Raw genomic sequence first — 121,852 nt, 5'->3', positions numbered from 1 at the left:
CTATTTTTTTTAATAGTATAAACGTCGTAATTATTCATTGAATCTATCAGCAAAGATGGCCGTGAAATATTTCATGTTGACTATTTTTACAGAAATCTGTAATTTATGGTAATGTCAAATGACCACTTTTACAGAAATCTGTAATTTATGGTAATGTCAAATGACAACTTTTACAGAAATCTGTAATTTATGGTAATGTCAAATGTCAAATTAAATTAATTTTTTTAAATTTTTTATTAATATATCATTATAAATTGTATCTCATGTGTTATTCAGAAGTATTAGCTATATTGCTGTACAGTTTCATTAAAAACCATTCGCTAGACAGACAGACAATCGAAAATGGACTAATTAAGTGATTTTATAAACACGTATTCACACCGTGCGTGAGTTTTATAGGAGACGTTTCCATGGTAACGATACACTACTTTAATTATAGAATTGTATGGATGCATATATAATTGTATGGATTGCATTTATAATATTATTGTCTCACAAATTTAAATAAGTAATTATGATAATTTACATTTGAAAAATAATATTTTTGCAATTTGATTTCTTATTTTCAAAATTTTTAATGCATTAAGTTTAATTAATTAGTGTTTTTCAATAATTTTAATTTGACATTTTCTATAACATTAACATGTAAAGAACTGCAAATAAGTCATAACAGCCTCCTTTATCGCCAAAATTTTTCACTGGAAGCGCTGGCATCGATTTTATTGTCCCTACCATGACTACGCACACAACGAATACCAAAATTTTGTCCATAGCATCAATATTTTTAAGCGTTACAAACTTGGGACTAAACTTAGTATACCTTGGTATATTTCATATATATTACATGGTATAAAAATACTAATAAATAAATTAGTATGTGACAAGGTTACCAACTTAGGGGTTTTCCCCCCAAATTTAGGGGTTTAAAAAGTCTAATGGGGTTTTTTTAGGGGTGTTATATTTTTAGGGATTTTTTTTTTCTTCGAATATCCACTTTTTTAGGTTAAAAAACGAATAATTATATTATTTAAATAATTCAATTTGGGATTTGATTATTGATTAATTATTTATAAATGATTATGTAATTAATGTAATAATACTTAATTGTTTATTTTATTAATAACATTTATTTAAAATTAAATTTATTTATAATAATTTATAATTTTATAATAATGTTTTTTTTTTTTAGGGCAAGCTCGCAGCAATTGTATTTTAGGGGATTTTAGGGGTTTTTGGTTGGAGCTCTAGGGGGAAAAATTTTGGAGAGTTGGCAACACTGGTATGTGACAAGATCATCGAAAAAATATTCGAAATCACTTGTACGAAAATGTCAAAAGATTTAAATTTCGATGAAAAAAATCTTTACATAAGTGATGAATTGATTAAAATGGAAAAAGAATTACATTCAGAAATAGAATTAGTGGTTAAGGAAGAAGACGCGGAAGAAAATGTTTCAGAAGAACCTCAAGAAAATCAGAATGAAAATCAATTTTTTTCATGTGATGAAAATCAAATATTTAACAGCGAAATCAAGTTAGTTAACAATAAACAAATTCTTAATCAAGAAAAGCGTTTCACTTGTGATGTTTGTGATACAAAATTTGCACGGAAGAATCATTTACTCGAACATAATCTTATTCATTCCAAAGAAAAGAATTTCTCATGTGATCTTTGTGGTAGAAAATTCACTCGTCAAAGTAGTTTAAATCGACATAAACGACAACAACATGCCGAGCAAGAACCATTTTCATCAAATATTAAAGAACAAGGTTACACAAATGAATATTATTCCGAAGAACCTCAAGAAAATCGGAATGAAAATCAATTTTTGTCATGTGATGAAAATCAAATATTTAACAGCGAAATCAAGTTAGTTAACAATAAACAAATTCTTAATCAAGAAAAGCGTTTCACTTGTGATGTTTGTGATACAAAATTTGCCCGGAAGAATCATTTACTCGAACATAATCTTATTCATTCCAAAGAAAAGAATTTCTCATGTGATCTGTGTGGTAGAAAATTCACTCGTCAAAGTAGTTTAAATCGACATAAACGACAACAACATGCCGAGCAAGAATTATTTTCATCAAATATTAAAGAACAAGGTTACACAAATGAATATTTTTCTGAAGAACCTCAAGAAAATCTGAATGAAAAAGAAGGTTTTTCATGTGATAAAGATCAAACATTTTATTTCTCGTGTGATTTTTGTAGTAAAAAATTTACTCGTCAAAGCAGTTTAAATCGACATAATCGACAACAACATGCCGAGGAGGAAGAATCATTTTCTTTGGATATTAAGAATGAAGTAATTAATTCTGAGCCTAAACAAGGTTTCAAAAATGAACAGTTTTCTTGCGATGTTTGTGAAAAACTGTTTGAATCGGAATTTAATTTCGTTACACATAAACGCTGTCATACCGATGAGACATTTTCATGTGGCGATTGTGAAAAAGCTTTTACTCATTTATTGGAACATCAAATTTTGAAAATTGAAGATAAACCGTTTTATATAAAAGTTGAAAAACAATTTCATATGGAAATCATACGGAAAGAAGAAATACCAGAAGTAAAATATGAAAATGTTTCGATGGAACTACAGCAAATCCACACAGACGAAAAAAAATATTTTTCAATGGAACTAAAACAAATTCTTACCGAAGAAAAACATTTTTCATGTAATGCTTGTGAAAAAATGTTTACCAGGGAAATTTACTTAAATCAACATAAACTTACTCATTCGACAGAAAAAGATTCGATGAATTCGAATATAACACAAAATTCGTGTTCAAGGACACTTTTAGCTCAACATAAACGACAACATACCGATGAAAAACCATTTTCCTGTGAGATTTGTGGTAAAACATTTAATTTACGATCAAAGCTACTTCAACATCGTGAAATTCATATCGAAAAAGAAAAATCATTTTCATGTGATGTTTGTAATAAAACGTTTACGTTTAAACGTTATTTACTACAACATATTAAACGAACTCATTCGAGAAAAAAGAAATTCTCTTGTGATGTTTGTAGCGAAACTTTTGAACGGAAAAGTTTCTTGTATAAACATCTACAACAGACTCACACCGGAATTAAACCGTTTGCATGTAAGATTTGTGGTAAAACATTTCAAGCGAGACGATATCTACGTGGACATCGTCAAATTCATACCGAAAAAGAAACATTATTTTCATGTGATGTTTGTAATAAAACGTTCACGCTTAAACGCTATCTAGATCAACATAAACAATCTCATTCGGGTGAAAAAAATTTCTCTTGTGATATTTGTGGTCAAAGTTTTGGCCGGAAATATTACTTGGATCGGCATCTACAAATTCATACCGGAATTAAACCGTTTGAATGCGATATTTGTGATAAACGATTTTATCGATCTTGTTACTTAAAAAAACATAAACAAGCGCATACTGGGGAAAAACCTTATGTATGTGATATTTGTGGTAAAGCATTGAGTCGACCGTATAGTTTGGTTATACATAGAGCGATTCATACAGGAGAGAAACCATTTGCTTGTAAAGTTTGTAATAAAACATTTGTCGATCCAGGTAATTTAAATAAACATAATAAACGTGTTCACTTACTACAGGGTAGGCGAAAAGTCATTACCCAAATTAGTGACGATGTTTCCCTGATAAAAAAGTCGGATTCATGAATTGTAAATTTCGGATTCGCCATGTTAGTTTAGTTAACAAAGTTTAAATTTTTAAGTTTACAAGAAGGGTACTACGGATTCAAGACTCAATTGACCTATGTTGCTCATTTACGAACTCAACCTTACTAAGTACGTTTTAAAACTTTCAGCTTGATATCTCTTTTCGTTTTTGAGTTAGTAGGTGATTTTATGAAAACTCATACCAAAATTTTGTTCATAGCATCAATGATGTCGATAATCAACAGTTGAATTTTAAAGTATTTTGAAGTCGGATTATTTTTCAAAATTGTTAAATTTTTGAAGTCAATAAAAACTTTTTAAACTAAACTCTATAATTATTCAATTTTATATTACAACAACATTCTTCCATCCAAATATACAACAAAAACATTCGTGGCGTTAAAAATAGATTTTCTTTAAAGCAGTATACCACCTTTAAAGCAGTATCGTCACACAATCTAATCTATTAGCCCTTTTTATCATGTCATAAGCGTAAGTGCAGAGATCATTTTTGACCCCGGACAACTTTTATAGCGGAATTCGGAGAAGTGAAATGTGTTTATTCTCTGTATTAATAATAAATGAAGCCTAATTTAAAACAGAAGGATTGAATTGATTTCAATAGGAACCTCGACAAACTTTCGTAGAAATCTAGTGCCGCAACTGCACCTTTGACTTTTTATAACTCTAACGTCAATGAACTGCGCAAAGAGCACCGTGTTTTCATCGTCGATGAGAACGCACCTTTATAATTTAGTTTACATTTACATTTCAAAATTGACGTTTAGTCTCTTCAAATTAAGATGGAACAAGAATTACACCCAAAAACTAAACTATTAAAAGTTAAGGAAGAAGTATGGGAAGAAAATAATTCTGTGGAATTTCCACAAAATGTAAATGAAGACAAACCTATGCCAGATAAAAATGATAAAATTCGTGATCTTGATCATAAACGAACTCCTAAGCAAAGAAAACGTTTCGCGTGTAATATTTGTGATAAAAAATTTCCCGAAATATCTACTTTACGTGAACATAAACTTACTCATTTCGAAGAAAGTGATATTTCATGTGATACGTGTGGTAAAAAATTTACTTGGAAAAGTAATTTAATGCGACATAAACGAAAACAACATGCTTGCGAAAAATCATTTTCAAATGAACACAGTTCAGTTGAATTTGAACACACAAAAATTGCATTTTCATGCAATGTTTGTGAAAAACTATTTGAATCGGAATTTAATTTCATTACACATAAACGAATTCACACTGACGCGAGTTTTTCCTGTGAAGTTTGTGAAAAAGCTTTTACACATTTATTGGAACATCGAATTTTGAAAATTGAAGACAAACCATTTTATATCAAAATTGAAAAACAATTTCATCCAGAATCAATTATTATTAAAGAAGAAATACCAGATCAAAATGTTTTTATGGAACCAGAAGAAATACAACTTGAAGAAGAAAATCAGATTTCGTACGAGTCAGAAGTTCCAATTAAAGAAAAAAATTTAGCTTGTGATGTTTGCGGGAAAACATTTAGTACGAAAGGTAATTTAAAACAACATAAACTTTCTCATTCCACGGAAAAACCATTTTCATGTGATACTTGTGGGAAAACATTTACATTGAAAGGTGGTCTAAAAATGCATATTTTAACTCATTCCAAAGAAAAACCATTCTCCTGTAATGTTTGTAGTAAAAAATTTGCGCGAAAATCAATTTTGCGACATCATCAAAGAATTCATACGGGAGAAAAACCATTTTCTTGTGATTTATGTGAAAAAAAATTTCGTGGAAAAACAGCTTTAAAAGAACATAAACGAACACATACCGGAGAAAAACGTTTTTCTTGTGATATCTGTGGGAAATTGTTTAGTTTGAAAAATAATATGATTATACATCGACGTGATCATACCGGGGAAAAACCATTTTCTTGTGATATTTGTGATAAATCGTTTAAATCGAATGGGAGCTTAAGTGAACATAAGTTTATAAACTATAGTCATTCGACAGATAGACCATTTTCATGTGATATTTGTGGTAAAACATTTATACGAAAATTTTCTTTAATAAAACATCAACGAATTCATACCGGGGAAAAAGATTTTTCATGTAATGTTTGTAAAAAAGCATTTGTCTCATTACCACAATTAAAAAGTCATAATCGAACACATACGGGTGAAAAACCATTTTCGTGTGATGTTTGTGCGAAAAAATTTCCATATCGACATCGTTTAATTACACATAAACGTTTGCATACCGGAGAAAAACCTTACTCGTGTGATATTTGTGAGAAAAAATTTACTTTAAAAGAAACTTTAGATAGGCATAAACAAGTTCATACCGGAGAAAAACCATTTTCATGTGAGATTTGTGGAAAATCATTTACACGTAGAAATATTTTAGTGAAACATCAAAATAATCACGATACATAATGATTTTGGACTGCAACAGGTGCAGGATCTGTTCAAGGAAATAGAAAAGAACGAGTTAGGACTGAGTGTCAACGATCGGAGGAAAGTCCAAGACCTTCTGATTGAAAATGTGATATTTAAAGGAGTTTCTTCATTCACCTATCTCGGAGAACAGGTAAATAACGAAGGAAAAACTAGCACAGCGATAAAAGAAAGACTCCAGAGAGGCAATTGAGTATACTTTGCAAATGTGAAGCTCTTGAAAAGCAAGCTGATTACAAGAAGGGCAAAGTTGAAAATATACACGACTTTGGTTCGACCAGTAATAACCTATGGGGAGTGAAAACTGGACACTCACGGTAGAAGATCAGGAGAAGATAAGAAGGTTCGAACGGGAATCTATGGAGCGGTACAAATCAACGAGACAGAATGGCGTATCCGGAACAAAAGCGAAATATTAGAAATCCTGGACGGTGAAGATATTGTTAAGTTCATCAAATCCCAAAAACTCCGTTGGTTTGGGCACGTCCAGAGAATGGAAGATGCCAGGATGCCGAAGAAGATACTTAACGGCAAGCTATGCTACCAGGAAGAGAGGAAGACCAAGGCTCAGATGGATGGACCAGGTGCTGGATGATTTGAGGACAATGCGAGTCACTGGATGGGGAACCAAGGCCCAGGATTGCAACGTCTGGAGGCGCATTATGGAGGAGGCCAAGGCCCACGTCGGGCTGTAGCGCCTATTGTTGTTGTACAGGCGCAGGATCAAAACTACAATAGGGCAATTTTTACTTTTTTATAACGGTGTAAACAATGAATTAAAAATATAAAAAAAATACATGAATATTCCCTATTTTTGATTAAACTCCCTGGTGGAAAAAATATTTGAAGAAAGAATAAGAAATTCTGAAAAAGTCTTAGGAACTTTGAATTTCTCAACGTTTTCGGACTAGCCTAATTCAGAGTTCTTAATACTTTTTTACAGTTTCTAAGACTTTTCCAGAGTTTCCTAAGACTTATTATTTTTTTAAATATATTTTCCACCAGGGCTTCTAAGGACAATTTTTGATTAGAAAATCGCAATAATGGAAAAACTAGACATAGATATTTAATGAAAGGATTTTATTATTATTTAAAAAAAAAATCTTTATTACAAAAATTTAAATAATATTTACAGTAGCCTTAAAAAAACATTTATCGTGTACTGGTATCTCTTGGCCGATACGCTAATCCTCGACTTTTCATTTCTCGTACGACACCAGCGGGCAATCGACCAGACACTGATATAGCGTATACACCTTTACAAAATCGATCTGAAAAAAAAGAAAGTAAAAACAAAGTTATTTGCTTAAATACCCTGCATATACTGAATAAAGTATTGAATTATGTTAACGATCAATATTTCGAAGATGCAATACTTACTAATTCTTTGCCATTTGCACACCCAGCTATCTTCAGGACTCATCACTGCTATCATTCTGAAGAGAAAAAAAAATGATATTCTAAGTAAATAATAAATTTTTATCGTGTGGTTATTAATTACCCTTCGAAATTGGAGCTCGTACAATCGTATACATTATCTTTGTTTCCTTTCATCCGTAAAAATTCATCGCAATTGTCGCATCCATCATATTCGAATTGATCAAAAGTCTAAATAAGAAAAATTTATTAAAATCAAATACAAAGTTATAAAATATTTTAGTTATAAATATTTTGCGGCACATACTTTTATTAAGGAACAAACTAAGCAAGCACGTAAACCTCGTAAATCTTTTGGGACTGTTTCTAAAGACATGTTTTTAATGGAATTTATATGAAATTATTTTAATTTTAATAAAGTTTTAACATTTGTGGATTAAAATAAAAATATGAGAAAAAGTTTTATAAATGCCTGTAAAATTAACACATTCACAAGCAATTGAGTGTTGTTAATTTAAAGTTGGTACTACTGAGTGTCATATAAAACCATAGACTTCAATAATGACTTCTACATAAGAACCCAAAACATAGACGTAAACAAGTGAAAACAAACAATTGACTGAGTTAATTGTTGAAATACCATGCATAAATAGTGTTGATGAGAGTACTTTTTTTATGATCTCCATATTTTTACAATGAAAAAATTAATTTCCTCCGTCGGGGAATCATGGTAATGGAGGGAGGAGTTTCAAGGAGGAAGGGGGAGGGATTTCAATGAAGATGGAGGGAGGAGTTTCAAGGAGGAAGGAGGGTGAGTTTCAATGAGAAAGGGGAGGAGTTTCAAGGAGGAAGGAGGGTGGGGTTTCAAGGAGCAAGGAGGGTGGAGTTTCAAGGAGCCTGGAGTTGACAGCCAAAAATGACAGTATAAAATGAGGATCCATTTTTTAGTCTTTTGACTAAATTCACATTTCTTTTTCGATTACACTTGACGGTTTCGCTTAATAAAACACTCTACTAGATTTTTCTACTAATTGACTTATGACTGGTATGAAAAACCAAAGTGTATAAGTATTTCTAAGTCAAAATAAAAATAAAAGTTAAACCATACTAAGTTTTCTTTCTTGAATAAAATCCTAATTAAGGAGTTCCACATAATTAATTATGATATTATAGTTATAACACTAAGAATGATAGATAGATCATTTGTAATTAGCGCACAATAGCCCACTTTTAATGAGGCAACTTAGTGATCCCAGCGCCTCACTTATTTTGTCCATATTTTGGGGACAATATTTTCTATAGCGATCGTTCTCCTTCTGTATAACCTCCATGGTTCTCCTTCTTTATAACCTCCATGCTACCAACTTTAAATAAAATGACAGCTGTCACTATACACGTCCAAGTTATTAAAAAATTTAGTAGATTCATTCAACACCCTTTGTTATTGTTTTTTACAATTAGAAAATAAGTTTTTACGAAATTTATAAAACGGTTTTGTGAGGTGTGACGTAACGTTAAACTCAAGTGATTTGTTATCATTTAAGACAATGTTTATTCGCATTTCTTTTTTACATATTAAATAAATTTTCATTTTAAAGAACATTTTTTTGTTTGAAATACACAATGTTTGAGTCATCAGCAGAAGATTCGTTACAAAATACAAAGACAGTGTATGATGAATATGATGAAGAGCCTATTATTGATGATGAGGATGATTCAACAAGGATTATTCCACCAGAAAGTAAATAATTATTTTTTTTTTTTTTATCATTTCTTTTTCATATCCTGTAAACAAACCTTGAAATTACTCATGTTTGTAGTAGATAAAGGGTTTATTATTTTATGGAATATTTTTATTTTTTTTCCGCTTTTATTTTATGATTTTCGCCTTTTCGGGGCGCTAAGTGTATCGTTAAGAAAAAATAACTTAGGGTGTGTAATTACAGCCTTATTTACTTTAGGCTGTACAATTTATCGGGGGACTATTTTCAATTCTTAATATAGATAGAGCTTTTATTTTTCACCAGGAACGAGATTCAACTTGCAAATTTCGGTTTTTTTATTAAACAATCAGAAAAATTTACAAAATTCGGTTTTATTTCGTTTCCTTCGGTCTGCCTGAAGTCCTACATTTTGGAAAGATTTCACTATTATACAGTGATGTGAAAAAGTACGGCAATCTTCAAATTACTTCCAAACGGTTCCAGATAAAAGGCTGTAATTTATATTAGTTCAAGAGGACTCTAATACGACTCTTTTTAAGGCAACAACATTCACACAGCCTCCTTAAGGCGATCAGGTGTAGCAAAATGCCTACCCTCTTTTATTTTTTTTAAATTGAACGAATGGTTCGAGTGATAGCTTATATGAAAGGGTTTTTTCGAGACAAATAAAATAAATTTTGAAAATTTTTTTTGTTTATCAAAAAAACCAAACGCGCAACTCAAAGGGGGTTTCAGCTTTGTAGGGGGTTTAAGGAGCTAAAAGTTTGCTGCCCCTAGGCAGTTGCGAATATAGACGCCTCTTTCCTTTTTGAAATACGAAAATAGGTTTGGAAAAATTGTTTACTCTTTACTGTTTACTTTTCGCCATTTTTATACCATTACCGTATTTTTTAAGTAATAGACTATTAATTGTTCATAGTGCTCCTTTTTTTTTTTCAAAGTTTCCACCTAAATTTGTCGCCCTAGACACATGCCTTCTTTGTCTGCACGGTAAATCCGGGACTGAAAACGCGGAAAATAAATTATTGGAATAATATCGCATATCACAACTGAGCAAATGGAATGTGCCGCCGAAAGTTTTACGAGACGTATTTTCAAACAATATTGGCGTCTATATTTTTATAATTATAATAAATGTTTGTTAAGTAATTTTCAAAACTGGCATATTACGCATGGTATGTGTATAAGGTAATCGTCTTGCGAATGTCCACTCACCTCTTTAAAGCCCCCAGAGTTACACAGCCCTGGTGGAATCATAACATTTTTCAAATTTTTATTGATTTAGTCGCATAACCTTTAGGAATTTGTCACACGATAAACTATGTCAGATGATAAAATAAATGCTCTACTTTATTTTAAAATATTAACATTTTTTAAATTAATTTAAATGCAGTTAAAGCCATAAATAATGTCACCGTACAAAGTATTTTATAATAACCAGAACTTAATATCTTAATAGAATTTCCTTTTATACGCAGTTATCCCATCAGTACTCGCGTTATGAGCATTTTGCTCACGTTTGATTTAAAACTTAAATAAGTTTTATTTTACACAGGGTATATGTGCTCTGCTGTAATATTTTCACTCTCAAACATCAAACAATAATCACGTAATCTATTTAACGTAATAATATTTTTAATTGGCTAGTGCATTAAAAAATAAATTTATAAAAAATTATGTAGAGGTTATGATTAAAAAATTTAAAGAATATTTAACGCTCAAAATGTTTGACGCATATGCAGAACGCGTGAGCAAATCTCTTAATACGCGACTAAAGATTATCGAACGGTTGACACGAGTACTGTTGGGTTATATCCAAATTCAGGATTAAACGTAACTCCCCTCCTGGGTATATTCGGCCCGAATTGTATTTAAATTGACGGTAAAACTCCTGAATTTCTATTCATTTGCTTTTTTTTAAGCAATTATGTATTAGAGGTTATATTGTAATTTTAATAAATATAATTTGTAGTTGTTGAAGAAGTCTCAATAAAGAGACGAAACGTACAAGAGGATCAGCTGTAATGTTCTATGATTTATTATTCCTAGTTTTGTTTTTACGATGTGGCGCTGCTAAGTTTTTTCCCAGATGGCAGCACGCCCTAAGCCGACCACGTGACCTAATTTGTCAGCATGAAAATACCACCTTTAGGTTCATTCTCAAAAATACACGAAAGTGAAGTTGCGAAACAAAAATTAATAATTGTAATATTTCTGTATTGTGCAATAATTCAGGAATTTTTTGTTGTTGTTCAGTTTTTATTTTATGGGAAAGTTTGTAAAATATGCAAAATTGATTAAAAAAAGAATACATTTCATTTTCGTATTAGATTTAGCACATTAAAACGAACTCCATTTTACCTTGATATAAAAAATTCATACCTTGATATAAAAAATTAAAAATATCGGAATCAACTGAGGTTTGAACCCGAACCACTCTCATTCAAATTGAGTACCATTGACCACTAAGCCGTTACAATGATTAAATTAAAAAATTTTAAATTGAAAGCTAAACCCATAACTCCAATTGGTAAGTAAAATTTTGTAAATCCTTTAATAATTTAAACTTTAAACTAACAAAGTTAATTGATTAAATACCCTGCTTATAATCAAACAATTTTTTTGTTTTTGAAAAAGGAGAGCAATTATTTTATTTGAATTTTTTCTTGACTAATTATTATTGAATTTTTTTAGGAAAACTCACAGCTCCATTTTGTCCCCTTTTAAAAATTGTCCACGTACAAATTATAATTTCGTTATTCTTTTTTTTCTAGTTGATGATACGAAACAGTGTATGAAAGCCAGATATGTTTTGGCATTACTGGGATTTCTAGGCTTCGCTAATGTTTACGCAATGAGAGTAAATTTATCGGTGGCAATTGTTGCGATGGTCAATAATACTGCGCCAGCTATTGATAATTCATCATCGTTAATCACAGATGTGTGTCCAGAACCAACGCCTTCTAATACAACAATCCCACCTGTAAGTTTCCATAAATAATGCCTTTTAATAAAAAATACTCTCACTCAAGCATGTGTTTCGGCGATGATTTCCGTGACATCTGCGTCATCTCAAAATATAACTTAGAAAATAATTAGCTTGTTTTATTAGTGTCTCAAAAGCTTCTTTTTTCTAGACGGAGAGGGGTGAATTTTCGTGGGATGAAGCAACACAAGGTGTTGTACTTGGTTCCTTTTTTTATGGATATGTATTAACTCAAGTGCCTGGTGGTCGTTTAGCTGAATTGTTTGGTGGCCGTAGAATTTTTGGATATGGTGTATTAATAACAGCCATATTCACCCTTCTAAGTCCAATTGCAGCACGACTGAATTATACATTATTTATTATTGTTAGGATCTTAGAAGGAGTTGGCGAAGGTGTTACATTTCCATCGATGCATGCGATGTTAGCCAGATGGGTTCCACCATGGGAGCGAAGTAAATTCGCTGCAATTGTTTATCAAGGTGCCAATTTTGGAACAATTATATCGCTTCCATTATCCGGATGGTTATGTTCTTTAGAATTTGATAATGGTTGGCCTTTGGCATTTTATATTTTTGGAATTTTGGGTATAGTATGGTTCTTCTTTTGGATGTGGTTTATTTACGATAGTCCAATGGTACATCCACGAATTGATCCACAAGAGCGAGCATTTATTTTAGCAAGTTTTGGACCACCAATAGATGAAGAAGAACATAGAGGACCATTACCATGGTTAAAGTTTTTAACATGTGTCCCACTTTGGGCAATTTTGATAACACAATGTGGTAATTCTTGGATGTTTTATATACAATTAACAGAGCTTCCCACATATATGAAAAATATCTTACATTTCGATATTGAACAGGTTAGTTTTTTTTAATTTTTAATAGACCACCGGTCAGAAACTAACGCCTTAGACCGCTCGGCCATTTAAGCTCTGGAGGCATAAGAACCTTTTTCTTTTATTTTAGAATGCAATATATTCAGCAATCCCATATCTAACAAGCTGGATTGGTGGAATCCTATTCAGTATGATCGCTGATTGGCTCCTATTCAAAGGATGGTTAAGTCCAATTACATCGTATAAATTCTTTAACACAATCGCATCAGTTATACCATCGATTGGAGTATTAGGTGTAGCTTGGGCTGGCTGTGATAAGTTACAAGTACAGCTATTGTTAGCTGTAGCGGGAGTATTTATGGGTGCAGCATATGCTGGTAATCAAACAAATCATATGGCATTAAGTCCACAATATGCGGGAACAATGTATGGTATTACGAATGCAGCAGCGAATATGTGTGGATTCTTGGCACCTTATGCTACTGGACTTATTATTAATGGACAGGTGTGTAAATTTTGAAACAGCTCTAAAAATTTCCTTGTTTTGGAGTTAATTTCTTTCTGTACAGTATGTGAGAAGTTTATCCCTTTTCGTAAAGAACCGCTATCCATAAAATACATATGTAAACGAGCAGTAACGACAATAACAAAAGAATGCGCGTTCGTTCGTAATATAATACTTCATAGTGATCTTCGCCATCCCTGTTATAGTAGAAAATACCAACAATACCAGCAGAATATTCAAAAATTTCATGAGTTTTATTCCATTTTTAACCCCCGAACTAAAAAAAGGAGTATCCTAAGTTTGACCCGCTGTGTGTGTGTGTGTGTGTGTCTGTCTGTCTGTCTGTATGTCTGCTTGTGGCACCGTAGTGCCTAAACGGATGAACCGATTTTGAAAGGTAATTTAATGGAGAGTGTTCATAATGGAGAGAGTTCCGTACCCGAAAGATCTAAAAATTTTGTAAATTTCACTTGTACTGCAGTTTAGTTCCACACTATTTCATAGGTTTTGCGCAGTAATTTTTAACTGTTTGGTGTTTTTTTTTTTCCAGGAAACATTAGCTCGATGGCGATTAATATTTTATATAGCAGCGACAATAAATATTAGCGGCAATTTATTTTACTTAATGTTTGCTAGCGCTAAAGAACAAGAATGGTCCAAACCTAAAAGGCCACCTCAACCATCAAATAATGTGCAACCTGTAAATTAATTTTTAATAAGTTTTGATTTTTTAGTTAAATTATTTTTTTTTTTTTTTTTAAAATCATTTTATAAGTATTATGAAAAAAGTCTAAATGCCGATTTCATCATTTCTGATTAAGTAATAGTCCAAGTGAATTGGAAATAGGCTAGTAATGTACCTTTCTTTAATTCTGAAACGAATAGTTCCTCAGCGTAGAGTTAAAAACTTTAACACAGTGATTCTCAATCCTTTTTTTGTTTGTCGCGGCAAACTTTGAACGATTTTATAATTTTTAGTATATACATTTCTAAAATTTGATAGCGGCACACAAAAGTACAGTGGCTGAGAATCACTGCATTAACAGTTTAATTTTTATCAAAAGTCGATTGGGTCATTAGTGTCACAGACAATACAGCGACAAATCAACTAAGCCTAAATAAAAGTTAAAAATAGTTAATTTAAAACTTAATCGAAGTTGATGGAATTGGGTTTGAAATAAATAAGTTTTTTTTTATAAAAAGCTTTGTGATATTTAGGTATATAAAAAATAGAGTCCTATTATTATTGGGTTTAGCGTCAGGTGTAGTCTATGACAGTCAATTCAAAACAACTGGAAATTTGACGAGCCGTTGTCAAAGTTATGGCCAATAACAAAAATATTCGAAAAGAGTGAGCGTAGAAAATTTTTAATAGTGCGGCAAGCTTGTATTCGTTGGGATGATATTCATCGAATAATCTCGGAGACGAACGAGATGGCCGTTGCTCAAACACCTTAAAAGTTGGACGACTGTGTTTTATTGAGCACCGGTAAAATTGACTTTTGCATCTTTTATTCAAATATTTTCTTTCTTATATCACTCAAAAAATTTTCCAGGCCCAGTTATGACAATTTTTGTTCGAGAAAAATGTGTTAGATCTTGATAAAAGCTTGTCAAATTTCCAGCCGTTCTGAAATGGTTGTCAAACACCGTTTGAACCTAAATCTAACTACTTAGCAAGGACTTTTTTCTTTAAAGGATAATTCAATGATAATTATTTATAATATACTTAAAAACACAAATCTCTAAAATACCAAAGGATATAATTTTTTTCTTTTTAGAATGAACCTTGATACATTTTCTTTTTCCAAAGAATGTATGTTTGCGTAGCATAACAGGGTAATAACAAAATTCTTAGATATGATATCTAAATTTTTTATGGAAAGTTTTTAATATGGAAAATTTTTAATTTAATGTTAAAATGTTTTATCAATTTTTTTCTCTATGGAGGGGTAAATGTCTTTGCTAAGCATCTAAAATCGCTAACCAACTGTTTTCGATATACAGGGTGGACCATTTTAATATATTATGGCTAGTAGCTCGATTTGTATTTAACCAATCAAAAAATAACAAAAGTTTGATATGGGACATCATGTTCTAACATCAGATTGGACCTAGTTCTCCGGGTTACTTTAATAAGAGATAGGGTTACACTTTAAGTTAGAAAATTGATCTTCATAAAAAAACCAACATTTTTTTCAAAAATCGATAGCTTTCGGGGGAAATATTTGGGGCTTTGGGCACGGGCACTTCAGACTCATGAGGCTCTTATGCTATAAAATATCCGCGAGGGTCTTGTTTGAGCTTAGTCAATCTTCAATTCTTTTTCCGGGGACCTTTTTTAATCTTGGCTTAAATTCTTTGGCAGTAGTTTAAGAATTTGGTGCCTCTTGATTGGTAAGGCCCTGGGAGAACTTGCCCACAGTGTGCAAGTTTGCCATTGTCTTGGTGTAGTGCTCTTTATTGAAACTGAAATCGAAGTTTAGCATTCTTTCTTCTTCATTGGTAGCGATTTAGGATAAATAGGCTGGACATCTGTGGTATATTTTTTCATATACTACAAAATTTATGCCAAATTTAAATAAATAAATTTAAAAAAAAATTAACCAAATGAATTTGGTGCTGTTGTTATTAGGTCTTGAATTAAAATCGTACTACTAAAAATTTAAATCTTCCTATATGCCTAATTTTGTTTCCGTATTTATATTTCTTTTAGTTTTAGTCCATTAATTTATACGTTTGGGTTCGGGGACTAGATGCTTTAATTGAGGGTACACGAATTTTCTAATTTTTTTTCAGGAAAGATGAATTTCTATCTCTCATTCATCCTGGAAACAGATTTATCCTCAAATAATTTTATTAGTTAAAATAGAAAGCTTCTTCGGGAATAAAAGGAAAGAGGAAAATTAAACCACAAATGTTTAAGCTAAATTTAGATAGCTGCTGTTTGGCTATTAATCGTTCTTTGTACTAGCAATCTAAATTTAGTATAAACATTTGTGTGGAACAAAGTGTAATTATTTTTTATTTTATAGCTTCATAAATCATACAAAACATTTCATGAAATTAGAAAAACTGAAGACGAATAAGAAATAATTCGCACAAAAACATACATTTTTTCAAAGATCATTTAAGTATGTTATAGATTTTAAAAGATAGTTTTTTTGCGCATGACATATGAAACAGATAAAAAATCAGTCCTCCTGATTGATTAAAAAATATATATTTTTAAAATAAATAAATTTATTTTTGTTTATCTATTTTTATGTATTACATATAATAATAAAGCGAATTTATGTATAAAAAACATTTAAGTGGTTTTTATTCTTAAACTATATCCCAAAATTGACGTAAGAAGCATATTTTCTTGTAGAGCTTTAAATTTCCTACAATTTTGACAATTCAAATATGTTTGTATGTCAATTCATTACCGAGAGCTCTCCGTTTTTAAAAGCTTAGATATGTAAATTAAATCAAAGCAATTTAAATAAATCAAAGACAAATGTAATATTTTAATATTTATTTTGAGTATTTTACAAAATTAAATTTTGAATCCAAGAAAATTGATAAAATGAACCTTTTTATCTTCATTTTGAATTTAGAAATAACAAAACTTATGTCGAAAATTTCTGAAATTAGGTACTAATAGTAATAATTTCATCCCAATAATTTTATGTCGATTCATCCAGGGGTTTTCTTTTTCTGAAAAACATTTTTTTTTTTGCTTGTTTAATCATCAAAATAATTAAAAACTTTGCGCCAGAAAAAGACCATCGAAAATTTTTAGAAACATCTTACAAAGAATTATGTTGTGCTTGGACCAATTTTAGTAGAATCTTCTTTTTCAAAATTTGATAATAATTGTTGAATATTTGCATTTGTAAATGCTAGCTCAATCCACCATGTATTGCACTCTTGTAACATTTTCGAGTAGGTCTCTTCGAATAATGTTAGCTTCGATTCGATAGCTTCATATTCTTTTTTTATTTCTTCCATATTTTTTGGAATGGATGACAATTGCTTTGCATTTAGCACCATTTTTTCTAGATAAATTAATAAATGTTTAGAAGGGGGAAGAGAGGATTTAAACAGGAATAAAACATGCCAAAGAGGAAAGGAATCAACAATAAATATTACCATTATGGGAGAGTAGTGACGGATTTTATGAAGATGGTGCCCTAGGTACAAGGCATACATCGGCGGATTTCGATAACAATTTTTTAAATTAAAATCAACAATTTTTAAATTTCGGTGCCTTTTAAATGTTGCCTCCTTAGGCCTTCCCGGACTTAAGCCTACATCCGCTTCTGTGAGATAGATTTTCTTTAAAGCTTTCAAAAGAGGAGGGAAATGAAAACTCCATTCGAATATATCTTTACCCAAAACTCAACGAACTTGGTAACAGATTTATTTGAGGTCACCAACGTGGGAATACGGCTTTTTCCAAGATTCAGGAAATCAGCTAACAAGTTGGGAGTACGAGTTTACTCGATATTCTGTAATTCTTGCGACGTGGTCAAATGTCCTTTATCCATGAAAACACACCTATTATTTTTCTCGTAAATTAAGTAGATTAAATTGGGCGATTTTAACAGAATACTCAAAAAGTTATAATTCGGAACTCAAAATTAAAAAAAAGATTTGTCGTTTATTTTCATTTTATTTTAACTGAATTTGCAAAAGACTCAGTTGTGAAAACGCGGCGTAAATTACTGAAATATTTGAGTCTTATATATTTCAAATGGTTTTGGAGTCATGCACGTAATTTTTTTTTACTGATAATCCCGCTTACAATTTGGCTTATTCGATCTAAGCTCTAATTAAAGAATAAAATGTCTTTTAATAGAAAAATCATAAAATTTTACCTGTAATAATCGGAATTCACTTCACAATGAATTTTACAAAAATTTTGAACGTAAAAAGCAATTTATTGTTGACTTTTGATTTTTTTTTAATAAGTTGGTAACATTTGCAATAGTAAAATTTTTAAATTAAAAAAAAAAGGTTCAAGTTTGTAAATAAATAATTAAAATAAATAAATTGATAAACTCTAAAAATAAATATTTAATTCTTTGATTAAGAAAAAGCTATTTGACATTGACACACATACTTAGAAATATTCGAAAAAAATGTTGGTAACGTTGCGTATCTGTCAATTTTCTAGAATATGTTTAGAAATGTCAAAAGTCAAAAAAAAATTATGTGGTTCATAATCTAAAAAGGCCAAAAAGTATTTTTTTTTAATTAATTGTATTATTCATGTAATTATTTTAAAACATGGATTTTGAAACGTATCACATAGTTCCATGGAATATTAAATTAAAATTTAATTTATTAAAAAAAATAATTGAAACGAATCATAATCATGGTTGTGAACAATTGGATTACGATAATATCGCTTGGGGTTTGATCAATGGATTGAAAACGAATCATTTGGTGCCACATTCGGCCAGTTTATATCGTATTTTACGGAAAAATGATGAATTTTTACAAATTTTGAACAGTCGTTTAAAAGATGAATTATGTTCGAAGGATGTGAGGTAGGTGCCTTTTTTTTATCGCATATCTCTTATATCGAAACAATTGCGTATCTTAGATCGAGTTAGGTAGGTCGAACCCAGAAAAAAGGTTTGTCTTTTTATTAAATCTAAGTTCGACATAGTAGTGATCCCGTTCTTCACTCGATATGTCAGAAACTTGTAGTTCAAATGTAAAATTATTCCTATTTTCATGTCTATGGATTATTTAGGGTAGTTGGATCCTAAAAACATAAAATTTTAGCTGATTTGATGATTATTCCTATATATTATTTCTCCAGCATGTTTTTTTGTGGTCATACCTTATCTTCCTTATTCTTTTCTCAAATTCCATGCCCCTTATTTTCAAACTTATCATGCTGACTTCTAGTGAAAAATGGACTCACGGTCTAAAAATATATCGTTTAGGAAAAAACAGGCTATGACAAAGAATTTTAACGAAAAAATATCATAAATATAAATAACAAGTGTATTAGGCAAACATGTTTCGAATGTAACTGTTTTTGTAGATGTTCTCCTAATACTGAAGACATCATTAAGAAATACCAACAGATATTTCAAAACTATTAAACTATTTTAAAAACATGTTCTCCTAATACTTATTTAAGCAAAATATCTCCACATTCGATCCATAATAAAAGCTTTACGTACAATTTTCAATGAGGTGGCTAAACAATTACTCACCCAATCGTTAACGACGATTGAACGAGTGGAGAAATGTTGCCCCAAAAACGTGTAACAGTTAAATTTTGAATTTTATTCCAAGTATTATTTTTTTTTACAGTATCGTACAGATCAACTACTTCAAATATTTCCGACCAGAAGAAAATCGGCAATTTCTTGAAGAACTCATTAAAGAATTTTCATCGTTGGAATTAATCGAAATTCCAAATTTTGTATTTATAAAAATTGTACAACATTTAACAATTTTTAATATAAATTTCCCCCCAGAAAAAACGAGTGCCATAATTTTAAATAGTTTAAAACATGAAAATATACAAATACGTTTAGCAACGTTCGAGTTACATTGTTATTTCGAAGTAAATCGTATTAATATCACCCAAATCGAAACATTTTTAATCGAAAATATTTACGTAGAACATGCACCATTTCGTAATGAATTATTGAAAATTTATACAAATTATTTGCTCAAAATACTCGAAATTCTATTTAAACATATCAAAAAAATTCAAACCACTCCAGAAATTAGTTTAGCAATCGAAGATCATTTTAAATGGTTGGCGAAATTCGTTAAAAACTCTCTAAAAATTAATTCGTATCAACGTAATAAATTCGGTATTTTATTATACGAATTCATTTTAAATCATTTTCAAACGGAAAATGAAACTGAACTTCGTAAAAAGGGTGCACTTAAGAAGAATTTTTACTCCAAAAAAATGCTCACGATTAAAGATTATTTAATCGCGCAGAACAGGTGGGATTTCAATGATTTAGAAATTCAAGAATTACTTGTGGAAAAAACTCGAGATGAAAGTTCTGACATTAGTACACAAGCAGCTGAAATTTTAACGATATATTTTCGTAATTCAACTGATTTCGATTTTCATGGACTCTACGCAAATTCTACGGAACATTTATTAAGCGTACACGAGTTTTACAACGTTGAAGCGACTGTAAATACATTAAGCGTTGCAATACGATGCCATGAACCACTTTGCTCGAATCTAGATGATATACTTTATAAGTATATAAATTTTGCTCAAATTTATCAAACAGATTTAAATCAAAATTTTGGACAAACTATTATGGCCAGTAATGAAATGTATGCGTATTTATTAGTTTTTATCAAATTTCAAGATTCGCTAAATGAGGTTCAGTTAGAGCAAATTTTTAGTTTAGTTTTTAATTTAGTGATGACACTGTTAGATGTTTTTCATACGGATCAAACTGTGTTGTCTGAGGTGCCTAGTTTTGCCGAAATGTCGGATGCTTTAAATCAAATTTTAAATATTGACGAGGTCGAAGATGTTATTATGTTAACGGATGATCAACAAATTTTACTGAACAGGATTTGGCTAAATATTAAGGTGAGAATTTTAAATTCGTACAGTATTCGTATTTTTTTACAAATTAATAAAATTCAATATTCGTGGGACGTTCCTGGGATGGAACACAGACCAAAGTGTTCGTTGTGATACCAAAAAAGGGTTGGCCCATCCCTCGCCACTACTCCAAGAACCATTTTTTTTTATTATGAAACTAAACTTTTTACATGTATTTCAAATTTTTGTGTATTATTCGCTGAGTGTTTGCTTAATCGTGGGTTGTACAGTTCCATTTACTTCATTTGTTGCTTTTTTCTAGGTTTGCTGTGATTTGCTGTATGTGATTGGATCCCATCCTAATTGTTACAAACATCAAGCCGATTGTCTTGCACTTTTAGTTAAAATCTTACAAAGAAATCGTCATAAAGGAGTTATTGAAGCAGCTGGAAACTCCGTAGCTAATTTAGTTAAATTTTTCACACTGAATTCTGAATATTCGACTGTAAATATGTATTTCAAGTTGCTGTCTGGGAAAAAACTTTTGATGAAATACGCTGAATTTGAAACTTGAGAGAGATTAGTAGCTTAACAGAGACACTTCTCGTCCAAAATAAATATTAAATCCCTTTTTAAAAATCGATTTTTTTAGCTGTAGAGAATGTGTATCAAGAAAAAGTAAAGCGTTGAAAGTGGCGAGGAAGCAATTGGTTCAGTTGAGTGATTTTATTGTAGGTGGTAAAAAAAAATCATTGGGCTAGAGTCAATCCAGTATCTCTCTTTCGAGATACTTGATCTTGGGCCAGAACTGTCTCTGTCACGCTACTTAGGTTTATGTATAGGTTCAGGGTATTTCATTTAGAATCATTTTCCATTTTATTTGAAAGAAGTAGCTGATTTTTTTGTTTCTTTGTTTTTTTCTTTAGCATATCGATACTGCCATAGAAGACATTTTAGAATCGATTACAAATGATAGTTTACGATCATCTTGTACAAGGCGAACAGCTGGTTTATCAATATTAACTTATCGAATATCAATCGGTGATCAACGTAAAGAAAAGGTTTGCATTGAAAGAAGTCATTTCGAAGAAGTATTGTATTCTAATTTGAATGTCTTTTGTAGCCACTTTTAAATCGTATTGTAAGCAAATTTTTGGAAGTAATACGAAAATATGATGAAAGAATTGATGCAATAAATACAAATATTGAAATTAAAGATAGTGGATTGGTTGTGGCCTTACATTGTTTGAAACCTCTGGTTCATGATAGTAGTTTATGGCCTCATACACAACTTTATTTAATGGATTTATTGGATATTTGTTTTATTAATATGAGAGGGGATCGAGACTGGAATATACGGTAAGATAAAATAGGGAATATCCATGAAATATGGATATTATGGTTATTCCTTATTTATTTTTCTTCTTTTTTTTTTTTTTTTACAGAAATGGTGCTTTACAATTATACGGTGCCTTAATCAGTAAACTAATCGGTCAAAATAAGGATGTATCCCTTGAAGATATCAACGATAAATTTCCATTTATACTCGATTACATAATCAAATTACTTACCTCCAAAACAAAACAAAATGTTTTTCAAATTTTAGAATTTATCTCGCAAACTTTCGTCACATCATTCGAACATACAACCAATCATAATTTTTGGACCCAAATCAATCAAATGAAATTTTTAATTCTAAACGAAATTACATGTAGTAATTATTACTTACGAAATTTGGCTGCTAAATCGTATATCAATTTAACGTCACTGAAAAACTACGAAATCGAACTTTCGAATTGTATTACAAAAGCATTAAACTGTAAATCGAATGTAAACGAGATACATGGATACATTTTATTGATTTCCCATTTTAGTGAAGCGATTAAAACAAACGGACAATATATAATCGATTTTAAATTATTTGAACGTCTTCTACCGCAAATGAATTGTTTAATCAAAAAAATCCATCATTTACCCTCATTTTTAACATATCCCTTAATAAAATCCTTCCCGAAATGTATTTATTTATTAGATCCCGTCCATAATAATATCGGTTCGAAGGAAATTGCATGCCTTCAATACGATAATATCGATGATATATCGAATAAAATTGATATATTTTTAAACGATAAATTTATTACAAATATCGCTGTACAATTTTATGAATTTGGAGAAATTTTGCATGCATTTTCGAATTTATACGAACGAAAGAAATTTAATTTAACAATTAACATTTGGAATTCGATTGTTAATAAATTGTTAGAAATTTATTCAAAATGTAGCGATGAAAATATTAAAGCTTTAATTTCAGAATTTATTGTAAACGTTTTAGTTGATTATGAAGATGTTACGATTGAAAAAGAGAGATCTATTCAAGTAAATTCAAATCATTTAGCATTCAGTTCATGTTTTCAGCTCGATGAAAAAAGTTTAAATGATATAGTAACAAAATTAAAAGTAAATTATCAACCATATATCGATGAAAGCTCACGATTAGATACCGCAAAAACTGTAGTACTTTTATTACGGAATTATTCGTTGTGTAAAAATATGATTAATGATTTACTCTTTATAAATTATTGGCTCCTATTAGATGAAGAATCTCAAATACGGGAAATTTCTTCGATATTTGTATCGCGTCTAATCAAGATACTTACCCAGAAATTTGTCCCTGCTGAGCATGCGTATTGTAGTATATTTTCTCTAGTCTCAAAATGTCTACCTCGAATCTTTTCAAAAAAAGATGAAGCCACATTTTTAATACGATGTTTACTGGCATGTCAACCAGCGCAAGCAGTACACGATACAAATAATCCATTTGCACATAAATATTTGGTTAATAAACTTGAAGATGCATATTTATTACAAAAATTATATGATCAATTATTTGAGCTTGTTGAGCAACATATGACAGCGGTTGAAGTGGATGAGCTAAAAAAATACTTTTTACAATTGTATTTAAATTTACAAAGTAGTTCGAGTAACGATGTCAGTTTTATATCGAAATTAAAAATGGAATATATTAAGAATGTAAAATCTTTATTATTTCATGAATAAAAAATAGATTTTTTTTTGTATTACAAACATTGGAATTTTCTTATTTTATTTTTGGCCTTAATTTCATAAATATTTTAATTTCCAGTCATCTGTGTTTGGTGCTAGGTTCCTGCTGTCTAAATATATGAGGTAATTGTTTGACATAGTGATATCCACAAAAACTATGTATCCGAGGGGGATCTTAGTAAAGGCTACAGTAGGCTATATAGAGGGAAGGAGGGATTTCGAAGAGGCTAGGATTTAGTCTATATTTTATGGACGCTCCATAAGTAAACATAAATAAATTTCGGTGGGTTTATAATGGCAAAAATAATAAAACTAGAAACATTGAGAAACTGTGAATGACATCGAGCAATTTTTAAAAAAATGTATAACTAGAACGGTGAACGGAGTTGTCTGCAAGAATACTGGCCTTAGTAACATTAATACTGTTCTTAGGAAATTATACCGTTTTAATATATCTATTATAATTATGATCAATCGTTGCTATGTTTGTAATCTCTGAAGCCTAATACCTCGAACCCCACTTGAATGGTAGCGAACATAAATCGACGAACCCCAAACGAAAAAAGAAATTAATTATTTATGAAACTAAGCCAAGAATATTTCTTTATTATTATATAAAAAAAAATTCAGTCATCATATGTTTCCCCATGTTTATCTAGGACCACTTTATTCTGTTCGATTAAATTCTCCAGACGTTCTTTTGTTGCTGACGTTTGATGTTGTTTCAGTTTATTCTCTGCAGTTCTAATTTCAGTACGATAACCAGTTATATTATGGAATGTGCGAATATGTTTATCACCCGAAACCAACACATATTTTCCAGTTGGGTCGAAAAGCAATTGAGTGATATTATCTGAAAAAAAAATCGCATAAACATTCATTTCTCATAGAGTAGCGTTAAGAGGTAGGTAGTTCACTAGGTAACAGAAAAATAACTTGGATCCACCGAAGTTGTTTTGCATTGTGGACCTGATATAGATAGATAATTTTCAGCTACCGTGTGAATTTTTCTTCGATTTTAACTAAAATGTTTTTACCTGCAAATATGTCGTTAATTTCATTATCTAATTCACCAGTAGTAACATCAAAGAATAACAAAGTATTGTAAGTAGCTATAACAAGTACTTCTGCATTTGGACTAAGCGCTAGGCGTGTTGACCCACCTTGATTTTCGTAATGTCCGGTTATGATTAAATGTGGATCTTCTCCTTTGTTATATTCAACTGAAAATAATAAATTCAATTGTGATAAATAGAGATTAATGTTTAAAATGAGTGAATTTGTCATAGGTAATTTTGGGGAAAACGTCAAAATCTGGTAAATTTTCAAACAAATATGATTTGATGTTTTTTGATCTAACATTCTCTATAGACATGGTCTTCATTGGAATTAAAAATAATAATGGGTGATCTTATCCAAAAAAATCTCTGAATTTTAGTAAAGCTGATCATTTATTTGAGGATTGGTGAAAGTAGTTGTGTAAACACACATACTGCGGTCAGTCGGTAGAACAGGTGTCAGATATATGCTATCAAAACGGTAATGAGTACCTGGCTCTTAATTCATAAGAATTATTTTTCGATTTTCTGTGACTAAGTACACTAATTTTTTTGCGTGCCAGTATATTTAAAATACTAGCTTATGCGATAATCAAACTATGCAGTATTTTTATGACATAATTACACGGGTTGTTATTAAAAGTGAATTCCACTATAATTATACTTGATAATATGTCTGATCAAAGGATTACCCTAGTTAAATATTGCGTGCATAACTAGACAAATTTTTTTTCAAAAGATTGCAAATTCTAAGAATTGTTTACTGCTGTAATAATTTTTCTATTTTGAAATTTGCTATGTCATTGAAATATGGCTTATAATAAATACTTATTAAATACTTTAAGCTAAATAGAATTCCTAAATCTTTACCAGGGGCTTAGGGTGTTCACAGAATATGCCTTTCGATATCTAAAACGACGTGTTTCACTCAAAACAATAATCAGGTCAGAGTTATTAAGGGTGGATACTTTTGAAATGAACACACTGTATCTATAATATAATATGTATCTTGCTGACAAAGTAACAGTGTAATAATGAGTCAGAAGTGGCATAAATCATATGTAAGAATGACGTTGGGTGATATCATTCTGACGTCATAAAATTTAAAAAAAAATACGTACCATTTATATTATAGACTTTCCATGTTCCATCTTTGGATACAGTCGCTATATGCGATGAATCAGCTGTAAATGCTACATCAAAAATACCGGACGTGTGTCCACTCAATTCAAAGGCACGTTTAATTTGTTGAAATTCACCACTTTTATTGAACACAACTTCCCATATCTTACAATCGGGTGCAAAACCACATGCTGCCACAAATTTACCACATGGTGATACTTTAGCCCGATGTGTTGTCATCAAATATGTTTCCAATTGTGCCAAAATATTTCCGCGTAAATCCCATATTGTCATGTTGTTTGTTATTGTGCATGTCATAATAAAGCGTCCAGAATTTGCAATGCCGAAACCACACAGATCATCATCGGTGGTTTTGGGGAATGTTAATACTTTTTTGGCAGTGGATAAGGCACCACTATCTTTCTTTTTTTCAACTTTATATACTTCGATACAATTTTCGATAGCTTTTTGTATGATGAACGCTTTGGTATCTGGACTCCATTTTATGAAGATTCCATGATCGTATTCAATGTTAATGCGGAATGATTTATGATCCTTTTTGACGCTATTCAAATCATCCATATACCATACTAAGACCGTTCGATCTGCAAAAAATGGAAAACAATTATTAGTGCAAAATTTTTCTGTATTTTTTGAACTTATAGTTTAGTTAGTTTTTTTTCATTTTGGTTAGCGAACTTCAAGTTTTTTTATTGCCAATTTCAGATTTTTTTTACAGAGAATGTTGAAATTTCTTCTAAGTTCTATAAATTTCCAATAGATGACGGTGAGAGTTAAACGATTTCCGTCAAACAATATTATTTTTATCTGGTCTAAGTATTCAATAGATGGCGGTGAGATTGTTTTTTGTAATGAATTCAAAGTGGCGTCAAAAAGAGTTGGGAACCCTATGTCAGACCCTGCTCACGCATTGGATTACCTATGATTAAATCACATCACTTCTCAGTTCTCATAATTCATTCTTTTTTGGATGAAAACGTGTATTTAAAAACAATAATGAAAAAATAACATGAAATAATAATAATTACAATAATAACAAATAATTTTTCAATAAGTACTATTATTATTATTATTATTATTATTATTATTATATTTTATTTTTAAACCACAAAGGCCAACAGTGTTTGGTGGCCTTTCATAAAAATTAAATATTATTCAGTCAATGATCCTCCTCATGTGCATTTTATAAGGTCATCATCACATCTAAGTAATTAGGGGAGAGTGAAGTATCTAGGATAATTATTTACATTTATGTGTTTTTTAACGCATAACACTATTATTTTTTAGCATTATTATTTCAACACACCATGAACACATCTATGATATGATGTATATTTAATTTATGCCTGTCATGTTTTTTTGAAAAAGGTTTCGAACAAAAGTTTCAATAATACATCATAATCAAGTTAGCAATCTAGTTTGTTTGGGTAAACATCGATGCAACGAAGTAATTAATTCATTTTTTTAATTCATGTATTGTTTAATTTATTATTATTGTTTCGATTTCATGGTATAGTTTTTCATGCTCATTTTTTTAATTATTAATTATCCGATTCATTAATTAAATGTGGTTTTTTTATTGGATTTTAATCATGATTTAACTTAATTATATATTAGTTTTCAGCCATAAAACTGTTAACTTATCTGATAACTCAAGGTAAAAATTATTTATGGGTCATTTTCATACACGGTAAGAAATGCATGGCGTTTATTACAATGCTGGTGTGGTAAAGAGACACATACTATGAGTATCTATGTTAGCATAAATAATATTACAGTATTGAATAGAAAATCCATTAGATGTATTGTAAGTATCGCCAACCTTTCACGCCCATACTGCATTGACTCGTCCGCCATAACTATTGCTAATGTTACTATTCCCTCAATACCAAAAAATTTCTTACCGTGTACTCTGTATATAGGAAATATATATCAAGGTATACTAAGTTTAGTCTCAAGTTTGTAACGTCTAAAAATATTGATGATACGAAACAAATTTTTGATATAGGTGTTCATAAAATCACTTAATTAGCCCATTTTTGTTTGTTTGCGAGTCTGTCTGTCTGTGTCAATACGATAACTCAAAAAAGAAAACAGATGGGAATCTGAAATTTTTATGGCGTACTCAGGACGTAAAAATTGAGTTCGTAAATGAATAATATAGGTCAATTGGGCCTTGAACCCATTTTGTAAACTGTTGGAGATACAACAAAAGTTTTAATATAAAAATGTTGATTTTTTCAACGGATTTTCAATTTTGCGTATATTAATAAGTAAATTATTTGCAAACTAAAATTTTAAACAAAATGTAAATATTTATCTGACCTACTAATAAATTAAAAATGGCTTGCTTGTTGCTAAAAATAGCAAATAAATAATAATAATTGTTAAAATACAAAATAACAAATAAAAGATGCTTTATACGCAATATTTAGAGAAAGTGATCAAAAACATAAAAATTTTTGTTTTGTTTTCAATTTTTTTTGGAATATTTTAATAAAATTGACGTAAACAGATTTTAATAAGAAATTCTGCGTATAAACAAAATTATACGCATTTTTATTATTGTTACAAACAAATAATATGTCAATAGTGAAAATATCAATCAAAATTAATATAAATACAGTTTAAAGTCATATTGGAGAATAATGACATTATTTAGTAGTTAGAAATTTCGCTTAAATCTTCAAATTAGAAAACATTTTTTAATAAGGGTTATCTATAGGCTTATTACATGAAAAAAAGTCACATTGAAGAACAATGACTTTGTTATTGAAATAAATATCTACCACGTTACTCGAGTGCAAGGATTGAATAATAACTAGGGATTTAAATAAAACTTTAAAAATACATTTTTTGATTAATAAAGTTTCCAAAAATCACAAAAAACTCCTAGGTCATCGTGCTTTTTATTATTATTTTATCGTTCAAAGTTGGCTGAAAAAATGATGAATCATATTGGTTATCCTTTTCAATTGGATATTTCTATATCAAAAAATCTAGAGAGTGTGATAAAAAACTATCTAAAATATTTAGACAATCTTATAATTTATAATAATACCATAAAAATATAAGGTTGTCGATAATATAACAACAAAATTTTAATTTTATTATGAGTTAATCGAAGATCCATCATTTGATGAACAGAGACGGCTACAGTTAGAGTATTGATGATTGAAGAGAGATATCTATATTATCAAATTTATAGAAATCACTTGGACACAATATTTTATATATTTTTGTAGTTGCGCGAGGGTGAAAATTATGAAAAAGCTTTAACTATCGGTTTTGTGATAGATTCTCGGAAAACGATAAATTCTAGAAAATACTTCGTTGTTTTCGAAAACCAACACGTGTCGGTTTTTTAAATTCTTCTAATTTAATAAAAATAATGCAAACACTGGCATTCAACACTTTCTGTATAAAGTATTTCAACGATTAACTCAGTCAATTGTTTGTTTTCGCTTGTTTTGTTTCGGATTTTGATAAAATTCGGTACATATACGAGTAATTTTGTCCCAAAGAATGCAAAAATTGGGTTAATTCGATCATTGAGTGCTTTTTATGGTATCACCCAAAATCCTCATATTATAAAGTAATAAGTTGAAGATCGGAGAAATCGGAAACATGGATTAATACGAATTATGCCAATGACAAGCTTTGTTTAAAATCTCATAATCTTGCTACTTCAAAAAAAATTCAGATTAATTGACATTAATTGCTGCTTACAATGATTTTATGTAAGGTCTTTTATAAATCCCCATATTTTGTAAGAGGGCTTAGCAATTTTTTAATAAAACAAGGTTTTTTGTTGGTTTTGATAAGAACTATCATAATTTAGGTAATAATAAAATAATCATCAAAAACCTTCAAAGTATATAATATCTAATAATAATAATAATAAATTGTGGCTTCCAAAATGTTCCGTGTGGACCATTAACAGTTAACACAAAGATAACAATTAATTTTGTTAGCATCATTAATTGTTTCTGATCTGAAGGTTGTTCCTCGTTTAAGTACAACCAACATAGATTAATAATATTGGTTCGATGCCGATGTGTAAATAAAATTAAATCAAATAAATATTTATCACATTGTAATAAAGTAGGTACTTAGAATATGTACACAGACGGTTAAGTATGAAAGTTAACCAAAAAGTTATGGTTCTGAATAAAAAAAATCAAGTTAATTTTAGGTACAAGATTATTAAAACAAGAGAAAATACTTTTATCCTATTAAATTTGGGTCATACTTTTCAGATTTGTGATCAAAATTAACCTAGCTCTAATAGATTTCATGAATGTGGAGTCCTGGTCCCGGAATTAAGCACATAAGTGATAGCTAGCAAAAAATTGACATCAGAGCTGAAAAGAATGGCCCAAAATTAGTGGGTTTCAAAAAAAATTTCACTAAAATCGGATCAAATTTGCCCATGATATCAAAAAAAATCGAATTTTTCAACTTGATGACGTCATCAGAATCCAAAAAATTTAATTTTGCTCTATCACATTCAAATTTTATCCAATTTTGATAAACCAAGTATGTAATTCTACTAAATTTGGGTCATACTTTTCAGATTTGTGATCAAAATTAACCTAGCTCTAACAGATTTCAAGAAATTGTAGGCCTGGCCCCGGAATAAAGCACATATGTGATAGCTAGCGAAAAATTGACATCACAGCTGAAAAGAATGGCCCAAAATTAGTGGGTTTCAAAAAAAATTCCAATAAGATCGGATCAAATTTGCCCATGTTATCAAAAAAATAAAATTTTTTAACTTGATGACGTCATCAGAATCCAAAAAATTTAATTTTGCTATATCACCTCTAAATTTTATCCAATTTTGATAAACCAAGTATGTAGTCCTACTAAATTTGGGTCATACGTTTCAAATTTGTGATCAAAATTAACCTAGCTCTAATAGATTTTAAGAAATTGTAGGCCTGGCCCCGGAATAAAGCACATAAGTGATAGCTAGCGAAAAATTGACATCACAGCTGAAAAGAATGGCCCAAAATTAGTGGGTTTCAAAAAAAATTCCAATAAGATCGGATCAAATTTGCCCATGTTATAAAAAAATCAAATTTTTTAACTCAATGACGTCATCAGAATCCAAAAAATTTATTTTTGCTCTATCACATCCAAATTTGATCCAATTTTGATAAACAAGGTATGTAATCCTACTAAATTTGGGTCATACTTTTCAAATTTGTGATCAAAATTAACCTAGCTCTAATAGATTTCATGAATGTGGAGTCCTGGTTCCGGAATCAAGCACATAAGTAATAGCTAGCGAAAAATTGACATCACAGCTGAAAAGAATGGCCCAAAATTAGTGGGTTTCAAAAAAAATTCCACTAAAATCGGATCAAATTTGCCCATGTTATTAAAAAAATCGAATTTTTTAACTTGATGACGTCATCAGAATCCAAAAAATTTATTTTTGCTCTATCACATCCAAATTTGATCCAATTTTGATAAACAAGGTATGTAATCCTACTAAATTTGGGTCATACTTTTCAAATTTGTGATCAAAATTAACCTAGCTCTAATAGATTTCATGAATGTGGAGTCCTGGTTCCGGAATCAAGCACATAAGTAATAGCTAGCGAAAAATTGACATCACAGCTGAAAAGAATGGCCCAAAATTAGTGGGTTTCAAAAAAAATTCCACTAAAATCGGATCAAATTTGCCCATGTTATTAAAAAAATCGAATTTTTTAACTTGATGACGTCATCAGAATCCAAAAAATTTATTTTTGCTCTATCACATCCAAATTTGATCCAATTTTGATAAACAAGGTATGTAATCCTACTAAATTTGGGTCATACTTTTCAAATTTGTGATCAAAATTAACCTAGCTCTAATAGATTTCATGAATGTGGAGTCCTGGTTCCGGAATCAAGCACATAAGTAATAGCTAGCGAAAAATTGACATCACAGCTGAAAAGAATGGCCCAAAATTAGTGGGTTTCAAAAAAAATTCCACTAAAATCGGATCAAATTTGCCCATGTTATTAAAAAAATCGAATTTTTTAACTTGATGACGTCATCAGAATCCAAAAAATTTATTTTTGCTCTATCACATCCAAATTTGATCCAATTTTGATAAACAAGGTATGTAATCCTACTAAATTTGGGTCATACTTTTCAAATTTGTGATCAAAATTAACCTAGCTCTAATAGATTTCATGAATGTGGAGTCCTGGTTCCGGAATCAAGCACATAAGTAATAGCTAGCGAAAAATTGACATCACAGCTGAAAAGAATGGCCCAAAATTAGTGGGTTTCAAAAAAAATTCCACTAAAATCGGATCAAATTTGCCCATGTTATTAAAAAAATCGAATTTTTTAACTTGATGACGTCATCAGAATCCAAAAAATTTATTTTTGCTCTATCACATCCAAATTTGATCCAATTTTGATAAACAAGGTATGTAATCCTACTAAATTTGGGTCATACTTTTCAAATTTGTGATCAAAATTAACCTAGCTCTAATAGATTTCATGAATGTGGAGTCCTGGTTCCGGAATCAAGCACATAAGTAATAGCTAGCGAAAAATTGACATCACAGCTGAAAAGAATGGCCCAAAATTAGTGGGTTTCAAAAAAAATTCCACTAAAATCGGATCAAATGTTATTAAAAAAATCGAATTTTTTAACTTGATGACGTCATCAGAATCCAAAAAATTTAATTTTGCTCTATCACATCCAAATTTTATCCAATTTTGATAAACCAAGTATGTAATTCTACTAAATTTGGGTCATACTTTTCAGATTTGAGATCAAAATTAACCTAGCTCTAACAGATTTCATGAATGTGGAGTCCTGGTCCCGGAATTAAGCACATAAGTGATACCTAGCGAAGAATTGACATCACAGCTGAAAAGAATGACCCAAAATTAGTGAGTTTAAAAAAAAATTCCAATAAAATCGGATCAAAGCCTGTTGTGTTATCAAAAAATTAGAATTTTGATAACAGTTATTAGTGTGCTGACAGCCATATTAGAAGCTGAAACCCACCAGTGTACAATCCAAAGAACAAAATGAATTCAATATAATTTCTATAATTTAAACAATGGCCACACTGATGTGTTATTTTGGTGGCTCACGGAAGATAACCAACACAAAAGCCTCAATATCCTTGAATGATAAAAAAAAACATCTATATTCAAGGTTTAAGCATGCGGTGTCTAATGTGGTACCCTAATAATAATTTTACCATTGGTAGATGATATATAATAAAAAAATAAATAAATTTAATATATATTAAATAATAAATATTAATAAATGTAAATTAATATGACCATGGCCATCAGACTATATTATGTTGTATATTTTGTTTAAATAATGACCATAAGCCCACAATGAAGCGGAATTTATGATTCTTTACGCTTCCTATTTCGAAGATTGTGATACAAATGAGTTTGGTAATAAAGAAAAGTTAGAATGGTGGCTCGGTGCAAAAGAAAAGCAGGGAGTTTTTAATCATTCAAAAGTAGAGTCCACTTATAAAAGCTAAAATCATTTTTCAACCCTTTCGTTGCTGTAAACTTTCTGCCATTTTTTATACTCTGTATATATAAAAAATATATCAAGGTATACTAAGTTTAGTCTCAAGTTTGCAACGCTGAAAAATATTGATGCTATGAATAAATTTTTGGTATAAAGATGTTCATAAAATCACTTAATTAGTCGATTTCCATTTATCTGTCCGTCTGTAAGTCCCTGAACACGATAATTCAAAAACGAAAAGAGGTGAAATCTTTATAGCGCACTCACGACGCACAGTGGAAAATATGATCGATTTAGGTGGACAAAATTCAGAAACTTGTCCATATTTAATCTTTAGGGTCCCAAATTACCAAAACAATAATTTAAAAAATCTAACTAATTTTTTGACACGATTGGTGAGCGCACACTGGCCACAAATTAAATTTATTTACTAAAATCTAAATTGGGAAATTCTTATTTTCAAAGGACCAATCCCCACATCTTTATTTTATTTATTTTAAAAAATGTTTAAGAACATTAATAGAGTTTTTTTTCTGTAGTGCCTCAACAAACTTGCAGCTAAAAAGAACCATAATTATTTCGCTTCATTATAAGCACACGATCTAATTATTTTAAATAATGATAATATTTTTTAGGGGACACAGACGTTGTGGACCATACAGATAGATACACGCACGTAAATCCATTTATTGTTTCACGTAGCTATCTTAATTTTTATATTTATTGTCATATAAATTCGTTCGTTACCTTGAAAATTTTTTCCTTATTATATTGTTTTTTTTTTTTTTGTTTGGAAGTATCTTCAGGGAATACTTAATTTGTACTTAGACGATGATTCTTTGTTTTTGTGTTTTTTTTAAAGAAATTTTTGCCTTTATTATTGTGTAACAAATTTTGAATACAAAGATGTATTGGTATTACAAAGGAATCATCTGTATTCTATAAAGATAATAAAAATCAGATTTGCTTCCACAAATTTTGACACGTGGTTTTTTAAAATTTACAAATTACTACATACAGGGAATTATTAGCTTAACAGCGAATTTTGAACAATTTTAAGTCGAAAGTGTCTTAGGTATATACTTTCGTCCAAAATCCAATAGTTAAAGAGTTATGGGCATATAGTTAAACAGTTATGGGTTTCTTCGTCGGACAGTTCTTGCTGTATTAGCTGTTCTGCATAAGCTTTAGGAAAATGATCTTTTTCAGTCACATGACGATGCTCATTTAAGAGCAGTTGTTGGGAATTCTTCTATCAGGAAACCGTCGTCCGTCGCTGATATTTTCGAACTGGCGCTCTTGCATGTCCGTCACAATATCCGTAAATAAAGTTAATACCGACATCTTCTTGATTTTTTAACGTAGCCATTAAATTAATCTTGAACAATCAAATGTCATTTATTATCAAATTATTATTTATCAAAAAATACATCCATATTTTTCAAAATATCACAGATTGGAGTATTTTTGGTGAATTTTCTAAAACGCAAAGAAGTCTTTGTGAAAATACGATTAATTTATTTAACCTTGGTAAGTAAAAAATTTCTAATCTCAGTAAATGTTTTGCACAGCTGTTCAAATCAAATTTCTTTGTGAAGTTTTAATATAAAAAAAAAACATCTGCATCAATTGAAAACTATGTATTATATTTCATATTTCATAAAATCATATCAAAATTATTATAATAAATACACAGAAATCAAATACAAAGCTAATGTTTTTTAATTTCTCAACAGGAAGTATTTGTATCCATCTCGAAAATCTTTAATCATTATCCAATTTTATCGAAAGAAAATTTCTATATTTTTACGTTTCAGTTTTACAGCTAGTAATTACAAAAAGAATAGAAATTTTGTGATTATTTTAGCCTTATTGGAGAGTTTTGTAAGTAAAAAAAGCATCAACAACGAGAGATATCATGGGCACCCGGTAGGAACTATTTTCGTTTCGTACCTTCTTACATTATAAATGTAGCTCTTTAAATTATTAATTTTAGAAGTAAAATACTTATTTTATTTTTTAAAGAATTTAATTTTAGAATCCGTCCGTGAGCTCGATATATAAGAAACAAAAAGAGTTTTCGATCTGAAATATCGTATGTTTTTGACTGACCTCGAAGGAGAGGTTCTTTTCTTTAATCACATTTGATTTCCATACAAATTCTGGTGTAATAAAATTCGTTTGCAGGGAGTGTTAAACAAGTCATACCCATCACGATTTGTATTAAATTATTGTAAATGGAAATATGAAATAGTATACACAAAGGTACTTGGCGATTGCTGTTTCTGCTAAATGTTATTGTTTTGATAAGTCGTTTAATATAAAACACACAATGACATTTGATATAAATATGATGAGGCATTATTATTTTACAGTAGAACCTTGTTAACCGCAATTTAAAAATTAAGAAAGTTGAGCGGAACCTTAGAAAAAGAAATATATTAAATGCAATAAATGCAATAAATGGTGGAAACGCATATAATTAATGCTTTATATTACCTTTACTATATACTTATGTATTTATTTGCGCTCCCACCATATTTATATTGTGAATAGTATTGAGGTATTATTTATGACAAATTATTCAGGTATAGTGAATGGGTATTTATTAGAGCTGTGTGCGAACTCCACTGCCGAAGCTTTCAGCCAGCTGTCCAGCCAACCACTACCCAAAAGATAGTAGTAACATTTGTGCTTATCAGGCCGGCTTAACGGACTTAGAGGACGGACTAAGAATAGTGTAGCTATTAATGAATTGGAGCTGCAGGTTAATTAAGATTAAAAATCTCTGATTCATAGTTGCAATTGAATAAAGTGTAGGTGAAACGAAGTTCACCGGTGCATCTAGTAAAATATAAAAATACCCAATGTATTAAATTAAATATACATATTATCGCAACTTAAACTGCAAATTAGTTTTATTGTGCCAAAATAAAATATAGCAAGAAAGTTACGGAACTTGATTTCATTACCATCCCTCCTCTGAGATGTAGCTCAGCGTAGCTGTTAAACTAATTCTCTCGCCGTCTTGACCGAGACACGTGCTTTATGGATGCTTCCCTAGATGTTTTTCTCGGTTAAAAAGTACCTAGTCTATGTTACATTCCCATCGTGACAGTATTTTTACTGTACATTTTTTTCAAATTAAAGTGTAATCTTAGAGGATTGTGGTTAATAAAATATAATTAAGCGATGTTCTACTGTAATGATAAAAAAATATTTATTTCACCTGATATATTTTCAAAAACAATTTTTTTTATTACTGTAATAAAAAAACGCTGCAAATGATTATTAAAAGAATATTATTTCTGTTTATCATTTCCCGTTTTATTTTTCTTCAAAGTAGGCAAGGACTCATATAATTTCCACTTTTCTTTTCTGAAACTCCTGAAATTTCAAATTTTATGCTTACTTTGTCATCAAAACTTGTATTTACCATATTTCAATTTTATTACTGTTTTATTTCTCACCGAATTCTACTTTTGAGTAAAAACAATTTTGTAATAAAATATTGGTTTCAATTTTCAGAATACAAACAAATACTTTCTATCAGAAAGATAAAATGTAATTTCCCAAAACAATTAAATAAATAATAATGAAAAATTTCTCCCAAACAGTACCTAATACCTAAGTGAAATGTATAAAAACTACTCTGATGTTTTAAATAACATTAAAATCACAATAATTACAATTTATATAAAAAATAAATAACAACAAATTATTTCCTTCCGAAACAAATTAATTAAACAAATAAATAAATGAAATTTAAAAAAGAATAAAAAAAAGAAAGCAAAAATAATTAATATTTTTAATATTATAAAATATAATATTTTCAATATAAAATTAATAATAATAAATTAAATTAGGAAGTTTATTTCTTTTTATAAAATTACGTATTACGTTGATATTCTTTTTTTTATTAAATTTTGAACAAAAAAAATACAAAGTTTCTCTTATTGTTAGAAGGGAACTAACAGAAATATAAATTAAGAAAAAGTTAAAAATTTGTAATAGGTACTTAAATTTTTGAAGAATAGAACAAACTCTTAGAAAACGATAAAATGATGTAACACAAGGCATAGATAAAAATACATTTTTAACTAGGTATACTCTGTGTCATAAAAAACGCACAATTTAGTATATACAGGGTGTCCCGTAACTAGATGGACATAGCTTAACAGCGTAATCTTTGTACAATTTTAAGTCGAAAGTGCCTTATATACTTTTGTCAAAAATCCAATAGTTTAGGAGTTATACGGTACTATTATGTCTCCAAAGTTAATAGTCACAAGAGGAGTAAACTTAATAGTAAATAAATTTTGTAGGTCATTTAATTGTTTTGCCATATTGCTGTTATGGTGACATTTGATCGTTTATATTTGTGTTTTTTATTTTTTAAGTTGCTATTTTTCTTAAGATTAACTTAATGTCAGTGCGGGAATATCTGACGCGATTTCTGGATCGAAGACTTTCTAATAAACATGTGTTCTTTTAAATATGCATCGTCATTTGGCAGAAAAAGGAAATGTTTCTCATAAAAAAATAAACAACTTTTGTTTGAAGCATTTTTCGTAATCATTACTGATCACTAGTGAGGGCACAAATTAAGACAAAACTTTGATGTATCTTCTTCTCCAAAACTATAAAAGATATTCAATAGAAAATTTGCATGTAGCTTCAACTAGTAACCTTGTGAAAAATTCTCGATAAACGACAAAAAAAATTCTAGAAAATACATCCACAAATTGTAGAAAGTACCTTCAAATATGAAAACGTAATTTTGATTAGCCTTGTATAAAACTATATAATTACAAATTCATTGAAGATGTACATATTTAAATGGAATAATTTACCATAATTGTTCTTTTGAGACAAAATTAATAACAATAAGATATTACTACTCATCTCTCAAACTACCGGAATTATATTATAATTCTCTTTTAAAACAGGGTGTCACTCTTATACATTTTTAACTAAATATGCATTATTTATAGACAATTTTTTTTTAAACGATTTTTTTGATAATTCAGACAAATTTGTTCCGATCTTATTGGAATTTTTTTGAAACCCACTAATTTTGGGTTATTCTTTTCAACTGCGATGTCAGTTTTTCGCTACCTATTACAAATGTGTTTAATTCCATGTCCAGGACCCCACATTCTTGAAACCTATTAGAGCTAGGTAAATTTTGAACACAAATTTGAAAAGTATGACCCAAATTTAGTAGGATTACATACTTGGTTGATCAAAATTGGATAAAATTTGGATGTGATAGAGTAAAATTAAATTTTTTTTGATTCTGGTGACGTCATCAAGTTAAAAAATTCAATTTTCTTGATAACACAGGCAAATTTGATCCGATCTGATTGGAGTTTTTTTTTGAAACCCACTAATTTTGGGTTATTCTTTTCAGCTACGATGTCAGTTTTTCGCTAGCTATCACTAATGTGCTTAATTCTAGGACCAGGTCTCTACATACTTGAAATCTATTAGATCTAGGTTAATTTTGATCACAAATTATGAACTTTTGACTTTGAATAAGAAGGCCATGGTTAAATATTCAAGATTGATATACTTTTTTTTTTTTAAATTATGTTTATGAAAATTTTTGAGATGCAAATATTTTCCAGAACAAAACAAACAACAGTTAACCAGTTTATTATGTACATTTTAGGCATGACTATGTCGCACGTATAAGCTTTAAGTAACTGCTAATTTACTAGTATTTTAAAATGTAGGTGATAAATATATTTTTTATTTGTTTTCGTTGTCCATATTAAGAAAACAATGTGTGAACAGACCAGGGGGGACCAACCTATATTTATTTACGCATTTCATAACATAATATTTTATAAACAATAACATAATAATAATAATAATAATAATTTATTATTTTATTTTAAATAATAATAAATAAATTTTAATTTATATATTTGCATGCATATTAAATACAATATTAAACAATAGCAGCAGCCTAAATATTAAAAAATATTAAATAACTAGCTGTGAACTACCCGCTTTGCTGGGCAACATCCCCACTTGCACCCCTCCCTCCACATTTCCTTGCGTGGGATAACAGTTTTGTAATGTACACGTCATGCTCTTTTATTTGATACCCCACTTAGGTATATTTGTAAATATTCGATAATTCCTTCCCACTTTCTCGCTACACATTTCTACCCTCATAAAAACAATAGATCTTTGAAGCTGGTTGTATATCGTGTCAATATTTGAGCTTAATCGATGCACAACTTTTTTAGTTTTTGAAGCATATCCCTTTCAACCCCTATTTCAACCCCTTACTCTACTATAATATGGATGTATTATACATAAAACCTTCCTCTTGAATCACTCTATCTATTAAAAAAAACCGCATCAAAATTCGTTGCGTAGTTTCAAAGATTTAAGCGTACATAGGGACATAGGGACATAGGGACAGAAAAAGCGACTTTGTTTTATAATATGTAGTGATATTTCTTCCCTTCAATGCCACTTTTCTATTTATTAGCATATTTTCAAATTCTATTACCTACATGTATAGATGATAGATTCCTAATTTAATTTTTTTATCTAATAAAAAACAGCTACATGGATGGCTATACAAGTCAACCTAATAAAAGCCTGTTTTATGATTCTGTACGTTTTCTTTCTTAATTTAAAATTCCGGTTCTTGTATATTCAAATACTTTTATTATAATTTTTCGTCATGTCATTAAAAAAGAAATTTTTAGAATCTAGAAATTTATCTTGAATTATATATACTCTTAAAGCTGTCAATTCAATAATACTAGTCATGTCATATTTATTATTAAATTGTTGATAAAATATTACAATCTATTATTACTTTGTTACTTTAATATGTACGCAATAATATTACAATGATTTCTTTTACAAATAATAATTATAATTAGTTATTAATATTCTGTTTACAAATACAACTTAACTACTTACTTAGTAACTTAGTACTTCTTTCTACCTTATAAATCATACTTAACTCTTTAAGTTACAAGTTATAGTTGTCTGCAATCAAACTCTTTTTTTTTTTTTTAAATTTATTTATATTATAAATAATATAATACATTTAATAATAATAATTATTTTTAAGCTAAATACAGTGGCGGTTTTATATAACTATTACTGTAATAAAAAACGGGTGTTGTCCAGGTTATTTTTTTTAAAACAATTCTTCCTTAAGGACGTTCTAAAAAAAATGAGTGTATGCAAATATTTAAGACTTACGTTTCAAATTTTGAGGGTGGATTCTGTTAGAACACGGGAAAATTAGACGAAAATTAAGAGTAGAATTTTTCGATAGGGACCAGAGTTTTTGAAATAACGATGCTTAAAGATTTATAAGAAATTGAGAAGAAATAACACCCAAATGCCATTCGTTTCTCCACAAATGGAACTTACAGAAGTCCCTCACTTAAAAATACGAGTAAGACAGAGAGACAACATTTTTTTTTCTACCTATCTCATTACTATTAGAGAAACTGAGATAGGTTGAATAGTTGTATACCAGTCTTGCTTCCTTCTCTATGAGTAATGCGGACTTGATTAAAGAGACACACATAAAAGTTTATGAAACATAATAAAGTTATAACAATGGTGACTTCGACTTAAAATAACTCGCCCATGCCTGTTTTAGATATCATTCTTTTTCTTAATCTTAACGTAATGGTAACCTGAGTGTAGGTAACAACAAGTTCGGTACACAATCACAGTTATACAGTATTATTAATTCTTGAAGGCATTTTTAGAATATCACAGAAAATAATTTAGAGTTACACAAATCGCAATCGAATTGCACGTTAAAAAAAGTGTACAATGATATGGGCGGGCTAGTTAGAAATCCGTCACTGTACTATTTAAAAAAATAAAATTGTGCGTTAGAAAATTTAATAATACAAGTACGTAAGTAATGTTTTATGAAAAAAAAAGAACTTTTACTTTCACCTGATTGTGTCTATTTAAAAAAATATAAATATATACAAATAATAATAATTATATAATTTTTTTTTACAATCATACGTCATACATCTTTAATTGGAAGTAAAAAATCAAGTTGTTATTTTAGGGATATTAAATCGTAAATTGCTCTTTCGCCAAATTCTGTTTTTTCAGTTCAACACAATTTGAACTGAAAAAGTATAAAATTACGGAAGCCTGAATGTTTCACTGTCAATTTATGAGAAAGTGGCGCTATACTAGCTTATTTTTTTAAATGTGTACTACACCTCCAAGTATAAAACTAACTTTTGACAAGTGAACTTGTGACTTGTGGCATTATGGAAACGAACCTTTTTGAAGGTGTCGGTATTTTGTCATGTGCAAATTTCTAATTAAACGTCATAATAAACACTTAACAATACTTTTAAAGGTTAGAAATTAGGAATGTGTAGATGCAAAAGAAAAACATCAACGATTAAAGCAATATATTTACATGGTCGAATCCATCATGGCGGCGGTGTAGAAATGTCAAAACAAAGTGTTGTTGTCATTGTAGATTCGTAAGAAAAAATGTTAACTGATATATGATAAATATTTTCAAGTCAAAAAGCGAAAAAGTTTAGTGAAATCACGATGTTTTATGTAAAATATTTTGTGATATGAAAATTTGACATTTAAATGTCCCTATATCTGTTTGATATATGTTGACCCAAGCAATTACCTCAGATGTTGGCACACCTCTTACTATACGGAAAGATACGCGATGCTTAGTCTATGTACTTAATGGTCTAAGATGCAAAAGGAACATTAGCGATGCTAGTGGTCCAAGTAATTTCTATCATTTCGTTGACAAATTTTGTCAAGTCTCCCACTTGAGTTTGGTCTCCGTGTGTAGTCTCCATGATATCTATGCTCAAATAAAGATAGATTCGTTAAATGTTGCATGAACATAAAATATCTTGTTTAATAAAAAATTGTTAAAATGTACAATTGATTGTGAATTCTCATCAATTTAAAAAAAGAATAAAAAGAATGAAAAGACTCTTTTTATTGCGTTAAGAAAGTAGTAACGTTGTTTTTATTTAAGTATTCATAATTCTTACACAATAATTATGATATTATAATGTATTGTAATTCAATAAAACCATGCAATACTCATATTAAGTACATTGAATATCTACAGCTATTACAGAATGTCACCACCATCCATTTTCCATCATATAGAAAAACAAAAAGAGAAATTTTATAAAAATTAACTAACAGATACCCGCCCGCTTTCCTGGGCAATTTCCCTTTTTAAAAATAAAGACTATCACGTTACAGCACTCACTTATCCTCCTTTTTTTTTCACAATTATATGGATTTTAATTTTTCGGTGGAGTAACTTTCTATAGGTCCAATCTGATATTTAAAAAAATTGCAAAAAATTTTTTTTTTTGACCAATTTTGATAAAACTCAGTATATAAGGTAATTTTGACCCAAAAATTACAAAAATCGGGTGCATTTGTTGACTGGTTGAATAGTTTTTGAGATACGGGCAAAAATCGATACAAATATTGCGATATCTTCGAAACTCTGCATCCAATCATTAAATTAACCTGATATTTGCACTTTTTGGATCAAAAAAACCCCATCCACCAATTTTCATCAAATTCCAAAACAAATTTTTTTTTGAGTTTTCCTCGATTTTTACAAAGGGGTACCCCTTAAAAAAATTGCAAAAAATCGAAAAATTTTTTTTATGTCCAATTTTGATAAAACTCAGTTTATAAGGTAATTTTGACCCAAAAAGTACAAAAATCACATGCATTTAATGACTGGTTGAATAGTTTTTGAGATACGGGCAAAAATCGATACAAATATTGCGATATCTTCGAAACTCTGCATCCAATCATTAAATTAACCTGATTTTTGTAATTTTTGGATCAAAATTACCCTATCCACCAATTTTCATCAAATTCCAAAACAAATTTTTTTTTGAGTTTTCCTCGATTTTTACAAAGGGGTACCCCTTAAAAAAATTGCAAAAAATCGAAAAATTTTTTTTATGTCCAATTTTGATAAAACTCAGTTTATAAGGTAATTTTGACCCAAAAAGTACAAAAATCACATGCATTTAATGACTGGTTGAATAGTTTTTGAGATACGGGCAAAAATCGATACAAATATTGCGATATCTTCGAAACTCTGCATCCAATCATTAAATTAACCTGATTTTTGTAATTTTTGGATCAAAATTACCCTATCCACCGAGTTTCATCAAATTCCAAGACAAAAATATTTTTTCCGATTTTCTCGATTTTTTCAAAGGGGTACCCCTTAAAAAAATTGCAAAAAATCGAAAAATTTTTTTTTGTCCAATTTTGATAAAACTCAGTATATAAGGTAATTTTGACCCAAAAATTACAAAAATCGGGTGCATTTGTTGACTGGTCGAATAGTTTTTGAGATATGGACAAAAATCGATCAAAACATTGCGATATCTTAGAAACTTTACCCACCCGCTTCGCTGGGCAATTGTAATTTTAATTATAAAGACTATTTCGTTATAAATTTCACTTCATTTGCCATCATTGTTTATTTTCAAGCCATACTGTAAACCCTCATAAAACTTTGCAACTTTATTTAGTAAAAAATTGTCTACATTCGAAAGTGATGACAATTTAATATCACCTCTGATGACATCTTTCAAAAATTATATGACATATGACTTGTGATGTAAATAAAATACTTTATAATTTAACGTACCAATCCTTTGAAAATAAAAAGCTAAAATTAATTAGAAAATTGTTGAAGCCCCAAGTGCCTAAAGACTGAAGGGTATTATTTAATATTAATTTATGCCCAACATAATAAATAGCTGTCGTTTTAATAATTTATATACATTTCATAAAAGATTTTAATATTAGTATTCAGACTTCAGTTTTCAAACCAATTAAATCGATTTCTCTAATTTTTATTCAAATGATTTGACAAAAAAGCTTAAAATATTTCTATATTCTTCTATTAGTTTTGCATTCAAAATTAGTTCATCAATTATATAAGATTACTACAATACTTCTTAAGGATGTATGAGCATGGTAGTGGGGGCACAAATTTAAAAATAGATATTTTCAATTTTGATGATAAATTTATATTATTACTTGACGATATAAGACGAAAAGTAAGAATACAATTTTTCGATATCTGACTTAATTTTCAAAATATCGAAAATTGAAAATTTTGTTTAATTATTTAGCTTTCGATATTTCGAAAACCAAGACACATATCGAAAAATTTTATTCTTATTTTTCGTCTACATTCATGAAGTTATAACAAAATTCATCATCAAAGTTGAAAATAAGATAAAAATAATTTCAACCCTTAATCTACCCTGCTCTTACATCCCTTATATGGACGGTGACACTTAGTTTTTTTCTTTTCTAATTCATTGCTAATATGTTTACTTTCTATTAAAAAGTTTTTTTTTAATTTGTTTTCATTCATTCCAAATGAAAATTATCAAAAACTTCCAAAATATGTCGTTTTTTGAGATTCCTCCATAAGAGCCAATGTATTTTATATCGATTTTTAATGACTTTTTTCTTAAAAATTTGCACGGATACCTAAGCTGAAATTTTAACCACATATTCTTTGAGTAAAAGACTACCTACAAACAAATTTTGAGCCTTTAAATCAAACATTGTTTTCATGCTCATACATCCTTAAGGGTGATTCCATAAAATTCTTTTGTAGTATTACTTACGATTTATTTTTTCAATAAATTTGGTTCTTAATTGGTAAGGATCTTTATTTTTCTATTTTCCAATAATTTGGCCCCAGATACAATTCTAAATCACATATCCTACATACAGGACGATATTCGAAATTTAAAAACACTCTCGAATGCGACATCTATTTGCACGTAGTGTCAGTCACATATTTTTTTTTGTTAAATAAATCATATATCATGAAATTTTTTATGAGCACATTTTTTACTACAGGGATTTTTTACTAAAACTAAAACCGATAGCATAATATAATTCATAATACTGGATTTTCTATATTTATAGAGTATGTATTCAATTAACCCTGTTTTTTATTGATTTAAGTGTGATTTTTAGTGTATTACCAGTCAAGCGTGAACATAAAAAACAAATGCAATTTTTATTATATTTATAATAATATTAGATAAGTGTAGAGTAGTTAAACAATTTATTATTAGTATTATTATAACATATTTATTTATGTGATAATAATTGTTCAAGGTCATATTTATTTGAGTTATTATCATCATAATATGTATAATTTTCTTGTCTGTCCAACGAACAATGTTAAATGTTCCATCATTTTTCAGCTACCATTGCAACCTATATTGGTTTGTTCAATTAAGGTTTCAGAGATTAACATAAGTTAAGAGATTTAAAATCAAGAACTAGAGATTTCAAGAAACACGAACTAGAGATTTATCAGAGAAGATTCACCATCAAAAATGCAGCAGACAATTTATTCAACGGGTTTTCAATCTCGCAGCATACAATCGCTGCATAAAATATACATATTTGCACTTAATTTATTGCAACACATTTTTAAATAAATATTTACAATCAATTTTGCTGATATTTACTTATGATTTTCCATATTTGTTACATAAATTAGTGTTTTTATTTTGAGAAAATATAAATATTGCAATGTACTTATTTTTTAACTTCCAGATATTCCGCATTACTTAAGGGCATTCATAAAGAATCACGTTTTCCTTAGAACATCTTTAAATCGTATATAGTATATGCATTCTTATTCATGCCCTTTATAAACAGGTAAATTTTAAATTTTTTAAAACCCCTTACGGTGTTAAATTTATAGATTTAAGCTGTTCAAGTTTACGTTTTTAACATAAAATACATTTAAGGTGATAGTAAACCTACTGTATTGCAAGAAAAATTTGGTTTATTGCACGGTACATACATATAAACCATATACATGCTTTGTAGTCAAGTAATGAGTTATTTTTAGCTTTACAATAACACACAACTACAAAAATATATAATATATTGTGTGCAAGTGTTGCTTATAAATTTGATAATATAGATATCGCTCTTGAATCATCAATACTCTAACTATAGTCGTCTCTGTTCATCAAATGATGGATCTTCGATGAACTCATACTTAAATTCAAATTTTGTTTTTATATTATCGGTAACCTTATATTTTTATGGTATTATTATCAACTACAAGATTGTCTAAATATTTTAAATATTTTAAATAGCTTTATAATAACACTCTCTAGATTTTTAGATATAGAAACTTTGAACGATAAAATAATAATAAAAAGCCTGACCTAGGAATTTTTTGTGATTTTTGGAGACTTGATTAATCAAAAAATGTATTTATAAAGTTTTATTGAAATCCCTAGTATTATACAATCCTTGAATATCTGCTTAAAGTGATGAAATTAATGGCATTTGTGTGTTATTTTTTTATAAGCAATTTTCCTTAAATCTTTAGGCAATCAATTAATATTTCAAAAACTATGGTATATATCGAAAAATTGTTCTCTTAATTTTCGTCTAACTTTCCAAGTTCTAACAGAATCCACCGTCAAAATTTGAACCGAAAGTCTGAAATATTCTACCCTAATTTTTTTGACAAAGTCCTGAATGCAACCGCTCTGAAATGTAAGACGAACTTCATGCCTGCCTAAGTTCAATTAGAAAAGAAATATCGGAAGTTAATCAGTCTCAATAACGTTGCCAATTCTCGTACCATAAAATTACGGTAATTTAGATACTGTTAATGTAAATGATAGTTCTGTTACCTGTTGCAATACATATATTTAAAAATCAATGATAAATGAGTTAACTCAACCTAATAGCTATAGTTGAGTTAGTTACACCTACAATTATTAACAATTTATTCAACTGTAACCATAATAACACTTCCATTTCCGTTATCTTAACATCTGACTAAAATGAATGTTTGTCATTCATTTATTAAATAGGTGCTCATGTTTAATGTTCAAACTACATCAATTATTTTTATTTCTATGCAATAGCAACAAAGTAGGTGTGTGTATAAATACTCTTAACATTATATTATATCGGGTGTAATAAAATTTTCTCAAAGATATACTCATCAAAAGTATTAAAGGAAAATTTTGAAAAACGCAAAATTTCAAACAGTTGTATCACAAAACTTTTATAAGAAAATATTGGAGGTCTCTCTGGATCTACAACCAATTGTGTGATCGATTGTCCTTCAGCACTATTTTCGAATTAACTTATCTAAGAAATCAATACAGAAATTCTATCTGCAATTGGGTTGGGAGGGATTGAATAAATAATAAAATTAGTGAGTGGGGAATCAATTGACAAGAATTACAATTGGGAAGTTACAATAAAGTGAAACAAATTTTAAAGGAAAAATCAAAAGACTACTTCCTAACAAAGGCTCAAAATGAAGCGCTAAAGAGAAAAAAATCTTTGGAATTCTATATGACACTAAATCACTATGAGAAGGGGGCAGAAGTGAACGCCGAATTGAGAATGTGATGTATCTCATGTACATGGTTGCACGTTTATACTGCAAACAAATATAATGTACTTCCAATACAGGTAAATTATATTTCCTTGCAGCATAAAAGTCGCAATAAATTGGCTACTATCCAACTCCAATGTTAACTTTCACGATTGCCAAAAAAGAAACACTTCATTTTGATCTCCCTCCAGAAGGCACTGATTGTACTTTTTCGTATAATTTTTCTTTGAAGTCTATTCCATCTCGCATCCAGCAAAAAAATACAACGTAAGATTAATATTAATACACTTACATTGTAATTTTTTGCTGTATGAAAGAGGCGCTCAAAAGGTCTATTACCGCATTTTGATGATGTTACTTGCACGTATTTACTTTTACGATTAAAGAATGTGTTTTTTAATTTGCCACATCGAAATTCAGTCGATTTTTCCGTTAGATGCTTCTTATATTAGATCGTTCGCCCATACAAGAAAACTGCATTTTTATGCGCTCAACAGGTTCTTTGCTATATTTTAATATTTCCATCTTTATATTTTTGGCTTGATCCCTAACTAAATTGACCATTTTATGCAGCAAACAAATATGATATAGTTCTAAATACATTTACATCATATTTGCTTACTACATAAAATAGCAATATGAAGCCAACTTTAAGAGAAATTTCATTAAAATCCTAAAAATAAAAAAAGAAATGTGGCTTGACTTACATCAAAAATTTCGGTTTCATTAGATTTTGTTTGATTTTATTTAACAACAAAATCTAATGAAATTGAATTTCCTAACATAACTTGAATTTTTTCCTTGGTTAAATGCTTCGTTTCTTACAGTACACTGTTGTCTCACAATTTTGAAGCATTCGGTATTTTATATTATTCAGATATAAGATTTAAAAGTTTGACTACTGTACGTACTCTCAGATTGCTATAATATTTATAATTATATGATATTTTTATAGACATTATAAAATTCTTTAGAAAGTTGTGATGAATAAGTAAGTTATAAGTAGAAAGAAAATACAAGGTTTTACTGTATAAAATATGGCATGTAGTTTTTAGTTTAGTAACTATCTATATTTATTTATAAAAAAAAAGTAAAGAGAAGTCGATTTTAATATTATTATATGTATATATTTATATATAATAATTATATTATCATTTAAATAATTTGTTATTTTGTACTTACAAAATGAATCAGGGTGGAAGCAAATCAAATTATTAGCAACATGTAAGTTTTATTTCAGGCTGTTTCCATGGTAACCTTAAACTGCTTTATTATTATGGCTGGACATTTAAGTTTATGTCTATTCGCTGTGTGCGTAGTCATGATAGGGACAATAAAATCGATGCCAGCGTTTCCAGTGAGAAATTTTGGCGTTAAAGGAGGCTGTTATGACTAATTTGCAATTCTTTACATGTTAATGTTATAGTAAATGTCAAATTAAAATTATTGAAAAACACTAATTAATTAAACTTAATGCATTAAAAATTGTGAAAAAAAGAAAGCAAATTGCACAAATATTATTTTTTAAATGTTAATTCTGATAATTATTTATTTAAATTTGTGAGACAATAATATTAAATTTTCAATGTAAGTCATAAATGAAATCCATACAATTATATATATACATATAGATATTTAAGGTCAAAGATTGCAAAAATCATTTTTTTGAGAATATTTCATTATTTTTGCTTTCAATTGTATTTATATTTATTATTTCTAACGAAATTTTAATCTATTTGAGTATTCCGATGGTCTGGTTAGAAAAAATCATAGAAATGTTTAGATAAAATTGATCAGCATAATATGTCGCATATTATACCATTTATCTTCTCTTGAATCATTTTGTATATGTACCATAAAATTATAAGTTGTTTCATAGATCAAAAAAGAAATTCCAACATCTTTCTTCTTATATTAAAAAGTATATTTACAGAAAAATAAAAATAATAGTTGTTACATTATCTATACAGAGAGTCCCACCTAAAGTTATAATAAGCGTTTTTTGAGCGATACTAAAAATTGACATGCCATTTAGATCAGAGCGTCGGTTCACTTTTCGGGTTAAAGACTGGTCTATAATTTATAGTTTTTTTGTACTCTGTATGTATGAAATATATATTAAAGTATACTAAGTTTAGTCTCAAGTTTGTAACGCTTAGAAATATTGATTATTCATCTGCCTGTGAATACTTTAAAAGTGAATTTGAGTTTGTAAATGAGTAATATAGGCCAATTGAGTCTTGCATCTTGTAAACCGGTAGAGATAGAAAAAAATTTTAAAGTTTTGTAAACATCACTGTTTATCCGCGAGGGCGTAAATTGAGACAAAATTTTGGTGTCTACTTTCTCCAAAATTATCAAAGATAGGGAGTTGAAAATTTGCAGGTAACTTCAACTAGTTTCAACAAAATTCTAGAAAGTACTTACGAAAATTTTCGAAAACCAAATAAATGGTGTTGATTTATTAAACTCTTCTAATTTATAAAAAATAATGCAAGCACAGGCATTAACACTTTCTATACAGGGTATTTCAGCAATTAACTCAGTCAATTATTTTTTTCATGCTTTTTGGCGTTTGGATATGCCAAAACCCCAAAGGCAGAAGGACTTCATTCTTCTTAATAGGTTGGGAGGTCGAACCCACTAAAAACACCTCCCAGATAGTTACTACTGAGCTAAGCTCATTTAGTAACTTTTTTATATGATCACGGGTGTGATCTATCACAGTGGTTATTCCCATAGTTTCAATTGACTTTCTAAAGGCACAATTCCACTGAGGCAACATGTAGCATGCGGCATTGAAGTATGCCACACATAGTTTATCAATAGAGGGAACAAAAAGCGACAAAAAATATGCCGCATGCTACAAGTTTGAACAGTGTCGTCGTCTATCCAACAGAATCTGGACAAATTTAATTGAATTTTGTGCTATGTTGTCGCACACCTACAATAAGTAACACTTATTAGCGGCAAATATTGAGCGGCATGTCGCTCAGTGTTGCCTCAGTGGAATTGCCCCTTAACACAACAACAATTTTCAATTACTTTCTCTGCAGATCCTGCTGTTTACGTGCTTTAAGACATTTTGTTATAGTTGGAGCTCCAAATTAGCATAAAGCTTTCTGAATGGTAGATAGGGACAGACTGTACCTACATATGTAGTTAATATATTTGCTACAATGTTAATATATAAAGTTGACATACTATTTTTAAGTGAAAGTAGAAAGTATACATATATGATAGCATTTATTAAGTACTTTTAAAAATTTGAAAAAGAAGGTGTAGAATTTTTTAACATTCAAAAACATTTTTAAATGGTTTTGAATTGAATGACGTAGTTGTTTTTTTTTTTTTAAGAGAAGAGATAACTTGACCTAAGAGTATAAGTAATAAGAAATGATATCAGATGATCATATATGTATGTGACTTAAGACAGATAATTATAAATCATGATTTTATTTAGCTACAAGTAGTTACTTAGTAATTCATCTTAAATACTTTATATGAGTCATCATATGAACTTATATTTTCTTATTCAAAGGTTAGTGTCTAGGTTTTTGTACGTCTTCAGGGTTAAATGGAGGAACCAACCCACTATTTGGGAAATTCATTTCGAAATTTGTATTTACGTGTTTACTTATTTTGGTGACGTCATCAAAATAAGTAATAACATAAAGTTCGAAAACTAAAACCCCGACAATTACCGAATGATCTTAAAAGTATAAAAACAAGCAAATATTTTCATCTGAAATTGTTATGATAAGTAAAATCGTCATTACAGTCTTTTCGATTATGTGGAAAACTGTTTAGGGATAATTGTCGAGGGATTAGCTTTCGAACTTTATTTTATTTAAATCATTTTGGGTTTATAATTTCGTGAGAAAGTATTACAACAAATATATATTTGAAAAGTGCTATCGTAGCTTAATGCCCTCTAGAGGGCGCCGTATTAAATTTAATGTGACACCACTTGGTTATAGCATATAACCAGCGGGCGATCATGATGCTTCTAACGATACCTCATTTGTCAAATTATGATAAGTAGTTTAGAAGCTAGGTGGGAACAGGTTAAAATACATACATTTTAAGCTATTTTGAGGTTAAAATTTTCTGATTAAGTATAACAATATATATACTTTTGAAAAGTGTTACGCCCTTTAATTTGAACTTTATGTCCTCTGGAGGGCTGCATATTCAATTTAAAGTGACGCCACATAGCCTATAACCAGCGGACGATCAAGACGTATCTAACGATGCCTAATTTGACAAATTATGATATGTAGTTTAAAGGCTAGGTCTAGGTTTAGTAATCTCGCCATTGTATTGTCGGGGTAAAAAGTAGAATTTAATTTTAATGATTAACTACATGAAAATCCTTCGTCAAATCTTTCTCCAACAAATGATTTTATACGTATGAACAGTTAATAATCGAAAAAATTCAGATTTTTATCTATACCTTGCCTCAATGTTCGATCAACCTTAAAGACACTGATTAAATATTTAATACATCTTTCTTGATATTTGTAAATTTTTGAACACGTAAATTCTCTAATTTTAATACTTAGATAAGTGAATGTTTAAACAACATATACTTACTTCTTATTCAGCATAAATATGAATTTAAAATAAATATATGCAAATTTAACACAAAATTAATAATAATTAAGTATTGCTGAACTAGAACCAAATATTTTATTTAATATTATTATTATTATTTTTAAATAAATAAATATTTATTTATTTTTGTTATTAATATATAAATAAAAAGATTAAACTTGACCTAGCTACTCAATTAAGTATTCTTATCAAATCAACCATACGATAGGTAGGTAAAGTACGTATATACCAACTCAGATAATATAATCCTCATTAACATAATGCAAAAAAAAAATCTTTTTTTAAAAATATTTTACCATAATTATCACAAAAACTACCTTGAACAGATTCCAATACGTTTTTACAACGTCACTAAAATTTGTGTATTGTTTTTAAGGGAGTACGTCACTCAAATGGCGATTGTAAGTGGGTTGAAAATTAAAGCAAAACGATAGTTCTGTGTAGTTGCAAAATACATTTGTATTTTCACAACCATGTCGAGGATCTTTAATAATCACCCTTCGTGGACTTTTATCTCAGACCCGATTATTTTAGAGACAATCGCAAGTGAGAAGTATCCACACTGAGAAGTATCCACGTTCAAAAAAAAAAAAAACATTGGGAGCTTTATCCTTTGACTACTTAAAGTTTTTATTCTACACTTACTTTATTGATAGATTTAGAGGTTTATTGAAAATTGGGTTTAACATCTTCCCTGAATGGGGGGGGGGAGGGTAGATGGACGAATCTGTGTGGCAGGCGGGACCAAGAGGCAGGTGGGACAATGTCTACAATGGGTGTGTAACGAGTTTAATCCGGTTTTTAAATGATCCTGAAGGTAAAAGTCAAATTCAATGTAGCACTTTGAAAGTTTGAATCCCATAAGACATTCCTCATAAACGGGTGGTTAAGGATTTAAAGGAAAATATTGTGTAAATAAAGAATGTTACACGCAAAGTTTCTTGGGGCAAACAGTATTTTTTTTGGCAAAATATATTCGAATTTCAGAAAAGATACATACGAACTTTTTAAAAAAGGCATACTTTTGGTTCAAAATATGATATCTCGGGTACGATATATTTATAGCGGGGTACGTTTCAAACCGAATATTACGTAATTGACCTCCTGATGATGTTATGCGATTACCCAATAAACCCCTACGTACTCCCATCATGGTTTTTAACCTAAAAATAATAATAATATGTTGTAAAATAAATTATTGATGGTGTACGCCATAAAACATTTTATAGAATCATTTTTTGTGTGTGTGCGTTATTGCGAAAGCATGCCAAGAATCAAATAAACAAGGCATTAATAATTTGTTTTAACATTTAAAAAAACACCATGTATACTATAAATTTATACATTTCATGTAATAGCAAGTACAAAGTGATCAGGAAATTCAGTAGAAATATGGATATAACTAAAGAGCTACCACAAGAACTAACTGTTGCAACTTCGATATCAGCCATAGTAATGAGATACTTATAAAGTTAGACGGTAGTGAGTGCATCCCTTCTACTCCAGTAAACGAGGCGGAATCTCTAAGTTTTGGCCTATAAGACCTACTACGATGAAAATTTGGCATTAAGCAAAGTTCACCCTTTAGATCAAAAGTTATATGGTGCCGAGAGATGATTTTGCCCAGGGGATGGTAAAATATATGTTGAAAATGACAAAAGAGATCAGGAGAGGGATGAATTCTAAGTAAAAGTCACTACTTACGGAGTTATTGCCAATTGAAATTCGGAGTATTTAGCGACAAATAAATGAAAAATTTGATATTTTTTGAAAGATGTGTATCTCACATTGTTTAGAGTTTATAAAAAACCTTAAAAATAGTTTAGAGTTTATAAAACTTTTTGAGCATGTTGTCAGTGGTACTTACTTCAAAAAGATCATTTCGTAGTATTCTGCTTTATTTCAAAAACGTTTCAACATATAAAAAAAATGTCACAGACGAAATTTTCAGAGAATTTAATCCTCTAAAATCTTAGATATTAAATGTTAATACGATTGAAGACAAAGAAAACGAGATATTAAAAAATGAATATCTAAGGACGCTGGCACGTGTGACCATATGTGACTTTGGAGACAACATTTATACTATCAAAATATAGATCTTTGCAGATAATCAGCTAATTCCGTTAGATTCCGAGGTCGACCACTTATGAGCATTTAAGATGTGAGACAACTTCCTAATTAGCAATAAATATCTGTAAATCCTTTAAAGATTGGATCTGTTTTATAACATCAAAAGTATAAAATCACTTTGTAGCTACTAATAGTATTTTTGCAATAAATTCTTAAAGAGCATATAATATGCTTGTGTGCTATAAATATATGAATATTAAAAATTCAATTTTATTGATTTTGTAAAATAATATAACTAATCGAAAATGAAAGTTCGTTGTTTCATTTTTCATATCAAGATATTTTATTAATCATATTATAATTTTTACAATACATATAGCTATTGTTAAGTAATTATACCATGCATATATATGTAATAAGCAAGGTATACTAAGTTTAATCCCAAGTTTGTAACGCTTAAAAATATTGATGCTACGAACAAAATTTTGGTATAGATGTTCATAGAATCACCTAATTAGTCCATTTCCGGTTGTCCGTCCGTCCGTCTGTGGACAAGATAGCTCAAAAACGAAAAAAGCGTACTCAGGACGTAATAAGTGAGGTCGAGTTCGTAAATGAGCATCATAGGTCAATTGGGTCTTGGGTCCGTAAGGCCCATCTTGTAAACCGTTAGACATAGAACAAAAGTTTAATTGTATAAAATATTCCATATAAAAAAATAAACAACTTTTGTTTGAAACATTTTTTCGTAAACATCACTGTTTACCTGTAAGGGCGCCAATTAGGCGGACATTTTCTAGTATGTAATATACTTGAATATCAGTTATGTATGTGTCACATGTATGTATGTGTAATGTGATAAAGAAATCAACACTGACTATGCATGGTATTTCAACAATTAACTCAGTCAATTGTTTGTTTTCACTTGTTTTATGATTATATTCCGTCTCCTATATGGGTGTTTCCAACGCATTTTTATAATTTTTTGATTAATTTTATTGTTGTTTGATTGCAAACTCTTGCAAAATATCTTTATTATTAGACTGTCTTAAAGAAGGAGGCTAATGCTTTTTGGGTTATGTAAGTGTGTCCGTTTATCTGGGTCATTATTTAAGCCTAAATATTTTTGATGGAATAGGGAGGAATATCAATGATTTTTATACGATGTATATATGAAATATATATCAAGGTATACGAAGTTTTGTCTAAAGTTTGTAACGCTTAGAAATATTGATGATACCAACAAATTTTAATATATACAAAAACGAAAAGAGATATCGAGCTGAAATTTTTATAGTGTATTCAGGACGTAAAAATTGGGATTGAGTTCGTAAATGACAACATAGGTCAATTGGGTCTTGGGTCCATAGGACCCTTCTTGTAAACCGTTTGAGATAGAATAAAAGTTTAAATGTAAAAAAATTTGCCTTATAAGAAATAAACAACTTTTGTTAGAAAATTTTTTTCGTAAACACCTTTTTTTACCCGTGACAGCGAAAATTAGGTTATACCATTATAGTATGTCCGGGTTTAAGTAAATACCTTACCTTAAGTCGTTTTTTTAAGAAATAGCCTTCTTCTTAAGATTCAAATCTTTTCATATGTTTTCCTTACCTAAAAAAAACTTTTATAGGTTATTAAATGTTACATTGAAAGGCGGGTACTAAATGCTTGTCTGTGAGGAGAGAAAGCAGCGCGATCATAAAATTTTGTATTGAAAAATATTTTTTATTTTTATTTATGAAATTTTTAATATTGTTTCAAGTGGCACTCGCTTTTCCAGAAAATACATTAAGAGTGATGAAATGTATGGCATTTGTATGTTATTTCGTCTATAAGTGATTTTCTTTAAATCATTAGATGACAATATTTGAAAAACTATGGTATACATCGAAAAATTTTACTCCTAATTTTCTTTCTAATTGTTTTGGAAATGTCCATAAGCGTCTGGGCCAAAAGGTACAAGATCAATACAATGATAAATGATCTGTGTTTGTTCAAATATAAAAATAGATTAATTATCTGCAATAGAATTTTTTTATTGATAAAATTAAGTAAATTCATTGACTACCAGATTTTTTTCAGCAAACAGTAGACAACAAAAGAGTAATAAAATCAAAAACAAAGAAGCCTAGACACATTTAACTTTGTAGACACTTATTAAATTTTAACGGTTGTTGGCTTCATTAATATTATACACCTATAAGTAATAATTATCCGGTCTCCTTGAACTCCATACATAAACAAAAAAAAAAAACCTTTTGTTAATGATTTTTTGATGTATGTACTTGCTATAAAATATTGCTGGTTGATTTTGAATTCATTAAGAGAATGATATGATTGTGATCAAAACAATAAATTTTTGTGGGGTGAAAAGTTTGAGGACGCGGCAAAGGAGGCACCAGCCACCGACGCATAAGAAATCGATCCGATCTAATTGGAGTTTTTTTTGAAACCCCAATTTGAAACCCAAATTTTGGGTCATTTTTTTCAGCTGTGATATCATTTTTTCTTTAGCAATCACTTATGTGTTTAATTCGGGGACCAGGAGTCCACATTCTGGAAACCTATTAGAGCTACGTTTATTTTGATCACAAATTTGAAAAGTATGACCCAAATTTAGTAGGATTACATACCTTGTTTATCAAAATTGGATCAAATTTGGATGTGATAGAGCAAAATTAAATTTTTTGGATCTGATGACGTCACAAAGTTAAAAAATTCGATTTTTTTGATAACATGGGCAAATTTGATCCGATTATATCGGAATTTTTTTTGAAACCCACTAATTTTGGGCCATTCTCTTCAGCTGTGATGTCAATTTTTCGCTAGCTATCACTCATGTGCATAATTCCGGAACCAGGGCTCCACATTCTTGAAACATATTAGAGGAAGGTTAATTTTGATCATAAATTTGAAAAGTATGACCTAAATTAAGTAGGATTACATATTTGGTTTATCAAAATTGGATAAAATTTGGATGTGATAGAGCAAAATTAAATTTTTTGGATCTGATGACGTCATAAAGTTAAAAAAATCGATCAATTTTTTTGATAACATGGACAAATTTGATCCGATTATATTGGAATTTTTTTTGAAATCCACTAATTTTGGGACATTCTTTTCAGCTGTGTTGTCAATTTTTCGCTAGCTATCACTCATATGCTTAATTCCGGGACAAGGACTCCACATTCTGGAAACCTATTAGAGCTAGGTTAATTTTGATCACAAATTTGAAAAGTATGACCCAAATTTAGTACAATTACATACTTGTTTTATCAAAATTGCCAATATGGTACTTTTTGTAAGCTTTTAAAGAACAACGAAATTTCAATTCAAAATTATTTGCTAATTCACGTTGGTGTTTAATTTTTTTTTTTAAATTTTGCAATTTTCATTTGTAAATAAAGGTACAATTTAGTTATACTATAAAAATGTAAAAATAATTAACATGAATAATGAATGATATTGACTAAAACAATTAAACATAATGCATACAAATACAATCATTGTAAAATAAGTAAATATAAATATAAACGACCTTAACTTAAGTATACTAATTTACTTAGCAGTAGATAAACAAGTGATTTTAAAAGATTGAATCTAAGAAACACATCATAAAAGTCATATATTATTTGTTAGGTATATGTGTAATCTCTATAATGTAAGCTTTATATAAAGAAAATTTAAATAATTATAGATCAATATCGCTGCTGTCCAATATATCGAAAATATTTGAACTTGTTTTTATACCATGCATATATGAAATGTACATAGTATATTAAGTTTAGTCCCAAGTTTGTAACGCTTAAAAAAATGATGCTAGGAAAAAAATGTTGTCATAGGTGTTCATAAAATCACCTAATTAGTCCATTTCCGGTTGTCCGTCCGTCCGTCTGTGGACACGGTAACTCAAAAACGAAAAAAGATATCGAGCTGAAATTTTTACAGCGTACTCAGGACGTAAAAAGTGAGCATCATAGGTCAATTGGGTCTTGAGTCCGTAGCACCCATCAGTTATGTGTCACATAGTTTGAATGTGTTATGTATGTTATGTGATAAAAAAATCAACACTGACTATGCATGGTATTTCAACAATTAACTCAGTCAATTGTTTGTTTTCACTTGTTTAACAATAACATGGATTCATTTCAGGTGGCTCAATTTGATCAATTCGTTGGTAGCATCGTAGCTTCTAAACATATGAGCTGATTTTGATTCTTGTTTATTTGAAAAGTAAATTGATTGAGAAAATTTAAGAAAATCTGCTCAGTCATTTGAAGTATTTTCTAGTTTTTTTCCGCTACGGAACCCTAAACTCGCACATGGATAGCTAAGACCAACCTCGATCAAACTACCTTTCAAGCAAAAATAAAACAAAATCGGTTCATCTGTTTAGGAGATGTGTTGCCACAGACAAATACACAGATATACAGGTACGTTAAACTTATAGCATCCATCTTTTTAGTTGGGGGTTAAAAATAGAATATATTTCAGTAAATAAAATCATCAAGAGTAGGTATCGTTCTTTTTCAATCACTTTGTAGTAGATATTTATTTATAGTGATAATCTCTGTATTCTGTCAATTTACAAGACTATCAAACAAACATCACCTCATCTGTCTACAAATATAATTAATGATACAATGTTTTTAAGTTTTTCAAGTGAAAATTTGTATATATTTTCATCATAAAAATTTATAATTAACTAGATAGAGATTGAGAGACTAAAAGGTATTAAGTTAGTAAATTCAATTACCTACCTACTCAATACATTTATTATATATATTTCTTGTATGTAGATGTTAATCACTATACTTCTCTAAAACGGGTGGACCGATTTTAATGATATTGTTATAGCCTGTAAATATAGGGTGGACCATTTTAATCGATTATGGCTTATAGCTTGTTTTGTAATTAACCAATCAAAAAATAATTTAAACAAAAGTTGTAAGTTTAATTGAGTTACACATTTCATTCACAGAGTTGCACATTTTTCCAAAAATCGTTAGCTTTCGAAGGAAATGCGATTTACAAATATGTCATTTGTCTGTGGAAATAAGTCTTGTTAAATTTTCAAGATCATTTGAAGATCTAATGACCTTGAAACTAGACTTCAAAACAGAAATGACATACTTTTCTGAAAACTAACGATTTTCAAACTTTTTAATTTCAAATGTTATTCTATCTTTCACGTTTTAGGATCTAAATTGACTATTAAAGCCATAGAACTAGGTGCAATCTGATTTCAGAACATGATGACCCCTATCAAGCTCTAAAACTTTTTTTAAAGTTATATTTTGATTGGTTGCCTACCCATCTTGTATGAATTATGTATATATCAAGTTATACTAATTATAGTTCAAGTTCGTAACGCTTAAAACAATTGGGTTAAATTAGTTATTCATTATTTCGGTTTCGTAAAATGTAAAGCACTAAAGCATAGCTTTAAGATAATTCTTTTTTTCTGCGGAGAGAAGTTGGAAATCCAATTCAAATTTATATCTTATTCAATGATTGTTTTAACGTTATTATTCGTTCGCGAAATTTTTCTTTTATGTTTTAAGAGGAAATGTAATATACTTATATAAATTAATTTATTTCTGACTTTGAAAAAATTAACAGGAAATTAAGTGATAAACTGGTATATAATAAACATTTGTATAATCATCGTTTTTAGAGGTTACATACATTTTTTGTACTGATTAATAATCAGTGATTATAAGATGAATTTTATTGCATAATACTGTTGATTATAATCGAAGTTTTATAATGGTTAATAATTTTTTAATCGTTAATTACTTTTATAATATTTATTATGCTGCTATGCGTTCATAGATAATTGTTTATAAATGTATGAACAATTATTATTATTAATTTTCTTTTTTTATAGACCAGTCAAATAAATAAATTAAAAGGCTACTATACTAAAATGACTCCTATATTACCGCTTTAAATACCTGACTAAAATTTATTTAGCGCCAAGGATAGTTTCGACTTGAGGTTGAAATTATTTGTACTTTGCTTTCAACTTTGTTGATGAATATTGTTATTAACTTAACTTCATAAATGTAGAGGAAAAATAAGAATACAATTTTCGATATCTACCTTTGTTTTCGATAAATCGAAAGCTAAATAATCAAACAAAATTTTTTCGATATTTTGAAAATTACTCCAGATATCGAAAAGTTTTATTCTTATATTGACAAGTTATAGTATAATTCACCATCAAAATTGAAAATATCAATTTTTGTTAATTAGTGTCCCTACTACCGTGATCATACATCCTTAATTAGTCGTGCACAACGGTTTTTTTTTGTTTTCAATAATTTATTTTAAATTTAAATATGTATTTTTTTAAATTTCGACCAACTTGTTTTGGAGAAATCTATGAAAACATATCATCCATCTACCGTTTTCCCATCAGAACAACAAAATGCTCATAAGGCGAGTGCCAATGTGTACAAAGTAACAATAGCAATATAGTCATCATCGTAACTTTCATACTTGCAACTTTTCCCATACACCCTGTAAAATATAAATCAAAATGAAGTAATCAACCGTAAAACTTAAACTTTCAGTAAAATACAACAAAAGACTTTTTTTTCTTTCATTTTCATCATCAGTACGAGTGATTACAAATACCATGCAAAGAAAAAAGATAAATTTTTTTTTCTTTTTTAATCATCTCAATTCATTTTATAGAACAAGGGTACAAACTTTTATACTTGGCTGGTTTTTTTTTCATCTCCTGATTATTTATAATAGTGACGTATTTTGTTGAAGACAAGTAGTGTCAATGAAAAGCACATGACTCTCTCTGGTTAAAAGATGAAGATAACACGCAATTCTCATTATTTTTTCAGAAAAATAAATAAAGGAGTGTCATTTTTTTTGTACTTATAATGTTAACAACAGTTCAATTGAAGACTAAATATACTCCAAGCAAATTAGACAATTGGATACTTAAATACTGGGACGATCAGTTTCTCAACGAAAAGTTGTAGGTTTTTGGAACCCGTATACTTTCACAGCATCGGGGAAATTATATATATTTATTATTTATACATAATAATGTATCAATTTTTACAAAGTGGCACTCTCAATTAATACTCCAGTCGACAGGTAGAAAAAAGTGGGGTTAGGTCATATGACTTCGAGGAGTGTGTGCGAAAGGAGGAGAGACCTTCGACCTTCCTCCAGTTTTTCTTCAATAACTTTTTTCCTTACGTCTAACGACAAAAGCAAATAACATAATTTTAAGTTGCATTTCCTCCAAAAGAAATAAAAATAAAAAATATTAGTTTTTTTAAGAGGATCAATTTTCTAATTTAATGTGTAAACTAAATCCAATCTGATGTCAGAACATGATGTCCGTCAATCAAACTCTGCAACTTTTGTTTAGCCATTACAGATTAAAATGGTTCATCCTTTACAAAAAAAACTTCGCACTTCACATAGCGCAAAATTTGAAACCACCAACGACATTTTAATATCAAAAATATTATCCTGCATGCTACTTTACATCAAGACCCGATCTCGTATCCCCAACCAAGGAAACGACTTCTTTGAATAACATTAAAATCTCAATCTGTAGGGCATCCTCTAAACCAACATGCGTAAGGTAACTTAGAAACCAAAGCAAGATTCTATCATAGAATGCCTTCAATGAACATACGAAATTTTTCGAGTATTAGTCACGAACAACTAGCGCAACTAAGAAACTTTTCAGAACAAAATAATGAAAAGAAACATAATGAAAATAAAAATCTTTGCTAATCACACTGTGTTATGGCATCCAATCGACCTAGAATGGATATTCAACTTTATAAATGAAAGAAGATATCATATCTCACTGACCCTGCACAGATATGGCACGTAGGTGACGATTTATTTACTTTGTATTAATGATTTGAGGTCAATTACTTGGTTGATCAGTAGTTCATACAATGTGCAAATCATTCTAAGCTGGCTCCATAAATTTTTTACACTCATATACAAGAGACGCATGATCAAGGATTTTTTTTTTTAAAATCGACATTCGTAATAGATAAGAAAATCTATCAGAAGAGACGACGCAATTATCATTAGTGTTCATGTTTTATCTCTGCAACCTTATAAAAAAAATATATGTAAATTTTTATCGAACTGTGTGTACGTTTTTACTAAAATTGTGCATGACTGACTGAATTGTTGGTCAAGTATAAAACGGCAGGGAATCTTGAAAAATTTTTATGAGACTCTTATTCAATATTACATTACGGTCAAAACCGGTTTTAACAACGAATCGTTTATAATGACAAAATTGCTCTGTGATTGAATGGATTAATTGAATTTTCAACTAACAATATCTCGAAAAGTATGCATCAGATCTATATTTGGTGAAGAACTTTTTCTTTTGTCTTAATGAGCTTAATCTCTGAGTATAGTTTTCTAGAATCAATTAAAAAACACTCTGTATAAAGATATTTGAATATATTGGCTATAACAACATCGATTATAACGATATTTATGTTATAACGACCAAAATTCATTGAAATAACAAGCCGGCCTATCGGTTATAACGGCCAAAGCATGTACAAAAGCATATGTAGATAACAAAATACAAAATTAATTTTTATAAAATATAAGGATTATTATTTTTTTTTTTTAAATTATAAATTCGGCCACGTGATAGCAAAGACCAATCAGATATACTTTGAAGGTACTACGTCTTGGATTGCAACAAATGCCAGCTGTTTCATACTAATCTATATAACGCATGATTAAATATATATGCTTAAGTTTTAGAATATTAATTGAGAATAAAATAACCAATGATAAATGAATTGATCTTATCATTTATATTAATTTAATATTCATTTTACATCATCTTATCAATATAAACATTTTATCAATTATTATTACTAATAAATAGATAAAATATTGATTTTTTTAGACGTAATAATATTCAAACATGTGTTTCAAGAGTAGAATAATTTAATTTCTATACATTATTTTAATTTGCAATAAAGATGGCAATGGAATTGAATATCTATAGTCGACGCAACGTCCCGATGAATTCAGGCATGAAGGTTTTTGGTATGCTGTGTCAAGGAACAAAAAAATCATATACACAATTTTAAAAACCAAAAAAAATATTTAAAAAAGAAATAAATTGATAATCTTTCCGATAATCCACTTATCTAAGTCAAAAAAGGGGTCAACTTCGAAATCTAACGGATTAAGCTGAATATTTGTACAAATTGTGATATGTTGAAATGTTGTCTCAAAAGTCATAGTTGTGACTTTGAGTGACTGAGTTAAAAGACGTTGTCAAATTTGCCACGAGGATTCATAAAACCCATTAGTTGACGAAATACAATTGTTAAGGAGAAAAGTAGAACTTTTAGAAACTAAAATTCCTCTACGATCCCTCAAAAGACAAAATCGAGTATAATTTACATGGCACATCCTGAAAAAATGATGGTACTGGGTTTTGTTGGTACCACCAGCGTTTCGGATTAACAGCACGTAACTTTCAGCCACCTATTGTACTTTTTAACGTCCGCCGCGAAGTTTACCTAAACTTAAAAACGAAAGTTCGATCTTCGTACTGCTCAAGGTGTACTTACGTTTCTCATTTCTTCCTATAATTAAAGAATACCTCACATTGTATCACCAAATTCAATAAATTGAATTGAATTCTCAAGTATTGCATATTATTTTTAAAACATAACAAGAAAAATTTAATTTTGAAAATTAATCAAGCATTTAATTGATTGGTTTGTACTTTAAATTAATTAAAATTATAATTAAAATATATGTTTTAACAAATAAAAAGTACTCTACAATGAAACAATTATCATAGTTAATTAAGCCACTTTTAATTACATACTTGAATAAGTACGCAGCTCAAATATAATTTTATTTAATCATTTAAAATTAATTTCGAACACGCATACAGATAGGATAGAGGAAGTTTGAGTATCAAGGACATCGAGGTTTTTGGATATTAAGGAAAAGTGCGAGCTTTTAGAGTTGCGTTCTCGAAAAAACAAAAAAAATTGACGATGATCAAAATCGATTTACTTTGAAGTATAATTTTAACATATAAATAATTAATATGGAAATGAATGGTCACATAAACCTGGCTCAATTCATTTCGAAAAGTGAAATGATTAAATAATTAGATAATTCAAAACAATAATTCAAAAGAACAAAGTCAACTCAAATATTTCAATTTTAATTAAAATATTTCCAAAAATTTGTCCCAAAAAATGATAACTCTCTAAGTATCCTTTTCATCTCATCTGATGTCCTTGACCGAACTTTGATATTGATTTAAGAAGGAGTGTTATAAGTTGAAAGTGTTTATCTGTGCGTCTGTGTGTTTCTCAGTTTCATCGTAGCCCCTAAACGGATCAAACCGACTTGATTGAGAACATTTTATATAACTAAGTTTCCAAAAATTGGTTTACAAGGAATAAATAGCATTTGTCGGTGGTTTTTTAAATTTTTTAAACACTTGTTTCAGTATAAATTAGCTCGTAATCGTTCTCCTAAGAGAAGACTTTTATCTTAAACTATAATGTTCCAGAATAACTATTCTGTGTTACAGTACAGACAAGTGTCATCTTCTGAATGTTACCATAAACAAATTTCCTCTATATAAACATAAAACAACAAAATTAGATTAAAATTTATTAAAATAAAATAAAAATTTACAATAATATAAATGATAATCACATACATGTAAATAAATATATTGTTATGGAAATAATAAATTTTATTTATGAATTTATAATCGTTGAATTAATAACTACACACACAGAGTACACAGTGCAGACAAGACAATATTCACTATACATTTATATATTTTAATTTATTTTCATTTATTACGTTTTAAAATATATCAATTTATTTTTAAAGGCGTAAATAAATGTTCAATAATTATGGATGGCTGGGTAGTGCACTATCTATAATCCGAATAATCCAATAAATCTTATATTAACTGGTTGAAGTTGTCCGTAAAGATAAAACATTGCTGGATTTTTTAGGATCTACATACATAAAGTCAATTTTTTTTGTCGCAAACTAGCTTTTTCCAACAAAAAAAAAAAAAAAACCCAATGAAACCAACTTGTTTCTAAAATGAAAGTAATAATTTTATTTCAGAGAATAAATTACCAAAACCATCTTTGGTCGATTGAATTGTAATATACTGTCTAACAAATATTGTTGTTTCGAAATGCAACATAGTTTGTTTAAAACTATGGAGCTACGATGCCACAGACAGGCAGACAGTCACACACATACTTATAACAGCTTGAAATAAATCTTTTTTTGATTTGTTCTACCACTTATCAATATTATAACCAAATACTGATGTGATTGTCACAACTACACGAGCAGGTAAATATTTTGCAGAAGTTTTTGTTTTTCGAGAATTTTTCACAAGAAACCACTAGTAGAAGCTACCTGCCAATTTTTAACTCTCTATTTTTTGTAGTTTTGAAATATATCTCTATTATCTTTAACTTCTGATAACTCACTTTCATAACTAATTTTTTTTAATAACAAAAAATAGAATGTTGTCTAAAAGACAAATTGAAAAAATATAAAAATTTTTTGCATATTCTCAAAATTTAGCTGAATCGATTAAAAAGTTTTAGTTTCCTAGGTAATCTTGGTAAAAATGGTCAGTTTTTAGTGTGTTTTAGCGTGCGATGTTGTGCATACATGACTATTCATATTAATGACTCATAGAAAACATTATTTTTTACTTTTTAGTACAATAAAAGCTTGCAAGTTTTCAGTTTATTTCACCACACATTTCAGTTATTAAACTACAAATTTCATTATATTAAACACGTTTCATTTAAAGAAAAACTGTTGGAAGTCCAGACATATATTAAACTGCCCACATTTAAAAGATATTGGTTCTGTCTGGCTAGTTCAATAAATTAATGTAACACTATAAATAGCTACAATATTTAATAAAAAATATTCGTTGTAATGTAACGTAATTAATACAGAACGAAGACAACAAGGTTATCTAGTGCATCAATTATTCTGAATCTTGTGAAATGAATATCAATCGACGGCGTCTACATCAGCCGTCCGTTATCTGTCTATGCATTTTAATGAAGTTTAAGTTAAATTTTAAATAAAAAGAATATATGTTTTGTCTTAATGTTAACAAAGTAATACAATGTATAAACTAATTGTGTTATCAATAGATCAAATATTTATTTTTGGTAAAGTTCTTGAAACTATAGTGCTTACAAGCGCTATCAAACTGTACAGTGTCATCGCGACTCGTCAAGGAGACTAGAAACAGTCTAAACAACCTGGCGAGGCACAATAAAGTCAATATTACCTGGATCCCCGGACACTCTGGTTGAAACGGTAATGAGAGAGCAGACAAGCTGGCTAAATTGGGAACCACCATAGATGGCTCCCACTCAAGAAAAGCTTGCGACGATGCCATACCAAGAAGGTCTTAACAGATTAGGTGATAATCTGAAAAACCAACAATTAAAGGCATGGACCAGCTACGAGGGAGGGCGAATCGCCAAAAGCCTGTTGGGTGAAGGAAACTCGCTCGGTAACAGAGCCGAGGAGATCTTGAAACTAAACAGAGCTGATATTAGAGTCATTGTAGAGTTACTCACAGGGCATGATAACCTGAACAAGTTCCAACATCAGATTGGAAAAAGACAATCTCCCGCGCGTGACAGATGCGGAGAAAATTCAGAAGAAACATCGATCCACTTTCTCTGTTACTGCCCGGCGCTCATACAGCAGCGAAGGAAATGGTTTGGTACGGCCATAGTCAAACCAGAAGAAATTAGGAAACTCAGCGCTAGCCAAATCCTGGGTTTCAGTACATCAGTTGGTTATAATAGCCATTGAAAAGCGTAGCGGGGATAGAGTACAAGGGTCTATTTGGCAAGGTGCTCTGAACCATTGCTTCGAGGCACGATGCTCGAGCATGGCCCGCTAACCTCTATACCATACCATACCATACCATAGTGCTTACAAAAATTGTTGGCTCTTAGCGTAGGATATGGCCGAAAAATGAAATTTAGTGGAGGGTGAACGAAAAGGATGTACCCTGAGTTAAACTTAACCCTGTTTAATTAAAATATTTCATACCCATTATTTATTAATTACCAAAAATTTTACTAATAATTGGATGACAGTAATTAAATTAAAAAATTATAATGACTTTATTATTTGTATGATAATTAATATGATTATTTGAGAAGTGATATGGAGTCACGTCAATTTTATCACACAACTATTATTTTTTCATTTGTGATTAATGAAATATGATTACAATTTTATAATTACGTTTTAATAAGACATTATTAAAAAAATTTTCAAATATATTTCATATACATTTACATTCTACAGGATATGCTGACGATATTTAGACAATATGAATGTCACACCTCTTTGGTATCTCATCCCTGCACCAGCAAAATATGGTTTGCTGGATACTAAGCTCTGCATAAGTATTCCAAAAGAATTATATAAATTCCTTACATAAATAAATCACGTAGGGCTTTGCCAAATTACGCATAAAAATGTAAAACTAGACTTGATACCGTAATAAAATTAAGTGAAATTAAAATTGATTAAAAAACGTAAAGAAGTTATAAGCATTCAAAGATTGTTGTCCATCTCCTTTCAGCAAAACAAAGTTTTATATGTATTTTATATGTATCTATCCTCTTTGCTTAATTAGGAATTTTAAACGTTCATATTTTGCGTACTTTTAAAGATTTTCAAAAACCAACTTCACTTTTCTGCCCGTGAATTAAGAATTCTTCACCTAAAGTGATAAAAAAAAATTAGGTAACATGCCTACTAAAAGACCCCCGAAAAATATAGCTTTTTTTCCAAACTAAACCGATTTTGTACATCTTAACCTTAGAAACAAAACAAAAAAATCAAAATCGGTTCATCTGTTTGGAGCTACGATGCCACAGACAGGCAGACAGTCACATACATACTTTTAACATTTTTTTTTGGTTCGGGTGTTTTTAAAATATTGTCTCTGCGCCGTCAGTTTCATTAAGAACAAATTATTTTCTATCCGTCGATAAGGTACCCCGGTTTAATTGTTTAATTTATTTATTTTTAAAGTTTGATAACATTTTCAATTATATTTGTAATGTGTAAAGCCTTGAAATTTGAAAAGCGTGGACAATAAATTTTATATTTTCGCATAAATTATTTAATATTTTCGCATAATAATTTATTATGTTTATTCAAATGTTAAAACTAAAAACTACATAACGTTTTTTTTTTTTTTTTTTTTAACTAATAAGGAAGCAATACCAAAACTATTTGATATGCAATGATTTTTTTTTGGATGTATAATAAATAATCTTTTTTTAACTAGGAAATATGTGAACTCTTGCGTGATGGACTTATTTTTTTTTATTTTTGGCTAAAAATTGTGTAAAATCATTTCATTGTGGTTTTATGATTTTATGATTTTTAGTTGCAACAACGCATGATGTCTAAATTGGAATTAATTCATTGGTTAGTGTTCCGAATCAAAAGTAATGTAACATAAATAAAAGTATTGCGTTTCTTTTCAAACCGATAATTTATCATATTTTGATAACTTTCAAAGGAGATGTTCATTGTCTGTCAACTTGAAAATTCCAATTTTACTTTGTCGGAAAACGAAGCCCGATCATCTTAGTTAAAAAAAATTATTTACCTAAAGGAATCTAACGGAATAAGATGAATTTTTGTACAAACCTTTATTTTGATAGTATAAATGTTGTCTCAAAAGTCACATATGGTTACGCGTGCGCGTCCTTAGGTATTCAAGGTCAAAGTTTGCGAAAATCTGTTTTTTGTAAATATCTCGTTTCTTTTGCCTTCATTCGTATTAATGTAAAAAAGTTGTAGAGGATAAAATTTTCTACAAATTTTGCATGAAACTTTTTTTTTGTACGTTGAACCGTTTTTGAAATAGAGGACGCAGAAGATTGAGCACTCAGCTTAACGTACTTCAGTGCTGGGTCAATATTTTTAAATATAAGGTATTATTAATTATTTAAGGTATTACTATCGGTAATAGACTTTGCATCCAAAATTTAATGAAACTTAGCATAGTTGTCCATTATTATATCATAATTAACCAGTTAAATTTTTAGGGGCCTTCAGAGAACTGAAAAAAAAGATATTTTAAAGATATTTTAATATTGATCCTTATGGGAAATTACAGATTTTATTTTATTTCACAAAACTGGACGTTCAGATTTTCAGTTCTCTGAAGGCCTCTAAAAATTTATCTGGTTAATTATGATATAATAATGGACAACTATGCCAAGTTTCATTGAATTCTGAATGCATTCTATTACCGATAGTATTACCTTAAGTATAATTTAATTTAACAAAAATTCAACTTATTCTGTTAGATTCCGAGGTGAAAACCTAAGATGATTGGAGTATAGTATTAAGCAGTGGTTAAGAACGACTATAAATTGACATGTTATCGGCTGGAAAATTGACAAAGACTTCCCATTCGTTCAAAAATTTTCGTTTCGTTGTTCTATTATATTGAGCCATTACATGAGCATATTTGACGTTACAGAATTTCTCAATAATAAAATATGATGTAATTGAGTTTAATTATGATCCGGTCGTGACTTGTAAAATATAATAAATTATAAAATATAATTTTAATTTTCTTTTTGTATAAAATTTTTGAAAGAAAAATCAATAATTTGTATACAAATATAATATAATATGTAAATGAAAATAATTTTCATATTTGACCTAATTAATCATTTCAATGTCATTGTACTCAATCAATAAATATATATTTTATATAGTTTATCAATAACACAAACAAACAACTAGAAAAAAACAATGACGACCGTGACGCCTTTTTATGTAAACAACATTTTTGTAGACGAAAATTCAAAGTCAAACGGTCAATCACGCATGCACAAGAAATAACATAATTAATTTAATAATATTTTTATTGATTAACTATATCTTTTACTCACGATTTTGATCGGATGATTGGAGAGAAAATTATTCGATTTTACTTTTGAAAGTGAATTTTATGGAGATAAAAATGGTTTTAATAGGGTATTATCGTTAGTCAAAAATAAATTATGAAATTTGAAAAAAGTTAAAATTTATGGAAAAATATACTTAAATATTCTGATTTCGAATCATAAAAGCACATTTTTCTTTTAAAATATTAAAATTAAAAATTGTAATTTTTAAACTGTATATCACGTGACCTAAAACGCAGGCAAGCCTTGCTGTGATGTCATATCGGTATGAGCCATAGACCATCATTTAGTTCAGTGTAGACAGCTGGGTATAATGTATCCATAGATAATAAGTATTTATATTTATTACAATCAGATGTCAATGAATATATCTGTCAAACTTATTGTGTTATTTCGTATAGTGATACCCTTATTACGTCTTCAAATTGGATGCCCGCGTTTTTGACAGTTTAAAAAAAGGTATAAATTTAATTTTAGTTTTTGGCAAGAAGGCGTGTGTTTTTTTCCGAAATAAATTTTTGGTGGCTTTTAATTAGCAAAATCAACATTCTTATTCTATCCGCAAATTCCGCACCTAACTAATTTTGAGCCTTTTAAATAAAACTATCAATAATGTTATTTAGTAAGGTGCAATGTATAATTGTATGTTTATTAGCTATTAAAATTTAAAAAAAAAAAAAAATTAAAAAAATTATGCAATATTATTATAGACCCAAAAAAAAAAATTAATAAGTTTTAATTTCAAATATAATAATAATAAAAATTAGTAATTTAAATGATAATAAAATAATTGAAAATGAGTGTAATAAACAATAAAATATATTTATTATTATTTATAAAAGAAATGGATAACCCGTCGAAAAATGTTTCTAATCCGGTACCTATCTAATAAACAAAAAAAGAATTTCAATCTGTTAACATTGAATAAATCATAAAAAGTTTAGTAAACTTCCCCAAATTTTGGCTTTTATTATGTGTATTACAAGAAACTGGAAGTTTCTAAAATATTTTTGAACATTGGACATTGCAGTTAGTTATTATAAGCAAGCTACTAGCAGTAGTAGCCACAAAACTTATATAATTAAAAATTACTAATTACATTCCATATTCGTACACAGTAAAAAAAAGTTTATTCAGTAACAAAATTTATCGCTTTTACTTGGCAGTTGATATTCTTATAACAAGTAAATATTAATTGAAGAAAAAAAAAATCTTAAGAAAAGCCATTTCACGATTGAACTGCTTTAAAGGCGTTTACCAATTTCTTTTGCAATATGCGTTCATAAATAATTACTATGGAAATGAATGGTCAAATAAACCTGGCTCAATTCATTTCAAAAAGTGAAATGGTAAAATAATTAGATAATTCAAAACTATAATTCCAAATAACAAAGTCAACTCAAATATTTCAATTTCAATTAAAATATTTCCAAAAATTTGTCCCAAAAAATGAAAGCTCTCTAAGTATCCTTTTCATCTCATCTGATGTCCTTGACCATCACTTTGATATTGATTTAAGAAGGAGTATAATAAGTTTAAAGTGTTTATCTGTGCGTCGGTGTATTTCTCAGTGGCACATCGTAGCCCCTAAACGGTCGAACCGACTTGATTGAGAACATTTTATAGCTAAGTTTCCAAAAAATCAGTTTACAAGGAATAAATAGCATTTACCGGGGGTTTTTTAAATTTAGTAAATTTCAATTTTTTACAGTGTACTGTTAAAATATTATTATAGTACAAATGAATTATTTCATCATCCTCATTCAAATTATTTTATATTATTTATGTTTTTTTAATAAAATATTTTTAATAAACAAAAACCGCTAAATAAAAATGAGTAAAATTTTAAAAATTTAATATTTTGTTTAATTAAAGTTTATATAAACATTATTTTTCAAAATATTAACAAAAAAAAAAGCATTTTTAAATGTTATACGCGACATTGAGCACGTGTGTTGAATGTACATTACCCTTTTGAGCGGTCCATAAACTTTTGAAATTTTGGTAGTCACGTGCCAAAACAATTTTGATAGTTGGATATTAAACGTACTACGCATTTAGGAACATATGAATACAAAATACTTTTTCTTATACTCGCAGTTTAACCAACCCGCTTCGCTGAGTAACTGCAATCTTAAATACATTCATTGGCCTTTACTTGGCTCAGATAATTTTGTTGGTTTTAATTTTTTGGTAACGAATTCTAATGTTTTTGAAAATAAAATACAGCCCATGTTACGCGCTGATTATGTAGCTTTCTGTAGGTGTACCTAACGTACATCTTTACTAATGTATCTAAAAACTTTCATCCACCTTTTCACCTTAAGAGTTCAATTTTCAAAAGTCCTTCTTTAGGCTCATCTATAGTGTTCAAAAATCCACACGCAAATGTACATAGTCCTAGCCCCAAGAGTTTCAGCTGTGCATTGGCATGTTAGTTAGTCAGTTATTCTTTCATCCCTTGGCCCCCGTGGCGGATTTCGTCCTTGGCTTTGCGTCACAGAAAATAACATTACAAGATTTGAAAATAATCTTATCTTTCTAGCATGTATATAACAGCAATATGCAATTTAAGGGATTGTTCCAAATTTCAGGGGGGTTGCAACGAAAAAGTTTTTTCAGGAAGTTTCAAGCAATTCCGCGTCTAACGCCAAAAACCGCATCTATCTAGCATGTCTAGAAGTGTCTTAGACTTTGTATTAATCAGTCAGCTTTCTCAGTATAGACGAAACTATGAGAAAACAATAAAATTAACAAATAATTGACTTGCATGTTAGATTTCGTAACAAATATTAGATGTCGCGTGTCAAAAAGGTTGTTGAAACGTTCTTTAGATTGTTACTTTTTTTGATATGGGACACTACAAAACAGTACATCGTACGATAAAAATCGATCAAGTGTCATATCGATTTAAAACTTGGTTCTGTATCACAACTTATTTAAAATTAATCGAGAGTGAGAATCACTATATCTACTCGGCGATTTTACCCTCCTATGTAAACAAGGAGTTAGTTATATTCGTGGTTTCAATAATTTTGGCTGGTAAATAAAGCCGAAGACTGTAAGTGGGGCACATCTGGGAACGTCATTATCTCGCTTGTAAATTTTGAATTGTGAGTTAACTACATGAAAATCGATCAGTTTTTTTTTTTGTATTTTTGAATCCGTAATTTCACTTTACTATTCGCTAAACTTATGCCAATATTTCTGTGAACTTCAGGATATTCACTTCCATAATTTTCGATCGGAAGAAACTTGTCATGTTTCTCATAGAATGATATCCACATTTCAACCTTTTTGACACTTTAAACCCTTATGACTTCAAATTGATTCAGTGAGCAGAGGTAAGAAAATGGTAGTTGTTTCGAAAAATAGGAAACGAATTATTCGATATTATCCAATCAATCTTCACTTCAGGTAACATTGAATCACAGCCTTTTCCAGGACAGAACCCAGAAAAAGAAAGCATAAGATGGAGAATTTTACTTTATTCCTGATACGGAATCTTATAAACACATCATCAACATTAAGTATCATCTTTACCAAAGATGGTGAATTCTTGAGAAGATAGATTTTTATAACTGTGTATTGTAATTTAATAAGAATCTATCTCTATGTATTAACTATTAACTATGATTATGATTATTATTATTATTAAAAACCGCTATCTTATTTCACATCGCATACCTTTTAAAAAAAAACAGTTCATTACACAATCAGCTATTTATACAATGTGTCCAAATTAAGTCGACTCCATATGGAAATCTTTTTTATTATTATTTTTTTAATGGAAAAAGTTATTTTTGGTAAAAAATATACATATATTTATTTAATAATACCAGCATTCAAAGCCATGCTGGACTTTTTATCAAAATAAACTTTTTTTCATAATATATTTAATAAAAAAGTACCTAGTCCACATAGTGTCGACTTTATTTGACACACTGTATATGTTATAGGTATTATGATCACATTTTTATTGGTCTGGTAACACCAATGGAATTTTAAAAATTCGGCAAATCAAGATCTGGCGATCATTATTATTTTTCAATAATTTGATTCTCTTTTTACCAATTTCATAATTTTGTTAATTATCCAATGCAGAATTAACGATATCTCATTATTTCTGTACAAGAAACTCAGGTTCAACAGAGGTCTCTCAAGATCAAATTTTTCTCGCCAAAAGATTATTGAAAAGCAACAATATGATAAGTAGATACAACCAAAAGACAAATCTTCGACATTAACACATTATATAAATATATATTTCGATTATATAGTCGCCTTCTTCAGTACGAAAAGTTAATAACCATAGTAATTACAATAATTATACAAACTGTAAATTAGCGACGAATAGTCTGTGTATTTAAACATCGGTCATACGACAATAGCATTTATTAATATAAATACATATTGTTTTATTTAAATAACAATAATTAAAAAATTGTTTAAATAAAAAAAGTCCATTGTTTTAGGTATCAACCAAGGTTACACACAAAATACAAATATTAATGATGTTACATAAAATATACAATTGAAAAAAACTTTATAACTGTTTGAATTTGCACTTCAAGTCCTTAAGGTAGTTGGGTTGCATGGCCATGAAGGTCAAGGTACCTAATACAGTTTGTACACAACTTAAAATTGTAGTGGTACCACCCTGTGGTACCATGACACTATTGAACTATTGAACTGTTCCAAAATGATTTCTTTATATAAAACAAACAACTTTTCTCATAGGAAAAAAAACCGCAGATTGATGAATGTGTGTTAGGCGGTGAGCCGAATTCGTACAAGAAACCCTAAGTAAGCTTTAATTTATGTAAAAATAAGTGTAAAAGGCTTACCATTACCGAGAATTTTAATCGATTTAACTCGTTCTCTTACCTGAAACACAAAGAAAAACTATTAATTTTTATTGAAAACTATAGAGTGATACCCACCCGCCTCGTTGGGTTTAAAAGTAACGATTGATAAAGATTGCTTTCGCTTATCTCCTTTCTATAACACTCGAAATAATGGTAAGGATTGTTTTACACGGGTAATATATATGTATGGTTTTCTATTTTTTTTAAATGTATAATAGTCGTAATTATTCATTGAGTATATCAGAAAAGATGGCCGTGAATTATTTTATATTGACTATTTTTACAGAAATCTGTAATTTATGGTAATGTCAAATTAAATTAATTTATAAATTTTTTTTATTTTTTATTAATATATCTTTATAAATTATATCTCATGTGTTATTCTAAAGTATGAGCTATATTGCTGCACAGTTTCATTAAAAACCATTCGCTAGTTTTACCGTGAAAGCGTAACAAAAAAACAAACAAACAAACAAACAAATATGCTTACTTTCGCATTTATAATATATAGAGGTGAGTAATTTTTATTGATTTTCTATTCTTTCAAAAAAAAAGTTTCCAATCAGTGCCGCCATTTAGGGGATCTCCACCAGTTTTTTCATTTTTCATAAATTTACGAGGGCTAAAAAAAGAAAAAGTGGACAAACAGAAGGAAATTGGATCAGAAGGAGCAAATTTTTGGTCAAAAGTCTTATTTTGACCAAAAATATTTCGTTTAAAATATTATCCTGTCTCTAATTATTTATGATCTTGAGTTGACTTTTCAGCGGTCCTAAAGACATGGTTACAATAAGATGTCAACTTTCAAATTCAACAACTTTTGTTTGAAATATTTTTTCATAAAAAAACCATGCGAGATGCGATAGAATTTGTAGATAAAAGATCAAAATCTTGATATTCACATTCTAATTTAGGAAAATAACTGTATATTATTATCTCCTCTTTGATTCGTTCTAAAAACCTTATAACTTTTATAAAAGTTATTAAATCTCTTGGAATCAAATGTAAATTAATAGGTAGTTCTTAGCGCACATAATAAGTATAGTACGTGTGCAATACAAGTTTTCATTATCAGTTTATCAGTAAAATTAGTTAAATTGGAAATGGCGTATACCTATAAGTAATATTCAATCAATATATGTTCAATAAAATGTACAGTTATAAATTTTTACCTCTGTCTAGAGACATAAATATACAATAGAGAGAGAAATAGGTTTTCTGCTTTTTAAGCAGGAATTGGCGAGTTATTTTAAGTCGAAGTCACCATTGATATAACTTTATTGTGTGTCTCTTTATCCAAGTCCACATTGCTCATAGAGAAGGAAGCGAGACTGGTATACAAATCTTCTAGCTATCTCAATCTCTCTAACAGTAATGAGATAGGTAGAAAAAAAGTTGTGTTTCTGTCTTACTCGTATTTTACATTGTCGCTGGTTAGGTTGTCACTGTCTTACTCGTATTTTAAGTGAGGTGTCCCAGGGACTGCTCTAAGTCACATTTGCCCATGCCTGTTTTGAAGTAATAAACGAAATATTGCAAGAAGATGGTTTCCAACGACATAAAATTGTAAAAAAAATTAAGGACCATTGACTTTCTCTGTTAGCTGCTTTAAAATTTCAAAGTTGTTGATATTAAGAATAGGATACCATACAATTTAGAAGACATTTTTTTAACATTTTAGTTCGCATTTTTGCTCCAGAAAAGTAACAATGCAAACAAAACTAGATATATGTAAATAAACAAATTAGAAATGCTTGAAAATAAAGAAACTAAAACATTACACAGAAGATGGGACTCGAACCGGGATCCTCTAAGCAATGTCTTAGTTTTTTAGTTACATGGCGATAAATGAACCAATTAAGTTTTGTTATAAAAAGAGAATGATAAACTTTTGAAATATGTTGTGAATTTACTCTTAAATATAGAGGTTGTATAGCATTTACATTAGATTTATTACACGTTATATATATATATATATATATATATATACATTATTAATTTTATACGTGAGCGTTACTAAACCAAATATTTTATAAAATGCATACTAGGAAATTTTATTTAACTTATATAGGAAATCACATCTTGTGAAACGGATTCCCGTTTATCATCCTTCATAATGACTAAATGAAAGTCATTACATGAAAGTCAATTTCCAGAAGAATAGCAGTAGGGTAATAAGTTTGCTAAATCATTTCGTCCTTTAAATTTAACCATTTCTAGTTTTCCTACACTGATAAAAGTAAACAATATTCTTAAAATGACGTCTGTTAACCATTACTCGAAAAAAGTGGAAAATTTTAAAAGTGGTACGATTTAAGCAACAGTACGTTTTATCCAACTGGCCTCTATAACAGAGGTCTTAACTGTATACCCAACAATACTTCACTGTGTTGGGTTATTCAATGAAGATTATCTTCGATATAAGACAAATTTTAGCTAGTAATGTGTAATTAGTGTACTATTCAAATGTTTCTTATGATCTTTTTGTGTACCATATTTTGATCACCCTATATTATAAAACTATAACAGATACTAAAATTTGAATTCAATAAAAAGAAAAAAAAAATTAATCATCACGTAATCTTATAGAAATAAAATTATATGACCAAGCCTTACGAAAAAAATTTGAATTTTTTTTTTTGTCTCTAAGCATTTGTTAATGTTAGATACTCGTTTCAATTTTAACACACACAAAAAAAAACCGATTAGATAACCCAATTTATGAAAGTTATGTTTCTTTAATAAAATAATAATTAATTTTTTTTAAATATAAATTACTTGTGTAAATTACAAAGGTACGGAAATAAAGACGATCTTTACATTTGTGAGAATTAGGTTAGGTTAGAGTGGCTGTCCTGGGGTGGGACACACTTAGACCATAGGGTCCGTTGTGATACCGTAAAAGGGTTGGCCCATCCCCGGCCACTACTCCATGAACCATTTGGAGCTGTTTAAGAACAGCAGGAGGGCTTTGACGTCGACTGACTTTAGGTCGGAGAGGTCGTCAAAGAGAGGCTGGCTCAAGTAAGTCCATTTCCTCATGGCAAGAGCTGGGCAGAAATTATCATATTAAGGACGATCCCAAAAAAATGAATGTATGAAAAAATTTGAGACTTACGTTTCAAATTTTCAGGGTGGATTCTGTTTTTTAAATATTTATACCTAAAGATTTAGTGAAAATCACTTATAAAAGAAATACTTATTTTCTTAACACAACTGCAATTTATTTCTTATGGAAAAGCGAATAACGATTGTTCTACCGATATGTTTCCTTTACCTTTACACAAAATGCCGGTAAAACCCTCAACAAGGCCTTTGAATTTTGTATATGCAGAGAATTCTTTCCAAAAAGTTTTTAACTTTAGGCAATTTCTTTACACAAATATGTTAAAAATAGACTAAAATAGACAAAAAGAATTTTGAGTTTCTTATTAGCTTTTACATCGTATTGGTAAAATCTCAAAAATCAGACATCCATACTCAGGAATCGAAATTCTATATTGTTCGATAGTTCGAAGTAGTGGCCGGGGATGGGCCAACCCTTTTTCGGTATCACAACGGACCCTATGGTCTAAGTGTGTCCCACCCTAGAACAACCACTCTAACCTAACCTAACCTCGATTATTTCTAAGATATTTTGATCGATAATCTTCTATGATTGATCTTCCTTTCGATCAATCATATTATTTGATAATTTCTGATATCCTCGGTTTATGTCTACGTTCTTTATAAAGAAATACTTTTTTAGTGTCCCATTTTGATTGAGAATCAGTGTATACCATCTGTTCTGATTATGTACGTTACCTAAGTGAAATAAAACATTTATAATAATTACGATTAGGCAATCATTTTTAAATATTTTCATCAGAAAATATAATTATTTTTTTTTTAAATTAAACAAAATTACAATCTAATATAAACTTTACAATTATTCATGCAAATTAATTAAGCATGGAAACACACCTTAGCATTAGTATAGATTAGTATTCATCAAGGATAATAATTCTATAACTGTTTTCAACATTTCCCTATTGCTATTCAATCATAATTTGGTATAATTCTAAAATAAATTATTGAGTTTTCCATTGAATTGAATATCAACATAATAAAGAAGAAAAATTTGTACATATATTTGTATACAGAATGTTCGATTTACATCTAGGCATATGGATATCACGAGTATGGCAGAATACATGCGCTAAGCAATGCATCTAAGTGAGAGGTATTATTATATACACGTGTTGAAGCTTCGATATGCGTTAAGATAGTTGTAAGATGCTTGTAGAGTGTGAGTTTCTTAGTTGAATAGACGAACTACAACAGATAAACCACGATACAAGTCACTTTTGCAATTTCATATAACAACTATAACACCTCTTGCTTAGATGCATTGCTTAACGCATGTATTCTGTCATACTCGTGATATTTATATGCCTTTTATTTATTAGTCACTTTATACAACTTGTATCAATAACAAGAAAAGGGAGATATAATGTAAGATTCCTTGTTCAAAAATAAGAAAAAATGAAAGGTAGTTCATAGGGACTGCCGACAGAAGTGGAAGCTTAAAGCTTTTGAATAACTGTGTCTTTTTGAATTTAAAAAAAAATTAATTAAAGAATGCAAATTCGAGTTTTGCCCCAATTTCCTAGATCAATTTTTTTGTATTATATAAAAACGCATTTCGACTATCAAGTAGTCATCATCAGTATGAATTAGCTAATAGTAATTACTCTTATGGTGTACGTTACACGTTGCTAATTTGGTGACAGACTGCTGATCTTTGATAATATTTATATTTTTTGATTGTCTTACTACAAAACGAGCTGTTAGCCATAATAGGTCCACCCTGTATACATTTTTTTCATGAGTACTATTATATAATAAAGGCCACCAAATACTTACAGGAAATCCTTGTACAGCTATATTCCTCATTGGTAATCTTATCGAACAATATAAAGGATTATACTCTCTAGTATGTCAAAATTCCAAAAAAAAAACGAATATCACTCCTCTGATGTGACCTAACAAAAAGGCTAGATATAAGTACTAAAAACATTATTTCTAACTTTAGAAATTTGAAATTTTTAATTGATCGTAATTTTTGGCTCATATATCTATATAGTTTCTCTTTTTGCAAACTGTGTATAAAGTTTAATGATTATTTATTTAATTTTATTAAATAGTGCATGGATAAATAAATGATCAATAAATATTGATTTTAATGATTTTTAAACATTAACAGATTTCATTTTAAGAAATATTGGCGTAGGTACATACAAATATGAAATGAATGAATGTTTGTTTAATAAATGGATACAGAATTTAATGTAGTGATAAGAAATTAAACAAATTGATTTTATTTATTTAACATTTTACTTCGAGCTAAAATATATAAGCAGATAATTGAAAACGAAATCGACCGTCATATTTGAGTCCACTACTTAAACGATTTTAAAAATTCTTTCACCTATAGAATGTTACATTATTAGTATCTAAGTTACATAGCCTGTATTTTATTTCCAAAAAAATTACGGCTCCAAAATCATGCCAAAAAAACTTTTCAATGCAAAATCTACATTTGGAAACGTGTTGGACGCAAGATACTAGTATTAAGCTTACGATGAGTAAGTTTTTGATTTAATTAATGTGAGAATTAGATAATTATTCAATTTCGTTGCCGCATTACTATTCATTTTATTGACTTCCCAGAGGAAGTTAATGTAATGGCGCCGATTTTGAAAATCTCCAGTTTTACATATTTCCACGGTTCATCAAGGCCGCAAGATCCGAATCAAACCTTTTCAATGTGATGTCTGTAGTGTGTGTGTGTGTGTGTGTGTGTGTACGTATGTGCGTTCGGATTCTTTCGCCTCGATTATCTCGCGAACCAGTTATGACATTAACTTGTAACTGGGTTTATTCGACGCGTAATGGCGTATTTAAAAACTGAAAAAGAAGTAGAATTAGTTGACCAGTTTCTCAATGGTAATAAAAAAATTGGAAAAAACTGAATAAACAGAATCTGAAAAGTGAATAAAACACATCATTTATCTATGGAGATAATGATCGTTTCAGCATAAGCTGCAGTACATGTTCGAAGAATCATCTATGAAGGCTAACAAGGCCTTTTTTTTGCATGTTTTTTCCTTCTATGGGAAGTTAGTCGTGTGGACTACAAGGATCGCACTCACACGACTTTAGTACCACACCGACTATTTAGATGGTTGGCAAATCGAATTTCTTGAATGTTCAATTGAACCTTATTACCCACTTATGCCCCATCTTTCAAGTTTCCTGTTAGTGATCTATGTTGAATAAAGCCATTTATGGCTACGATTAATATTTAAAAAATAAATATTTATAAATCGAATAAGACATTCTTACACAAGGACCCCACACTTTTGTTATTTGCAATAATGTTTTTTTTTTTTGCAAGAAACATCATCATCGTAGATATTTCAAGTCCATTGTGTAGTTGTGTGTAGTTTCTTTATTGTTTAGCTTTATATGGTCGTCAGGTTAATAATTTTTTTTGAAAATATAAAAAAGAAACTTGTTCACGACCTCAATTAATATTCATACTTCATATATAATAATTTTTTAGTCCTCCGAAAATATAGACTTATGCTTGTAGTTAAGGTCAACGAGGAAGCGTTGAAGTGTGTTATATATCCGTCTTATGATCGATCCCTATTACACTGTTAAAGCTAGTACTATCGGTAATAGACTTTGCATTCAGAATTTAATGAAACTTGACTTGACTTTTAATGAAACAGAAAAGAGAGAAAAAAACTGTTTTTCAACTTATTTTAAGACTTTTTACACATGTACAACCAGGCTTGTCTTTTCTACTGGACACTTTTACCAAGTTTTCCCTCAAAATAATCATTTGCAATGCGATTTTCGAAGTTTCTATCCCCAAACTTATGTATACAGCCAAACCTGGGTAAATAAGAACTGGATAAGAGAGAAAACTCTATATGTGTGAGAAATAGCCAGGATCCGTCATTTTAAGCTCCCAAAACCTCTATTAGCGAGAAACCGAGAAACAGAAACCTCTGTAAGAGAGAGTCGTTTTTCCCTCATTGACCTCCGTAAGTGAGACTGCTACTTATCTATAACTCTATAAGCGACAGTCGAGCTTTATTTATTTATATTATTTAGAAGGAACTATAGCTACAATTTACTACATTCGTACTTGCTGTGACTTGTTATTGCTGCGTACCTCTATAAGAGAGAAACGCTACCCATGTACCTGCATTAGCGAGAAACTCGGGTTAGTGAGAAACCTCTATAAGCGAGAATGAGATTGTGCTCCCTTGAATTCTCGCTTATCCAGGTTTGACTGTATATCTTATAAAGAATACAAGTATCTAATAGGGCTTTTCATTTTAAAATCACGATTCACATTTGTTTCGTACTAAATGATTTATAACCAATGTTATAAAATGAATAACAAATATCTTCTATCTTAGTCCTACTTATTGCTGTCAGTACGAAAAAATAAACTCTGCACTTGCGCTTATGACATGATGAAAAGGCCTATAAGAAATACCTAATCTAGGTAGAAAAATATCAGGTATGTTATGGCGCAGGCGTGGGGCAGTAAGGGAGAGAACAGAAGTACTCATTTACTTCTGTCGCCAACTAGCCGCCAAACTGCCAAACTTGTTGTTTACGAGTGGCGCACAGTAACCAACAACATGGTAGAAAGAAGACAAAAAATCTAATATGGTGGCAAGTTGGCTGTGGGTGTACCTGACGAAAATGAACCCTTCCAAAGAACATAGCTGGTCTTTTTTCCACCATTTACCTAATGAGGGGGAAATATGACTTTAGTGATGGATCTCTGCTACACGCAAGTTTTTTTTTAGTTTATGTTGGTTGCACAATTCAAAATGAAAATATTTATATACAATTTTTTTTGAGTTTTGTATTTGTCTTTTGTTTATGTAAAGTGTGTGTACATGAATTACGTCACGTATAAGTAAATATGGATTGAGTTTTATAAAAGGTTTTTGTCGGTACTTAATGTATACAGTGGCTTCCCTTCGATGGGGGTGTAAAACAGAGCGAACCTTCAATAAGTTATTCAATGCTGTTCTTGACTAATTTGGATTCTCTAAACTTCTTGCGTTAGTTCATATCAAAAAGACGTTCGTTCGTACACGAAAAAATGTAATTTTTAAGATATTACTTTCACTCAGTATTTTGAAGATTTAACTAACTTAAAATCGCCGAATACACCCGATTTTTGTATTTTTTTAAATCGTAAAATTATTTTTGTTTCAGAATTGATAAAACTTTATGTACCGAGTAATTTTGATCCAAAAAATATGAAAATCGAGATGATTATGATTATTTAAAGATTGGGTGATTAGCCTCTGAGGTATCACTTCAATCTGGTATGAAGCTCGAATCGATTTCTGGTGATATCTCAAAAACTGAACGTTAAATTTTTTTGGATCAAAATTTTTCTTATATACTGAGTTTTATTGAAATCAGAACAGATTGAAATTTTCTGCCGGTTTTTCGTAATTTTCTTAAGGAAAACTCCCTTAGGATAAATCGAAAAAACCGTAAAATTGTTTTTGTTTCAGAACTCGATAAAACTGTGTTCTGAGATATCACTGAAATAGCGGTCTCACTTATCCAGGTTCGACTATATATTTTTTATTTTAATAATTTTTTTGTACGTCTTTGTAGTTCGCCTACATTGGCATTCAAGAAAGACAATCGACATATACAGGAAACAAAATAGAAACAACTGAAATATGTACTTGAATTGTTTTATTAGCAAAAAAATATCTAAAATAAAACATATATCTCTGCCTCAAAAGAATTGTTTTCAAGTAAAGCATTAACAAAGTGCTTAAAACAAGTATTAAGTGTCATCTAAGTGCTTAAAGACTTAAAAATAGACAATATCTAAGTGAATTAGAGGAGAGACGTTTATTATACCATGTAAATATGAAATATACATAGTATATTAAGTTTAGTCCCAAATTTGTAACGCTTAAAAATAATGATGCTAGGAAAAAAATTTTGTCATAGGTGTTCATAGAATCACCTAATTAGTCCATTTCCGGTTGTCCGTCCGTCTGTGGACACGATAACTAAAAAACGAAAAAAGATATCGAACTGAAATTTTTACAGCGTACTCAGGACGTAACAAGTGAGGTCAGGTTCGTAAATGAGCATCATAGGTCAATTGGGTCTTGGGTCCGTAGGACCCATCTTGTAAACCGTTAGAGATAGAACAAAAGTTTAAATGTAAAAAAATGTTCCTTATCAAAAATTAAACAACTTTTGTTTGAAACATTTTTTCGTAAACATCACTGTTTACCCGTGAGGGCGCCAATTAGGCGGAAATTTTATAATATGTACTATACTTGATTATCAGTTATGTATGTGTCACATGTTTGTATGTGTTATGTGATAAAGAAATCAACACTGACTATACATGGTATTTCAACAATTAACTCAGTCAATTGTTTGTTTTCACTTGTTTTGAATATCAAAACAAAAAGAAACAAAGCAAAAAGAATGATTATTACATTTTTTAGTTCATATGACTAAAATAAAAAAAAAAATAAAAACTTACCCACATTTAAATGTGGGTAATTATGTCATTAATATTATTACTCATTTATTATTACACATATAATAACAAATTTGTTTTAATATTTTTAATAATAATAATAACTATTACCAAAAAGGGAAATAAATGTAAATAAATATAAAATACAAAATGTTAAAAATTTCACAATAAAACAGGCAAAAAAAAACTAAATGTAAATAGAAATACTCAGACATTTTACAGAGTGAGAAAAAAAACACTTGTCACGATGTTACCTTCGAAAAGTCACTTTTGATGGTATAACTTATAGGAGATATAAATATTATCAGAGATAATAAATGAGAACTCTAGGATATGTCGAAATAAATTTCGATTTTTGCCCCAATTTTTTATCAATACATAGTATAAAACAAAGTCGCTTTCTCTGTCCCTATGTCCCTTTGTATGCTTAAATCTTTGAAACTACGCAACGGATTTTCATGCGGTTTTTTTTAATAGATAGAGTGATCATTTTGAACCATAAATTAAAGATTTATGTAAAAATAGTAAATGTAAAACAATTCATAGCCATCTTCTCTGATATACTGAATGAATTATGACTATTTTACATTTTTTTAAATTGAAAACTGTACATATATTTTGTGTACAAAAATCAATTTTTTTGAGTGTTATGGAAGGGGGATAAGTAAGAGCAAAGAAGGTGAAGGCTATAACACGGTGATGTTTACCAATCTGTACTTTGAAAACCCTGCGAAGCGGGTGACTATCTAGCTAGTAAAATATAAAATATACTATGATTATTTCTGTTCAACAATAAATTTGTTTAACTTTGCGTTAAAATATCTCAACAATGAAACGGTCAAAAATTTGGTTTTTCTTTTTTGAACACTTCTGGCAGTTTTTTTGCTAGAATTAAAAAATTTCAACTTCTTCAATGCTCTTCGTATTAGTGATTCAAGCTTTAAAGTTATCTCGAGTTAGAGACGATCAATTTACTTCGAATTTTATGGTAATTGTATTATAATAATATTCTTAATAAGTAAAAAAAAGTTTAACATGTCCATACCTGGTACAGTTCTAAAACTTGCTTAAGAAATACAGATTAAGCTTTCCTTTCAAAAGAGTTATATATGAATTTTGTAAAGAAGTGTACCTACTCATGTAATTGATTAAAGAATTTTAGTGTTATCAAAAATTCTCATCTATTCAATATAGAGAAGTAATACCTCTATATAATATAATTACCGTTTTACAAACCTACATTTTACCTACACACAAGACCTAGAGACATGTAATGTATAGTACCGTGCAATGTAATGTATAAATAGTGTCCACAATAATACACCTACTTATTCATGATAATATGATACATACTTAATTAAATACCTATCGATTTATTTTTTATATAATAATAAAATAAATATAATCGGTATAAAATCGGTAATATTTTCTAAACACACTGTAAATTAAATATTTATAAATTTAATAATATATTTATTATTATACATACACTATAGATAGGTACACGTTAAGAAAGAATATAAATCTAAACAGTCAGAATATATCAATAAATAAATTATTTTTATTTCAATTATTTAACTTCCTATATAGGGAAAAGTGTTGTACCTATTATTACCTATAGGTGAAAAAATTTTTAAAATCGGTAACGTAGTTAACTCAAAAATGTCGGTTTCAGTATTTAATTGATTTTAACTTTTGCTACGGAACCTTAATTTTTTTGAAAATAAAATATAGCCCATTTTACTTGCTGATAATGTAGCATTATATAGGTGAAAGAATTTTTAAAATCGGTTAAGAAATGAACTCAAAAATGACGATTTTTATATATTTTCATACAAACTTTCATCCCCTATTTCACCCTTTTAGGGGATGAATTTCGAAAAATCCTTTTTTATGTGACATTTACAGTATAAAATCAATAATTTCTCGAAATTTCAAACTTCTATCATTAGCAATTTAGGCTGGGAGTCGATATATCAGTCACGACATTGGCTATCCCCCCTCCAGATTATTTCCCCCATCTGAAATGTTTCTGATTTTAAATAATATACAAAAAGAATCGTTCTGAAAAAAAAATCATCAAAATCGGAGCTGTTCCTGAGGACTTCCAAGTAAAAACACTTATTGACTCCACTATTAATCAATTTTAATTTCACTTTCAAATTTTGACATGGTATCCAGTCTAGTTTAACATTTTTATGCTTAATATGGTAAATTCGATATTAGGAAACTAACGTATTATTCGATTTATCAAGAAGTTATTGATTTATCTCTTAAAGATCGTATTCACACTTTTATTATTATTTTTTCAATTTTATTCTAATTTTTTATTTATTTATTTATAAAAACAATGTAATAATAATTTATTACTCAGAATGAAAAATTAGATCATGTATTTATTTTTAATAATTATTTTATTTTACAATGTCTTATTATTTTATTACTTTTGTTTTTATTTTTTTATAAATAAATTAAAATTAGTTAAAATCATCTGAAGTAATATATGGTAGCAACTAAAGGATTAACTTTTATATTCTTATAAAAACACAATTTTAATGTTTAATTATTAATAAAGCCAGCTAATTTCTCCTTTTTAAAACAAAGACTCGTTCTAGCCCTCATCTTCCTTTTTGCCCTCCTTTTGTTCACAATTTGATGGATATTAATTTTTCGGTGCTGAACTTGCGTTTTTTTCGATTTTTTCAAAGGGTTACCCCTTAAAAAAATTCCAAAAAATCGAAAAATTTTTGTTACCTCCAATTTCGATACTACTCAGTATATAAGGTAATTTTGACCCAAAAAGTGCAAAAATCGTGTTTATTTGATGACTGGTCGAATATTTTTTGAGATACGGACAAAAATCGATCCAAATATTGCGATATCTCCGAAACTCTGCATCCAATCATTAAACTACCCTGATTTTTGTAATTTTTGGATCAAAATTACCCCATCCACCGAGTTTCATCAAATTCCAAGACAAAAATATTTTTTCCGATTTTCTCGATTTTTTCAAAGGGGTACCCCTTAAAAAAATTCCAAAAAATCGAAAAATTTTTGTTACCTCCAATTTTGATAAAACTCAGTATATAAGGTAATTTTGACCCAAAAAGTGCAAAAATCGGGTGCATTTGATGACTGGTCGAATATTTTTTGAGATACGGACAAAAATCGATCCAAATATTGCGATATCTCCGAAACTCTGCATCCAATCATTAAACTACCCTGATTTTTGTAATTTTTGGATCAAAATTACCCCATCCACCGAGTTTCATCAAATTCCAAGACAAAAATATTTTTTCCGATTTTCTCGATTTTTTCAAAGGGGTACCCCTTAAAAAAATTCCAAAAAATCGAAAAATTTTTGTTACCTCCAATTTTGATAAAACTCAGTATATAAGGTAATTTTGACCCAAAAAGTGCAAAAATCGGGTGCATTTGATGACTGGTCGAATATTTTTTGAGATACGGACAAAAATCGATCCAAATATTGCGATATCTTCGAAACTCTGGATCCAATCATTAAATTAACCTGATTTTTGTAAATTTTGGATCAAAATTACCCCATCCAACGAGTTTCATCAAATTTCAAGACAAAAATATTTTTTCCGATTTTCTCGATTTTTTCAAAGGGGTACCCCTTAAAAAAATTGCAAAAAATCGGAAAATTTTTGTTACCTCCAATTTCGATAAAACTCAGAATATAAGGTAATTTTGACCCAAAAAGTGCAAAAATCGGGTGCATTTGATGACTGGTCGAATATTTTTTGAGATACGGACAAAAATCGATCCAAATATTGCGATATCTCCGAAACTTTGCATCCAATCATTAAATTAACCTGATTTTTGTAATTTTTGGATCAAACTTATTTCATCCACCGAGTTTCATCAAATTCCAGAACAAAAATATTTTTTCCGATTTTCTCGATTTTTTCAAAGGGACCCCTTAAAAAAATTCCAAAAAAATGAAAAATTTTTGTTACCTCCAATTTCGATAAAACTCAGTATAGAAAGTAATTTGGACCCAAAAAGTATAAAAATCGGGTGCATTTGATGACTGGTCGAATAGTTTTTGAGATATGGACTAAAATCGATCCAAATATTGCGATATCTCAGAAACTCTCTTTCCTAGTTGTTTTGGCTATGCGTTCATATGTGTCATTATCAATCACTATCAGTCAGTAGAAATATGTTATTATTTTATTTTTTTTATTTATAATAATAAAATTTCCACTTCAGAATTCCGCACAAGTCCAGCTAGTGATTCATTAGTTCGACCTGTATCTTAATAAAACCCTCAATATTCATTGATTTGGAATACAATTAGCGAACAAAACAAGAGTTCATTCGAAGAGAGATCCTCATTGGTAAAACACATATAATCATAATAATCAATCAATGAACAGCATCTAACTTTGAATCAATCAAGTATAAACGATAGTAACTAGGTAATGTTTACACTTGATTAGTTTTTAAATATTAATATTTTTTAATATTATAATCTGTTCATCTTCTTGCACTCTATATTCATAATGAGATACAGGAAGTTACAGTTTGTGTTTGAAAAGAAAACTTATGTAGGCGCTTTTGCGATGATGAAAAAGTACTGAATTGTCGTGACCATCACGCTAAACGGTAGAAACTAAACGCTAAAAATTCAAGCTGAGTTCAACCTGTCTGGTGGATCAGTGTTATCATTGCTGATCTGCCATTCAAGAAACCTGCGTTTGAAAGCCAGCCCAGTTTACTGAGTGCGACTTCTATAAAACCAAGACTACATGAACAGGCCCGAAATTTTCCAAATTTTCATTTAGTTGTCCGCCAAAAACTTGAATGGTACGAACTTGATACATTAAAAGTAGGTAACATATCATATTTTATTATCCAATCGGATTAAAAAATTGACATAAATTATGTTATTTTACAATCAAATTACCTTATTAATCAATTCATTAACACCAGCTATCTAATGATACCTATATTATTAATTAATAATTAATTATACCTGCAATGTTTTAATAATAGAATTAAATGTTTTACTTTTATTATCATTTTGTTGATAGTTATAAATAAATTAATTTCACAATATATTCAGACAATCAATTAATTAATTATCCCACATATTCAGATGATAGCTGTAATAAATAAGCAAGTGAAAAATAAACTAATGAAAATCTTATACATTATTTCTTGAGCCTGTTTTTGTATCACCTGACGATATCATTCTTATTCCATTATCAAATTTAATGATTTACCAGCTCATTTTCAAGCTTATCGTAGTGAAATATTTATTTTAATATTTAAGAAGGATATACAAGTTTACAAAGCCTCATGACATCGCTATTATAATTACCATAAAAACTCACTACACAAAAATTTCTATATCAAATCATTTTGATTAAAATTTATATTAATTAGTACAGTTAAAGATGTTACAAATAAAGGAAAAATGAAAAAAAACCGCTCGCATTTTACTAAAATCTCATGAAATGTGTTTCTCAGGTGTCAAAAATCATTAGTAATGCATGAGTTAGTGACGCAAATGTTTCAATTTGTTAATAAACAATAAATTTTTAATTTAATAGAACGATTAATGTTGAAGTTGATTTACAAAATTAATAAGTAGGCAACTTGAATTACGTATACATTATACATGTATAATAATTTTCGATTATTTGACAAACATTTAACATTTACGTTATACAAGTTGCTCAATTACAATTTTTTTAAGTGAACTTCAATATTAACAAATAGAAACATTTGCGTCACTAACTCATGCGTTACTAATGATATTCGACATCTAAGGCACACATTCCATGAGGTTTTAGCAAAATGTAAGCAGTTTCTTTCATTTTCCTTTATTGGTCGATTTTTGTAACATCTTTTACTGCACTATATATGTAAATTCCACGGAAAATTCATATAAAAATATTATTGCATAATAGGAAAAATGTAAAATAAATCATTTGTTATCTGTTTATTGATGATTTTATAAGGGATTTACCGAAACAGATTGCTGGGATTCCCTAATAAAACTTACCAATCAATTAATTAGGTTTATAAAGTTTAGCTTTTTATTTTTTAGTGATAAAATACCCAATATCAAATGTTTTGAATACTGAAATTCTAAAAAAAACTTTGTAAATTCCCTGATATTTTCTAATATTGAAGCTTATAAAATTTTTTAAACTTTAAAAACTATTCACTTATCAGGAAAAGTAAAGAAGAAGTTTTTCTTTCCCAAAGGAAAAGTAAAGAAGAAATTTTTCTTTGTCAATAGTTTGCTTTTCAGTATGCTATGAGCGGAAGCCTTAAAAGTCAGACAATATGTTAACGACCAAGGTTTAGTAAAGACGTCTATGCAAATTTGTAAGTACTTGAATATGAAAACAATGGCGTAACTTATCGGTTTTTCTTGAATGCAAGTATATTAACTACCTATATTGAAATAGGAATGGAAAAATACTACTTTCGACAGTGAAGAAAGTTCATTATTTTTCGTTGTGATTCTTTAGACATTCAAAAGGTTTCGAACAACAACATATCAAAAATTCAGACAATTTGGTTGGGAAACATTTCTCATACGGTTTGTGCGTCGCGGTCGTCCTTTTTCAAATTTTCAAAAACAAATTATTAATTTAGCGGGAAAGCTTCAAGATTCTTCCGTACGCCCATGAATCAAGGAAGCGGACATTGACTTTCGCATACTGAATTTTACGGAAAAGCTTCAAGATTCTATCGTACGCCAATGAATCAAGGAAGCGGACATTGACTTTCTGAGTAATAATATACATCCATTATTCATTACTGACCATGCACAATAATGGTAAATTTAAAACAAAAAATGGCATTGTTAAATATATAAATAAAACTGCATTCATTAAGTGCATTAAATATAATTCGTTCTAGACCTTTTAACGGTTTATTAATTGATTATTTAGACCCACAGTTCATTTGTAAATATGAATCGTTCCGTGGATAACAGTGAAATTATAAATACAGTGCTTGTGGACACAAAGTTGGGTAAAATACAAGGACGTATTACCAAATCTGATATTAATGCTACGATTAATAGTGAATATTATAGTTTTCAAGGTATTCGATATGCAAAACCACCATTAGGATCGCTAAGATTTCGGGTAAGCTCTCTATACTTGTAACCCAAAGGTTAGGTTAGAGTGGCTGTCCTGCGGTAGGACACACTTAAACCATGGCGTCCGTTGTGATACCGAAAAAGGGTTGGCACATCCCCGGCCACTACTCCATGAACCATTTTGAGCTGTTTAAGAATATAAAACAAAAGAATATAATTGGGGGGTTATTGAGCTTCGACAAGAAAACATTTTTAAAAGCTATGTTTAATTAAATATAAGTCAATTAAAATGAATTAAAATAAAAAAGAAGAATTCACAGATTACAAAAGTTTTTTTGGACAAAATCATGTTTCAAACATTTAAAGCTTGAAATACTGCCATACATTATCGAATATCGAATAATAATTACGCTACAGAGTGATTAGCTTGTGTAATTTAATAACGTAGTGATCACCTTAGAAAAGATCGATTTGGTCTCTTTGAAAATTATAAATTGGGTTAAATGTCTCTTCAATCTCCTCCGCTTTCATTGTAAGGATTCACAACCACAAAATATTGATAAGTTTTGTGTTTTAAATCTTTTAAGGCACCACAACCGACTGGACCTTGGGATGGAATTCTGGATGCTACACAAGAGGGTAATCCTTGCCCTTCAATGGGACATGATGGTACCATTTCTGGAGATGAAGATTGTCTATTCTTAAATGTTTACACGCCAGTGGTTAGTTCAAAGATACAGTTTCTGGTCTCAAACTTTTGCTTACATTTTCGAGTTTAGCTTTATCATCATAAAGCCAAATAGTTGATGTTTTGTAAGTTACGAATTAATAATACTGAATTGAAATTACATTTAATATCCTTCAAGCGAAAATAAAGCAAATGTTAAGACAAAAATAGGAAGTTTCAGATGTTTCAAAATCAAAATGTTTACCTTTTTTAGATACCAGATACAAGTAATGAATTACTTCCGGTAATGTTTTGGATTCATGGTGGTGGATTTTATGCAGGCAGTGGTACCAAAAATTTATATTCACCAGACCATTTAATGCCTCAGAATGTTATTTTGGTAACGATAAATTATAGATTAGGTGTCTTTGGTAAGAATCATTATTCTGATTTCTAGCTCCGTAAAAATAGCACCTCCAATTGCAAATTTTCATTAAATGTTGATTGGATACATTTGAAATAAAATTTAAATTTGGGAAAACAAACGAATCCAATCATCATTTTATGAATATTTGTACTTAGGGGTGCTATTTTCACGGAGCTCTGTTATCCTCAATTTAATGTAATCGAGCATATAATTGCTATTTACGCAGGTTTTATTATCTGCGATGATCCAAAATTGCGAGTACCAGGAAATGCAGGTTGTAAAGATGTTATTATGGCTTTAAAATGGGTCCAAAATCATATACAAAGTTTTGGCGGTGATCCAAACAATGTAACAGTTTGGGGGCAAAGTGCCGGAGCAATGATAGCTCAATTATTATTAATATCACCAATGGCAAAAGGTCTATTTCATCGGGCAATTTTACAAAGTGGTAAATGTTAATTTGCTTATTCAAATTTTTAACTGCCATAATGGATAAAAAATATATATTTTAGGAATTTACTTTGGTGATTTCAATTCGAGGAAACGAAAACCATTTTTAGCAATCAAATTATTGACAACTTGTGGATTTTCACTTAGAAATGAAGAAGAAGCTTTAAATATGCTTACATCAATGACAACAGAAGAAATCATTACACATTTTAACACGTATCGAAGAACTTTGGTATGTCACGAGATTTAAATCGTATTTCAGGGTTTGCTTCAAAAAAATATCGCCTACCAAAGTTTTGATAAATATTTAGAAAAAAAAATTGTTGACTTTATTTTTCTCTAAGCTTTTAAATGGCAGACAAGTACAGAAGAAGTTTAAGCCAAGTCGCCTATCTTTGGATAAAAATCTAATCAAAGTTTTCTATTTTACAGGCAAAAGTTAACTCAGGTTTTACTGTTTTAACTATTGAAAATTCTTCATCTTTGGAAGAAGCCTTTACCGACCATGACATTGAACATTATTATTTGGAGAAAAAAATTAACGATGTCCCAATTATAGTTGGTACAAATTCAGTAGATGGTATGATATTTGCGTCAAAAATACAAGGATATGGTGCAATGCAACCAGAATTAATTAGTGCTGAAAATGTTGTGCCAGCATTGATTTCAAGGAATTATCCAAAATATTTGGATATCGGAAAGAAAATTATTAATTTTTATTATGGCCGTGAAGAACCATCTAGGAGAAATTTGGATAAATATAGTAGGGTAAGTAGTCAAAAATGAGGTTATAGATCGAAAAGGTTAGGTTGCCCGATAAGGAACAAACTTTACTATGACACTTAGAACGGGATACTAATCTCTAGATATATTTCTTCGTTCAAGGACCGCTAGTCAGCCGAATTTCGTGGCAAAACATAGATAGCAAAAATAAGTAGTTAGGCGAAATACGAGGATACGCGATTATACCCGAGCGCTCACAACTGAGCCCAAGTTGTTCACCACAATTAGTCAGTCGTATGAACTCGGATACATTCGCGTGTCCTCGTATTTGATCTAACAACTTATTTCGCCATTTATCGATTTATATAGGAGATTTTCAAATCCACCATGTCGGGTCTTTTGATGTCACCGTCTCACCGCCTGATAGTGGCAGCTTTAGCCTTATTAGTTATACAACACCCTTAAGTAATTAGTGTTTTTCTATTGCAGCTTTTAAGTGACACAGAATTTAATTTGAGCGCAAAACGTTTTATCCAATTCTACCAAAGAGCCACAAATCAGCCCGTTTATCGATATCGATTTACATTTGAGTCACCTCACAATTTATATAAGAAATTATACAGTAAGTAATTTCATAAATTATTTCGAAAACCAACAAATCCTTATTCAAATTTTTCTCCCAACAGATCTACAACTTCCTGGCGTGTGTCATGGCGACGAGTTAACATATTTATTCAAATCAAAGTATTCCCGAAAATTTAAACCAGGTAGTATTGAAGAATTAACACAATATCGTATGATAAAGTTATGGACAAATTTCGCTAAAACTGGTAATCCAAATCCGGCTCATCCAAGTTCTGTGATCAATGCGAATTGGTTACCCGTTCAACCAGGACAATTAAATCATTTAAATATTGGTAAATGTTTAACGTATAAAAATATTGATCGTGAAGAGTATACACGTTTTAAATTTTGGGATGATTTGTTCAAATCGTATTTTGAAGATTTTATTGAATGTATGGCAAATAATGAACAACTTCGAGAGGAATTCATTAAAAATAATACATATTTTCAAATGAAATTTTTAAATGAATATCAAGAAGCTAAAATTTCTATATAATTCCAATCCCAAAACGAATTTAAAGAAAATTAAAAACTAGAAAAATTAAAATCAAATAATGTTTTCTTATCTATAATTTAAAAACCCAATTTCTATATAATTTTTTTAAAATTTAAATAAACCCCCGACATAAAGGCGGGTTTGATCGATTCGTTTATATAGAATCGTAGCTTCTAAACGGATGCTTTTGATTTTTTTTTTGTTTGATAGGTAATTTGATCGAGAGTGTTCTAGGCTATATTCCAAGAAAATTTGCTCAATTGTTAGGCGATTATCACCTCTTTTCTAGTTATTATCGAGTACAGAACCCTAAACTTGCACTTAAAACATAACTAAGAACACTCTCGATCAAATTACGTTTCAAAAAAAAACTAGATTCGTCCGTTAAGAAGTTACGATACCACGAAATTTGCAGACACGTTAAACTTTAAACGTCCTCCCTTTTAAGTCGGGGGTTAAATACATTTCATTTTACAAAATAATAAACCATTAAAAAAATTTTAGTGTCGGACACTTTTTTTGTCTATTCCTCATCCGTCAAACGCGAGATAAGAAGTATAGTTCCAAAAAGACCCGTTAAATTGTGTTCCATCTTCACACGCATGTAATTTATATATTAGGATTATAATTAGTTAATAAATATTAATTAGGATCGGGCTACCGCTGCTTTGTTGGGAGTTTTTGTTAGCCGGTTTTCGGAGGTAAAATAGGTAGTCATTGTTGCACGGTAAAAGGGATTTACTAGTCACGTAGTATTTATCATCGTAAAAATAAAAATCCTTTCGACTATCGGTATTGGATTTATATTTTCTAATTTATATATGCAAGGAATCTCTCATTGAATTAGAAAAACTATTAATAACCTTTTTACACCCGCCAGCACTCGCGTTATAAGCATTTTGCTCACGGCAGATTTAAAACATAAATAACTTTTATAGTAAATTGTAATTATTTTATTTTATTAATCAATATAAATAAAACTAATAATAATAATTATTAATCTAATGTATAAAATTATATGGCTCAATAAAATTCATTTTAAATAAATTGAAAAAAAAAAAAAAAAAATATTTTACTGTCAGCAGCATTTAATTAGCTTATCAATAGTAGGAAGTTTAATCATAAGTTAAGGAAGTTTAACATAATTTAATCGATAGTAAAATTTTATTAAAATCCTACACAAAATATATCAAATCGATTTTTTAATAAGTTATAGTGCAGAGTTTCGGAGATATCGCAATATTTGGATCGATTTTTGCCCGTATCTCAAAAAATATTCGACCAGTCAATAAATGCACTCGATTTTTGTACTTTTTGGGTCAAAATTACCTTATATACTGAGTTTTATCGAAATTGGCGATAAAAAAATTTTTCGATTTTTTTGCAATTTTTTTAAGGGGTACCCCTTTGAAAAAATCGAGAAAATCGGGAAAAAATTTTTGTTTTGGAATTTGATGAAACTTGGTTGATGGGGTAATTTTGATCCAAAAAGTATACAAATCAGGTTAATTTAATGATTGGATGCAGAGTTTCGGAGATATCGCAATATTTGGATCGATTTTTGCCCGTATCTCAAAAGCTATTCGACCAGTCAGCAAATGCACCCGATTTTTTTACTTTTTGGGTCAAAATTATCTTATATACTGAGTTTTATCGAAATTGGAGATAAAAAAAATTTTTCGATTTTTTTGCAATTTTTTTAAGGGGTGTACCCCTTTGAAAAAATCGAGAAAATCGGAAAAAATATTTTTGTCCTGGAATTTGATGAAACTCGGTGGATCGGGTAATTTTGAACCAAAAATTACAAAAATCAGGTTAATTTAATGATTGGATGCAGAGTTTCGGAGATATCGCAATATTTGGATCGATTTTTGTCCGTATCTCAAAAGCTATTCGACCAGTCAGCAAATGCAATTTTTTTAAAAATCGTGGATGACATAAGCGGTTCGACTGAAACATAATTTTTGTTTATAGCTGCCGGTCTATTAGTTGACAAAATTAAAAGCATGGAGCAAAAAAAAGAATTCAAGAATGCATGACATTTTATGACAATGACAACCGTTAGTTTTCATAGCATTCAAACACACAACACACTGTGAATTAAGTACAAGAAAAGATACCAGTTTCCGGTAATTAAAGGTATACTTTTGGATTCATTCAGTGGCGGATTAATGAGACAGCCTCAAGCCATTCAAATTATAGCAAATTTTCCAAAACGACAAAAAAAACCTGATACCTCATCGTTTATTTAAAGCGGAATATATTAATTGAAATTATAGAAAGTGAAATTTAAGCAAAGTCAACTCCGGACGTCAGAGTTGTTAAGGAGATATGCAAAGATTGAATAATACTAGGGATTTCAATAAAACTTTATAAATACATCTTTTGATTTACAAAGTTTTCAAGAATCACAAAAAATTCCTAAATCATCGGGCTTTTTATTGCTATTTAATCGTTCAAAGTTGGCTGAAAAAATTGAAATTGGATATTTCTATATCAAAAAATCTATCGAGTGTGATAAAAAAACTATCTAAAAATATTTAGACAATCTTGTAGTTTATAATAAATATCATAAAAATATAAGGTTGTCGATGATATAAAATCAAAAATTTAATTATGAGTTAATCGAAGATCCATCATTTGATGAACAGAAACGACTATAGTTAGAGTATTGATGATTGAAGAGAGATATCTATATTATCTTGTTGTATAGTAACTTGTTGCGTTTAGTTTAGATCTTGACAGGACAATTTGGAATGTGGTAATGACAGTGCGGTTATGAATTCATAACCGCACTAAGGCGATAAAGAACTATTTTCCCACGCATACTAAGTGAGAAAAGTAGTTCTTACTCACGGGCGTAGGATAAAATAATGGAAAGTACACACTTTTTATGGTCTCTATAAATATTATTTAAGTATCTAAGATGGTTTCCAGAATTCAATAATTTGCCGTATAATGTAATTACTCTACGAAATAGCCTAAATGGCCGAGCGGTCTATGGCGTTTGTCTTTGTCTGTTTGTCCATTTAGACTTAGGTTGCGGGTTCGAATCCAGGCAGTGGCAGTGTGAACAATTTATAATTAATGTGAGTGCAGAATTGATTGACATTGTCTTCGCTTGGATAAGAACGAAGTAACCGACTCCACTCACATCAAAATGTAATTGTAAATATGTTTGTAATTAAATAAATAATGGAGGTTAAACCCCATTATTATTATTATTATTACTATACGAAATACGACCCTGCATAATTTATATTTAAAATTAACTGAAACTTATGAATGAATCAAAACAACTAAACGACACCATTTTTTTAAATGATTTTTTTATTTAAATTGAAATGCATTTTGATCATGAATTTGTTGTGTTTGGTTTAATAATCGAAGGAAATGCAAATTATACATATATTTTAATCTAAATATAATAAGATTGATCATCAAAAACAAACCATAATAATAATAGATTATAGTTCCAGTCTGATTATAATTTTAATAATATGTAAAATTTAATATTTATAATCAAAATGTGCAATGTTATATTGTAATTTGTAATCAAGCAGCCAAGTGATTCAAAATTATAATTAAAAAAAAAAGATATGTCGTGGGACACCCGGTAGGAATTCGTACATTATAAATGTTGCGCTTTTTTTTATGTTATACTTTTCTAGGTTTTACCTTCCAACCCGCGAATAAATCAGAAGGTATGATAGATAACGTGTGATTGCACATTTACCCAAATTTTCATTTTCAAAATATCCTGGGCAAGGATTGTATTATTGGTTCGAAAAAAACAGTTATCACTCAACTATGAGGGAATACTTCCCGTACATTTCTTTCATACGAAGGTTTACTTATAGATTCAGATTAATAAAATCTGAAGAATACCAAAAATATTTTCTAGAAATTTCTAACTTTTCTAGTATTCTTGTAAATTGTACAAGAATATTAGATGTACAAATATAACTGTGATCACGAATACTTATAAATATTGTATGAAAACTGATTACTCCCAAAAAATTGCATTCCTCATTTTAACCTTTCTCTGGGATTATTTTCATTATTTTGAAGATAATTTTTCCAGAAATTCTTTGCAAACTTACAAAATGATCTGTTGACAAGAGTAGTGGATCTCTCAGCAGGACACTTTAATGTCGGGAGTGTCACTACCTTCATAACATGAGGATCTCTGATGATCCAACTTGTAAGGCCTGTAAGAGGGACGATGAAACCTCCATAGATGCTATTAGCACCTGCAGGGCGTCAGGTTTAAATTTTTGGGTCCAAAACCTTGGATCCATCAAGCCTAGAAGAAATCCCGGCCGAGAATCTGTGAACTTTCTGCGTGGGGCTTGTTCTCGATAGAATCCTATATTTTCTGCGTTGCGCCTGGAGATGTCTCGCCTTCAGTTTTTTCTCAAGGAGGACACAGAGGATCTCTTGGTCTAGGTGCTATGAAGTCATTTGCGATACCTCTCTTATGTAGTATTATTATAGTGAAACCTTGATAACTCGAACCTTAAGGGAAATGCAAACAATTTCGAGTTAATGAGTTTTCGACCTTCTGTGTTAACTTAACCCTACAAAATTTTCCCATGTTTCTCACCTTTGTAAATAACGTCCATTATTACTCAGTAACTACTACATACCTAAATCATTTATCTATGTCTGTAACCTTCTTATTCTTTGGAGAGGTTTGGTGTTCTTAAGAAGAATGTCCTTAAGTAGATCCAAAAATACTACCTTAAGTTTTTAGGTGACGCAAATACAAACTTTTCCAATTCTGTATTTGAACTGTTAATCTGGAAAAAAATTGTAGGGAAAAACAAAAATAAAAAATCCAGAATTAAATTTTTTTATACAAAAATATATTTTTTTATCTAAAAAAGATAACAATTAAGTTGCTTTCTAAAAAAAAAATGCTTTCTAAAAAAAAACATTACAAGCATTCTCACATCGAAAATTTATGTTGTTTTCGTTTTTCAAAGTTCACACAAATACAGGCGCAACAATATATATTTTGGAAGCGCTTTTTTTTTATATAAAATACGAAATAAGAACATACATATAACGAGAAAGCTTTTTTTTTAGTGTTTTAGATTAAAAGCTCCTCAATTTTCATATCTATTGAGTGTTTTTAAAAGTTTATCTAAGAGTTATACATAATAAACGAAGAGCTTTAAAAAATTAAGCTCATTTGGAAAAAGAAAATATTTTCTTGTGACACCCTGTTCAAAAGAAGTTGTGTACTATAAGGAAAAATCGAATTTTCTTAAATTGATTTTGATAAAATTAAAATCCAAGATTGATCATGGTTGCCAGATATTTCTACCACTGTGAGATGTGGCAACCTACTTTTTTCTGAAAGTATGGAATCTTAGCTTTCAGTTGGTGACACTTTTATACAAAAAATAAAGACGGCAACTTAATCAAAATTCGATTATTTCCATGGCAATCACCTTCGAGATAAACTTCCATTTTCTAAAAATATCACACTTTTACAAAATGAGCTTCACTTTTTTCCGATAAGCTTTCGAATCATAAAAATTAAAAAAATTGGACGGAGATCTATACACAAATGAAAGTTTCTTTTTTTATAAGTCACTACCCCACAATATTGGAACACATAGTATTATAATATTTATTGCTTAGGAATGTTTATTTAAAAAGTTTCATCTTTAAACTTCGAAGTTCCTACGTAATAATTATAAAAAAAGTTCTCAGAAACTATTTACAAAGTAAAAATTACACAGCCTAATCTTGTTTTAAGTAAAATTAACCTTTTTTTTCACTTGAATTAAATCAGCAGTCTTGAAGCAAATAACGCACACACTTTTTAAAGACGATTTACAAAAAAAAATTGTTTGTTGTAACACATTATTAAACTACGCATTTTCGTTACGTTTCCTGTGTCCTTGGATAACATTAAGATCACTTTAAATAAAAGATAAGATAAACTAATTCATTCATCCATGTGACATAAAACCTCTTTTTTTTTTGTGAGAGAAGATAGCAAAAATTTACTGTTTAAAATTTAAATTGGGTCAAAATATTTCATGTTTTGGATTTTTTTTTTTTTAAATTGACGACATCTGAAAATAATAATCTAGAGTAGGCATGGGCGAGTTATTTTAAGTCAAAGTCACCGTTGTTACAGCTTTATTGTGTGTCTCTTTATCCAAGTCTGCATTGCTCATAGAGGAGGAAGCGAGACGGGTATAAGACTCTTCTACCTATCTCAGTTTCTATAATAGTAATGAGATAGGTAGAAAAAAAAATGTTTTCTCTCTGTCTTACTCGTATTTTAGGTTGTCACTGTCTTACTCGTATGTTTAGTTTGGAGACCAAGGGACTTCTCTGAGACACGTTTGCCCATGCCTGATCTAGAGCAAGAATAGAAACTGTGATGTTATCAACACGTGCTCTAAAAAATCGTGCCGATAAATTTCAATATTGATATTCGAATGGGAAGAATTTTTCCTGTATTGTTACAGCTCATAAACTCTCGGTTATAAAACGGTTATAAATAAACCGTTATAGCAATCGGCGTGACCTTTATTTTTCAGAAAAATTATTATTTACGATCTCCATAATATCTCATGGTAACAATCCTTATCCTGCCACGTGGGTGTATCAAAATTTTGCGTCAGTTAAAAAGTTTTCGTTAACTCGAGAAAAACTAAATCAAAATCTAGGTTTTTCCCATTTGATGATAAACAAAATATTAATTATATATCGTTTACGAAGAAATTCTAAATCACAGTCTCGATTTTCTAGAAAGTATGAATTCAAATAATTCCGTTAAATTTACCAACCGATTCGGATTTCCGTTATGACGTTATTATTTTCAGATGTCCTATTTTATGAGTTTTATATAAATTTTTTCATAGAAAAATGCTGAGAATAATTCTTCGAATTAAAAAAAAAGAGAGAAGTTTTTGCTGATTGATCATTTCATTATAAAATTACATCATTTTTACATCGGAATATTTATTTCATCAAAAGACAAAATTATGAGTCATTTTTAAACTAACACAACACAAAGTGAGTACACATAATAAATAAAAATCAAGTTATCTTGAATCGTTTGTTTAGTCATACAAGCAGTAAGAGAATTCTATCTTTTGTTATTTTTACCGCCATTTTCTCATTCAAAATTCACTCTAAAACAATGATGTCACTAAAACGATCTTTTAATATCATGGAACACTTTTAAAAAATATTCTCCAATCATCTACTTCTATTTTCGATAAAGTCACGATAACTGAAACTTCACATTTTATCATCACATTCAAAATACGCGGTAAAACATGAAATCTCATTAAATGACGTCACTAATCATAGAATACTAAAAAGTAAAAGTATTTCGATTAAAATAAGGTGCAAATAAATTATTCATACGATGAATTTACATTTATCTCGAAGTTTTAATTCGGAATACATGCAAATATTAGATAAAAATACACAATATAAATAAAAATAATGGCGGGAAGTATAAAAATAGAAGTAATAAATAAGGATAGAGCACCTACTGCTTGTATTTCTATAGAAAGTAATATTATTTCAGATCTTTTCGATAGAAATGAATAACACAAGCCACGTGGTTTTTGTTTTTTAATTTATAAAAAAATCGTCAATTAAGATTCTCAATCTGCTTCTATTTCTGAACAAATCACAAACAACCTTTCACAAAAGAGTCCTCATATTATGGAATTTTTTTTTTTTTTAATAAATAATATCAGATCTTACGTTTTTAAATAACCTTAAAGAAACACGTGGTCTTATTTTTTTTAAAACTTAAAATTCTTTGCGGGGGCAAAACACAAAACCATAGACGAATATGCTTCCTAATCTTGAAAAACGAAAATCATCACGATTTTGTGGAAAAATACTCGAAGGAAATACATTATCGAAAATAACAAAGAGATGAAATTAATTTTCGCACTAAAAAGCAAATGGAGACCCCATGGAAATATTTAATTTCATCTTCGAAGCTTTTTTTAAAAGCACGATTCTGGAGAAAAATACCCGAATAAAATAAAGCCTCGAATATTTAATATCAAGCGAAAAAAAAATAAATTATCGCAACAAAAAAAATCCAATAGAAATGTATTTGGAGAGTTTCTAAGTTTAACAGGTTTTCGGTGAACAAAAAACATCCATCGAAGAAGGTTTATGATTTTTGTTAACAAAAAATCTATATTCGTAGTTTTCCTTGTTTTATCAAAAATTGTTTAGTTACGAATTTAGGGAATTTCGAAAAAGAATTCCTTTCTTCCCTAAATTACCTTCCTTCACAAAATGGGGGGTACGAATACTCATACTGCCACTGCCGAGTTTATAAAATGAGGACTCTTCTCTAAACACTTACACACCACTTAAAAAACTAGCGAAGAAAATTCGATTTATACACAGAGAAAACACCATTTTTTTTAGTTTGCGAGGTATAACGAAAAAAAAAATGAAAATAAATAAGTTAATGAGAAATTATAAAAAAACAAATGAAGAAGTCTCTTTTCGCGAGAATGATGCAGGACACTCAATGATGACCATGAAGATGCTGTAACTCTTGTAATTGTATTCGAAAATCTTTCCGTACACGCCATAACATTAATTCCATGCATGCACGTGCATCATCAACACTGTTATGTCCTGCAACGCCCGCACATTGAATATCCCGTTTTAAAAAACAACTCGTCAATGATTTCAATGACCTTTTAAACGGTAATCCATAATAATGTGGGAATGTCACTGCTGTATCAATAACCGTACTATGTATGATACGTAACGCACGTAAATCATTCTCTAAACCGTGACCGATTAAAATTGTATCCGCATTTATAAATCCGGTTAAATCACTTTGCACATCTTTTAACGTTTTCACTGTATTATATGATTTTTTACATAAATCTTTTGCGGTTATACCCGAAAAACGGGTGTTATAATCGATAATTTCATTGTCGGGTTTCACAAAACAATCGTAAACTAATCGTCCATCGGTTGTGACCACTGTGACTTTGGTTAATTCAAGTCCTTCCGATGTGTAACACATTTCACAATCAAGCGCGTAAACACCATAATTTTCATCTTTTGGAACACTTCGTTTTAGTCGTGTCTTCACATAACCATCCAATGGACCGTTTATCCCGTTGCTAACACCATTCCATACATGATATTTCCCGGTGGAACATCCTATCGAATCACAATCCCCTTTACAGCAAGTATATTCCGATTTAATTCCAACTCTTGGCGCGTGGGTTCGATGTAACTTTCCCCAATGATAATTACAATGTTCTTGTGTTAAATAATCCCCATTTGGACCAATAAAAAAATCCCGACCACATCGCACACATTTCCGTTCTTCGGTCACTCGGTCCGTTATAATTTCATCACTACTTTCACTGTTTGGACTGGAAGTTCCCGAACCCTGTCCAGAATCTTCGTCACACTCTTGATCACTACATTTTATTAAAGTCCGAGATGGTAAGTTATCGGATTTATTCACAATCATAAAACCTGAACCGGGCACAAATTCTCGAGCGTTCACATCAAAACGTGATGAAATTAAACGTGTTTGAGGATTGATCGAAGGGTTCTTGTAAACCATTGCACGTCCAGGGTATGTGCCACTTTCGACCGGATATCCCAAACTTAATAAATGTTCGGGGGTAAGTAGATAATTCCGTAGAAAATGAAATAATTGCGATTCACTTATATTTAACTTGGTATGATTCCGTAACGGAGGATAGAGCACCATTTTTGCAGGACTCACGTCGTCTGTGACCCTCTTCTTCGACATTTTTTTCTTACGTAGTTCCGGGGATGATCCACTACTGGATGTTGTATCGTCTGATGTCTTTGTCCGTCGATTTTTGCGCCGATTTTTTCGTTTGGCTTGTGTTTTACGATTGTTGGCAGTTGTGGTCAGGTCTGGTTGATCTTTGGTGATTGATGATTCACTGCCACTGCTTGTGGCTGCTTCTCCGCCCGGGTCCAGTGCGTCTTCATCAAAATAATAATTCACGTCAGAACAACACCCAACACAATAATTTTATAAAACTAATCTCCCAAATTCTGAGCAATATAATTCACTTTATCGCAATGACTTTCAACCCTTAACTAAGACATTATCTATAATCATATCAGTGGGGGGTTCAAAAACAAATTAAGAGCGTTAATACCGCCCCCTTATTTAAAAACAAACAAAAAACCAAGGATTCTCAAGCTTAATAAATAAGGGTATAAAAAATTCAAGATGGTATGGTATGGTATGGAAGTTAGCGGGCCATGCTCGAGCATCACGCCTCGAAGCAATGGTTCAGAGCACCTAGCCAAATAGACCCTTGTACTCTATCCCCGCTACGCTTTTCAGTGGCTATTATAACCAACTGATGTACTGAAACCCAGGATTTGCCTAGCGCTGAGTTTCCTAATTTCTTCTGGTTCGACTAAAAAAGAATAAGAGCCTAAATGGCCGAGCGGTCTAAGGCGTTTGAGTATTTAGACTTAGGTTGCGAGTTCGAATGCAGGCAGCGGCAGTGTGAACAATTTATAATTAATGGGAGTACAGAATTGATCACATTGTCGTCGCTTGGATAAGAACGAAGTAACCGACTCCACCCACATCAAAAATGTAATTGTAAAAAATTCAAGATAATTTGAGTTCGATCCTAATAATCACATTGCGAAGGAGAGCAAAATCCCAAACAATAATGAAAAGTTCACCATTTTTATTAAATTAGAAATTATATAAATTTTCTTCGCTAAAAACTTGGAAATTTTTTGCCCTAACTTAGTTTTCATACAATATTTACTTAACCAATATAAACAAAAGCAAAAATCAAACTGCGATTGCCCAGAATATTTTGATAGTAAAGAAATTTAAAATACGGATAAAATTCAAGGAAATTATAAAAATACAGGATGTTTCAGAATAAATACTACAATTAATAGATCTTTTGTGATAAAAAATACCAAAATTGTATTCAAAGCATTTTTGTAACACGATGAAAATTAAATAGAAAATCAGTTCGATCTACAATGTACTTTATGTTTTGATTTTTCGATACGGAAGTATTTTTTATTCTAAAACACTCTGTAGTAAGTAATTAAAAATACATTTTATATAAAACTTACCTTCACTGCAAGATGCAAGATATTTGCCGTTACTCGAGAAATCTATATCAAGTATTTCACCAGTGTGTCCTTTAAATGAGGTTAAAAGCCAAGAATGTGAAAATGCTTGCTTATCGGCACGAAAACGTTGATTATCCGTTAATTTTTTCTTAGTTTTAGTTGTCGTATCTTTTACTTTCGCTTCTTTACGTTGTCCTTGCGTTTGAGTTTGATCTATAACAAAAAAAAAAGTTTACATGTAACGAAGCACATTCCACACATTTCGAGGTAAATTTGTATACTTACTTTTAACTTTCGACGTTGTTTTTGATTTTTGTTTTGAATTATTATTTGCTTTAATTAAAAGCCGTTTAACAACAAATAAAAGTAATATCGTTGTACAAAAAATAATCGTTATCCATATATTAACTAATGGATTATCCACTAACGAAAAAAACGACATGTTCTAAGACGAATTCGAAATAAAACTAAACACACACACACACTTTTTTTTAATATTTCGGAGTAGAAAATTTGATTTTTTTAAGTTCTTATAAAAATTTTTATATAAAACCACGAGGTATTTTTGTAAGCGGGCCGGAGATAACTGGCTGTGATTCACACACCGACGAACTCAGCTTGCTGCTGTTAATATGGTTCAATGTCCACTGTAATGCATTGCATTGGACACACTCCTCTTAAATCCAACTTACTATTGGTTCATATGATTTTTTAACATCCAATCGGTATCGAATAATATAAAGGCGCTTTTTATGAATTTTATTTCAACTTGTAATATATTTTTATTCATATTCTTCGTACAATAATTTTTTAAATTGATTTGCTTGTACATTATTAAGAAAATTGATTTTCAATGAATTATTTTATTTCAATAATAAAATAAACTTGAACGAACAGTGGTTTTAACAATACTGAAAACATTATCAAAGAACACGATGCTATAGAGAATATGTTTTGTGATCGCGCGCGCGGCAATCCCCCACCTTTTGAATTTTTATTTTTGTTGTAGTTGGAATTACGCAAATTAATTCTTGAGTTGTTACAATGAAATAAAACGGCTAACACGTAAGAATGCGTTGGAATTATATTCTCTTTCCAATGAATTTTTCAATGATATTCCTTTATCAGTATGGGTTTTCCGATTTTGATTTAATTAGTAATTTTTGAATACGTTTGATTGGGTATTTTTGAAACTTGTTTATTGTATTAATAAAATGATTTTTAATTTATTTTCTTTAGTAATTTTTCCTTTGTCAAAGGTGTGGTTTCAGAAATTTGTATGTTTTATTACGCACAACGCATGGAAAACAATTTTACGATGAGAGGAAATCATTTTGATTCATAATTATTGTTTCAATCATAATGTTTTATTTAGTATACTGCACCATTAAAGCCTTATCTTTTAGGGTTCTGTACCTATAACTGAACAATATTCGAGATTGAATTTCGATTTAACATCCATTATTATATAAAATGTTAAACATATGATTTTTCTGGTTTTAAGCAGTCTATTATAACAGTATCCAAAAATTAAAATAAACTTCATGACCCAAATATAATATATTCAAATTTTATTCAAACATCTTTTTTTTTATTTTTATTTTGCTACGCATATTAAAAAATAGTATAAACAAAAACATTGACTGACTTCTTTGTTTTTGGTCATAATTTTTAATAATAATAATAATAATAAAAATTTTAATTTTTAAAATATTTCACAAAATTGCGTTGTCAATTCAAAAAATTTGGTCATACAAAATTATTCAATTTAATGAGAATTTAAAAAAAATTTTAGTCATATGTTAATTATGCAGCCTAGGTGATAATATTGTTGAATGTTCGATGCACTATGAATTATAACGTTTCTCAAATAAGGGCTCATTGAAAGTATTGCATTGTTGACTGAATCGGTGAAAACTTTGCACTTTGCGAATGAGAGAGGTATTCCCAATCGGTTTTCAAAACTTTTCTAAACAGATTTCTTACTTTTGTTCCATCAAAGGACGCTCCAAAAAGATTATTCGTAGATTTTTCGAAATTTCTTCATTATGACTCTGAAATAAAAGCTATTCTTTGGATATTTCAGGCGTCATCTCAAAAACAATTCAATTTTGATCCAAAAATATAAAAATTTCTGAAGATATCGATTGAAATTTCTACGAAAAGCATATATATTTCGGGGTCACTCTGAAGAGATATCGAAAAATTTACGAAGAATCTTTTTAGAGGGTTTTTTTCTGGATTCTTGCTTGAAATTTTTGATACATTCGTGCTAGTAAATCTTCAAAAACTTTAAAATTATATACAATTGTACTTTTAATTTTTCAACAGGTAATCATCAGTCTCGTAAAATGTAAAATAAATTTTTCAATATGAATCATATTCAGCAAAACATGTACAATAAATTGGTTGCTCATAATATAAATATTATTGATATTAAAAACATAATTATAATTCTCTTATCAGCACGTAATTTTTGAAAATTTTTTATGGCATTTTTTTTGTGTGTATATGTTAAAATTTATAATTTTTTTTCGTGTTTTTTTAATTAATTCGTAGAAGTAAACTTTCATGACGAAATTTGTTTAGAGACAGTCAGTTTTTTTTTTTTTTTTGGGAAAATGATAAACAACAAATTTTTTTTGTTTATATGACATTCATGAGACCTTTTCTTGAAAATAAATCAGAAAACATAAAGGGGGAAGCACATAGTTTGGAATTTATTTTATTCGCAGAAACGAAACATTAAAAACAGAACAGTAAGTCGGGTTTGAATGCGATTTTTGGCATACGATTCGTTAGAGCGTCAGAAAATTTTGTGACCTAAATAGATTTATAAGAAATTAGGTTAGGTTAGAGTGGCTGGCCTGGGGTGAGACACACTTAGACTATAGGGTCCGTTGTGATACCGAAAAAGGGTTGGCCCATCCCCGGCCACTACTCCATGAATCATTTGGAGCTGTTTAAGAACAGCAGGAGAGCTTTGACGTCGACGGACTTTAGGTCGGAGAGGTCATCAAAGAGAGGCTGGCTCAAGTAAGTCCATCTCCTCATAAAAAGAGCTGGGCAGTGACAGAGAAGATGGGACATTGTCTCCTCCTCCTCACCATTGTGACAGCTCCTGCAGTAGTCGTGATACACTGCCAGGCCCAAGTGTTCAGCATGCCTGCCGCCCAACCAGTGTCCTGTAATAGCCGCAACAACTTTGCGGACAGAGGCCTTTGAAAGTGATATAAGATCTTCGGAACGCCTGCGATTGTACTCAGACCATATCTGTCTTGTAGTACCAGAATCTTAAGATATCCTCTTTGAGGAGCACCTCTTATGTCCGGCAGCATTGTGCCATTTCTGGCAAGCTCGTCGGCTTCGAAATTTCCTGGCAGAAATTAAAAATCAAATAATTTGCATTTTAAATTAACCGAAAATATACTAAATTCACAATTCGGTTAATAGTGATGAAAATAATTCCAAACTTGTCACATTTTTCCGAACATCATTGCTTCGTTTCTGCGACTAGTTATCATTGGCCGATCGATGCCTGTGACTTTAAACGACTGACTGTAGGTATATTGCCATAAACAACTTTTTCAAATAAACATTTTTATGTTATCGGACATTGGACACTCATTAATAATTAATAATTCAATTAATGAATGAAAGTTTAATGTTTCCGATTAAAATATTCACACATGCGGCTATTTTTATTTTAGAGTATAATTAGATTTAATACATATATACCTGTGTGGAACAATGGAATTTACACAAAAAGAAAAAAAAACGGCACAATTCAAAAAAAAAAAAAAAAAATAGTTCTTTGACCCTGCTATAGCTAGCTCAAGCCACACACTTTGGGATCATTATTCCAAACAATAACCGCTCGACTCATATAAATATGATAGATGATTCAATGAACGGTTCAATATACATAAACAAACACGTGGAAAATTTTATAATCTTTAAAAGTGATTTATTCAAAAAATTGTAATTAACTTCCGAGGTGGTATAACCTTGAGAATGATTCACGTTTGAAATTATATTAAAAAAAAAGTAAACTGAGTCACATTTGGTTAATAATCGGAGGCTTTGTCCCTTTGTTCCCGTAGCACGTGGATTGACATGCTTTGATTGTGGGTCGGTATCTTTCAACTCATATGGCTTTGACAAAGGACTTTGTTCATTTACTGCCATTATTCCGACCGAGGGATTATTTTTAGCGAATAATATTACCTATCCGTTTGAACGTTAAAAAAAAATCATTGTCTCGCATGAAAGATAGCGTTATAAATAATTAAATTGCTTATAAAAAGTTTCTGCATCATATTTCGAAAAAGCGACCTTTCGGAATCAACCCGAAAACCGACTCAGCGGCCGGAATTTAATACTGTGTTCAAAAAATAAGTTGACATTTGAATTTAAACTGCGCGCGTTTGTTGTGCATTATGAATTCTTTCCGCCCGGCCAAACAGTCAATAAGGAATATTATTTGAACGTTTGCGTCATTTGCGTAACGCCATCCGCCTAAAAAGGCCGGAATTGTGGAAAGACAATTCACGTTTTTACACCACGACCACGTTAATGCACCATCCAATACTGCACTCATAATTCGAGATCATTTCGTCAAAAACTCAACCCATATCGTTCCACAATCACTTGCGACTTCTGGCTGTTCAGCAAGCTCAAAAGACCGCACCGGGGACACCGTTTTGATACGATAGAGGAGATTCAAGCCGCAGCGAAGATGGAACTGAGAGCGATCCCGAAAAGTGACTACAACCATGAGTGCAGCATTGCATCGCGAGGGGGTTATTTTGAAGGGGTTGAAATTGATTTGGAAGAATAAAGAAAGAATTTTCAAAATAAATACAATGTCACCTTATTTTTTGGGCACAGTATAAAGCACAAAGGATAATATACCCAAATCTTCACAAGAGCAAAAGCTGGTTTTGTGGATTGGCCTGGCCAATCAAATCGAAGGAAGCTGATGAACTTATACTGTTAGTCTATTTTTTATAGCTTGACAATGGAAAGTTAGCTTTTAATTTTGTTATAATCTAAAGTCAAACCTAAATTAAACAAAATGTTGATATTTACTTTCTCCAACAAATGTAGTAATTACTTATTTTAAAATTTTTAATATTTTTATTAAAATGGTAAATAAAATTTATAACTAGATGTTTATAAAAGTCACAGGCTAGACAGACATTTTGTTGCGCAAAACTGGATTTGAAAAAAAATATATATATTTACACTTTTATTGGTATATCTTTTTATCTAAATCTCTAAAATGTCTGTATTGGTCGAACAGTAAATTTTCACAAAATCAATATTTAAAATAAATGATTTTTATCTCAAGTTCATTAACCAGTAATAAATCTATAAGAACTCTCAATATACAAGATCAAACTATTTGCGAAATAACGGTGTTTACTAACGCGGATCTAAACAGAACCAACCGGGGCAATTGTACCTAGGTTAGGTTAGGTTAGGTTAGGTTACATTGACTGTCCACGAAGGACACACTTAGGCTATAGAGCCCATTGTGATACCATATATGTTTTTTTACCACCTTTCCGCTGATAATTTCATTTATCAGCTTCTCAATTTCAGAGGCTGAGTGCACCTCCTTCATGCATATACCATGCACTACACCAGCCCATCACAACTATTAATTAAATTAATTTAACGCTACCCTAAGCATACCGTGGACGGAATTGGTTACGCCTAAACCAATAAAAATGAATATAATTTATAAAAAAAAATAAAAAAACCCAATTTGTTATAAATTAAATTGCTTAAAAATCTATCAATATTGATAACAAATTTCTACATGTAAGTATATTTTCCAGAAAAGTAAATTGGAATAAACAAACTGCTTCAAAAAATTATACCTACGCAATTTTTCTAGGTAAGTATTATTTTCATTAATAAATATTAATATTTTCCTTATAAAAATATATTTATACATTAAAATTTTCTTTTAGGTAAATCCATTAAATTTTTAATTTTCCGATTGATTGAAAATAAATTTTCCTGTTAATAGTTTTCTTTTAATAAAGTCACTTCTTTAAATATTTTATTTTATTAGTAAATGCTACGACTTTCCTCGAATTATATTTTCTTTTAGGTAAACCCGTAAACAAAATTTTTGATTTTCAATTGATTGAGAATTAATTTAACTTTTTCCTGTTTTATTGTTTTCTTTAAATAAAGTCACTTCTAAAGGGACAATAAAATCGATGCCAGAGCTTCCAGTGAAAATTTTAGCGATAAAGGAGGCTGTTATGACTAAATTGCAGTTCTTTATATGTTAATGTTATAGAAAATGTCAAATTAAAATTATTGAAAAACCCTAATTAATTAAAGTTAATGCATTAAAAATTGTGAAAATAAGAAATCAAATTGCACAAATATTATTTTTCAAATGTAAATTATCATAATTATTTATTTAAATTTGTGAGACATTAATATTAAATTTTCAATGTAAGTCATAAATGCAATCCACACAATTATATATGCATTCATACAATTCTATAGTTAAAGTCGTGTATCGTTACCATTGAAACGCCTCCAATAAAACTCACGCACGGTGCGAATATTATTATTTACCTACATGGGTTTTCCATAACAAAATTGCATCCCCAAGGGATAAATTTCTAAAAATCCCTTCTTAGTGCTCACTTACGTCATTTAAGCTCAAACCACTCGGTCTAGGAGCATGAACTTTCACCTCCTAAGGGATTTTTTCCATACCAATCTTAAAAATTATTTATATAAAATCGTTGACCAAATATTCTTAAAATAAATATTTTAAGCTTATCCTTTTTTCAATTTATGTATAAAAGTACAAAGACTATAGGATGCTATGCTCTCTATCCTATCTCTATCCTATGCTCTTTGTAAAAGTATAAAAACCTTTTTGTAAACCTTTACGAACTCTCTTTAGTAGAACAAAATAAATATTGAAATATATTTTTAAATAAAGAAGATTAAAAAATTTGTTACAAGTTTATTGCCTTCTCTTGTTACAAATTTTAACAATTTTAAAAGTAATAACTTGTTAGTACTTAGTTAGTACAGAATAATTATTATCTTCAACACTTTTTGTGTTACCATGCAATAAAATAATTTTTGTATGCAAGTTATTTTTGTTAGAGCGGCAATGACCCTAAGAACTGTATGGGGCGTTAAATAATATGGGGGATATCTTTTAAGAAAGTTAAATATAACTGATAAAGTATTCAAATATGTTGTTTAATAATTATTGATATATTTATTATCTGCAAAGTAATAAATATAAATTTTTTTAGGACACTGCATAAAAAAAAAGAAAAGAAAATTGTTTTATCTACTTTATTGGATTTATTCTTTCTAGGTAATAATTATCCGCTAAACAAAACGGTATGTATTTTTTAGAATTGTATATAGGCTTTAAAAATAGATGTTGTGGGATTACGATCTTTCTCCAACTCTAGCGTAAGGTAGTACTATCGGTAATAGACTTTGCATTCAGAATTTAATGAAACTTGGCATAGTTGTCCATTATTATATCATAATTAACCAGTTAAATTTTTAGGGGCCTTCGGAGAACTTCGGAGAAACGTAGAAACAATGCACCTATACTGCTCATTTACAAACTCACAACTCACAATTTAAGTCCGGAGTACTCTATAAAATATCTGTACCTATTAGTACCATACCGGATTTTAATGACGTATCCTAAAAGAAAATATAAAATATAAAGTCATGGGAAAATCTATAAAAAATAAATTATTATTCATTAAAAATAATAAAAAAAAAAAATCAATTTTATTACAACTTAATAAAAAAAACTATGTAAATAATAAAAGCGATTAATCGATTTTTCCTTATTTATTTATTTCATTATTAATTAATATAAAAAAAAGGCAATTAAAAATTTTATTATCCTGTAAGTCTTTCTACTACTCTTTTTAATATATTGTAAACGTTTTGTTATTTAAATAAATCGGGGTATTATTTATTATTAATAATATATGGGAGATTGTTGAATAGCAATTTTTTAAAATAGAACAATGGAAATATTTATTATTTTTACACAGCTTCTATTCAACAGCTATCGGCTAAAAAATAACTCAATTAAAAAATTTAAATTGAGTTAATTTGTGATCCAAGATACCAGATCATAATGTATCATGGATCACACACTAATGTACCTTGAATAACTACCAATTGTATCCGGAAGGGTTCTATATTCAACATGTAATCTTAACTGTTCATTCAAATTGAAAACTACAGCAACAGTTTACCCTAATAATAATTCATATATAATTTTTCTTTTTACTTTATAAAACAAAAATATTATTTTATTAAAGTGAAACGAAGAAAGAAATTGATTTTATTAATATATAAAAATCCTTTTAATAATACAAGTTTTTTATTTAAAAAAAATAAAATAAAATGGTTTTGTATTAAATATTAAAATTAGCGAAAGTCAATAAATAATATAATGTAAAATTTATTTTATATTAATCGATTTTCTGTCAATGAATACTGTGATCAATTAATTTTATTAAATCTAATTTATAATTCATATTAATTTTATATTTACTTTATTGACAATGGGAATATAAGAATTCTCATAACAAGAGCATATACATTTTACGAATTTTCTTATAACAGGTGTTTCTTTTGTGAGATTCAGAACTTTAAATTAAAATAAAACAAAGAAAAATATTTTTAATACCAATAACACTGGCCTTTCAGATTTGCATAAATTACATCAGAAAAGTTTTTTCCAAACATATTCTACATAAACACAATAAAATAAAAATTTTTAAAAACATAATTAGCATGAAATATTCATAAAATTTCATGTAATTTTTAATATATATTAATTTAATATGAAAATTGAAATTACGCACTAGATTTTTGTGAAAAATTTATGATGTTGTTTCATAACAGAAAATATATAGTGCAAGATCATTTTAGTTCGTACATTAATTTTAATAGAAATTGTGTAAATATTATTATGAATTTTATTTTAAAAGTGAATTTATTTTTAGTTATTAAAACATTTGGTTTTACACTCTGGTCATTGCGTTGTAAATTAAGAAAGTTAAAAAAATATTTCAGTACGTTTTTAGAACATCAATGGAACATTTTTATACCATGCATATATGTAATATGCAAGGTATATTAAGTTTAGTCCCAAGTTTGTAACGCTTAAAAATATTAATTTTAGGAACAAAATTTTCGTAAAGGTGTTTATAAAATTACCTAATTAGTCCATTTTCGGTTGTCTGCCCGTCTGTCTGTCAACACGATAACTCAAAAACGAAGAAAGATATCAAGCTACATTTGCATATCAATACATAAGAGCATCGTTGGTTCAGTGGTAGAATACTCGCTTGCCACTGGGGCGGCCCGGGTTCGATTCCCGTACGATGTATTAATTATTTTTTAATGGATTTCTAATCTTTGGAGAAAGGCGGAATTATTTTATAAATGGGCGGAATTTCCAATAATAATGTGTGGGTTCTTCGATAGAGAGAGGGAGTGGCTTGTTCGACCATGAGACGTACCCAACTCTTAACTATCCAGCCCGGTTTTCTGAATCAGATAGCGTAGTTTATTTTCCTCTGTAAGATTATTTAAGTTGGAATATTCTATTTACACGTTAACATTATTTGGCGAGAGCGCGCAACTTTTTATACCATGCTTATATGTAATATGCAAGGTATACTAAGTTTAGTCCCAAGTTTGTAACGTTTAAAATATTGATGCTATGAACAAAATTTTGGTTTAGGTGTTCACAAAATTACCTAATTAGTCCATTTCTGGTTGTCCATCCGTCCGTCTGTGGGCACGACAACTCAAAAACGAAAAAAGATATCAAGCTGAAATTTTTACAGCGTACTCAGGACGTAAAAATTGAGGACAAGTTCGTAAATGAGCAATATAAGTCAATTGGGTCTTGACCTATGGGTCCGTAGGATCCATCCTGTAAACCGTTATAGATACAACAAAAGTTTAAATATAAAAAATCTTCCTTATCAAAAAATAAACAACTTTTGCTTGAAACATTTTTTCGTAAACATCACTGTTTACCCGTGAGGGCGCAAATAAGGCGTAAATTATATAGTATGTATTATTATATGGGGATATCAGTTACGTATGTGTGACATGTATGGATGTGTGATGCGATAGAGTAATCAAGACTGTCTATGCATGGTATTTCAACAATTAACTCAGTCAATTGTTTGTTTTCACTTGTTTTTTATAGAGATTTTACTTTGAATAAACGAAGTTGTAGATGCTGTGGTTACGAAAGGGTGTAATAAAAAAACCATGATATATACCAAAAAATTTTACGCTTAACTTTCGTCTAATTTTCGTTAGTACTAACAGAATTAAAAAATTTAAAAAAATTCAAATATTTTCATGTTTTATGGGAACGTCCTTAATAAAACACTTAAAAATTTCAAGATAAAAATCATTGAATTATAAAAGTTTAAGTAATAAGATAAAAGTTTTTACAATTAATCGTAAAATGCTTATGTAAAAATAATCAATAGTTACGTCATTAAAACATATAATGGTACTAAATATGTTTTTAAAATGATACATATTTAGGTGACAACGAGTAGATATTTTTCTTTTTTCTTTTTAAATTATTGATAATTAACAACAAATCTAGTTGTAAATTATATTATTTTTTTAAAAACACGTAATTAATTTTAATGGACAATCTCCATTATAGTCCTGTATCTAGTATAAAAAAAAACCAACGGATCGTCATATCGATAAAAACGCCACTTTTATTATTATTAATTCTTTCAATTCTAATCAAAATCGATAATTCCCTTTCACTCGATTCAGTAGTTTTCTTCTTCATTTACAAATTGAAATTATATAAAGATTACAAAAAAGAAACAAAATGGATAAGTAGTGTGCGAATTTTGGAGCTAAGCAAGTGTCAGACTGACACTTTTTCATAGTTTATTATCTTGAAAAACTAATAGTATTCTTAATTGGTCTTAATGAGGATGTGGTTTTGTAGTTATGGTGTTCGCCCCTAATATAAAGTGTTATCAGTTATTCTTTCTTAAATAACTTGTGATTCAGATCTTTGGTAACTTCTGATTACTGTTAATAGATGGCTTTTGCATTAAATTTGAAAAACGTATTTTGTTTTGATTGCTATGAACACTATATGAACAGTAGTCAAAACTTAATGATTATGATCTTTGATCTTTAACCAATCAAAAAATAACTTAGACAAAAGTTGCAGTGTTTGATGGGGGGGGGCATCATGTTCTGACATCAGATTGGATCTAGTTCTTCGAGTTTCTTTAATAGCTAATTTTGATCCTAAACGAAAGTTGGTCCTCATTAAAAAAACTAAAATGTTTTATCTTAACCATTTTTATGAGAATCGTCAACTTTCGGAGGAAACATGACTTAAAAATATGTCATTATTGCATTAAATGGAAATAAACCCCCTAACTGTGGGAAAATGCTTTAGCCATAAGTTGTCATAAGTTTAACGATTGAAAGGGCAAGGGGAACTGTTTAACGATTGATTGGTTTATAAAAGTTATCTAAATCGAAGTCACGACCCGTTAATCAGACTCGGCTCCTGGTCTAGTTCAAGTATAAGTATATTAAAAACATTCTTAACAAATACTTAATCAATAATAATTATATTATTTAAGACGTGTGATACAACGTAATTTCTAATAAAAATGAATGTACTGAAAAGTTGTTCTGATAAATTGATAAAGAACTTTAATTTAACTGGTGGATGATGATTTAAATTTAAATTATACAATGAGTTTTATCAATAACAAAATGTCTTATATTATTTGTGGAATTACTTTATATAAAATTAAAGGATTACGTCAGACCGTCAGATATTCTTAAGGACTTTGTATGAATATAATTTTTAATGTGATTTTTGACTTATGAATTGATCGGAAAACGGAAATTGCTTATCAATAAAATTTAATATTAAAAATCTTAATGATTTTGTAAATAAGTTTTTATACAAATGTTCAATGTCTAACTTTTATACTTTGTAATTATAAGCTTTGTCTAAGTTTATTTTACTATACGCTACTAACATTTTTTCAAGCTCGATTTAAAAACGTTCTCAAATAAATGAGTGTATGCTAGAATTTGAGAAAATTAGACGAAAATTAACAGTAAAATTTTTCGATATATATCATAGTTTTTGAAATATTGATGCTTAAAGATTTACAGAAAATCACTTATAGTAGAAATTACATACAAATGCTCATTTCATCACTTTAAATGTATTTTATGGAAAAACGAGTGCCATTTGTTATAATTTTTGCAACTTTTTTTAGTGGAAACCCGCATAAAAAAACGTGACTTTTTGGGAACGGTCATAAAAGTACTGGCCGAAATAGGATCTAAGTATATTTTGATGCGATAAAATTAATATGAATATTTGAACTACAGTTATATTTTGATAAATAATTCCCGATACTTTTGGACCAAAAAAAAAAAATTAACTTAGTTTTTTCATTGGTTCAAATATATAAATATATTATATGAAAATTTGCTAAAACGTGATAAATACACATAAATATTGCATATTTATTGCAAACTTAAAATATCAAATAATTTTCATATAAAAACATATGTTCACACTGCTCTGATGCCAAAAAAAATTAATCATTATTATGAAATTAAAATGTGTGGTTTTATGAAAACAAAATAAATGTGGACCTTGCGCGATTAGATAGGAAAATGGCATTCTGTGAAACTTTTTCAAACCGCCACTAAAATGTTGTTTAAATCGTTCTGATCGTAAGCTCTCACGGTCACACAATTTTTTACTTTACTTTTCGAGTAACGAACGATCAAAGCTACACATATATTATATTTATAGTATATGACTACCGCCCAACTATACATATACACTATAAAGTAAGCACGATTATGTTTAACATCGATAGTATTACACATACACGATAGTCATAACTATAATATATGTGTAGCTTTGATGGTCCGTAGTTCGAAATATACTTTGTGGTCGGGAAAAAATTTTGTGGCCGTGAGAGGTTTTGATCAGAACAATCCGAACAACATTTTGAGGCAATTAAAAAAACTTTCACAGAAAGCCATTTTCTTACCTACTCATGCGGGGTCCTCTCCATAAATTCGAAAAAAAATCAAAACAAAAACAAGTTTTATATTAAAATTAAACTGTACTTTGTCCTTTAACAACTGCGGTATGGCTGTGAAATCAAAATTTAATAAGAATTATTTTTTAGCCGAATCTGATAACAAAAACTTCACTCAAAAATTAAGAAAATTCCTCGCACAGTTGCTGTTTAAACTTTACGAATTATTTGTAGTTGAATCAGAAATGAACAACTTTTAATAGAACTGTACCATATTTAAATATTTTAATGAAATTGGATCCAATGATTATACTTTCGATAGAAAAAATTCAGGTCATTTTTTTAAGTGTTAAGAAACTTTTTACCTTCTTATTACACTCTCTTTTGCTGTGGTTATGAAAAGGGTGTAATAAAAAAAAGATACAAAACTTCGCAACACTTTTACTTAAGGTAGTTCCCAAAAAATCACCATAATGACCTTTATAGGCAGGTAATTTTTTTAATACCCCTTACGTTACTGCAGTGCTAAATTTATAGATTTGAGATGTTATAGATGTCGAAACTAGTAAAGTAAAAAAGTTCATTTCATTATGAAAATCATGTTTATCGTCATCCTAAGTGGCAATTCAAACATCAAAAATACATTTTACAAAATATGTTTTTCACAGAATATGTTTATTTTCTTTACACGCGCACTTATACGAACGCGCGATATATATTTATAATTATTTTTTATCATCTAAAAGAATCTATTTTTGAATTAGATCATATGATATTGTTTAGTGTTTACTTTATTCAAAGACGTTTTACAACATATTTTTAAAAATATTATCCGCATTGTAAACTTATGTTTACACAATCAGCTATCATCACTAATCAACTTGTTAACAGCTAATAATTAACAGAAAAATCTTGTTGATCAATTATTATTAAAATTTTACATTGAGAAAAATACATTTTTGTAATAAACAATAAAATAAAAGTTAATATTTGAAATAGTTAATGGAATATTAAGAAACCATTGTAATTTACAGCAATACTGTTCAAACGCGTGAATGAAGTGTCTTTTTTAATGAGATCTAGTTAATTTCAATAAACAGCTGCTGCTTTTTAAGATTTAAGTCTGTTTAGCCATCAAAAAATGGGATTTAGCTCTAGCACATCCAAATTTTATCCAATTTTGATAAATCAAGTATGTTATTTTACTAAATGTGGGTCAAGCTTTTCAAATTTGTGATCAAAATTAACATACCTTGAATAGGTTTCATGATTGTTTGAACTTGGTGCTGATATCTAGCATAAGGGTCAATGCAAGCGAAAAACTAGCATCATGGATCAAAAGTTTGACCCAAAGTTAGTGGGTTTCAAAAAAAATTTCATTCCGATCGGATACAATTTAGCTGTTTTATCAAAAAAAATCTTTTTTTGAACTTTATGACGTCATCAAAAGCCAAAAAATGGAATTTAGCTCTAGCACATCCAAATTTTATCCAATTTTGATAAATCAAGTATGTAATATTACTAAATTTGGGTCATAATTTTCAAATTTGTAGTCAAAATTAACCT

At 29.5% G+C, this 121,852-nt stretch overlaps 4 protein-coding genes and 1 long non-coding RNA gene across 6 annotated transcripts; 2 read left to right on the top strand and 3 right to left on the bottom strand.

The window, feature by feature from the left end:
- Positions 1–1,327: 1,327 nt before the first annotated feature.
- On the top strand, positions 1,328–5,760 carry LOC123291409 (zinc finger protein 271-like; the record flags this gene model as incomplete). Its single annotated transcript, XM_044871684.1, has 4 exons — positions 1,328–2,333; positions 2,748–3,535; positions 4,474–4,750; positions 5,111–5,760. Coding segments are annotated over exons 1-4 (2,721 nt in total), but the record flags the coding sequence as incomplete, so codon positions are not given.
- A 1,492-nt stretch (positions 5,761–7,252) lies between these two features.
- Positions 7,253–7,971, bottom strand: LOC123293659 (transcription elongation factor SPT4-A). The gene is made up of 4 exons (XM_044874540.1): positions 7,811–7,971; positions 7,628–7,734; positions 7,507–7,562; positions 7,253–7,397 (listed from the first exon to the last, which is right to left on the bottom strand). Exons 1-4 carry the CDS (start codon positions 7,877–7,879, stop codon positions 7,279–7,281), a joined length of 351 nt encoding a protein of 116 aa, XP_044730475.1. The 5' UTR covers positions 7,880–7,971; the 3' UTR covers positions 7,253–7,278.
- Positions 7,972–8,959: 988 nt separating this feature from the next.
- LOC123292407 (sialin) lies at positions 8,960–14,890 on the top strand. The gene is made up of 5 exons (XM_044873055.1): positions 8,960–9,244; positions 12,002–12,210; positions 12,365–13,075; positions 13,182–13,556; positions 14,107–14,890. Exons 1-5 carry the CDS (start codon positions 9,127–9,129, stop codon positions 14,263–14,265), a joined length of 1,572 nt encoding a protein of 523 aa, XP_044728990.1. The 5' UTR covers positions 8,960–9,126; the 3' UTR covers positions 14,266–14,890.
- Positions 14,891–17,230: 2,340 nt separating this feature from the next.
- On the bottom strand, positions 17,231–18,468 carry LOC123293814. Its single transcript, XR_006535050.1, has 3 exons — positions 18,422–18,468; positions 17,355–17,599; positions 17,231–17,258 (listed from the first exon to the last, which is right to left on the bottom strand). It is a non-coding gene; the product is annotated as an uncharacterized LOC123293814 (long non-coding RNA).
- Positions 18,469–24,200: 5,732 nt separating this feature from the next.
- LOC123293960 (transducin beta-like protein 2) lies at positions 24,201–107,995 on the bottom strand. Of its 2 annotated transcripts, XM_044874973.1 has the most exons (5): positions 107,442–107,992; positions 107,157–107,369; positions 26,339–26,944; positions 25,197–25,382; positions 24,201–25,012 (listed from the first exon to the last, which is right to left on the bottom strand). In XM_044874973.1, exons 1-5 carry the CDS (start codon positions 107,596–107,598, stop codon positions 24,786–24,788), a joined length of 1,389 nt encoding a protein of 462 aa, XP_044730908.1. In that variant the 5' UTR covers positions 107,599–107,992; the 3' UTR covers positions 24,201–24,785. The 2 variants fall into 2 exon arrangements, with proteins under 2 accessions (XP_044730908.1, XP_044730907.1); XM_044874972.1 differs by lacking the exons at positions 24,201–25,012; positions 25,197–25,382; positions 26,339–26,944 and adding an exon at positions 104,232–106,022 and having other exon boundaries at positions 107,442–107,995.
- Between the last annotated feature and the right edge of the window lie 13,857 nt (positions 107,996–121,852).

Source organism: Chrysoperla carnea, chromosome 2, assembly GCF_905475395.1.
Source record: "Chrysoperla carnea chromosome 2, inChrCarn1.1, whole genome shotgun sequence".
NCBI classification, from domain to species: Eukaryota; Metazoa; Arthropoda; class Insecta; order Neuroptera; family Chrysopidae; genus Chrysoperla; species Chrysoperla carnea.
This window is presented reverse-complemented; position numbering and strand designations above follow the sequence as displayed.

Bases quoted from the DNA above. Each gene is read 5' to 3' on its own strand.
- LOC123293960 (XM_044874972.1), bottom strand. From the start codon at position 107,598: ATGTCGTTTTTTTCGTTAGTGGATAATCCATTAGTTAATATATGGATA. The intron at 107,370-107,441 runs GTAAGTATACAA...TTTTTGTTATAG, and splicing joins AACAACGTCGAAAGTTAAAA to ATCAAACTCAAACGCAAGGA. The intron at 106,023-107,156 runs GTAAGTTTTATA...ATTTTGATGAAG, and splicing joins TCTTGCATCTTGCAGTGAAG to ACGCACTGGACCCGGGCGGA.
- LOC123292407 (XM_044873055.1), top strand. From the start codon at position 9,127: ATGTTTGAGTCATCAGCAGAAGATTCGTTACAAAATACAAAGACAGTG. The intron at 13,076-13,181 runs GTTAGTTTTTTT...CTTTTATTTTAG, and splicing joins TACATTTCGATATTGAACAG to AATGCAATATATTCAGCAAT. The intron at 13,557-14,106 runs GTGTGTAAATTT...TTTTTTTTCCAG, and splicing joins GACTTATTATTAATGGACAG to GAAACATTAGCTCGATGGCG.
- LOC123293659 (XM_044874540.1), bottom strand. From the start codon at position 7,879: ATGTCTTTAGAAACAGTCCCAAAAGATTTACGAGGTTTACGTGCTTGC. The intron at 7,735-7,810 runs GTATGTGCCGCA...TTTCTTATTTAG, and splicing joins TAGTTTGTTCCTTAATAAAA to ACTTTTGATCAATTCGAATA. The intron at 7,563-7,627 runs GTAATTAATAAC...TTTTCTCTTCAG, and splicing joins ACGAGCTCCAATTTCGAAGG to AATGATAGCAGTGATGAGTC.